At 40.9% G+C, this 144,179-nt stretch overlaps 1 protein-coding gene across 4 annotated transcripts; it reads left to right on the top strand.

Moving 5' to 3' along the window:
• The first annotated feature begins 58,913 nt into the window (after positions 1-58,913).
• IKZF2 (IKAROS family zinc finger 2) lies at positions 58,914-131,239 on the top strand. 4 transcript variants are annotated; one of them, XM_075180325.1, is made up of 8 exons: positions 58,914-59,390; positions 64,252-64,300; positions 71,627-71,731; positions 105,519-105,785; positions 112,713-112,880; positions 118,544-118,681; positions 119,820-119,963; positions 122,655-131,239. In XM_075180325.1, exons 2-8 carry the CDS (start codon positions 64,267-64,269, stop codon positions 123,377-123,379), a joined length of 1,581 nt encoding a protein of 526 aa, XP_075036426.1. In that variant the 5' UTR covers positions 58,914-59,390; positions 64,252-64,266; the 3' UTR covers positions 123,380-131,239. The 4 variants fall into 4 exon arrangements, with proteins under 4 accessions (XP_075036426.1, XP_075036424.1, XP_075036423.1 ...); XM_075180323.1 differs by lacking the exon at positions 58,914-59,390 and adding an exon at positions 63,974-64,169 and having other exon boundaries at positions 105,519-105,707; XM_075180322.1 differs by lacking the exon at positions 58,914-59,390 and adding an exon at positions 63,974-64,169.
• Positions 131,240-144,179: the final 12,940 nt, after the last annotated feature.

The following is a 144,179-nucleotide window of genomic DNA, read 5'->3' as shown; positions in this document are numbered from 1 at the left end:
CTGACCTCCAGTGGTGGTGTGCACAGTCTCCTCCACATCAGACACACCTACACTTATGGTCTGACAAAAGTGACTTTTTATGCCGAGTATATTAACAAGGTCCCCTGCATTGACTAGCATTGGTATTTTTTGCGGGGACCTCAATTTTTGTCCCCACTACGACCAAGGCCTCCACAATGTTGGTGTGTAAACAGGTCATTGTCCCCACAAGTACAGGAATGCTGGTACACACAGATGCTGCAGTAGACACCGTCCGGTCACATAACCCGCGCATGTCATTCTACAGATCAGCAGAGTTCCAAACACACAGGTGACTTTACAAAGATTGACTTTCCCTCACATCACACGTCCTCTCACCTTCCCCTTCTCCAGTAATTCACCTAATTCGTGTCCTGCAGGAAAAACTTGGGTCACAGTTGCTTCCTGGTTCCTTTAAACCATATTTGTGAGAAGAGGGTCGGGTTGGATGAGCATTGGATTGACTTCCAATGATTGGTTATCTCGGTGCAATATCAATTCAGGAGAAGGGGGTATCCGTTCCACTCATACATTTAAAAAAAATAGAAGAAATATTGCTAACAGTATACAATATATTTGTTTTTTTTTAAGATTACAGTTTTTTATTTTGAGTCATTATATTTCTTGAGTAAAAAATAGATATTAGTAATTTCCATAACATTGTCACCACCTTTGTATTTTTAGCTATTCTTTTATGAATAAGATTTCAAGCATGTATGTTATTTCCTAGAACAGTTATGCCTTGTATAGTGTTAATTTAATGCGGTCATTTAATGCGCCTGACTAGCATTTTTAACACTAGTACAATGTATGTAATCAGATCTGAAAATAGAAGCAATTGTTTCTAATGTCGCCATATCCACTCATGCTGTCATGTAGGGAGATCAGAGGGGCAAGTGCAGAGGTCTGAGGGGCATGTGAGAAGAGAGAATAGAATAATTAATGTAGCTGAGTGAGGAAACTGTGTGTGGTTAATGTAAGGCAGAAGCATTATCAGGCACCAATGTTAAATCAGCCATTGGCAGGATGTTACCTGTGGTGTAGTAAGGTTGGAACAAGGAGAGAAAGTGTAAGGTGGTAACATAAAAGATGAACCAGTCACTGCAGAACTGTCAATCAGGTGCTGCAACCATGACACTTCTTCACCTATTTATATAGCACCACTAATTCTGCAGCGTTGAACTCACTCACATCAGTCTCTGCCCCATTGGAGCTTACAGTCTAAATTCACTAACATACACAGAGAAAGAGAGAGAGAGAGAGAGAGAGAGAGAGAGAGAGAAAGAGACTAAGGTCAATTTAATAGAAGCCAATTAACCTAGCAGTATGTTTTTGGAGTGTGGGAGGAAACCGGAGCACCTGAAGGAAACCCACGCAAACACGGGGAGAACATAAAAACTCCACCCAGATAAGGTCATGGTCAGGAATTGAACATATGCCCTCAATGCTGTGAGGGAGAAGTGCTAACCACTAAGCCACCATACTGCCCACCATTTATCTTAAGTGAACTTCCTTCCTTTTCTGAATATGGAGAAGGCTTTTGTCCTGTGCTGAATGGGCACTCCTGTAGTCTTGTATTTTAGCCTTGTATTTTTATTTGACATCATGGTTACTGTTGGACACACAGTTAGGCTACTTGCTCTCCATGTTATGTGAAGTTGTGGTGGCAGCTGCTCTCACCAAGGAGGTCATATAGATTAAAAGATAATAAAAAAAACATTAGTAAATAATTCTAGAAATCTATTGGGCCAAATCGGATAGTTTATCTATACCCCCTGCCATCTTCTTAAAAACCATCATAAATAATCAACCTATTAAAGCTGTGTTACTAACTAAACAAACCTTTTCAGTTCACCACTTTAAAATGGTTGGGGGTGTGTCAGCGGGATGACCAATCATCTACATGAGAGCAGCTTCTGATTGGTCCAACTGTTCACCCTCTGCAGCGGTTCTCAGCCAGGTCTAAACTACCACAGAACTCTGGAAAAATGACTGCACAGAGTCTTGGGGCTTCAGTAAATGGTGCCCTGGTAAACATTTTGCAGATGTCATAATGTTAAAAATAGAATTAAAAACAAATACATGTCCTGCATCTTAAACATAAGCAGAAACATACATTTCTAATTTGTTATGTATTTATCTGAGCCAGGTGTGGATGAAATGATTTTGAATTAATAAGATTCTCAGTCATACATGTGAGCTAGGTGTGCCATCTATAGAGTTATGGAAGAAGTACACACAATGATTAATAGTAGTGAGCAGTGCCATCCAAGAATAATATAGAATAATTCCATATATGCTGCATAGGAGTACTGTGCTAGCCAAAATGTATTCTTTTATCTGTTCCAATGCCAAGAAATCTCTCTGGTGGTGGTAAAGCACAAAAGATGGTTCTGCAGGGGCAAATGCTGGAATTCGAGACATAGCAAAAATAAAATTTGCAGTAACTTATTTTGAATTAAAAATAATATATATATATATATATATATATATATCACAGATTTGATACAGAAGCCGCTAAGATACTAACACCAGTATGTGAATATTATAGTCCAGAATCTTGTAATTGTTCCTTCTTATGTAACACTTCCCCCGTGCGGGCGGCTGCCAATCCTCCGTAGCAAGCGGTGTAGCAGGAAAAAATCTAAAAGTAAATGAGAGGAGGCGCACAATAGTGTAGTATGGCAAGTCAATGGAGCCAGGTGAACCAAACCAGAAAAAAGAACTAAACCACCAGAAATGAGTGAGAGCTTCCCACCAAGTTGGTATCACCAATATCTAAGATGGATAAATAAAACTCATAGACTAGGGAGTCACACACGGCCAAATGGCATTCAGAAGGTAGAAAAACAGGTCACACCAATATAGATGTACTCGTACCAGAAGCCAATAGTTTAATGGCTTATCTGCAGGATGTCACGTAGGCTGTGAGGATGTATTCAATCTTCAGCCACCCTTGGCTATCCCATAGGTTACCTATTTTTCTTCCCTCCTGGATGATCAGCATAGCAGTCAACAGTAGATGCAGGGGACTCACTATATATATATATATATCTATAATACAAAAGCCTAGCGGCATGTGTTAGTGTGTGCGTGTGTGTGGAAAAAACTATTTTCTCAGAAAGGGCTCATCCAATTGACCTGAAATTTGGTATACTGACATTATTTGACAAAAAAATTAGAATACTGAAGTCAGTTAACTTCCATCATCCCCCCTTCCCCCCGTGGGAGGGGTTGTAAAGGCTAAATTTACGAGTTGAGGGGTCAAACTCATTTTCGTGAGGTAATTTTACCTCATGAACACACATTAAAAAGGGCGCTTGCGTCGGGAAGTAACGCCCTTCCCCTGAGGAGGCCTGGGCTAGGCCCAAATGCATGACAAGAACCTTTTTAAGACCTTAAGTAGCTTGATTTGACTAGAATGCATGAGTATCATGCACGGGTTAACTTGTGTGTGTATATATATATATATATATATATATATATATATATATATATATATACTTGTTTACAAACCAGTTTACATTATGGTGCTCAACATAGTCACACAAACACACGCTAACCTCAAGGCTGTTTGCTAAACTTGTTCCAGCGTAAGCAGATCCAATTTCTGCTTGAATGAAGTAGCCAACCAACAAGATACTTCTACTGGTGTAGTTATAGTTTATATTATTCACAGTATTTCCCAGGCAATTTATCTGTTTGGTGAAAAAAGTCTGATTCTGTATCTCATTGCTGGACTGATTTTACCCCATGCTCTCTCTACAAATCTCCATCTGCCTGATATTTTCCTAGATTACTACTACTACTACTACTACTACCACTAGCACTACTACTACTATTACTACCACTACTACTACTACTGCTACTAATACTACTACTACTACTACTTTTATTATTACTACTACTACTACTTCCAGTACTACTACTACTACTACAACTACTACTACTACTTCCTACATTTATTAAACGATAATTGGGCCATGCAGGCGTGCTCTGAAGGAGAGCCTTTTATACAATGAATTGTATTATTTTTCATGTAAAACCAAGTCAAAATACACACTACTACTAATACTACCACTACTACTACTACTACTACTACTACTACCACTACTACTACTACCACTACTACTACTACTACTACTACCACCACCACTACTACTACTACCACTACTGCTACTACTACTACTGCCGCTACCACTACTACTGCTACCAATACTAGTACTACTACTACTACTACCACCACCACTACTACTACCACCACTACTACTGCTACCACCACTACTACTACTACCACTATTGCTACTACTTCCACTACTACTACCACTACTACTTCTACCGCTACTACTACTGCTACCACTACTACTACTTCTACTACCACTACTACAACTGCTACTACTAGTGCTACCACTACTACTGCTACCACTACTATTGCTACCACTACTACTGCTACTTTGACTACTACTACTACCACTACTTCGACTACTACTGCTACTATTACTACCACTACTACTAGCACTACCACTACTACTACTACAACTACTACTACTACCACTACTACTAATACTACTACCACTACTGCTACTTCTACAACTACCAGTACTACTGCTACCACTACTACTTCCACTACTATCACTACTACTACTACTAATGCTACTGCTAGGTTTTCTGCTATAGGCAGATAACCTACTCAGGGGAACTTCCTACATTTATTAAACGATAATTGGGCCTTGCAGACGTGCTCTGAAGGAGAGCCTTTTATACAAGAACAAATTGTATTATTTTTCATGTAAAACCAAGTCAAAAAAATATCACCAGGAACTCTGCATTTAAGGAACTTACTCACCCCATCTACAGTCCTGGCACCTTCAATTAGCAGTGTCTCTACAATCAGTGCAAGCCATTCTCATTTTCTAAAATTCCCAAAGCAAAGCTGCCTGGAGAATATAGATTAACTGGGGTGGTTAACTGCATAACTTTAAAGGTGAGTATATTTAAAGTTACCCCAGAGTTTTACTGGTTTGGGGGAGGGAAGGAATGGAAAGCTGGGCATGTGCAGAAGCTCGTTTCGTCCATTCTAGTCTATACATCAGACGCTGTTAGGATGTAGACAGACGCTTCTCCAATGTTGTGATCATACTATTGCAGCAGTACTGTCTCATAAATTGCTGAAACCAATCACGCAGATTTGGAAGGGGGGTTTCCGGAGTAATGGAACCCCCCCTCCCGCGCGTATGTGCGCCTGTCCTGTTGCTTCTCTGAACAGAAGAAAAGTGTCACACCTCTTCTACTTTTGTTGCTGTACAAGCAGGGGGGGGGGGGGTGATTTGCTATTGCTTAAGTTGGGCAGCTGTATATTATGCAGCTGCTATTTCTGCTGTCATGGCCTTGGAACTAAGCACACAAATACTGCATCAGTCTTCCAGCTTTTTTTTTCTTTAACCAAGTTTGGTAGACACACAACACACTATCAGATCATTTAGAATCCAAATAAAAATTAAGTTTTAGTAATAATAATAATAGCAATGTTTGTAAGCTATTTTAGATCCCCCTTATTATTACTTGATTTGTCATTGACAATAAGCTAGATGTGTTATATTCGTTGAAGAGAAAAGAAAACAACATAGCAGTATATAGGGAAATATGGGGTTGATGAATCAGTTAACCAAAGACTCTTGTTTCCTATAGAACAATAACATTACTCGGCACTTAGAAATGCCCTCCACTGATTCTCTTGTTTAACTGTCTTGCTTTTTCAACTTTTTACAACAAGGTGTATTTTAGAAAAGAACTGAAAAGACTATGAAACTAAGTTTCGCCGGCGGATATGAGACATCAGCAACTAGGTCAAGAAAATAGAAAGATTATTAAGACATTATGCAAAAAATGATCTGTCACTAATAGATAGTTGGCAACAATGAACAATGTCTGTGGTTTTATAACTGCCCACTTATAACCCAAATCCTATGTGTAATGGTACAGTTTTCAGTCATCGTGTCTTATGCTTCACGCTCTAAAGAACTTAAATTGACTACAATCTTCCCTGCTAGAGATGAGCAAACTTGTGACAACATTCGGAATTCCATTATGCACTGTATTTGCAAATTCGTATTTTTCAGAACTTGTAGTCTATTAATAAAGCCAGGAAGATGGTCAATTCATTCTGCTGTGTGGTGAGGTTGTGTTGCGATAGCACTGGGTTCACATAAGGCCAAATACTGCCGGCTACATATGAAATTTCACAACCAAGATGAATATTTCACTGAAATACTGAGATGAATATTTCACTGAACAGTTTTATTCCCTATAAAATCCACTTGAGGTCATATATGAAGCACGAAATAGTGAAGACCTTATTTGGTGGCATCGCTTTGCTCAACTTACTCACGGGTGCCTAGATGTCCACCTAAATACCTGCAGTTACGGAGCAAAGTGGCAGTGTTTACCACCAGCTGGTAGGGGTAGTTAGACAAAGTTAAGGTATTCCTTGCTAGGTAGTGCACTTAGTTTTGTGAAGCAGTCCAAAAACAAACTTTAATTTTGCAGAGAACAAGATTATTTAAATGAGATAAAATGGTGGAGAGGGATGTTCTTTACTTTTCAGACCACTTTCACTATTCAAAAACAAGTGAATATTGCACCAGCTCTCAGCTGGCTGAGATTGTGTTTGGTCCTATACTTTTAATGAGACACATTAAAAGTATAGGACTTGTTACTGAAATAGACACAAAAAATACATTATGAATCATTCAAACAGGTATTACTTGTTTTTAATGCTGTAAATTTAACCTCAATCTGCACTACTCATTTGAACATCCTTTAATGAGCCAGACCCCAGACAGAGGTTTACAATTTGGTGGTATATTTACTAAACTGCGGGTTTGAAAAAGTGAAGGTGCTACCTATAGCAACCAATCAGATTCTAGTTATCATTTATTTAGTACATTCTACAAATTGACAGATAGAATCTGATTGGTTGCTATAGGCAACATCTCCACTTTTTCAAACCCGCAGTTTAGTAAATATGCCCCTTGGTCTCTTTTCTATACAGCATACTAGTTGTGATGTGACTTCCATCAGGAGCTACACATCTCCTGTGAGTGATCGCTGCTCACATCAGTGCAGGTTTCAGAGCTACTCTTCTGTAGCAAGAAAAATCTCTTTTTTTACCTGTCCTGTTTTTTTTTGCTTATCAATATGGGTCGGAGATTTGAAGACAACGGGTTTGAGTAATTAAGGGACGTATCTCTGTTTTTTGTGCGTATCATATGCAATCCGCAAATGACATTTACGATGGCCTACGATTTCGGAGAGTGACTAGACCAGGGAAAGGGCGTTTTCCCATACTCGATGCACAATGTGGGCGTGCCAAACTCAAGTGATTGCAGCCACGTCGGAATGAAGCTCTGCGTGTGTGAAAGTTTCTTGTTTTTCTGCCGTATCTCTGTAATGTACGTCTAGTTGTTTTCCAATGAAGATTGTCCGCTTCAAATTGTGTGGCTCCAAATCACAATGTGATTTAATAGCAAAAAGCAGCAGAGTAACAATTCAATAAAATAAGTACAGCTGATTACATACACAGGCATCCTGAATCCAGCAGACAGTCATTCAGTCCTGAAGTCTGTGGTTGAGAAGAGTATCTGCTGGCCCCAGAGCTCCTGCTTATATACAGTTGGTGATACAGTGAAAACAATACAGATGATTTGGCATGTCTCCATAGGTTCAGGCTTCAGGACGGTCCACTGTAATGCAGGTCATTGGCCAGTTCAAACGATGCCCTCAAAGGGTGGGGGTCAGCTCTCCAACAGATGCATACTAATCTTCCTGCCGAAAGCTGGTTCAAACTGGTCTATTTACATTACATACACAATACCATTCTGACCATTTATTCTGTATAATCCACATCTTGCAGACGCAAGGTGCGATCCTTTAGGCGATTGAACCGGACATCTGAATATAAATAGGAGATTAGAATGATACTAGACATGATATGTTTCCTGTATCCTAAACCTTTGATCTCACTAAAGTGTATATAACATTATAATATTTAACTATACACCCTGGTACATTTCATTATAAATAACTATGTGTTGCAACTATTTTAAATATGAATTAATTACAAGTGTATGTTTTCGTGTAAATGTGTGTATAAGCGTTCGCTAAGCTGTAGCGCTGCTAATAAATGCCAAATGTAATAATTAGCAAATAGGATTTGATAATCTTAGAGGAAATGGATAATACGGGGAGTGGATTGCTAACTACCTATGAATACCACCGAACTAGCTCTGGGTATATCGGGGTATAGTTTCAGCTGCCAGTTTAAGAGAAATCAGATGGACAGATAGCGAGGACGCCGACGCGCGTTTCGCTGTGGTCTGCTTTGTCAGCTTAATACCAGGAGAATGGTATTAAGGAGTGGCCATGAACAATAAGCATATCTGCTAAACTAATTGCCGTTATGCCACTACCATTTTGATCAGCATAAGTCCAAACATCAACAGAGAATATATAAACAGATAGCGAGTATTTTTATTCCTTTTAATATATATTTCGCTCCATTTTAACCAACACTAATAAAAGTTATATCTTATAATAAAATACGATCATTAGAAAGTATTAGTGCACCTACAATATAACTTTCTCTCTTTCCTTCTCTATAATGTTAACATTTAAAGTTTAGGTGGCATCCCCAGGTTGATATATAAAAATATAATAAAATGATAACATACTCATTGGGGTTATATTTCTAGATGACAAACTAGAGGATAGAACCTTTTTCTTTTTAATTCTATAACATGTGTCTGCAATCAGGAGCAACTGTAAAAATTTATTTTATGTACAGTAGACACTAAGGACATCTTAAAAAATGTTTTTCAACGGAATAAAATAAAAATAAAAATATAAAAAAAAGTATTTATTTTTATACAGTTTCCATTTCTAATCATAAATGACTATTACTGACAGGTAACATTAATTGTTTTTTTTTTTCCTGTGCGTTCTTTTTATAGATTTCATATTCCACATACGTATTGCACGCATCCTGCAGTGTCTGGTTTAGTAGAGCAGAGTGAACCTACACCCATAGTCAACACCACACGTATCTTGAGATCCGCTCCTTGCTGAGTCCGGGAGTATGCAGAGCCAATTTACGTACCGCTGAGAACAACTGCACGATACGCTCAGTATGCTGCCTAAATGACTAAGGCCCTTTAATAAAGTCATTCAAAGCAAATAAGTAATATATTATTTAATGGTGTGTAGGCATGAAAGTGAAGACAATTCCCTTATCTAATGTATTCTATTAAAACATTACACTATTACTGACATTGTATATCAATGAAATGCTACATGCCCCATATTTGTTCATATGTTATTGCTGGACTTCTCTTGATTTTGTAATATTTCTGTATTTTTATGTACTCGATGTTATTAATAAAAAAGTATTTTAAAAAAACAACATTATACACAGAGCTATGAGCTTGCTCCCTAGCTATCCATGTGTGTAATGTTTCATTTCTGATTGTCATGTGGACTCCACAGGTTTTGACCCCTATTTCTTCTGTATTTCGTTATTATCAAAAGATTGTAGAATGATTTGAAAATCTTGATTTACTCTGGAGTCATATTGTATCATCATATTTTTATTTACTCACTGATTGCCACTATCACGCTCTAGCTATGAGAATTAGTGCTTATATTAGTGATAACAATATAAGTATATTAACAACTTTTCTGGATTTTTTCACTCTTTTTTACAATATCTGGGCCTTACAAAAATTAAGTTGTACACAAACCTTAGCCCTATCTGTTAACAAATGTATGACAGTTTGTTTAATCTGGCGGTTAGTAACCGAAATTAAAGCTAAATCATTGACTAGTGAGCAAAGTTGAGCCAACATTGGGTGAATACAGTAAAAGCGTGTTTTCAAAAAGGGAGCTCATGCAGGCTTGGAGAAACATGCATATAGTCCTGTTAGGAGGCATATCTGTTGTACCTGCTACAGGACAAGTGCAAATACACATTGAGGATGATGAGTTGATGCAAACTAGGCCCATATGCTGCAGATGGGGAGGTGATGCATCTCAAGATGTATACACCTCTGCATATGGGTGGGAATGCACAATTTATCCATGCCTTTTTTAGAGTAACATACCGCTCATTTTGCCAACAACTCTGTATCAGCCCTATAGTGTATAACTTTAACGTATACCTCCCTTCCATTTAGTCCCAGTAGCTTCTGGTTCCCCACATACTGTGCTCAGCTCTACCTGCTCGATAATATCTTGCATCCATTCAGTCATTTGCTCTTTTGTAAAGTGTAGAGATGTGTCCCGCGGATCCTGATGCTGTGCCCATAAAAAAGGGCGAAGAATCATCCCGCTGCTGTGCCCATGAAGAGGGTGAAGAAAGAAAAGGAAATCCACTTACCGTTCCTGCAATCCAGCGCTGGTGAGTATTTGTTTTTCCGCAGGTCCTGTCGGCAGAGGGAAGATGAGCCAATCAGGGCTCACTTTCCCCTGCTGGCCAATCGGCGGCCGGATGAGTGAGCCAATCCTGGCTCACCTCCGGCCGTTTAAATTATTGGCGCCGTGGTAAGCCAATGAGTGCTCGTGGCGGCGCCCAGTGATGATGTTGCACCGGCGGTTATTTAAGCCGCCAGGTGGCGCCATTTTGCTAGAAGTCCGGCGGAGCAGAGAAGAGAGGATGTCGTGGAACGTCCAGATAGAACATCCAAGAAAACGCTGGCGGAGGTGGCAGGGTGCCCTTGTCAGGGCAAGGAGCTACCCTGCCACATGAAGAGACCAGCGGAGACGTCGGCGAGGAGCCCTTGTAAGGGCTAAGAGCGCCCCCGCATCGCCGGAGGCCCTGCGTCGAAGAGGAGAAGAGGCCCGTCGGCTGGAGGGTCTGGAAGACCTGGAAAAGAAGACTACAAGTCAAGCTGAGTTTCCTGCGCAGACAAGGTAAGTATAACCTCAGCTATTAGGTCGTGCACAATGCCCATGGGCACAGTCGGATCATAGGTCCGTGGCCATAGTTAGAGACACAAGGCCCAGGATAAATTTGGCACAAGGCCCCTATAGGAAGTCAGGGGGTGTAAACCCATTATAGCAAAAGGGCACAAGGCCCTAGTTAGTGGGCTAGTGCCCAAAGTCAGATAAGGTCACAAGGCCTGGTCAGGAGGCGTAAAGCCTAGAGGTAGAAGGGCACAAGGCCCTAGTTAGTGGGCTCAGAGCCCAAGGCAGAGAGGGGCAAAAGTCCCATAGTCAGGGCACAAGGCCCTGTAGCTAGCTGGGCTAAGAGGCCCATGATGTAGGGCATAAGGCCCTTGGTAAAGGGGGCACCAGGCACTGTAGGCAGCGCGCGTGAAAGCCCTGAGTAAAGAAGGGTGCAGTCCCAGTGTGTGGTGAGTACGCTAGGTGATAGTCCTAGGTAACAGTAGAGCAGAAGATTCCTGTTAGAGCTATACTAAACCGTCTGGTTAGATAGCAGGTGTGTGTATTACGTGTCAGCCTTCCATATACAGAAGCAGGGTCTTATTCCGCCTGTGTGGCGAATACTGTATTGTGCATTGTATTTTGGTTGTGCTGTGTGTGTTTCTTTACAGGTGCAAGACGTCAGGCCCCCATTAAAGGTAGGCTCTTGTTTTCTTACTGCTTTCCTGGTGTAATCTGTACTGTGGGGTCAAGGTGTAGTTAAGAGTATACACATAGCTAGGGTAGAACACACAGTAGTCTTCCCGTAGGTCCCTGGGGTTACGCTGGTTTCCAGAGGCAGTGATTGGGCACCTCACTGGCAGTGCAGCACAGACCATTTGCGTTCCAGGGGCGTCCTGTTGTTCTATTTGTGTGTTCCAGTCCTCAGTTCCGGCAGGTTTTTTGGTGGTTCCAAACTGGGACGGTGTTCTGCTTGAGTGAAGGCAGTCGTTTCGAATACCATTAGTGACGACTGGCGGTTCCGTGTGGCAGTTGACACTCTGGTGGTGCGCTGTTCCAGTGAGCCTCATTCATGCCACGTGCGACTGGTCCTTAGGATCTGTGAGTGACCCCATAGGAGAAGATTGTCTTCTCGGTATGACCTGGGTGAGGGTTTAGGATCAGCCATCCGGCGTAGAACATGAACACCGGCTGGTGTTCCCCGTAAAGTAGAGGGAAGAGGTTTAGGCAGTACACTACACCCAGTTTCTAGCCAAGTTGCTTTTCTGGCCATTAGTTACTTGTTAGGGTCGGGCCGCCTGTTGTGTGGGTTGTACATACTAGCCTCACTGGTAGAGTAGAGAGAGGCTGTGTTGTGTTTTTCGTCCACAGGTGACGGAGAGGAGCCGGAGAGCAGGGACCGGAAGTTGGAGTGCCCGGTGAGTATAACTAATATATAATACACTTGTAGTCCTGTGCCCTTGGCAAGAGTAAAACGAGGTGGCGGAAAGCGAGATTGACTTGAGTGTCTCTGCTCATTGCTGTGGTTTCGGACTGCTACGGCCTTAATTTCTGTTTCTTCCGTAGAGGGAAGTGGAGTGAGGTTACAGAGGTTCGGTTGCTGGTCTGCTGGGATAGTAGAGTGGCTGGGGTGTCTCGGAAGCAGACAGGAGGTGACCATCGTTTGTAAGGTAAGTTATCTGTGTGCATCTGTCCTGTTCCCTGCAGTCATTACAAAAGCACACCCTCACTCTCCTACTCCATTCAAGTGTTTAGTGCCCTTCAGCATTCCTATGAAATTCCAGAGTCCACCTGAGACCATTGCTCAGTCCATCAGGCCTCAGTGTTATGTTGATTTTGATTTCCTAATGGAAGGCAGTTATTATAGAATGCCAGAGTCCAGCGGGGAAATTAGCCGGGCGCGTGCGCACTTGGGGGAAATTTATTATCAGCCTCCTGTGGCTAATTAGCTTAGCCTGTCCATTCCTAGCTGTGATTGGTTGCTCTGGGTATTTAAGGCAGAGAGCACTGAGCCTCCCTGACAGTTATAGCATTCACAGTCTGTGCTGTGTCTAAGCTGCTGTTTGTCTCCTGTTATTGCCTGACCTACTGCTGTGACTCTTGCCTGTACCTTGGACCTTGCCTGTTTGCCTGTTGCCCTGACCTTTTGCATAAATACTGGACTCCGCTGTTTCGCTTGTGTCCCTGACCTCTGCTTAGATACCGATTTGTCTATTTGCTACGGACCCCTGACCTCGGTCTGCCTCTGACCACCCACTCCGGCCTGGGCTAATGCCTACGGTTCCATCTGCGCTACGGTCATCATAGATGAGCTTTTACTACACTGAGCTTAAGACCTGGGGGCATCATAAAGCTCTACGAGAAAGGCGGCTGCTAAAGGTGAAGACCTCAACACTATCGTTCTAAAAGCTCATCTTCGTTGCCGTGAGCCATCCATAAATGTAACACAAAGAGATATTCAATTTGCTCACTTCCAGCATTTATAGTTGATAATGATACCTTAACTTTCATGCACATATACTGGTGATCTATTACAACCCAAGTATTGACATAAATTCCAATTCTAAGAACATTTATTGAATTACTATGAAACGATCTTCTGCATAACAGTAATATTTGAAAGCTCACTCTGACCAGATTTCTTTTCTGCATTTACTATTAACTGGAGACCTGCACTCAGATCTTTTAATGCAGCATTCTAGGTCTTCAGTACTATATGCATGTTTAATGAATGTGAACTACATCCTGAAAGCAAACTTTATAGCAATGTCAAATTTGGTCAGTTATAAAATTTTAGAGTACAGAACAACCACCTGCAAAAGAGATATCACTTGCTGATGTTCTATATTTGCTTTCAAATGAAGATGCTGCGATACAAACGTTGCAAAATTCAACTACTTTTTGCTGTTAGTGTTAGTGTTTATGTGTCTAATCCATGCAGAAAGCATCCTGCTGTGACAGTTCTGCTTTTACAGTGTCCAGATGTCAGTTCAGCTCTTTTCCTAGAGTGTCCGGTAACCTGCTCACTTCAGCTATCAGATTGTCCAATTGCCAGCTCATTTCCCAAAGTGTTTGGTTACCTGCTTACTTCTAATTACCAGCTCGGATCACATCTTGGAGTGTCCCGTTTGCTGCTCAATTTAACAACCAGAGTTTCCAGTTGCCAGGTCAGCTCACAGATCGGCTGTTTTGTTGCCAGCTCAGATCTCACAATATCCAGTTGTCTGCTCAGTAAAAGATTCTCCACACTGGTACCTGTCCAGTGGTCTCAAATATGCCCATGCTACAATGCTTCACTCCCAATACCCAGCTACTGATTCTTCGATTCCTAAATGACCAGCCAGTGATGTGCTCCACACCCAGACTGCCCAGCAAGTGGAGCTCTGTCCAGTTCTGTTCTCACACTGCTCTGCACCACTGTCTAATCAGCGAAGAACTAATCCCAGCCTGCACAGATAGCGTTGTTTCAACCCAATACTGCTTGGTCAGCAATGCTACACTCCCAGACTGCTCAACACGTTAAGGTCTGATATTTGAGGTGTCTACCAAGCAGCTCCTGAAGGACCTGCTCATCAATGCTGCTCAGCCATTGAAAGATTCACTAGTTGATTTGTCCTGGATCTACATGTTGCCCTAAACTCTGGATGTCAGGGCAATTCTCATGTGCCTCCGGGCATGAGAATAATGCTGTGTTCACTTTCTGGCCTTCTAGTATAATATTGCCCTGGAACAAATGGTGAAGAGTCCTCTTGCTTGTGAAAATTGTTACTTTTTCCACTGAAAGGACCTCTTTTGACTCCCCCCAGTGGATTAATGGGGGTAAATATAGTTGCCACTTGCTAGTGATGGTCTTTCCCATGTTTTTCCATGGAGGAGTCTATTTACAAAAAAAAAATCTTATATGTACTTCCTCCTCTGTTGTCTTCTTCAGAATGCTGATAAGCAAATAGCAAAACTGGCCTCTCATATGCTCGCTGCTGTCAGTATTATAAGGAGGTTAAATTTCACCAAGTCTGGGCACACTGGCTATACCTGTAATCCTAGTCCGACTCTCCTCCCCATCAGCATTACATTTCCCTGTTACCCTCTGAGTAAGCCATTAATACCCCTATCCAATGAGTTGAACCTCTCACTGGTACTTTGCCTTTCATACAGAGCCGGATTAAGGGAATGGAGGCCCCTGGGCTAAGGGGGCCTCCATTCCCCCGTGAGGCCCCCAATGTGAGCCGTCCACCACCCCCCGTCCCCCGTGAGGCCCCCCAAGCGCTTACCTATCAATGCAGTCCTCCTTCCGCGGCACGCTGTAAGCTCCTTACTGAGGAGATCTCGCGAGATCTCCTCTTAAACAGATTACTGAGCGCAGGGGACGGAGGACTGCAGTGAAAGTCCTCAGCAGCATTGATCGGGCTGGGGGCACCCCCGCCCCCGAACCGATCAATAATGCTGCTGAGGACTTTGAAGGGCCCTCTGGATGCTCGAGGCCCCTGGGCTATAGCCCAGTTAGACCTCGGGTTAATCCGGCCCTGCTTTCATACATATACCCAGTACTGCGGTACTATCTTTCACACGTCACGATCAGTCCCCCTCTATCCATCCCACTGCTTTCCCACACCCCCCCCCCACTTCCATTTGAAAAACAAAAAATGTTTGCAATAACATAACAATAAAATTCAAGGCGTACAACTCTTTACAATCTTCTTGTTCTATTGTATTTTGTATTGTTCCCTTGCTGCAATTGGTTTTTGGGGGTTTTTGTGTGTCTTGTTTTTTGTTCACGATTTTATTTGAAATCTGTAAATTAAAAAATGTAAGAAAAAAAGCTTCTTATATATATTGTATGTATATATTGTATGTATGAAAATTTAAATTAATGTTAAATGGTAGCGAAAAGCAATTTTTTTTGTGATTTAGTCTTATTGCTGTAATAAGACTTTCAAAGATGATATACTCTTTCATATCCTATAAAAATTGCTATAATTATTGGTTAAAGTAATGCAATAAGAATGCACATGCACAATGTTGCTCTTTGTTGAAATGCACGTGCATGTGTTAAAAATAAAAATGGATATCTATACTACACCAAACTGGCATCTCTGGCATCTCAGTACTACTTTTTAATGAAGTGTACTTAAAAACATTGCTTTTCTCACATAGAGCAGTTACACTAGCTTTTCCTGAACTTTCTTGTACATTCCTGCAGGATTATTGAATGAATGATCATGTTCTCTGCAGATTACTCACTCAAGCATTCTCACAAGTTCCATTCTTCCTGCAGCCACACGTGAGTATCGGTGTTCCAACTCATTCCTGTGAGCACTCTCATTTCACAAGCATCGAAGCAGAGGGCACACCTGTGAGCACACAGCTTATGCATCAGAGTGTAACAAAGGAAAGCTGTGAAAAATATGTACATGTGCTCAATAACTGGTATTTGTGCCTTAGTAAAGTCACAGGTCCTCATTTACAAATTGCAAAATAAAGAGGCGCAGTGTCAAAAAGTGATATGGAGGAGCTGTACTTTTCGCCAGCCAATGGGAAGAGTTGGGCAGAGTGTTGGCCTTTCTTGCAAAATATGGAGTAGGCGCACTGGTGCATCCAGTTTTATGGAGCAAGATGATTGAAATAACAAAATATGGGTGGGAAGGGTAGATTTTTAGATCCTTGTTGTGCGGACGAGCTCACAGCCATTTACTCTCTCCGTGAAAAAGCTTCAAACACACAAAATAGGTGTCAAACAGGTGCTTCACTCTCATGATTCAATTAAGCCATAAATAATTCTAAATTCATCTAGAAAAATGTAAACCTTTTGTTTAGTAAAAGGGATGGTTCTAAAATGGTAGGAGGCTGTACTTTTGCACAGTGCACTTCCTCAGATTTGACATCTTTCCATATACCTAGGTGTACTTCTAGTTTGCAGAGTTGTCTCCTGAGATGGAGATTGGGCGAGCAGTGTGATCAGTGGACCATCAAGTGTTTTGATGAAAGACTAAAACACTTATAGGTGCACATCCATGGGCCGGATTTATAGGGTGTATGAGCCTTTGACGCAAGTAGGAAAAGATGCACATAAAAAAAAGCATATTTGCATCCGTATGTAGAGTCAGATGAATTTTGCAATGCGAACAACTCACAGAGTGTTACTTATTCCAGAGGTATCAGTCTGTGTATTTAGGCCTCACAGAAGTGTAGGATATGCAAACATTAGGTATATATGTTAGTTCTCAATATAAGTGGTATTACCCTATTTGTACACAACCTAATAACATAATAAAAAACATGTTAGAGTTTATTATGTTAAGTACAAATAGGGTAATGCAGTCAGCTACACGAGAGAGAATAATAATTTATTACTAAAAGCAATAGTTGCATTTACCATATTATAAATAAAAAATATAACTCCGTATTTAGCCCTTTAATAATTGGTATGTAAATGACAATTAAGTAATGCGAATAAACGTTCACTAATTAATGTACTTATTTAATCTAATATAGCCGCAATGCTATTGAATGATGTAGAAGGTCAATTTGCAATCAACCTATCAGAATTGGCTAGATAGTGCTGCTGCTAGTCATCATCATCTGTGCGTATATTTGCACCAGCCCGCAGCACCCCTGAAAGAATTATGTTACACATATTTGCAAATGCATGATAGAGATATATATATATATATATATATATATATATATATATATATATATATATATATATATACAGTGGTGGGATTCAAATAAATTAACAACCGGTTTTCTGCCCTAATGACCATTTAAAGTATGCAAAAATATGTACCGAAAGGTATTCTAATATTTCATGCACTTAATACTCAAATAAGAACAGTAAAAGAGATACACAAAACTAGATTGTTATAAGAAAATTTTAAAATGTTAAAGAAAAAATATTAAAGAATACCTTACCTGACAAAAATCTGTTATTTAATTTTATATTAATATATGGCACAGTAATGCCCCCAGTTCATATTATGCCTCAAAACACTCTGCCATGCTGCCTTCCTTTGCTGACCATTGCTCCGTTCCTTCACTTAACTTTTCTATCGGCTTATTTCTTCTCTTTTCATCCCTTCTTGTCCTGTCTGCGCCGCTCCTCACTGATGTCACGCCTGACATTCAGTGCGGGCACCGGGCGGAGCAGGTGCCGACGCCGCAGAGAGGTGATTGTTTGTTTTTTTTCTTTCAAGGAGCCTTGAAGGAACCAATGGAACCTATTACTTTCGCAGTGCGTTCCACTGTGTCACGGATCAATGTAGAAATACAGCTAAGGAGGCATAGATAAGGTGAAAAAACAAACAATGTTTATTGCTGGAGAGTATGAACAGGTGATGAAATCATAAGCTTGCAGAAATACCAGATAAATACAAAAGTGGAAGCTGCTCAAATCAAATTATAGGCCATAACAGGTGCTTGAAAGGGTGGGGTTATCCTGCAAGGAACATACACACAACATTTTTTCCCCCAGCACACTGCTATAGCCAGCAACAGATCTGCCATTTCTACTGTAGATAAAAATGCAAAAGTCTTTGTTGCACACATTTGCAAATGTATGTTTAAGCCATCCTGCCACGCCAAGGCGCTTTTGCTAATAGGATGGTCCTACTCTAAACAATGAGAGTCCCATATATTTGGGCCATACATATGTGTTTTTTTAAATTGAGAGCCAACTTACCAAAGAGGTACCCCAGAAGCCTCCAAACAGCAATTCAGTGCCAGTACCCCCTCTCAGCTACTGACACCAACATGCCTCTCAGACAAATACAAAAGTGGAAGCTGCTCAAATCAAATTATAGGCCATAACAGGTGCTTGAAAGGGTGGGGTTATCCTGCAAGGAACATACACACAACATTTTTTCCCCCAGCACACTGCTATAGCCAGCAACAGATCTGCCATTTCTACTGTAGATAAAAATGCAAAAGTCTTTGTTGCACACATTTGCAAATGTATGTTTAAGCCATCCTGCCACGCCAAGGCGCTTTTGCTAATAGGATGGTCCTACTCTAAACAATGAGAGTCCCATATATTTGGGCCATACATATGTGTTTTTAAATTGAGAGCCAACTTACCAAAGAGGTACCCCAGAAGCCTCCAAACAGCAATTCAGTGCCAGTACCCCCTCTCAGCTACTGACACCAACATGCCTCTCAGACAAATACAAAAGTGGAAGCTGCTCAAATCAAATTATAGGCCATAACAGGTGCTTGAAAGGGTGGGGTTATCCTGCAAGGAACATACACACAACATTTTTTCCCCCAGCACACTGCTATAGCCAGCAACAGATCTGCCATTTCTACTGTAGATAAAAATGCAAAAGTCTTTGTTGCACACATTTGCAAATGTATGTTTAAGCCATCCTGCCACGCCAAGGCGCTTTTGCTAATAGGATGGTCCTACTCTAAACAATGAGAGTCCCATATATTTGGGCCATACATATGTGTTTTTAAATTGAGAGCCAACTTACCAAAGAGGTACCCCAGAAGCCTCCAAACAGCAATTCAGTGCCAGTACCCCCTCTCAGCTACTGACACCAACATGCCTCTCAGACAAATACAAAAGTGGAAGCTGCTCAAATCAAATTATAGGCCATAACAGGTGCTTGAAAGGGTGGGGTTATCCTGCAAGGAACATACACACAACATTTTTTCCCCCAGCACACTGCTATAGCCAGCAACAGATCTGCCATTTCTACTGTAGATAAAAATGCAAAAGTCTTTGTTGCACACATTTGCAAATGTATGTTTAAGCCATCCTGCCACGCCAAGGCGCTTTTGCTAATAGGATGGTCCTACTCTAAACAATGAGAGTCCCATATATTTGGGCCATACATATGTGTTTTTAAATTAAGAGCCAACTTACCAAAGAGGTACCCCAGAAGCCTCCAAACAGCAATTCAGTGCCAGTACCCCCTCTCAGCTACTGACACCAACATGCCTCTCAGACAAATACAAAAGTGGAAGCTGCTCAAATCAAATTATAGGCCATAACAGGTGCTTGAAAGGGTGGGGTTATCCTGCAAGGAACATACACACAACATTTTTTCCCCCAGCACACTGCTATAGCCAGCAACAGATCTGCCATTTCTACTGTAGATAAAAATGCAAAAGTCTTTGTTGCACACATTTGCAAATGTATGTTTAAGCCATCCTGCCACGCCAAGGCGCTTTTGCTAATAGGATGGTCCTACTCTAAACAATGAGAGTCCCATATATTTGGGCCATACATATGTGTTTTTAAATTGAGAGCCAACTTACCAAAGAGGTACCCCAGAAGCCTCCAAACAGCAATTCAGTGCCAGTACCCCCTCTCAGCTACTGACACCAACATGCCTCTCAGACAAATACAAAAGTGGAAGCTGCTCAAATCAAATTATAGGCCATAACAGGTGCTTGAAAGGGTGGGGTTATCCTGCAAGGAACATACACACAACATTTTTTCCCCCAGCACACTGCTATAGCCAGCAACAGATCTGCCATTTCTACTGTAGATAAAAATGCAAAAGTCTTTGTTGCACACATTTGCAAATGTATGTTTAAGCCATCCTGCCACGCCAAGGCGCTTTTACTAATAGGATGGTCCTACTCTAAACAATGAGAGTCCCATATATTTGGGCCATACATATGTGTTTTTAAATTGAGAGCCAACTTACCAAAGAGGTACCCCAGAAGCCTCCAAACAGCAATTCAGTGCCAGTACCCCCTCTCAGCTACTGACACCAACATGCCTCTCAGACAAATACAAAAGTGGAAGCTGCTCAAATCAAATTATAGGCCATAACAGGTGCTTGAAAGGGTGGGGTTATCCTGCAAGGAACATACACACAACATTTTTTCCCCCAGCACACTGCTATAGCCAGCAACAGATCTGCCATTTCTACTGTAGATAAAAATGCAAAAGTCTTTGTTGCACACCAGATATTCAGCAGTTGCAGGTAAATGGGAGGTGAGGAAAGATTCCAGGCAGCATATACAGGGAAATGCACAGGTAAGTCCCAGGTTCACATATGAAACAGGTCAGCAGAATGTATCTTGAAATAGATCTCACCCAGCATAGATCCAGGAGCACCACAGGAGGAAGTGACCTCAGAGTATAACATCAGGATGACAACAATAACCAGCAATGTGTGCTGAGAGTGACAGGTATATATAAGGGAAATGAGAACACACTCAGATGCATGAGATAATTGGAGAACGGGTTAACCCCTAATGCAACCATGAAAGGCACGATAGCAGCACCTCTGGTGATTAGAGGTATATACACACTAATAAAGTCAAATAGTGCAGGAGGCAGGAGCTGCCAAGCAAAGCAGTATGCACTGCAGGGGGCTTTCAGGCAGATCCTGACAGTACCCCCCCCCCCCTTAGGACGCCCGATTACCAAAAATGTCTAAATTCGTCGGAATCATAGTCCACAATAGGGGGCCCAGCAGAAAAGTCCTCGTCCATGGGCGGAAAGGCAAAGGAGACCATGCCAGATGGAAGCTGAAGCACTGCAGAACTTCCTTTCTTTTTACGTCCTCCCCTTTTACGGGACTTCCTCGGGATTGGGGCCTGAGCCAACTGGGAGGAGCACAATGGTATCTCTTGGCCAGGAGAGATAGGTGTTATTGACAATGCAGAGGCCCCACAAGATGGCATAGTGGGAGGAGTTACAAACTTGCTGATTACTGCCTCAGAAAAGGATTGTAAGTCCGATAAGATGGGATGATCCGTCTCAATTAATGGGTTTGCCCATTCCAAAGCCTCTCCCCTAAAATGGGATATTAGGAATAGTACCTGTCTCTTAGGGCTACTAACAAGACTTGGTACGGAGGGGATCTGTGAAGCAAAAAATCTCAGAAGGGCATTAAATTGGGAAGGATGCCCCTCAAAGAAAGGTGATGGTTCAGACTTGGCACCCTCGGTAACAGATGGTTCGGACTTGGCAGGAGGCCCGGACTGGGCGGCAGGCTTGGCAGCAGGCCCGGACTGGGCAGCAGGCTTGGCAGCAGACCCGGACTGGGCGGCAGGCTTGGCAGCAGACCCGGACTGGGCGGCAGGCTTGGCAGCAGGCCCGGACTGGGCAGCAGGTGTGGCAGCAGGCCCGGACTGGGCGGCAGGCTTGGCAGCAGGCCCGGACTGGGCAGCAGACCCGGACTGGGCGGCAGGCTTGGCAGCAGACCCGGACTGGGCGGCAGGCTTGGCAGCAGGCCCGGACTGGGCAGCAGGCGTGGCAGCAGGCCCGGACTGGGCGGCAGACTTGGCAGGGACAGCACTGAGAGAAGCCTCGGGGCAGACAGCACTGTGAGAAGCCTCGGGGCAGACAGCACTGTGAGAAGCCTCGGGGCAGACAGCACTGTGAGAAGCCTCGGGGCAGACAGCACTGTGAGGAGCCTTGGGGCAGACAGCACTGTGAGAAGCCCCGGGGCAGACAGCACTGTGAGAAGCCTCGGGGCAGACAGCACCAAGTGGTAACTCGGGCTGAACCGCATAGAGTGGCAACTCGGGCTGAACTGCAAAGAGTGGCAACTTGGGCTGAACCGCATGGACAGGCAACTCGGGCTGAACCGCATGGACAGGCAACTCGGGCTGAACCGCATGGACAGGCAACTCTTCTGGAGCAGAGGCTTTAAGGGCAGCGCCCCCTCTGGAGCAGGCTTTAAGGGCAGCGCCCCCTCTGGAGCAGGCTGTAGCTCAGGAAGAGAGACAGCGGCTGAAGACTCGGAACTGGAGACAGCGGCTGAAGACTCGTAACTGGAGACAGCGGCTGAAGACTCGTAACTGGGGACAGCGGCTCAAGACTCGGAACTGGAGATAGCGGCTGAAGACTCGGAACTGGAGACAGCGGCTGAAGACTCGGAACTGGAGACAGCGGCTGAAGACTCGGAACTGGACACCGTGGCAGCAGAATTTGGAGAACGGGTTAACCCCTAATGCAACCATAGAAGGCACGATAGCAGCACCTCTGGTGATCAGAGATACTGCTGCAAATACACACTAATAAGTCAAATAGTCCAGGAGGCAGGAACTGCCAAGCAAAGCAGTATGCACTGCAAGGGGCTTGCAGGCAGATCCTGACACACTGCGAAAGTAAAAGGCTTTAGATACAGAGCCAGGTAGCGGGTGGCTGCTGCGCCCCCTTGGGCTTGCGCCCTGGGCACCGCCCACACCTGCCTAGTTACGGCTGCATTCTAATTAAGATTGGTTGAGCTGACAAAATGGCAGCTCCTGTAGGATTAATTTACAAAGTTTACTGGAAAACACCTTGAATTTGCGCTGGTGCACCTTCGATTGTCATGGTAGTGCATTTTGTGGAGCTTTCTTTCCCTCTGCTCCCAAGTGCTGCTATTGCAAACTGAAAATGTGCCTCTCTGTGGAGAGAAGTGGAAAAATCTTTAGAAGCGCCCTATGTAGAAACCACCTGCCCTTTATGTACCAACCCTTTTAATCAAATACACTATTAACTTTTAGGGGGGAATTCAATTGGCAGCGTTACAAGTAAAAGTAACGCAGCCTGCTCATTATTACCATTATTATGGTAGTTTCAACGCCTTTTACTCCCTGAGTTGCGAGCAGAAAGCCGGGTTAAAACTATCGTAATAACGGTAATAGTTTTAACGCCAAATTCAGGGGGAATTGAATTCCCCCTTAATGTTTTATCCTAAAATAAGGATCAGTTTAGTCTCGTATATATGGCCTGTATTATTCATCGGATTGTAAGGAAATGGGAACTATCAATATTACAGGTGGCAATTTATTTGTGCATTAAGTTTTATTACATTACTCAAAGTGTGGCTGGAATTGTGTTTCTCTATAGAAGCGCAATGTGCAGGCACAAAAAGTGTCCCATTAAAAATTGTAAAGCGCTATGGAATTTGCTGGCGCTATATAAATAAATGATGATGATGATGAAGTACAGGATGTGACCTGATCTCCACCAGCTCAGAGCTGGTGTAAAAGTTAAGTTTTTTTGAAAAGTGGAAATGGTTGTGTGCACCTCTGCATGTAAAGGTGTGCCCTCTCATCTTATTTTAAAACTCTCGCTCTGTAAACTGAAATTTTGTTTCTCCCTCACTCCACAAAACAAGGTGCACCAGTGCACTTACTCTGTACTTCACTATAAAAACACAACTCATCCCCTCTGCCTGAGCAAACTCAGCTCCTCTACAAATCCATCTTGCTCCACCAACCTATGCACCATTTGTAGAAATATAGACACGCTTGCCCAAATCAAGGAGCTAAGTGGGCCCAGAAGTGCTTTCTGCTGCAGAGGAGCAGTTTTGCTCTTTTTAACTCCATTGTGTATAGGCAATGGGTAAACTTTAGGGACCAATAACTATTTATAATATGCACAAATGAATTGCAGATTTTTGACATTATATTTCTATTTGTTGTGCGGATGAGTGCAAACTATGTTATTGGTAGCTTCATTTTATAAGCCAACTTGTACGTTTAGCGGCTCTTTAAATGTGATTGTTACAATGTCAGGAGAGATCACAATATGCTGAATGTGCTCTGGAGTTGTTAAGCAGTTATTCATACATAAAACCATGAAGGTCATTTCCTCAAAGCAAAAGATAACAGATCACTATCTACATTAAAAATTAATGTTCTGCACAAATAATGAAAAGTACCTTTTATTATTTCTCTATTTGTTATCATCCTCAGCATATGCATTAGTAGCAACTGTTGGGTTTAGTTAAACTTGTAGTAAATGGGAGTGAAGGTGTCAAATCTCACCAAAGATGAATATGGTCACTGAGTCGCTCCCATGGTGGCAAAGAAAGGAGGGTGGACAAGTGAGCCCATCCTCCCCTTCACACCTTAGCAGTATAGGGGGCCACTGGCAGCAGAGTGGGCAGGGCGAGAGGTGGGACAGGAAGACCAGATTTAAAAGACAATGGGGCAGAGAGAAAGACGGCATTTCTAATAGGAAATCCCACCCAATTGGAACAGTATTTCTTCGTATGTTTAAAAAAATATATAAAAAGGAACAACAAATATATGCTTATACATATGAAAAAAAGAGAAGTCATGGTCGATTGCTTTGTTTTAACTGTGTATTTTCATATTATTGTGGGTTCTTCTCATGCAATTTTTCACTTGTTTTGAATTTAATTTCTGCTGTTGATTCTTTGCTGATTGTCACAGTTCTCAGGTAAAGGCAAAAAGTGTGCAAGGTACAACAATGGGGGGGGAGCCAGCAGCGAAGTACATAGTAGCTATGTGGAGAAGGCCACATGCCTGGTTCCAGCTTTCAACAGTTGAGATCTCACACCTAGTGTGCCAAGGTCGAATGTAAAGGTCGTGAGGTGTCAAGTGTTGTTCCAGGGGGCGTTGTTGTGGTACTTACATGGTAGACAGATAACCACCTGTTTACAGAATTGGGGCATTGTTACGTGGCGTACAAGGTAGGCAGATCACACCCTATTTACAGAGTTGGAGCATTGTTGTGGTGCTTACATGGTAGGCAGATTACTCCCTCTTTACAGAGTTGGAGAATTGTTGCAGTACTTACATGGTAGGCAGATAACCTCCTGTTTACAGAGTTGGAGCACTGTTTGGTGCTTACATGGTAGGCAGATCGCACCCTGTTTACAGAATTGGAGCACTGTTGTGGTGCTTACATGATAGGCAGATAACCTCCTGTTTACAGAGTTGGAGCACTGTTTGGTGCTTACATGGTAGGCAGATCGCACCCTGTTTACAGAGTTGGAGCACTGTTGTGGTGCTTACATGGTAGCAGAACATGGCTGGTTTCCAGATTTAGTAATATCATAGCCTTGTTGCATCACATTCCTGCAAATGTTAAGTGTGAATAAAACAGTGACCGATTTGCCCAATAAAATAATGCTTTATTTGGTCAGCTTAGCAAGTGACAGTGGGGGCTGGCTGATCGGCCTATGCTCCTCTATAGAAAATGTAAATTAAAGTGGCATTTACTGATCCACAAAAAGTATAACAGTCAATGTAGTCCGGTCAAGAGGGGTCATTTAAATATCACCACATAGCAATAAATTATTAAAACAACAACAATTTACATGCATATCTCTGAACAGTTCCAATTAATATGACTTTCCGCATTTGGTTGTAAAATGATGATTAATGGGAACGTAACCGTGGCTCATCTGGGTGTTAGGGTTCCCAGTATGAATACCACAGAGAGTGGTTGTTTTATACAGGTATAAACTAGATGCAGTCAATGGTAAAGCACAAGTCCATAGGAACAGCCGGAATTGGATACCAGGATTACCAAGTTTAACTGAGGAAGCAGAAGACACCGGATACCATGCACAATTGGAGAACTGCAAGTAAAGGATACTAGGATTACCAGGTTTAGCTGAAAAGCGGGAGTTACTGGAAAGCAGGCACAATAGGATAGCTGCAGGTACAGGACACAGAATCTTCAGGTTTAGCTGAGAATCTCAAGTTGCTGGAGAGGATGCACAATAGGATAGTTGCAGGTACAGGACACTGGGATCTCCAGGTTTAGCTGAGAAACCGAAGTGAATGAAGAGGAGGCAGAATAGGATAGCTGGAGGTACATGATACTAGAATAACTAGGTTTAGCTGTGGTAGCAGGAGACACTAGATGATCCAAGGAAGAATCAGACTGGATGAAGGTCAGAAGTTCAGAAGTTGGGAAATACACAACAATACCAGGGGATAAACATGATCAAAGTCAAACTAAGTCAAAGTCGGGATCACTGGGAAAGGTGCAATACGATGAGAAAACAGCAGTCAGATACCAGGAGACAGATCAGGACCAGATCACAGGAGTTACTCAGAGAGACCAGCAGCAGAGACAATTGAACTGGCACAAGTCTGTTGGAAAAGGCAGTCTTTAAAAAGCCAGACACAGGTGATTAGGATCCATCATCATCAGCAGCAGCAGCTATTTATATAGCGCCACTAATTCCGCAGCACTGTACAGAGAACACACTTAGTCCTTGCCCCATTGGAGCTTACAGTCTAAATTTCCTAACATACACACACACACATAGACAGAGAAAGACTAGAGTCAATTTTTGATAGCAGCCGATTACCCTTTTAGTATGTTTTTGGAGTGTGGGAGGAAACTGGAGCACCCAGAGGAAACACACGCAAACAAAGAGAGAACATACAAACTCCACACAGATAAGGCCATAGTCGGGAATTGAAGTCAAGACCTCAGTGCTATGAGGCAAAAGTGCTAATCACTAAGCCACCGGGCTGCCCAGATCAAATGATGAGTTATTAACCCCTTGCAGGCAGGATCTGAAACAGTCAATGCAGTTGTAAGGATATCGGGTTTATCTGGCCAAATTCTACCCACTTTACGCTGGCTGGCCACCCAGGGGTGCCTAACTATGCCAGGGAAGCCTAGACAGTATCTTCTAGGGGGTCTCATAGTCACTCAGGCAAATGCAGTTAGAAAAGTACAAAAATACATTTCATGTAATAAAAACAATCACTAGAATATTATATACAAACAGTATATACATACCAGGCAGGTATACCACATTATTTGTTCCTTACCCCACTAACTTATAGCGTTAAAGTCACCTAACTATCCTGAATTGCACAATCGAAAACCCATGGATCTCTCTCAGCTGCATATGTAGTCCGATCGTAGAGAATGGCAACTCAACACCAACCACCTTGCACCTTCCAGGAATGACTCCTCAGAATGAATATACCACAGAACTTCCCCCCTGGAGTGGCTCCTTATATGGTCAAATTTCCATAGTGTTTTCCCCTCCCTGGGCGAACCCCAGGCTCTCTTCTGATCCTTTAATAAACATTGGAAGATATCCCTGTGCATGCAGTACAGGTATGGTACACCCCGGATCTGGCATTCCACTATCAACTCCTCCATACTCATTGTCTCTAGTGGATCTGTAGAATCTGCTATTGGGACAGATTTTATTAGTATATTTGCAGGGGATTCTTCAGGCATGTCCCTGTGCTGTAGCAGTCCATTTTTGTCTATGCTTTCCTCTATCTTGGTTGTTAGTAACATTTCATACGAGTACTGCTGATATTGTTGTAACCAGATTTTCCATTGGCCAGATTTTGCATAGTACAAATAACTTCATTTATAAAATCATCCCATTCTGGTTTATCCTGAAAATTCCAGGCACTTGTTTCTTCTTTCAACATTAGGAACACATCCAACAGGTTCTCCAATTTCTCCTGTAGACTGGCTCCTTTCCACATAATAATCTTTGTGTACTCATTCCAACAATCCAAAATGTGTTGCATTGTGGTGAGGTTGTGCAACACATCCATATCCTCATACTGCAGACACTGCCACAGTCCTTCATCCCAGGAATCCCTTTCCCTAGGTGCACTGAACTGTTTCATCCCTTCCTTTTGGACCTTTTTCAACACTAGGCTCTGATCTCCTTTCTTTGTCCCAGAGCTCACATCCATTTTACATCCAGGCCATAACAATGGGTACTTTCTACCATTTTTTTTTATTTTGAAATGTATATGGTACATGCTGGTATAAAGGTAGGAGCATATTTGAATATTTTTGGACCTCCCCTCTGGAAGATCCTGAAGGGGATGTACAAGAGGCAATTGCAGAGGGTGTGATGGCGTGGTTTATGTCTTCCCTTACTTGAATTGCGTCATTGCGTGGCAGGGGGCAGAGTCATGATGACATAATTTGCATAATCAGGCCCACCCACTGCAGCAAGAGGAAGCGATTAGCGTGATGATGCATTAAGTTGCGAAGTCAAGGCCTGACAACTAAAATCATGTCATAAAGACCCCCCCCCATTTCACAAGAAAGAGAAGCGGGATCAGGCTCCGCTGACCGTTGCACAATGACATGAATCACATCCTCACACTGTGGAGGCAGGAGCTCATGACACGAATGACATCATCAAGGGTCCCTCCCACATTTCACAAGAAAGAGAAATGATATAAGAGAGGGTGGCCTACTCTCTTGAGAGTCCTCATGGACATTCCGAAAGAGTATGGGTGGGAGCTTACCATGGGTAGAAGGATAATTTAGAATGAAAGGGAAGCAGGGGTATTTAAATCCATAAGAAGGACTGTTCCTCTCAAACAAGAACAGTTGGGGAGCTATGTATTCCCCTCAGTCTTTTCTATCATGAAGCTATGACTGGTTGACATCTGTTTTTTTAATGTGTATCAATGTCAGAAAGTTACGGCATCTCAGTTGGGCTGTGATAACTAAAATGGAAAGAAGGAGAGGAATAGAAAGCCAGGTGATTAAAGCAAGGCATATTGTGGCAGCATGTACAAAGATCAAAGCTAAAATATATGAGTGACAGCCTTGTCAATTAAGACAGCATATATGCATTAAAAAGTAGGACTTCCATTTACCTTTCACAGAGTGTTCTTATCCACTAAAATCTACATCTGCTGATCAGCAAAAATTTGAAAACACTAATATGTTGTGTGGGTGACCTATTTTCCAAGTGTCACAATGCAAGTCTAGCAGAAGAGCAACCACAGAGAATATGACACCTAGTTAAATGCCACAAGCAGCCAAAATATATTATGTTTTTAAATGAGAACTCCAAGAAAATAGTTTATTTGTCCTTTTGTATCTACCCGAGGTTCATCGATAACATGTATCAATTTACCTTATTGATAAAATCAAGTTCATTGAGACCCCACATGAGACCTGGATGCAAATAATTAATCAAAGCAGGTTTCTCATATATGCACAACAAGGTATTACATATTTTAATTACGTCCATCCCTAAAGGAGTCCCATTGCTGTCTAAGATATCACTGGCCTGCCTCCTACATCAGCAGTCCTCTGATTACTAGCCTTCGTAATTAGAAAGAACAATTTAACAATTAACAGAACCTAGCTGGGCTTCGCCTCAGGGTAGAGATGACATAACACCTCTGTCAGGTGTTACCACTAACCTCTAGTACGACACAATCACTCTACAAGCAACCACTGTAAGAACCTGTTCTGTGCACTCCTCAGTATCTGCCTGAGTATCAATTGTGCCCAACATCGATACTCCTACTGCAGTGCTATATTAGAAAGTATAGCGGCTATTAGTGTTTCTTCAACTCCTGTGTTCAGTCTCCCCAACAGCAATACAACTATATCAGCATTTCCATCTGCTGTGCTCTCGGCAGAGACCTCATACCAGCTACGTACTCTGCTGCAGTCATGGAGGAAACTAACTACACTGGGCCAGACCTGGGTCCTTACTGAGTGAAGTCAATATCCTCTTGCGAGGATCCCTGGTGAAGTCTGGTGGGGATCTTTGACTCAGTGAAGTGTATTTGGTTGTGCCAATCCCGCTTACTAGTTATTGTCATCTGTATGTACTCCACTACACTTGCTGTCTATCTCTGTTCTATAGGGTCACTGCAATATACTACGTTTACTTCCTTAAAAATACCAACACGTCCAGATACCTTATTGCACGCTACGTGCTGTTCAACACGTACCAACACATCCATGTACCTTACTGCACGCTATGCACTGTTTAACTAGTGACAAACACATTTGTGTACCTCATTACATAATACATGCTGTTCAACTAGTGCCAACATATCCATGTTGATTATTACACACTACGTGCTGTTCAACAAGTGCCAACACATCCATGTACCTTACTGCATGCTATGCACTCTTCAACTAGTGCCAACATATCCATATACCTCATTACACATTATGTGCTGTTCAAACAGTGCCAACACATCCATATACCTCATTACATGTTATGTGCTGTGAAACAAGTGCCAACACATCCGTGTACCTCATTACACATTATGTACAGTTCAAACAGTGCCAACACATCCATATACCTCATTACATGTTATGTGCTGTGAAACAAGTGCCAACACATCCGTGTACCTCATTACACATTATGTACAGTTCAAACAGTGCCAACACATCCATATACCTCATTACACATTATAACCTCTGTGTACTTTAGGACACACTACATGCTGAGCAGCCAGTGCATACAAACTCTGTGTACTCCGTTGCACATCACCAAACCCCCACACTTCTAGTACTCAGCTGTACCCTGAGAATCTACAGATACCAGATACCTTGGTTTATTCCCATGGGACAACTATGTGTGTTCCTTTGTAGATACAAAATCCCAAGTTCTCACAACTGTATTTCAGCACTACATACATCAAGCTACTGTCCCATACTTAGCAATTATCTATTAAACTAAGTTTACGAGAACACAACATGAGAATGGTCCTTTACCCCAATGACAGCTCTATAATTATACAAAATCTAACTAGAAGCTCTTTCAATGTGCATTAAAGAAAATGCATAAAAACTGTATTATACATGATGTTTAATCTCTTCCAGGATCAATTAGTTTTTCTCAAATCTGTGTTTTAATCATTGTTTGAAGATAGTGTGAGTTACCCATATCTAGTGGAATTGCTCTAACCTGACCCTATTCTCAGCAGAGGTTAGGAGTCACGTAAAAGCCATCACAGTTGTTACTGTTCCTTATTGTCCTGTATATTTTTCACTGCCTCTCCCTGTTACAGGAGTTTCCAAACATATCAATATATGATTTAGACCTATATTTTAATGCAGGAAACTGTCAAATTTGATTTAATGAAAAGAGTCTAACCCCCCTTTACCCCATGGTTACCTCGGTCATTAACTGTACATGATTTACATACAGCATGGAATTAATTACACATTTACTAGTAGAGCATATATCCAGGGCACTTCCCTCCTTAAATCTTTGTTTTGTGATCACTTTCTGGGTCCAACCCCACCTCCCTGATTCCTTCTGGAAACCCCATAATCCCCACCCTTAGTATTATTTTTATGAGCTTTATGACATACATTGTTTAATGTAGGTGATCAGTAACATGTGCTTTTGAAAGCGACCTGTGTTCTATACTGGCATAATGTATTTCTGCTTAATAAATAAATTTATAAAAAAATGGACAGAGGTGGGGGAAGGTTGGACCCGTTCTTGCTCAACTCTAGGTCACATTATAAAATATAAAGCTGACTAATAGTTGTCTGTTGCATCTAAAAACTGGCCATATTTTCCCTGCATGAAAAAAAATGCTTTTTCACCCCTTGATGAATATTTGGGGGTAAATGTATGATCCTCCGATTTCTGCAAGTTAATGGAAATCGGCGACTTTGCAGTAAAAATTTAAAGCGGTGGTGGCTTGTAAAGGCAAACTTGCAAAGTCGACGATTTCCGGCGACTTGCAGACATCGGAAGATCATACATTTACCCCTTGGACTCTTTAGCTGGATTTGCTCCAATCTCTAAATGAGGTCCTATATATTTCTGTTCATGCCCTGGAAAGTCCATGTGTCCTAATTACAGAAAGTGGTCATCTGACTAGAGGGCCTATTTATCAAACATGAATCCTCAGTCAAATTCCCGAAAACTGATGTTGTTATTTATGATCATTGCTCTTTGTTCGGAGTGCGCAGTAACGCTATTTAAAATAATATAATATACCGGTAATATAATAATAAAAATAATTTGCTGAAGCTGGCGTACATTAATATAATTTAAAACTTTCACAGTGCATGTGTGGAGGGATCATGTGATCTCTCCCTGTTACATGAGTCACGGCCCCACTACAATGTCTACCAGTGCGCATGCCCGATACTTTTGGTTGGCGCATGCGCACCAGGATTTTAATGAAGGTTCCTTGAAGACCCTTCTCTTCGCACTGAAGAGGCTGTGAAAAGGTAAGTGAAAGACTTCACTGGGACAGCAGTTTAACGTGACTGCTGTCCCTGCTGAAGTTTATTGATAAATATTATAGTTCAATTCTTATCAATGCAAAGAGGATTGAAAACTATCTTTCATATTTAGCAGTGCTTCTTACATATGCCCCTATGTGATTAATGACTTGTAAATTGTGGGTATTGCAGTACTACTGCAACAGAGACTGACCCTGAGGAAGATTATAGGCACTGATGGGTGAAGCGATCATGTGGTAAACACATTGGGAGCATGGAGACAACATGATTGTCCATGTTAAGTTCAAAAGTCACACAGATAATTTCTTATACAATATTTGTTGTACCTGTGGATGCTAGCAATACTTTTTTTTTTTTTTACAATGTACATTTTTTATTGTATGTTTATAATACTCTGGACACTAAAGGTCAGGGCCTGATCAACCAATAGGCTGTTTAGGCTGCAGGCTGGGGGATGAGTCCCAGGAGGGGGCAGCACCGGCGGCACCGGCTGGCATCATTGGGGCCACCCCTGGTCTAAAGAGAGAGACCCGACAATTAATATAGCAGATAGTCAAATCCACTTGCTGTTAGTTACCTATGAGTGCGGCTGCGGTTCTTAGTCTGATCTCGTAAGATTGCAACAATTCACGAGACTGGATTAAGTACTGTCTACACCTGCACTGACAGGCAGCTGGCAGGAAGCGGAATTGCTGCCAGGGTGCCTGCCATGTATAAGAAGACTGAGGTGAGTCTGGGGGGAGAAATGATGGCTTAAGGGAGAGGTAATGAAAATGGCTACATGAGGGGGGTGGGGCTAATAAATATGGCTACAGGGGGTGGGGTGTAATGAAAATTGCTGAAGGGGAGTAATGAAAATGGCTGAAGGGGAATAATGAAAATGACAGCAGGGGGTGGGTAATGAAAGTGGATACAGGGGGTGGGTAATAAAAGGGGATACAGGGGACATAATCAAAATGGCTGAAGGGGAGGTAATGAAAATAATTGAGATGGGGTAATAATGTTCATATATTTTATTGCCTATATATTTCTCTGCTATGGGATAGCTTTGTCTGGCCATAATAGAGTGTTGTCTTTGAACTAAAGAGCCTAATAATTCAGGATTTGTTAAAATTGTGCATTGTAATACAAATTTTGCATATATTAAACTCAAATCAGGACTCAAACTGTCCAGAAGCCAGCTAGAACACAACGAAACTGCAAGAACAAACAAGAAAGAATAGAAAGATCAGGTAAGAGGAACGGCACAATCAATCTAAATTTGAAAGCTGGAGAATAGTTAATCAGGCCCTGCTGTTGGTCATAATGTACTAAGCACAGCAAAGTATATGTTTGGCACTGTATATAACATGTTGGACACCCCTGTGTTGGTTACTTCTCAGTGTAACATGCTGTCCTAAGACTCCCGACATAGACAAATTGGACCATGTCATAATGCTTTAGGACCATCCCTTTCATTAAATGTTCCTGTCTTTCATCTAAAATACTATTTGGTTTAGCTTCATATACGTCTTAATCATTAGATCGGGATTATCCTCATAAAATGAGTCACATTGGTTTAACTGGCGCTAGAAATGCACTTTCCCACAAGGAAGTCAGACTGGAAGGTGTGAAGTGTGTTCCGTTATGAGTTTACCAAGGAGACTTGGGACCTGCTTCATTAAGGCCTACAAAATGAACATAATGTCTATCTTTTTAAGAACACACGTAGTTTGGGCATACACATATCCGTATTCAACTACAAGCAGGTCTGAAAAAAAGTATTTTGAGTACGGTTGTAGGTACGCACTGCTTATACAGCACTTGCCGTATTGAGACAGACACAAAACACTGCAAGATACTAACAATACATATGTGCAATAAAGTCCCAGCAGATCGCACAGATAACTTTTTTTCTATGATATACATTTATCAGAATGGTACTAACGCTTACTGTACATAAAATGCATTTTTACAGTTGCTCCTGATTGCAAACACAAAGCACTTGTACCTGCTCTGTAGCTGGAACAAGTGATGCAACTGACAAACATGTACCTTAGGGATGCCCAAAGCTTGAATGGGACACTGCTGCGTGCGCTCGACCCTGGCACGCCCTTACCGGACATTGACTACAAACATATGCTACTCCCCTCCCTTCAAAATGTAGTTAGTCTGATGTGTCATTCACATGCCAACATGCATTGCGGTCCTTGGCGTATCTTTTGGTTTCACGCATGTGCAGAGTGAAAAACGCCAACTGCGCAATGTAAATGGACTTGCGTTGCTTAATGAATCAGACACCTGATCTCTAGGACCTCAGAAGTGGAGGTTCAACCCACAAACAGGCTGAACCTCCACTGCATCCAGGCGACAGGTGAACTTGTACTGGCATAACCCATAGCACCCAACAAGTTACAGCGGTTTGCCTATGTGCAGAACAAAGCTTTCTTTGCTATAAAACGTGCCTGGAAACATCCAACAAATGCATCAGCAAAAAAACGTCTTTTTTCCTTTCCATTTTTGAAAATGCCCTAGTTTTATTCTTTGTCTGACTCCTGAGCAGGCTGCTCACATAGCCCCCAACAGCCCTCTCATCAGGAAGTGGTTACCTTCAAAATGTCACAAGAATAGTAAAATGATCAACTTATCGCCTGTCGTTATGCCTGTTACTTATACTTATCTTTTCAGGCCTACGATTTAAATGTTTGAACTACTGTCTTGTGTTTGTAACATTGTTTAAAAATAGCATAGTGCTAATGAACAGAAAATCAGTCTAAAACATAGTATTACCTAGCCAAATTCCTTTTTTAAAAAACAAAAAAGTGCTACTAATCATTATCATATCTTCTAACATTTTAGAAGTTGATGTTAATGACTTTGAGTCATTAAGGCAAAAAAGGATTAAATGTTCTCTGGGACAAACCATGTTACAATGAAAGGGGTGCAAATTAGTTTATTATTTTGCACATAAGTTAAATACTGGCTGTTTTTTCATCTAGCACACAAATACTTGATAGCTTTATTATTACACTGAAATTTAAAGTTGATCTAGGACATGCCTTGCCCCAACTATAAATCTGTCCCCACATTTTAAATTTATCTCCCCCTCCAATGCAAGATGGTTTTGCCTAGGTGCAAATGTTACTCCTTTTTTATGCTTTGCTCTCCTTAATGACTCAGGCCCTTTATGTCAATGACTTTGTTTACTACAATTTCTGAAGCTACCAAAAGGATCTAAGGGCCCTATTTATTAATTTATAGGGTTTTGCCCCGTTAATAATCATCTGTCATCGCAACGATTTGACATTGTGTTTAGAAGTATGGAGGCGGATGCACCAAACGTGTTTTTGGTTTGGGAGCAGCAGAAGTGTCGTGCTGGAGTTGGAAATGGCTCTGTGTACATGACAGCAGAGAGCTCTGCAATGAACCATATTCTCTGATTGCTGATGCCAGGATCTAATGCCCAGAATGCTATGTGTGGGCACCGCATTCTGGAGTACCAAATTACTGCAATTGGAACTGATTACAGCTCAGGCAGTGGCACGGAAGCACTCTGCAGGCAACTGCAGAAGAGCAGTGTGGCAGACTGAAAGAGTGATGGGGTGGATGGGTGATATTATCAGAAAGAGGAGGTTAATGGTAATTGGTGATGATGGAAGAGCATTGATTGAAGATGACTGTCCCTGCAATTGCCTTTGCCAGTTCCTGTATGAGATTATAATTTCTGGCGATTCTCTGAGGCTCATTCTTTTATCATGATTAATGTGCTTGCACGCATTGCCCCAGTGTGAGGTGGGTGGAAGTACTATACAGTAAAGTAAATTAAAAATGTAGAGTGGAGCTGCACACTCACTCACACAGCGTGTCACGTCTTCTGCCTGCTGCCTGTATCTTTTGCCTGCTCCCTGCTCTTTACCTGCTTGAGTAGATCAAGCAATGAGGCATTAGGGCAGAGAGTAACACTGAGAAACCCTCGCTGGCTGCTGCTGGAGCCTTGGAAGGCACAAATGGATGGCACGGTATTTAAAGTGCTATCGTAAGGCCCTGAATAAATAACTGGGGAATTCCAGTCACAGAAGGTTAATTTATTGTCAGTCTCAGATGGGACCATTCCTTAGGTGCACATCATAATGAATTCTTCTCTGAACACTTTTGGGTCTGAGTCTTTAGGCCTTCCTCCTTCCTCAAAAGATTAAGAGCCCCTTTATCCTCAACCTCCCCTGGGCCATGACTATCTGAATTCAAGGCCCTTCAGTCCATTTACCCTGAGATCCACCAAAATATCATGAAGGGGCTAAATCGCCAGCTCCCTCTGAAAGTGGACCCTCAGCAGGGTCAGGTAAGTAGGAGTCATGAGGCCACACTCCCATACAACCTAAATCACAGGAAAAGGCCCATGAGAGGGTCACTCAAGCCACTTGAATCCAAATGTGAAAAAATCAGGTTCACAAAAGGGGAAAAGTGAACACAAAAAAGTTCCAACCTTCGTAAATTGTCCTGACCAGTCAGAAGGCGAGAGTAAAGGATAACAAATGCAACTGGTAAACAAAATTGCAATGTGAAGTGTCTTATTATGCATGTGGGTTTACAACTGGTGTGGTTTGGGTACAGCCAGGTCACCACTACAGGGGCACATAGCTCCTAGGGGTTTCAAGCGGTCTGCCTTCAGGTCAGAGGACAAAGGTAGACTATCTATGGTTAGAGGGGTCTCCGATCCCTCCTATCTAAACATCACTTTTGCGAAATGGCCAAAAAGCACAGACACACGACCACCATGACCAATTCAGTTAGAAGTTATGTAACCAGTATAATCAGTATGAGTACTGAGTGTTAAGGATGACAGCAAATGTCATAAACTCGTAGAACAGGCAGAAGAGGTCTTCACCTATAGCAGCCGCCTTTCCCGTAGAGCTGTACACGCTCACATGTACTCAGATGCCCCCAGATCTTTAACTCAGAGTAGTACAAGTTTATAATATTACTGTAGCGCAGGCGAGGGCCTGATGGTAGAAAGTAGCAAAGTCCAAAAATGGGCCGAGGTCAGAGGGGCAACAGCAGGCAGCAAGTATTCAAGTGAAACTGATACTAGCAGGTGAATGAGCAGCAAATAAAATGTTACTCATTATTTGTGCTATTGTGATTTATTTATATGGATTTCTTAAGTTATAAATGTGTCTTCTTAACCATTAAATATGTTTCATTTGTAGTGAACCATTTGCCTGTGGATCACATAAACCTGTGTATCATAAAAAGATTGGCCTCCTTGCTATGTATGGTGGTCCCCTATAATCTTCATCCACACCAATTAATATAGAGATTATTTATTATATTTTAATATTATTTTGCACAGTATTTATTTATTTAAATCATGTATTTTATCATTATAAACAGTGGTTGATTTATAAGATCTCAATTCAATTTGCCTATTATTTTGTTTGTATTCTTGTTTTGTTTTTTTGTATCAATACTAGAGATGGGCGGGCTCGGTTCCCCGAGATCCGAATCCATCCAAATTTCGCCTATCCGAGTACCGACCTGAGCAGGCTCGGTACTCTCCCGCCCATTCGGAATCGAAATCGAGGCAAAACATCATTGTGACGTATTCGTATTTCTGAGCTCGGTTCTCGCGAGATTTGAAAAGCATAAATACCTCCACAGCAATCCATCGCCATTTGACAGAGGGAGAGAGCAGGGTTAGGTCACAGGCAGGGCCGTACTGGCACTAAAAATCAGCCCTGGCAATTAAAGCACACAGGCCCACTTGTTGTGGGCTCCATGCACTATATTGTTGCACACTGATGCTGGCGCAGCATGATGTAGTATGAGTGTGTGTGTGTGTGTGTGTGTGTGTGTGTGGAGGGTATTTATTTCTCCTAATGACCCTGAACATTACATTGTTAGCACCCCAATTACATCAATAAATACCATGACAATACATTATTAGTACCCAAATTACAGCAATAAATAACCCCCCCACACACACTCATACTACATCAATCACCCCACATTACAGCAACCAGCATCACCCCCACATTACAGCAACCAGCATCACCCCCACATTACAGCAACCGGCATCACCCCCCACATTACAGCGTCCAGCATCACCCCCCACATTACAGCAACCAGCATCACCCCCCACATTACAGCAACCAGCATCACCCCCCACATTACAGCAACCGGCATCACCCCCACATTACAGCAACCGGCATCACCCCCACATTACAGCATCCAGCATGACCCCCCACATTACAGCGTCCAGCATGACCCCCCACATTACAGCAACCGGCATCACCCCCACATAACAGCATCCGGCATCACCTCCCACATTATAGCAACCAGCATCACCCCCACATTATAGCAATACCCTCTCCTACTTATTAGCAATACTAAGCCCTAAACACACTACAACACTGCCACCAGCACGCCACCCCATACTACAGCAATACCACCAATTATACAGGCGCCATTGTAGGAAACCAATGTTTTGCTTTTTTCAAATCTCCCACAAAATAGCAACAACGAACAGAATACTTAAACACATATAGGTAACAGGTACCCTTTTCCCTCAATTAAATAGTAATGGCAGAATTTTCATCAATCATTCCACATGAAATAAAACTCTAACATATATCTAAAAAAAACATAACTATTGAATGATCATTTGAACCCACATGGCCGCATTAAAAGTATTTCTATCTACAGCAAAATGTCAGAGAAAAATATTTTTTTTACTACAGTAACTGGATATGCGTCTTTTCTATTAATTTTAAATAACACAGTATATAAATTAAGGGTGATAGAGGAGGTGGGCGAGAGATAATTGGATGTGATCCATCAGTTTGATTAGATAGGAAACATTTAGATTATTTACCTGGAGACGTCTAACCCCTTGACTCACAGGCAGGGCTGACAAGAGGAATTTTGGGCCCCGATACAGCAACTTCTTTGGGCTCCCATCATATTCAACAATGAAAGACTTGTGTTTGGCAGAAGTTAATATGATGCCACACCGTAGTGTGCCCAGTTCATATTATGCCACATTGTAGTGCCCCATGGTCATATTATGCCACATAGTATTACCCTCAATTCATATTTGGTAATGCAGAAGTGCCCCCAAATCATATTATGGCATAGTAGTGCCCCAAATCATATTATGTCACAACAGTGCCTCCAAATCATATTATACCACAATAGTGCCCCCAAATAACATTATGCCATAGCAGTGCCCCCAAATCATTAGTAGTGCCCAGACAAAAACTCATTCAAAAATTGGTACAGCATATCAGATACTGAGTGAGTCCCAAGACCAGCTTAATGTATCATTTACAATGCAAACAAATATAGATATATTGACACAATCACAGATAAAATTTATGAAAAGCAATGTTTTTTCCTCTTAATTAAAAATCTCTGTACAGATAAATATGCAACAAACATTACAGCGCAATAATGAGCAATACATAGTGTTAAACATTATTGGATACGCTGTAGTGTCCCCAGTTCAAGAAAGGATGGTTAAAAACACATTGCACACGAGAAAATATATGAACTTACCTGATTATGGCATCCTGTTTTCTGTTCTCCTACTGGGCGCTGGGCAAGGAGGGATCAGCAGCTGTCAGCTCACACAGGAAGTTGGGAGCAGGAACAGAGGGCAGTGGTCGAAGCAGAAATTTAGAAGTGAGGGTATAGAAAATATAAGTGAATGGAGTATGAAGGCTTGATTTTTTATTTTTTTTTAAAACTTGTCCCCTCTGTGCATTTCCATTCTTCATTACTACTTGTATTTTTATGATGGCTGCATCCCTGACATTCCCATTCTTAAGATGTCTCTCCCTTTAGACTTTCTTTTACCTATGTCCCTGCACCATCTTCTCCTTTATCCCTCTCACTTAACCCTCTGCACCACCTACTCCCCTGGTGCTCTCACACGTCTTCCTGCACCGTCTACCCCCCTGGCACTCACACGTCTTCCTGCACCCTCTACCCCCTGGCTCTCTCACCTCTCTTCCTGCACCCTCTATCCCCCAGGCTCTCTCACCCCCTCTCCCAGCAAACCCTTCCCCTTTGGCTCTCTCACCCCCTCTCCCAGAACTCCCTTCCCCTTTGGCTCTCTCACCTACTCTCCCAGCACCCCCTTCCCCTTTGGCTCTCTCACCCCCTCTCCCAGCACCCCCTTCCCCTTTGGTTCTCTCACCCCCTCTCCCAGCACCCCCTTCCTCTTTGGCTCTCTCACCTCCTCTCCCAGCACCCCCTTCCCCTTTGGCTCTCTTACCCCCTCTCCCAGAACCCCCTCCCCTTTGGCTCTCTCACCCCCTCTCCCAGCACTCCCTACCCCTTGGCTCTCTTACCCCCTCTCCCAGCACCCCCTTCCCCTTTGGCTCTCTCACCCCCTTTCCCAGCACTCCCTACCCATTGGCTCTCTCACACTCTTGCCCCCCCCCCCCCCCCCGCGAGAATGAAGGCACCCCCGCGACCCCCTCCCCCAAAGAAAATCGCGGCACCCCCGCGCCGCCCCTCCCCCGAAAATCGCGGCACCCCTGTGACCCCCCCGAAAATCGCAGCACCCCCGCAACCCCCCCCCCCCTGTTTCCTGGGGGTTTTTTTCAATAAAAAAGAAAACAGGAAACTCACAGCATACAGCATAGCACAGCTTAACGATGGAGGGAGCTTAGGAACGCGCAACAGAACCAGCCACCACGAAGACAGGAGGAGTCGGGCCGGCCCATCCAGCCATCGGCCCTTCTGGCATTTGCCAGAAGAGCCAGATGGCCAGTCCGGCCCTGGTCACAAGCTATATCAGCACAGGGACAGAGCAGTAATTGGACACATTATTGTTTCTATTCTATACTATATACTGGCTGATTTCCTCCACTTCAAGTTTATCCTCTCCTCCTACAGCTCTGCCCTCTCGCTCGCTAAGCAATCCTTCTTTAAATCCCTCATCTCCTCCCAGTCCTTCAACCCCCGCCGCCTCTTCGCCACCTTTAACACTCTCCTGTCTCCCCCCCCTCCCCTCTCCCTTCCTCCCTCTCTGCCACTGACTTCGCCTCCTTTTTCTCCTCTAAAATTGCGGCCATCAGACTTGAAATCTCTTCCTCCACCAACCCTTCCGCCTCCCCCCCTCTCGCCCATCCTCCCCCCTCCACTTTCCCCCCCTTTCCCCCTAACCACCAACTCCTTCTCTCCTTCCGCCCTACCTCGGGAGAGGAAGTCCACTCTCTCATTTCTTCTTCCCCCCCTTCTGCCTGCCCCCAGGACCCCATCCCTTCTCACCTTCTTCGCTCCCTCTCCGCCGGCACCTGCTCCCACCTCGCTCACCTCTTTAACCTGTCCCTCTCCACCGGCATCTTGCCCTCCACCTTTAAACATGCTCTCGTCTCACCCATTCTCAAGAAACCCAACCTTGACCCCACCTCACTCTCTAATTACCGCCCCATTTGCCTTCTCCCCTTTGCCTCCAAAATACTCGAGAGACTTGTCTGCAACCGCCTCTCCACCTACCTCTCTGAACACTCCCTCCTTGACCCTCTCCAATCAGGCTTCCGCCCCCTCCATTCCACTGAAACTGCCCTGGCTCAAGTTATGAATGATCTCCTCTCGGCTAAAGCCATGGGCCACTACTCCCTCCTGATTCTCCTCGACCTCTCAGCGGCCTTTGACACCGTTGACCACCCCCTCCTGCTTCACACCCTCCAGTCCATTGGCCTCTCCGGTACCTTCCTCTCCTGGTTCAACTCTTACCTTGCTGACCGTTCCTTCTCTGTTTCCACCTCTGAGTCTCTCTCCCCCTCTTCCTCCCTTCCAGTCGGGGTCCCTCAGGGCTCTGTCCTTGGACCCTTACTATTCTCACTATACACCTCTTCTCTGGGTGCACTCATCAGCTCCTTCGGCCTCAAGTACCACCTTTATGCTGATGACACCCAACTCTACCATTCTTCTCCTGATCTCTCTCCCTCCCTTCTCTCTAGGGTATCCGCATGACTCTCTGCCATCTCCTCCTGGATGTCCTCCAGATTTCTTAAACTCAATCTTGCTAAAACTGAACTCATTGTCTTTCCTCCCTCTCGTACCTCCTTCCCCTCTGACCTCTCTATCACTGTTGACAACTCCTCTATCTCCCCTGTTCCCCAACTCCGCTGCCTAGGTGTCATCCTCAACTCCTCTCTCTCCTTTGCCCCTCACATTCACTCTCTCGCCAAATCCTGCCGTTTCCAGCTTCGCAACATTGCCCGCATTCAGCCCTTCCTCTCCCAGGATGCCACCAAATCTCTCGTCCACTCTCTGATTATCTCCCGCTTGGACTACTGCAACCTTCTCCTTATCGGCCTCTCCCTCTCTCATCTCGCTCCTCTTAGATCTGTACTTAACGCCGCTGCTAGGCTTATTTTCCTCTCTCGTCGTTCCACCTCTGTCTCCCCACTCTACCAAGCCCTTCACTGGCTCCCCTTCCCCTACAGAATCCCTTTCAAGCTCCTCACTCTCACTTACAAGGCCCTCGCCAACTCCACTGCTCCCTACATCTCTAACCTTATCTCTATTCACACTCCCTCCCGCCCTCTGCGATCGTCCAACGATCGTCGCCTCTCTTCCCCCCTGATTACCTCCTCTCACGCACGCATTCAAGACTTCTCCCGCGCCGCTCCCCTCCATTGGAACAAGCTCCCCCGCTCCATCAGAACTTCCCCTAATCTGTCCTCTTTCAAACGAACATTAAAAACGCACCTTTTCCTAAAAGCCTTCCACTCTCATGCCTGAACTCCCACTGGTCGGCTTCCTCTCTTTCTCATCCCTTCTTCCCTTCTCCCCCTTCCTTGACTCCGTCTTCGTCTCTCCCGTCTCATCCATGTGCCTGTCTGTCTTCCCCTCCCTTTATATTGTACGCTCCTTTGAGCAGGGCTCTCCTACCTTCTGTTTCCATCACTTTTAACTGCGCTCTCCAGCTACTCAGTTCACCTCCTCTCTTACCCTCTGCCCTCTGTCTCCTCTCACTTCTCTCCGCTCCCCTCAGTGACTCTTTACCTGTCATCCGTGCCCACCCTCTTGGGCCATAGTTACCTGCCTGTACTCACTTTTCCCCTCCCTCTCTTTCTTGCTGTGACTGAGCCCCCAGAGTTACAGTGCTTACTGTTACTTGTACTGTGCTGTTTCACCTTGTACTGTGCCATTGTTTGTCCTTGTACGGCGCTAAGGATACTTTGTAGCGCCCTATAAATAAAAATTAATAATAATAATAATAATATACAATTCTAATATTAATACCAATTGTTACAGCAGTAAGAGGAGGATTGAGGAGGGTTTTTTTTTTTCAATTTCTGGCACTCCAAGGTCTTTTGGGGTGTCCCTTATTCCCCAGTGTTTTACAGTAATTTTTCTGGCTGTCAAAAGTCATATTTGTCAGCAGTATCTAAAACAATATTTTGCACTCCAAGTGCTTTTGGGGTGTCCCATATTTCCCAGTGTTTTACAATCATTTTTCTGGCTGTTAAAAGTTGTATTTGTCAGCAGTATCTAAAACAATATTTAGAACTAAAAGTGCATTTGGGGTCTCCCATATTCCCCAGTGTGAAACACTAATTTTTCTGGCTGTCAAAAGTCATATTTGTCAGCAGTATCTAAAACAATATTTTGCACTCCAAGTGCTTTTGGGGTGTCCCATATTTCCCAGTGTTTTACAATCATTTTTCTGGCTGTTAAAAGTTGTATTTGTCAGCAGTATCTAAAACAATATTTAGAACTAAAAGTGCATTTGGGGTCTCCCATATTCCCCAGTGTGAAACACTAATTTTTCTGGCTGTCAAAAGTCATATTTGTCAGCAGTATCTAAAACAATATTTTGCACTCCAAGTGCTTTTGGGGTGTCCCATATTTCCCAGTGTTTTACAATCATTTTTCTGGCTGTTAAAAGTTGTATTTGTCAGCAGTATCTAAAACAATATTTAGAACTAAAAGTGCATTTGGGGTCTCCCATATTCCCCAGTGTGAAACACTAATTTTTCTGGCTGTCAAAAGTCATATTTGTCAGCAGTATCTATCTAATACAATATTGGTACTACAAGTGCTTTGGCCTCATTAAAATGGATTCAAAGCAGTCCACATATGAGCAGAATCAGCAACCCGGTTCTGTCACCAGTCCTGATGGTAGTGTTCCCAGTACGTCATCTGGGAAAGGCGATGTCAAAGTACATAGTCTTTTTAAATCAGGAAAAAAACCACACACCAAAAAAAAAATTACTGTGTTGAAGCGAAAAAGAAGTGTAACTGAGGAAAAGTTAAGTGCCGATAAAAATAAAATTGTCAACATGCCATTCTACACACGCAGTGGCAAAGAAAGAATGAGGCCTTCGCCTTCCTCTATTAGTGGCAGATCAAAAAATGTTACCAAGCCTTCTTCTTGTACGGTCACTCGTGACCAAGCAAGACCAAGTAATTTGGAGTCTAAAAGTGGTGCACAACTACTGTTACGCGTCAAAGCCGAGCTGCAAGAAAACAGTAAGTCATTAGAAGATAATGTATGCTCTGAATCAGAAATGACACCAATCCCGTGGAGAGTTCATCCACCAGTGGTATGTCTATTCGTGAGCATACTGTTAGTGACAGTGTACCCATAAAGAAGGGTCCTTTCAGCAGTTCTTCTGATGTGTGCCTCAACAGCCCGAGTATAGCCGGTGATACACCAATTGAGGATGCCACTTTGAAATCAGAAGAGAATGACGGGGAGATTTGTGTAGGCAACGAGGACACTAATGATGATGTTGATGATTATGATACAGACAGATACCAAATTGCCTTTCTCAATTTCTATTTATATTCTAGACTCTAAAAAGGCTGAATAGTTTTCTATTTTTCTCCTAGTGGAGAGAGGGTCTGATGCAAACAGATACCAAACTGCCTTTGTCCATTTCTGTTTATATTCTAATTCTACAGTCTATGCAGGCTGCTTTTTTGTATTCAACTACAAGTGGAGGGCGGGGGGGGGGGGTTATAGACAGCCACCAAACTACATTGGTCCATTTCTTTTTATGCTCTAATTTTACAGTCTATGCAGGCTGCTTTTTTTCTATTCAACTACAAGTGGAGGGCGGGGAGGGGGGGGGGTCACAGACAGCCACCAAACTACCTTGGTCCATTTATTTTTTATATTGTTCAGTCTATGCAGGCTGCTTTTTTTCTATTTTACTACAAATGGAGGGGGGGGGGGGGCTATAGAGACTGAAACCATACTGCCTTTGTCCATTTCAATTCATATTGTACAGTCTATAACGGCTGAATTTTTGAGTATTTTCTACAAGTGGAGGGGGCCTAGAGAGACAGAAACCAAACTACCTTTGTCCATTTCTTTAGATACTTAACTTAAAGTGTAGGGTGTAATATACACCTAAAGACGATGGCTGCATTGCCAATATGCATAGATGGAGAGGAAGACAAACAGGTTTGTGTGCAGAATTAAGGACGGCCTACCATGGATTAAACTGTTTTCTTCCTAATTTATTAACTTTAGAATTACCTTACTTATCCAAGAAACAGGTGGAACACTAAATTTGGTTATTTTATGCCCAAAAACATTGATTTTTAAACAAAATTGCAAAACAAAACCAAACAAAACCAAAACCAAAACCAAAACACGCAAGGGCGGTTTGGCAAAACCAAAAACAAAACCAAAACATGATGGTAATCCAGATCCAAAACCAAAACCAAAACATGGGGGTCAGTGAGCATCTCTAGTCAATACCATACTTGCCAACTCTCCCGAAATTTCTGGGAGACTCCCGAAATTTGGGTTGGTCTCCCTGACACCAGGGAGAGCAGGCACGTCTCCCACATCCCGCAATTCCCTGGCCAAAATAATGCGATTCACTGTGAATGGCGTCATTTTGGCACCGCCCCACAACTCAGGAGGCAGGGCCAAAATGGTGCAACTGACCGCTCCCCGCCCCTCCCGCCCTCTGGTCACGCCCCTCTCCCGGACTGCACTGCCTGAAAGTAGGCAAGTATGGTCAATACTAGTGTTTATATCAAATGCAAAGTGTTTGATATGCTCAATAATACATATGTGTTTTTCTAGTGGACAGACTGTCCTTGGGTCAAGTTGTTGATTCTCCTTAGGAAAAAGTACCATGGTAAATTACCAATTACCACGATATGTCATGGTAATTTGGTTGTTTACGATGGTAATCCTTTTGTCTAATCTTTTGTTTCCATAGATCATTAGCCCTCGGGTCAGTATTCAGTTGTTTGCATTATGACACATTTCCTGCTACCTTATATTTGTCCATGGTTTGATCAACACTAGTGTTCCTTGTAGTCTGCATTACGCCACTCTAGCTCTGGGACTTTGTTATACCCAATTTTTAATAACATACTAATAAAGAAGATTGGGGGCTAGATTTACTAAGCTGCAGGTTTGAAAAAGTGGGGATGTTGCCTTCCTTCCGTGAAAAAAGAACAAAAAACACAATATAAAATTTAGTAGCACGAACTATGTCAAGAATCAGTTATTCCTGTTATTACTAATGCAGTTTATTTCTGTGAAGTTTGACAGTCTCTAGGATTTTATTTACCCTTTAGTTATTGATTCTTCCCCAGTTTTCTAGACCATCTCAGTCAGAACTGGCAAACCTGTGTCTCTACAAGTCCTAGCACACCTTGCCAGATATTGGCTGGCTATCTGCTTGCAAAGCATGCTGGGTCTTGTAGTTTCACAACATCTGGAGAGACACAGGTTGGACAGGTCTGATCTAGGCGATTTTCCTATTTGTAATAGTATCAGCTTGTACCTGTGCAGGTTTGTCACAGTGTCATTACGTTTCAATAAGCCTTCTTCCACATTCACTTTTCTTTCAGCCAACGGGGTAAACTTAGTTCTTAGTGTTATGGTTAGCGGCTACTTGCATAAGCTTCCAGAACAGGTGACAGAGGAATTTGACTATAGCAACCGCCTTTCCAGTAGAGCTTGTTGCGCTCACAGGTACATGGATGCCCCCAGGTTTTAACTCTTAGCGTTGTTAAGTTAAGCTTATATATATATGCAATAGCTCAGCAAGCAGATAGGAGGCGGATAACCAAGATAGGAGCGAATGGTTGAAGCAGGCCGGGATAATGGGTCCGTAGCAGGCAGAAAAGGCTAAATGATCAGAGCTGGCAGCGAGCAAGGATATCCAAACAACAAAGCCAAAGGTCAGGGCAATCAGAGTGCAAGCAGAATCCCAAAACAATCCAGGGGTCTCAACAGGAGTCAGTAAGAAATTCAGCAGGGTATGCAAAGAAGGACAGAGCAGGTCAGCAAATGCACAGAACCAACGCTATACCGGAAGGGAGGCGAAGCCCTCCATGCCTTAAATGGACAAGGTAACCAATCAGGTAATAGGAGGAACCACCGTCATAATAAGCCCCAGGAGTTGCATAATACACTACTAATGTGCACGTGCGTCAGTTGCCGGGATGCGGCGCTGGTTAAGAAATCGTCCCAACCGTTGCCATGGTGATGGCGAGGACGGAGCAGGAGGAAGTGACGTCCCTGCTGTTGCCATGACACAGTTAGAGGAAACGAGGCGTGGACCTTCGCGGCTCATAACTTAGTGACTTTATAGATGTTTCTGTCCTCTGTACAAAGTTGCTGATATTGTGGATTGTTCTGACCTATGTCAGTATTCACAGAAAACACTGGAAAGCTATTGAAAAGAACAAACATTACCATTTAAACTGTTGTAAACAAAAGCACACTGGTTAGCATTGCTGCCTTTTTGAGCTGGGCCATGGGTTTGATTACAATCAGAGTCCTATCTGTGTGGAATTTATATGTTCTCCTATGTTTGTGTGTATTGTCTTCTGGTTTATTCCCATAATCCAAAAACATACTAAAGGTACCGGGAGTTTGATAGCTTCTAAAAAAATGGACCCTAGCAAGAGTGTGTGTTAAGTAATTTAGACTGTAAGCTCCAATGAGGGAGGGACTGATGTGACTGATTCAATATTGTCTGGAAAGTGCTGTGTAATATGGTGATGTTATACATATAGATATAATCAATAATAATTAGAGATGGGCGAGCTCGGTTCCCCGAGAATTTTGCCTATCCGAGTACCGAGCCGAGCACGCTTGGTACTCTCCTGCCCATCCGGAATCAAATCATAACGTCATCGTGACGTATTCGTATTTCTGAGCTCGGTTCTCGCAAGATTTGAAAAGCATAAATACCCGCCTCCACAGCAATCCATCGCCATTTGACAGAGGGAGAGAGCAGGGTTAGGTCAAAGGCTATATCAGCGCAGGGACAGAGCAGTAATTGGACACATTATTTTTTCTATTCTATACAATTCTAATCTTAATACCAATTGTTACAGCAGTAAGAGGAGGATAGAGGAGGGTTTTTTTTTTCAATTTCTGGCACTCCAAGTGCTTTTGGGGTGTCCCTTATTCCCCAGTGTTTTACTGTAATTTTTCTGGCTGTCAAAAGTCATATTTGTCAGCAGTATAAAAAACATATTTTAAAACTACAAGTGCTTTTGGGGTGTCCCATATTCCCCAGTGTTTTACTGTCATTTTTCTGGCTGTCAAAAGTCATATTTGTCAGCAGTATAAAAAACAATTTTTAGCACTACAAGTGCTTTTGGGGTGTCCCATATTCCCCAGTGTTTTACTGTAATTTTTCTGGCTGTCAAAAGTAAGATTTGTCAGCAGTATAAAAAACAATTTTTAGCACTACAAGTGCTTTTGGGGTGTCCCATATTCCCCAGTGTTTTACTGTCATTTTTCTGGCTGTCAAACGTCATATTTGTCAGCAGTATAAAAAACTATTTTTAGCACTACAAGTGCTTTTGGGGTGTCTCATATTCCCCAGTGTTTTACTGTCATTTTTCTGGCTGTCAAAAGTCATATTTGTCAGCAGTATAAAAAACAATTTTTAGCACTATAAGTGCTTTTGGGGTGTCCCATATTCCCCAGTGTTTTACTGTAATTTTTCTGGCTGTCAAAAGTCATATTTGTCAGCAGTATATAAAAAAAACAATTTTTAGCACTACAAGTGCTTTTGGGGTGTCCCATATTCCCCAGTGTTTTACTGTAATTTTTCTGGCTGTCAAAAGTAAGATTTGTCAGCAGTATAAAAAACAATTTTTAGCACTACAAGTGCTTTTGGGGTGTCCCATATTCCCCAGTGTTTTACTGTAATTTTTCTGGCTGTCAAAAGTCATATTTGTCAGCAGTATAAAAAACAATTTTTAGCACTATAAGTGCTTTTGGGGTGTCCCATATTCCCCAGTGTTTTACTGTAATTTTTCTGGCTGTCAAAAGTCATATTTGTCAGCAGTATAAAAAAATTTTTTTAGCACTACAAATGCTTTTGGGGTGTCACATATTCCCCAGTGTTTTACTGTAATTTTTCTGGCTGTCAAAAGTCATATTTGTCAGCAGTATCTAAAACAATATTTAGCACTACAAGTGCTTTGGCCTCATTAAAATGGATTCAAAGCAGTTCACATATGAGCAGAATCAGCAACCAGGTTCTGTCACCAGTCCTGATGGTAGTGTTCCCAGTACGTCATCTGGGAAAGGGTAACTACTGGGTAACTACTGTTACGCGTCAAAGCCGAGCTGCAAGAAAACAGTAAGGCATTAGAGAATAATGTATGCTCTGAATCAGAAATGACACTAATCCCTGTGGAGAGTCCATCCACCAGTGGTATGTCTAATCGTGAGCATTCTGTTAGCGCCAGTGTACCTATAAAGAAGGGTCCTTTCAGCATTTCTACTGATGCGTGCCTCAACAGCCCGAGTGTAGCTAGAGATACACCAATTGAGGATGCCACTTTGGAATTACAAGAGGGTGAGGTGGAGATTTGTGTAGGCGATGAGGGCACTAATGATGATGTTGATGATTATGATGCAGACAGATACCAAATTGCCTTTCTCAATTTCAATTTATATTCTAGACTCTATAACGGCTGAATAGTTTTCTATTTTACTCCTAGTGGAAAGGGGGTCTGATGTAGACAGATACCAAACTGCCGTTCTCAATTTTTATTTATATTCTAGACACTATAACGGCTGAATAGTTTTCTATTTTACTCCTAGTGGAGAGGGGGTCTGATGCAGACAGATACCAAGCTGCCTTTGTCCATTTCTTTTTATATTCTAATTCTACAGTCTATGCAGGCTGCTTTTTTCCTATTCAACTACAAGTGGAGAGTGGACGGGGGTCATAGACAGCCACCAACTACCTTGGTCCATTTATTTTTATATTCTAATTTTACAGTCTATGCAGGCTGCTTTTTTTCTATTCAACTACAAGCGGAGGGCGGGGGGGAGGGGTCATAGACAGCCACCAAACTACCTTGGTCCATTTTTTTTTATATTCCAATTCTACAGTCTATGCTGGCTGCTTTTTTTTCTATTCAACTACAAGTGGAGGGCGGGGGGGGGGGGTGGTCATAGACAGCCACCAAACTACCTTGGTCCATTTATTTTTTATATGGTTCAATCTATGCGGGCTGCTTTTTTTCTATTCAACTACAAGTGGAGGGCGGGGGGGGGGGGTCATAGACAGCCACCAAACTACCTTGGTCCATTTATTTTTTATATGGTTCAGTCTATGCAGGCTACTTTTTTTCTATTCAACTACAACTGGAGGGGGGGGGGTCATAGACAGCCACCAAACTACCTTGGTCCATTTCTTTTTATATTCTAATTCTACAGTCTATGCAGGCTGCTTTTTTTTCTATTCAACTACAACTGGAGGGGGGGCGGGGGGGGGTCATAGACAGCCACCAAACTACCTTGGTCCATTTATTTTTTAAATTGTTCAGTCTATGCAAATTGCTTTTTTTCTATTTAACTACAAGTGAAACCAAACTGCCTTTGTCCATTTCAATTTATATTGTACAGTCTATAACGGCTGAATTTTCTAGTATTTTCTACAAGTGGAGGGGGCCTAGAGAGACAGAAACCAAACTGCCTTTGTCCATTTCTTTAGATATTTAACTATAAGTGTAGGGTGTAATATACACCCAAAGACGATGGCTGCATTGCCATTAGGCTAAGATGAAGAGGAAGACAATCAGGTTTGTGTGCAGAATTAAGGATGGCCTACCAGGAATTAAACTGTTTTCTTCCTAATTTATTAGCTTTAGAATTACCTTACTTATCCAAGAAACAGGTGGAGCACTAAATTTAGTTATTTTATGCCCAAAAACATTGATTTTTAAACAAAATTGCAAAACAAAACCAAAACCAAAACACGCAAGGGCTGTTTGGCAAAACCAAAACACGACGGTAATCCAGATCCAAAACCAAAACCAAAACCAAAACACGGGGGTCAGTGAGCATCTCTAAATAATAATAAACAAATAGAAGCCCCTTAAGCTTTGTACACACTACAGAATATTCCACCAACTTTTTATGCCGATCGATTTTACATCCGATCGATGGTCCGATCGCTCGGTCCATGGACTGCATACACACTAGCCTTGTTTTAGACGATAAAAGGAAGAACGGCCGTCCCAGTAACGACTTTTTACAGCCATGTTGTCGTGAGCAATGACTTTAATTTTGTGCACACTGAAGCAACATTTGCGGGGCATGTAACGATATACCAAAGACATTAGCATAAATGAGCAGAGCTTTCATTATATTTAACACCCAAAACCACATAAAAAGAGAAGATCACACTGTCTCTTCATTAATTCCTATAAAATAGAAGTTTATTACCATACATAAAATTTAGAAAAAAACATTTAACTTGTAAAGTGCAAAGCAATAATTATTCCCTAATATTAAAATTCCTTTGTATGTAATGGTCCTGTACGGGTTAAAGTAATAGCACAAAATCTCCATACACGAGGTTATTATACACAAATAGGCATCGCCCACAATGCTCCATTCTCTGCGGGCATCATCGCTGATTGGTCCACAGCAGAAACAAACGCCCATGTCTGAGTGTATAAAATCACAGAGGAGCCTGTCTGGCTCCGAGGAACGTGAGAGGATGGTGACATGGAGTAGGTGTCAGTGGGGGTTGCAGCTATGGAGATGGAGACAGAGTCAGAGATGGTGCTGGAAGGGCCAAAAAATGTTGAAAAAGTTAAGGCAAGGGATGGAGATGCTCAAGAGGAGCAAAGAGCAAAGCCAATGAGCCCAAGAGAGGTGGAGATCATCATCATCATCATCAACATTTATTTATATTGCGCCAGCAAATTCCGTAGCGCTTTACAATTGGGAACAAACATTAATAAGACAATACTGGGTAATACATACAGACAGAGAGGTAAGAGAACCCTGCTCGCAAGCTTATAATCTGTAGATATCCCCAAATAGATGTTATATAATATATGTATTATTTGTGTACTGCATAATTAAACAATTGTTATCTTGCCACCGCTACTTTGTCTGCTTTCCCTAAAACATGTAACCAATTCACCATTGTCTGAAATGCCACAGACATACAATGCATGCACTTCTACTATGTTTCATTATTTTGGACTTAACTGGTGTAACAAGCAGTGCAACCTTTTATGACGTGGGCTTTATCTGTAATTTGTAATTGTCACTTATGTGGTATGATCATACCAGTGTGCAGTGAATTACCAAAACACTAGTATTTGGGATGTTAAATAAAAAGTGTGAAAAGGGGTGGTGCACAACTTCTACTTCAACTGGTCAGATTAAACCCCCTTCCAAAGAAAACTCGAAATGTAATTATTTACACCCTTTTTAAAATCCCAGTGTCACAAGCAAAGTAATCGGAAGGCCTTACCTGCCGGTATTTGCGCTGCTACGCAAGGAAGCGCAGAGTCTAACCACACCCCAGGTCTTCACCAGGGAACCCCGCAAGGAGTTTTGGACTTAGCCTGATGGTAAAAGTACTGGACCAGTATGACTACGACATTAAAAAAAGTGAGTAGCACGTGTAGTGTACCTGTTTGAAGGACTTTATTTCATTTATTTCATTCTAGGTTCACACGAAGCAATGCAAACGCCTGATTTTTAACATAGATTTTTTTTTGTCAGAACCCAGAATTAACGGTGAGAAGGCCTGTTTAGATACCACTAATGTAACACCTGTTATCAAACAAGAAAAAATTGATGTTGAATACCAAGATATGAAAGGCATTTCATGTATAGACAACTAAATGCTTTGGGAACATGCCTATACCGTTATAATAACCAAAATGGCGCCTGTTTTCCAGAATATATGAAGGTTAAGCCCGCTATTATTGCGATTGTGCCAGAGGGACCACAACATAAACTGATCTCAAGCAGTGTGCAAGGTGAGCAAATGAGATTATTTGTGGTGTTGGATATAGATTACCGATATAGAAGTTTAATGGTAAACATTTTTATTTCCTTCTTTCGTAGGTAAAGAAATCAAATGGAATATAAACCAAAGCGACATCAAGAAAAAAATTAAAAACCTTGAGAAAAATTTTGTTGAAATGTGTATGCTGTTTGGAACTGTTCTGCCACAAACCAGTAGCACCTTTAAAGTGTAATGTTATTTTTTTCACATGTCATATTCTGCAATAAAAAATGTACTTTTTCCTGCAATAAAACTGTTGCATGAACACTGTGTGGTTTATTCTGGTATTTTACAAATATTAGCTAATAAAGGTTAATATGACTTTATAAGTTTAATAGTTTATAAAGGGTAAATATGAATAAGTTCCCAATATAGATGCAAAGGGTGATAACACACGTGCTTTACACAAGTGTAATGGTCTGCAGCCAGACATGTGCAATACACATGTATACAAAACACAAGTCAGTGATGTGCGGATACCGCACCACGTGGGACTGTTACAGGCATCACTAATTTACATACACACGCCCCCCAGATCGAGGAAGTATCGGAGGATTGTCCTGGATCGGTAGGAAAATTTATACACACCACACTACGGAAAGGAGATTGGAACGAAAATATTGAACGGTACGACCAACCAAATGAGACGACAATCGTCCATTTGGCCAGACTTTCGACCACCGTGTCACTGCACACACTGACCCGACTTTAGAACGAGTGGTCGTATGTTGGCTGGTTGAGCCGATTATTGGACAAAAACCCTGTAGTGTGTACCTAGCTTTAGCTACAGTGTTTTCAGTCTGAGGATAAACGTTTACTTGCTTTTATTACCCGTTTACATGCCATATGGTGTTTTTCTTCAAACTAAAATTGAACTCATAACACACCAACAAATATAAAACATCTTTAAAATTTGAGTGGTTGGTTTACAATTGTTTCAATCGTAATGTTTGATCATCTTTATTTCATCTCAGCCTGTTGCATATGCTCTCAATGCAGCTCAATGGGGCAACTGAAGAAGACTGGAACGGACCTACAACAGGCGTGACATTTTTGAGTTTGTGATGTTCATGATGCTCCCTCCTTCGTAAGTGTGTGATCATTGTCCTTTTTAAATTTTCGTGTATGTGGAAGAGTTCTTGAAAGCAAGTCAATTTTCCTTTTGCTGAAAAGCTTGTACCTAAGGAGCGTGTATGTTTCCTGTCATTAAAGATTGGATATTAACTCATTTTCATGCCATTCTGGCATGTTCCACTCTGCTCCATATTTCACTGCAATGCAAGCCCCCCAAATCTATTTTGACTTTAGAATGTAGGCCCCAAAATCTCTGGCAGTGTTACAGTGTAGACCCTGAAAATTCCTGGTCGCTTTTTATGTAGACCCCAGATCAATGGTGGCTTTACTATATACACACCAGACCTATGTGGCTTTACAATATAGACCCTACATCTCTTGTGGCTTTACTATGTAGACGCCATATCTATGGTAGCTTTACTATACAGACCAGTACTGTTGACAGATTTCAGACCATACATAGTTGGTGGCAACACAAATGAATTATATACCACTCTTGCAGTCTTAAGCTGCCTCTCAGCACTCTGGAGAAGAAGTTTGGCTGTACAAGAATACTGTCATACCCAGTAGACAACTCACAGTGCTCTGATTAGTATTTGGTTCCAGCCATTCATCAATGACAAGTACCATCCACCAATCAGCACTTTAAGTGCTGTCTACATCAGGACAACACTGGTCACCATCATCAACATGCCTGATAAGGATCCCATCAATTTCACTAGGGTGATAATCAGACCTGCTGCATGCAGTATCGGGCAAAGTGCCTTATATCACATGCAATATACATAGATGTGTGACCAGTATCAGGTAAGAAGAAGGATTATTGTGGGGCACACTGGTGAAAAGTGGGGCATGTGGAAAATAGCTCATGTGAAAGGAGGCATTTGAGCAGCACAGCTGCTCAAGACTGGAAATCTGACTTTTGATAGAATAGGTGGTATCAATGTGACTGTCGATGGGCTGGTCTTAGTTCCCAAACTTGAAAATTGCTGCTGATCCTCAGTTAGTTTCCTAGACCTGTTTTCTAAGAAATAGCACAAGTTGAAGCCACTCTACAGTCTGAACTTGGCCCCTACTCATATAATTGGTATTTAGTGGCAACAACTGAAGTCTTTTGTGACATTTTTAGGCTGAGCAAAACTTTTTTGAGTGGGTACATAGAAAACTGTGGCTGGTATGCATTATGTGTCAGGGCTGCTTTTTAGGCTTGGTTGGTCCTGAAACTTACACTAAAGTCTCACACAATCTGTACACTGTGCTTATACTTCTGCAACAGTGCCACCCCAGACAGATTTGACAAAAAACTGGCTAAAGTTAGTATTTTTTATTTTTTTACTTTAATTATATATTTGGGGAGTGCAGACTATCCCTGTTTTTTGTCTATACAATGTGGGCAAACCACCTTCTGCACCCCAGTCTGTACATCGTAAGTGCAGAGGACTATGTACATCTATGTCATTTTTGTTTTTATATATATATATATATACCGTATATATATATATATATATATATATATATATATATATATATATATATACAAATACATACATGTATATATATGTATATACATCAGCACCACCAACATTTATTTATATAGCGCTGTACAGAGAACTTACATCAGTCCCGGCCCCATTGGAGCTTACAGTCTAAATGTCCTAACACACACACACAGACATAGAGAGAGAGAGACTACAGTCAACTTGATAGCAGCCAATTAACCTACTAGTATGTTTTTGGAGTGTGGGAGGAAACCGGAGCACCCGGAGGAAACCCACGCAAACATGGGGCGAACATACAAACTCCACACAGATAAGGCCATGGTTGGGAATTGAACTCATGACCCCAGTGCTGTGAGGCAAAAGTGTCAACCACTGAGCCACCGTGCTGTTATGGAATTTGCTGGCTCTATATAAATGATGATGATGGTGAAATATAAAAACTATATTACATCAAAAAGGTGCAAAGCATTAGTATACCCAATATATCCAAGGTCTGTTTCTGTGTTCCTATGGCACCTTTGTCAAGGGTTGCCACGAACAGACAAACAATTTACTCTGTTTAAATATACTAATTGTCACCAAAAATCCAGAGTAGCAATACCATGACCATGCTCCCGTTGCCTAACAACCTACAATGCTAAAATTTGCGATAAAGGCTTGTAATAGTACATTAATTGAGCAACAGCGGACATGTAACTGGACTCATCTAAGTTACTGCTCGAACATATAAATATATTGTCCAATGGCCGCAAATAGAGCCACAACAATGGTCACATGACTGGTGTCGCTAGGCAACTGTCGAAGCTCTCAAACAGAGCACTTTCCGAATGCGCATAAATGAATGAACACATAACCTGTTTTAAAGAATGGGTGTTTACTAGCTTAGAAAGGTAAACAAAGTGCTAAGCTATACATATCAGCCATCAAATAGATAAACCAAGAGCACCATGAATTACTCAATGTAAGTAAAATATAAAATTTAAACAAAGGAACATGAAAAGGTGCTCATATATAATAACAAAGACAAAAATGGGAGTAAATTAATCTTGGCAACAAAATGGGAGTAAATTACCCTTATAAAATGGTGCAAGTCAGCATAGGAGCATATGCGTGCGCTTACTTTCTGGGCATACATAGAGCAATCTCATGTAAGATATGATGCGCTAACTGGCGTACGTCCCACTGTGCATCAGTTCCATAATGCGTAATATTGGACTAAACTTAAATTATAGTTTAAACACCCTGCTAAGCCTATAAACTCATGATCAAAAGTACATTTAGTTAGACCAGCCAGATGACAGTGTCCAAACAATGGATCCTTCTTAGGGGGAGAATCAATTACCAGCGATGTGGCGCACGGACCACGCCCTGCGCTCATTACCGGCAATTATTGTAGAAATCTCAGTTTATATTCCCTCGCATCTATATGGGGGAGTGAGTTAAAATGAGCATTGATTTCTGTCAAATCTCCGCAGCGAGGTGTCTCATGGACGTTCCGAAGACACCTTGCATCTAATTGAACCCATCCTATGGGGAGAGCATTGCTGGAGAGGGATCTTCGGAGCTCTCTCCTGTGTTTATTAAATGAACTGTCCCCTGTGCATGCATGACTCTAGGTCACGCATGTGCAGTAAAGATTCTGGGTCAGAACCTGGAGCTAAAATTAGTACGGAATTCAGGCCGGAAAAGCCTCATATTGGATGTGCTGTGCAAACATGACTTTAATGGTAAATTGTTAGATTAAAACATCTATTATCTCTCTGCGATGACAGATGCTACCTAATGGGGCAAAATGTGAACAATGTGAAATAGGCCCCTTTGGGGCATATTCAATTGTCCGGGTTACTCTCTAAAGTAACGAGGCATTGAAAGTATTACCGTTGTTACGGTAATTCTAACCCGGATTTCAGCTCGCAGCTCCGAGCTGAAAGCCGGCGTTAAAGGTACCGTAATAACGGTAATTACGCACACTATTACCGTAATAACGGTAATAGTGCGCAAGCCGCGTTACTTTTGCGAGTAATTGAATATGCCCCTTAATCTTAGTAATAAGCTACATTTAATCAAAGAAAGAGACATATGTAATAACATATCATCAAAACATTTACAACAAGCGTTACAAGGTAGAACAAACAAATCTGACAATAAAGCAGCTGTAGTAGGCTGCTGGTTAAGTCACGCAGGGCCGCCTGTTGCACATCACTGATCTACTGAATACCGTCTTTATCATCGGTGTAAACTGCCCTGTCACCCCGCACAACCTGCTCTACAGTGAATCCAACCCTGCCGCCCCTAGAACACTGTCATTAAGCATGTTCGCCTATTTATGCAGATACAATGATGTTCACAGGTGTCTTTTCAGTAGGAGAAGACAGTCTGCAAATTCTTTACCAGACAACTTTATCTTCATGTAAACTAACGGAAGGCGAGCATGACAGGGGCACAGCAAGGAGGACAGAGTACAGCACCGAGCGGAGTGTCAGTGACAGGCGGTGTGCGCACATGATGCTGCTGTGAGTGGGAGCAGGGCTGCAGATCCTGGGGATACTGTGTCCTGGATCCACCCCTGGCTGCTGAGATCACTGGAGACATTCAAAGCAGCGGATCAAGTGCATTGTCCTGTAATCGATTGCCGAGCGCCTGGAGCTGCGAGCCTTTATTTATTGGCCGTGTGTCTGGGGAAGGCTGGCTGGCTGGCTGGCTGCTTGATCCGTTTCTCTGGGTTTGACCAGCTGTCCCGGGCTAACCCCTGCTTGGCTCTGCTGAAGATGGAGGAAGTAAAAGCTGGATTACCCTTAGCTACAGCACAACTGCCTTAGTTTCCACCAGCAGCTGCAGTGCACAAGGCAGCCAGAGGCAGGGGACAGCCACATAGAGGGATGGAAGTGTGGCCCCGCATGCCCTGCTAAGGTAACGGCAGCCCGGGCAGCTGGGTGCAGGTGATCGGGGAGGAGGGGGGCACAAACTTGTTATTGTGGATGATGGTGTCAGTGCGCTGCCGGGGACTTGTTGCTATCAGGATGCGAAGAGACGAGGGAGGGCTGTCACCCGGCATGTCACCCTGGCTGTCATGTCTGCTGCCTGGTGTGCTGGGACATGTGGAAGGTGGTGAGCCGGACACCTTCAATAGTGTAATAATATCGTGACACCGGTAACTGTGACAAATAGAATATCGCTTCAGTGGTGACACAGCGACACCTGCATTACATGATAACACCGTGACACGGGTTACAGTATCGGGTGCAATAGTTATACTGTGACAATTAGCAATGTCGTGACAGGGGTTCAACAGGATAGAATTTAATCTAGTTATTGCGTGGTGGAAATATTGCGACAGGGGCCACAGACTGTCAGTATAACATACAGTAGTGATGTGACATGGAGTCTCGTCATGCAGGTTACAGTCATACTCGTTTTGGTCATATAAATACCATGACGCTGGTGACACCTGCGATATAGAAGTTTTGTCGTGGAATATTGTGACACGAGATGACAGGGATATTTTAAAAAGTGTGAGAAAAGACAAAACTGGTGCAGTTATACATATGTCATTTTAGTTACTGTGGCTCAGTACACAATACAATACAGCAACATTATTAATGTCGTAGCACTAACAAAACAATTTATACGGATCTGGGTGATAAACGGGGAAATGACAAGAACTGTGATAACCAGATATGAGTGTGAGAACAGGAGATGTAATATTTATGATGGCACAGAATCGGGAATAACACCGGAAATAAATTACCACGGGGGTGAATGGTATTCACACCATAATGTCATGACAGTGTGGTATTGGGATTGGTGTGACACTGGTGACAATGTAGTACCGGTAATGGCATGACACTTGTAACAGTGTAATACTGACAATTGTGTGGAACTGGTGACTGTGATATTGTGATTGGGAATGGTGTTATAGTGTGATATTGAGTATAATGTCATACTGGTGGCAGGGTTATATTGGAAACATTTGTGATACTGCTGGGAAATATGTAACAAACATGGTGTGACACTGGAAACAATGGGACATCAGGAATGGTGTTACACTGGTAATAGTGTGATATTAGGAATGGTGTGACACTGGTGATAATGTGATAATTGGAGGGGTGTTATATTGTTGATACTTTAACAAAGTGCACATGTTTGACAACTGAAGTAGCCTGATTATTGTGAGTTGTGACAGCACTAATAGACATCTGGAACAGGTTCAGAACTGATTGCTGCTGTATGAGTATGCCATATAATTACTGAGGCTGTAAAATGTAAATGACCATGCTACTGAACTGTGATGGCTTGGACAGAGTATGGGGGTCATCCCCCTTCTCTAGCAATATAATGATTAATGTGCCATCTACGGTGCATGCCAGCTGGCATTACTTAGCAATCCATAGGCCTGCTAGGTGTTTTTTATCCATCTGTGTTTTTTAGTCATACTTTGATGGTCTTGCCCTCAGTTTGGAGCTATTCTTTTCCTGTTTCCCTCCCTGTTTTCTTCTCACCCCTACGTCCTCCCCTTTCCTCCCCTTTTCTTCTCCTGATTTTTCTCAGCTGCTTTAGAAATAACCGGTGGATCCAGTTTTGTTTCTTGTTAATCTCATTGCTGGAGCGATGACCTCCCTCTCCCTCTTGCTTTCCTGAAAGTACGTGACATTCCTAACTTTCTTCACTAGTCTACCCAGACAGCTCTACCCTGTACTACACTCATCTTCACTGCTCCTGTACCTATCTCTTACCCACCCCTGGACTACTCTGATCATCTACATTCTAATCATCCCAGGACTGTCCTTCTCATCACTACTCCACTCATCCACGACTGCCCTGTTCCTCTTCATCTTCACCTGATAACAGAAATCAATGGGACAGCCCCACACATGAGGTAGTTACATCAGCAGTCTGTATTCTTACCCCACACACCTACTCTTGTCGCACATATGCACACATATGTATTATCAGACATTTATACACACTTTAAATTGGGCTCTGGTATGCACGTTGTGTTATTTCAAACGTTATTTTGTATATACCTGTATGGCATGCTCTTTGTGTTATAAAATATGACACTGAGAGAAAATATGTTATAGGATTTTAAGAATGAGTGTTGTTTAAGACAGCAAAATGTGTAGCAAATCTAGCCAGAGTTTTTTTTTGCCCCTAATGACTCCACATTTGACATCACCAACTGGTCAGTTGTATCTGCATTGTCTTGGAAACATATTATCTTTTATCTCATATTGTTCCTAGGGGACAGTCAAACCTGCTTGTTGATTGTACCATGTCTTCTCCTTATCTCAGTTACCCCATTTTATCTAACCAAGCTTCCTGATTTTTATCTGCCTGTTTCTAGGCGTCTAAGTGACAGGTCATGAGTAACTGAATTTAAACCCCCCCCCCCCAAAAAAAAAAACTGTTGTAATTCATATATTCAGAAGTTTTCCAGACTTTTTGTTCACGGTTGGTCTGTAGCTTGTTGAAACAAACGTGTTATCTGTTGCTTGTGAAAGCAATTTGATCTGTCTGACAAGGAAAAAGGAGAGACGGCAGGGAAAAAAAATGCTTATTTAATCTATGCAGCAGTTAGAATTATATACCTTTTTTTTTTAATACTTTTTTGGGAAGTGATTTGGAGACAAGACTTGAAGCAGCCTACTTTCCAGTAAGTAATGTAGAAATTCCAGGAGCAGTAGCTAAATATACTTGGTGGATCAATACAGAAATGGCTGGTTGTGAATAATTTAACTGTCAGAGCTGGAACAGTTTGGAAGCTAAAAGCAAAAAGGGAAGAGGTGATAAGAAAATTCCTCTTCATACCCCATAATGTACATTCTAGCTCCTGATTCGTTTTGTTTTTAATAATATTTATACTTCACTACTTACAGAAGGAGTATGATGACATTGTTTCCACAGGTTCATTTGACAATTACAGTATAAGTTCTATGCTTTACTGCATACCCATGTAGTTGGGTAGAGATAGCATGTCGGTACAAAATGCACGCAACTGATTAATCCTTATGGCATTACAGTCCTCACCTTAGTGTACATCTTTGATATACATTCAGCATTCAAATTGATAACTTTTAATTCTGTAGTAAGATAAGTGATCTTTAAACAACTTAAAAACTTATAAAATCACCTTACATGTATGTTCTCCCTGGAAGAAAGGTAGACCGTGCATGACAACCTTTTTTTAAAAAAGATTATTATAAAGTTTGGGATGCCAAATTGTATGAGCTTGATGCAAATGATCCTGACTCTAAAATTTGCTTGCAAAGAGTTAAGATAGTCGATACTGCCCTATAACTGTTATGTTTAATGTAATGTCCAAGAGATCAGAATCAGTCCAGGAAGTAATCACAGGCTGACCACATAGTAATTTTGTTCTATAGACTGTGCCCAGTAGGTTTCTGCTCTACCCTGTTACCCATATATTATTTAATCTCACATACCATTTCCATGTCCATCAAAATAGTATATTCAGTATGGTAGAAGTGGAGGAAACTGGGTTACATACTCTGTATATTGTGCAAAAAAGCTTGAGACAGAACATAGTACATCTTTTTGTGTAAACAATATCTGGTAAGACACTCAGTTCTCCTTTTCCTAAATATTGATATTCATGCAGAAAAGAACTAAAAGATGCCACACTTTTAACACTGTGGCAATTGAAATAACCCCTAGGTAGTAAAACTGGATGATGCCACATCTAAAAGAAGATGGTACTTTTATATGAAAACAATTGTAACATGTATTGCTTTATATATTGAAGACTAATGTCTTATTATGAATTTGGAGCCCATTCTGAAGAATTACTGACAGCATTTTCAGTAAACTGATAAGAACTCTGCAAGAAATACACATTGAAATGAATCGTGTATTTTTTTAAAAAAAAAGAACATTGCAGACCTTGTTTTTTTTTTTCCTGAAGTGAATGGTTATGTAATTGGTAAACAGGAGGTTAAGTATGTGATGTAGCAGTTCTTTGATAATATAGTAACCTATGGCGCATTGTGCAGAGTTGCAGCTTTTTTCTGGTGACAAAGGGGTTAAGTCACATAACACAGGAAGACTCTAGCTTGTCACTGCACTCGCCTGACAGTGGGACATAGGTACATTTATGCTGTGCTCTTGTAGGGAGTCCGTTTGCTCATCACATTTTTTATTGTTTTTTGTTTTTTTTATTGTTTTTTTTTTATAATGATTATTTTTTTTGTGCGTTTCCTAGTCCTTTTTTTTTTTGACTTGTCTAAACTAATTTAGCTTTCATATGCCAGTGGACATCTGACTTTAAGCACCTGCCATATCAATCTTCTCATGGTTTCTGAGAGGCCTGAGTCCTTGTAGAGAAATAGTGTTTATTTTATCCTGCTTTAGTTTGTTTTTTTGTTTTTTTTTTTAAAGTACATTTGTTTTTTTTTAAAGTCAATACAATAACCACATTAATCTCCTAAATTGGATGTGCTATTTTATTTACAAAACTTATTTAATTTCAGTATCTACTTAATTAGAAAAAAAAACCATGCTATGCAATTCATGGAGACGAACAACAGCAAAGCTTATGAGAGAGAGTATCAGTTTTCAAAAAGCTTAAAACAGACAGACTCCTCTAGAGTTCTACATCATAAAAAACGAAAGGGATGGATCACTGCAGGCGGCCCAGATATATATTCATTACAGCAGAGGCAACAAAAAAATGTAAATACTTTGCAACAAATTACACATCTATTGACTGGAGAGTATCCAGATTTTTTGAAGATGTCCTATTTTTATATTTCAGCTCTGCTCTTTGACTATGGAAACAGAGAAACACGATGGATATGTAACTAGTAAGTGTCAATTTTATTCAAAAGTTTTGTACTTCTGCTGCCTCACTTGTGTCAATGCTTCTTATGCCAGTGCTTTTATACATTAAATATATGTGGACATAATTTATACGTAGAAAGTACAGCTGATCTCCAAAACAGCATGGTAGCTGCTCGGCTAGGTACATCGTTACCAATTATTAAATAGGATTTGTCGGGTATGCTGACATTTCTGCAGTCACAAAGTCCTCTGAAGTCCTCATCTTTCAACGCTGTATGTTCTGGAAGTGGGCGAGTTAAAAGTTGACTTTCTTTTAGAACTCCACATTGCTGTCTTCTTCATTCCATATCACCATGCAGGAGGTAGTTTGTTTTATGCATACACCTGTCATAAAGCCTTACATTTGAAGACCATAAAGTTTTGAGGGGTCATGATTGGATGATTACTTATACTCTTGACCAGGGTTGGTCTTGCTAGAGCGCCTGGCACTTAACTGTTGAGGTTAATGTTTATAGATTGCAATGGTGGGCACATCTTTCTTGGCTTCTTAATGTCTAGATCAGTGGTTCCCAAACTGTGTTCCTAGGCTCCCTGGGGTGCCTCGCAATCTCACAGGGGTGCCTCGGCCAGGGCCAGTGGTAAGCAAATCAGGGGACTACTTGGTAATTATTTTGGCTTAGGGGTGTCTTTAAAAAACATATGTAAACCCTAAGGGTGCCTTGAACTGAAAAAGTTTGGAATCCACTGGTCTAGATGACTCCTGGATTCAAGCAACTGGTTTCATAATTCTATATTACATTGCCTAGACTTGATCTCAAACTCTTTTGGCAAGACACGGACTACACATTATTTGTTTATACAACCTGCTGTTGTAATCACTACACCAAGGTAAACTGATGGAACTGCAGGCTGTAAAAAATTAAATAAAAAAAAAATACAATACTGGAATACAACTTTGTTACTCTTGAAGCCAAAATAAAACCATCATGTTTACAAATAAATCTTCTATTAGGAAATGCTGTAACCTGGGGCAGATAATTAATTTTAATAATGCCTTTCTCAACATCTTAAGGGCAGTGGTCAGTGTTGAACTTAACCTTTTTTAAAACCATTCTTCTCTTGTACCATCATGTATGTGGAGTACTCCAAGGGGTATATTTAATAAACTACGGGTTTGATAAAGTGGAGATGCAACCAAGCAGATTCTAGCTTTCATTTATTTATTTATAACATTCTACAAAATGACAGCTAGAATCTGATGAGTTGCTATAGGCAACATCTCCACTTTTTCAAACCCGCAGTTTAGTAAATATACCCCGAAGTTGTAATATTACTTTAAACAAAACGTAATACCTGTGTATTTTGCACTACAGCACGTGTCATCTTTAATCTACATCTTTTTAAGTTGATGATTCACAATTTTTATGCATTATTTTAGTAGATTTGACTTTGATGAGCATCTGAGAGTTTGTCAAGTTTTGGTTTGCCAGTATAAGTGTTCAATCAAGTTTTGGTACTGTCAGTTTTCATAGCCAGTTTTTAGATACTGTGTCGATTGTCTAGTTTGTGTCATTCTCTCTGCTCTCTGTTGTCTTAAGGCTCATGTCTTTTCTGTGTTATAAACTTCTTTACATAAAACCTTTTGTTGTGCAGTAACGGAGTGTTACATTTATGCCAAAAGTTGCTATTGCCTTATACTCATTTTGAGTGGTTTATATTAATGAATTATGCAAAGTATTACCATTCTTTCAAAAAAATATTGCTAGCCGCTAGCACTGGAAAGGTGGAATTGTGTGTCCTTTTTATATCACTGACGGTCAAGCGTTGTTTTCTAATATGATATGGAACCAGGTGTCTGTACACATAATTATCTCATTTCATTTGACTTAATGGTTTTTTGGACATTTCGTAAACTGGTTCCTAGGTTGTCAGCCCTCCTTGGCTTCCCTGGATAATCATCCTTGCTGAACGTATTTGGTGTGTGTATATAATAACTCTGTTACAGAGGTTATCAAGCATGACAGCACGAAAGCATAACAACTTGTCCTAAAACTCCCCAAGATGATTCTAATATCCATACTTCTAAACACTTTCATAGGCAGAAATAAACACTATAATAGACACAGGCACAGTCACAGATAATATACCCTCTGGTAGCATTTATTGAGATATTAGAGTCGCCAGTTAGATATGTTATCATATAAAGGAGGACCCTATCCTTCTTATTCTGTGGCCATTAGCCACTTACCTGTTCTTTAATGAAAGAGGGCATTTGTCTTTTCCATCCGTGCTCGATCGTCTGTTTTTTAGGGCATACACTAATAATATGTAGAAGTTGAGCTACAAGTACTAAAGAAGTGTACTGGTTTTATCTAATTGAGACTAATAACACACCAAACTGCATTAGTCTAAATTACCAGTAACATCATTAAAAATACAAATTTAGCTTAGAATGAAAGCAAGAAATGTCTAAAGAGGAATATAAACAAATATACATGGGAACTCCATTGTGACTTCTAACGTCATTATAATCTTATAATTTCTTATATTACACAAGTGTCGCTGACCAATGCTGAGGCGATAACACACACAGTGTATACGTATAATATTTTACAGGAGTTGTTATTTATAAAACCAAATATTTATAGTCCAGGTGCAGATGATTAAAACGTTTACTTATTACACTGAGTTAAATGCCATCCAATTGAATCATCCCTGAAAACTGTATGTTCCAACTATTCAGTTAGCTAAACATTTCTCTGACACACGGCTGTTTTCTATCAATCCTCAAGTACTTCTTTGGCTGTATTTAATGTTCTTTAAATCAAACATACCCGGGTCCCACTATGTTTTTATTTGCAAATATCAGTGTAGTTTTTTTTTTTTTTTATTAAACGTTAACTAGAGAGTTTAGTAGGATTAATTAAAATGATTATTGGTGAGTCACACAAAGACTTAGTGCACGATAGTTGTTTGTTTCTACTTTTTTTTAAGTTGGTTGCTTTAAAAGTTTTTGCTGATAATAATTCTTAACTGTGAGAAGTCATAAAAATCCCTAAGCAATGGAATGCCCTTCTAGCTGGGAATTGCATCCACAGGAAAGAACATGTTAAGACTCTGGAAGAAAACATTCTGTGAAGAGAAGAGGGATCTTGTTGCAGATATGATATTCCTCAGGAGTTTGCTTAGGAAGGCAGGATGGACATTAGTGTCTGTGCTGAGTCTGCTGTTCTTGAGGTTCTCTTCTTGTAGTTTTTTTCCCTTCATTTGCAGAATATTGTATCATGAATCATAGTGTTAAAATGACCAGATAGCCCCTACTAGTAGTAGTAATGTTATAGACAATAAGATGTTCTACAAATAGTTTTCTTTGTAAGAGTCAATGTTACAATAATCATTACTGACATTAAGGGGTCTATTTACCAAGCATTTTTCCTGTGGTAAACCCCCCAAAACAACAGTTTTCGGGGGTTTACCGTGAAATCACTATGTACTATTGAAGCATCGCAGCAGATATCTCAGATATCTGCTGCTTTGCATTTCCTATCGTTTTTCTGAGCACTCCCCATAACAGTGTATGGGAAGTCCTCAGAACCGCTATGTATTAAAGGCTAACTTTAGATTGTCCGCTCTTTTGAGCAGGGCTCTCCTACCTCCTGTTTCCATCACTTTTAACTGCGCTCTCCAGCTACTCAGCTCACCTCCTCTCAGTCCCTCTGCCCTCTGTCTCCTCTCGCTTCTCTCCGCTCCCCTCAGTGACTCTCAACCTGTCATCCGTGCCCACCCTCTTGGGCCATAGTTACCTGCCTGTACTCACTTTTCCCCTCCCTCCCTCTCTTTCATGCTGTGCCTGAGCCCCCAGAGTTATAGTGCTTACTGTTACTTGTACTGTGCTGTTTCACCTTGTACTGTGCCATTGTTTGTCCTTGTACGGCGCTACGGATACTTTGTGGCGCCCTATAAATAAAAATTTATAATAATAATAACTAGAGAAAATTTTCTCTTTTTTTACATGTTAATGTACGCCATCTGAAGCTGGCGCCATCTGAAGCTGGCGTACATTAACATATCTGAAAACTTTTGCGCTGTCCAGCTCTGCTCTGAAGAGCAGAGCTGGACAGCGCATGTGTGGAGGGATCATGTGATCCCTTCCTGTCAATCATCCTGCAGTTTGCCAGCAAGGATGTTACTGCGCATGCACCAACTATTCAGTCGGTACATGCGCACTAACAAAAAAAGAAAGAAAAAAAAAAAGAGAAGATCATCGCAGCCTTGAAAAATGAGAAAAGACTGCGATGATCAGGTGAGTCACTTCTCAGGGACAGCAGGTTATCGGCACTGCTGTCCCTGAGAAGTTTTTTAATACATAGCCATTACTTTTCAATCCTTATCAAGGAGATAAGGATTGAAAAGTATCAAGTCAAAAAAACAAAGGGTCATAAATAGACCCCTTAGGGAGAAAGGGGAAAAAGTACCTATTAAATTATAAGTTAACCAATATGTATAGTTTTAACCAGGCTTAGGCAAGTTATTATTATTATTATTATTATTATTAATATTATTATTGTAGATTTTTAAGGTACCACAGTGCTCTGCAGCGCCATACAGTAGGAAAAACAGTACATACATAAAAGAGTGAGATACAAGATGGACAAAATAAACACAGACTTGAAAACAAAGGATATGAAGGATCCTGCTCATTAGAGCTTACATTCTAAGTGGAAGAGGACACAGCTGAAACAAGAAGAGCAAATGTGGCTCAGAGTGGAGATTGGGACAGTTGTGAGGGTGCATTAGTGTGAATAGTGTTATTGGCGATAAGGTCACCTCTAAATAAAGATGGGTTTTCAAGGAGCGTCTAAAAATTTGAAGGCTGTTGGAAACTAGTAGCTAGTAAAAAGAGTAACTGATGACTGTTGAACTACAGCGCTCAGCAATTTCTGCCAATCACGTGGATGTCGTTCTGCACAGGTTACAATTCACCATGCCTGCAAAACACAAGTGTGGACTGTTTCTGAAATAATTATTGGATTTCCAGTAGATCTGGGATTATAACAATCAGTTGCATCAGTGCTCTGTGTCAGCAACATATGAGATTTCAGACTCTGCTCACACATTAAATATTATTTATTTTTATTACAAATCACAAGTGTGAAGTATGTAAATAGTTCATTCCAAAAATGTACACAAGTTATCCTTTCAGCAGCATATAAAATGGCCACTTCTTTAGTGTAGTCACAACTACTAACTATTGAGTGTAAAATGAAGCTCACAATTTATGCACCTAATTCTGGCCACTGGTGGAATGGATCTGGTGCTTGACAGAAGCGCTATTATACGTTTCCAATTTGGTTCTCACAATTGGACAGATAGGGGCTTTTGCCACTCAACCGGCCTTTTGTTTTTGATTGGATCATTCTTCGGCAGGCCAATCATTTTAGTGTCCCACACACATACTGACATCAAACGTGTATCTGTGCCAATGTCAGTGTGTGTGTGTATGGCTAGCTTTAAAGTAATCAAAATCTAGTCCTATTATTTGAAGGATGCAGCAATCTCTTTTTATTGCAGAACTCTGTTAAACTTGCCGGTAATGTATATATAAAAGAGATTATCCATATCAACTAGTGTAACTTGAATTTGCCTTCCTGAATTTGTTATAACCACACTGGATATAATTAAATAATCTAGGGGAGCTTTAATTTGTGCCATAGGAACAATACACACTACAGATGATAAACTACCAATCAGGAGAAGTGACTTCTGGGTAATCTACATTATATAGATTTATTGCATAAATACATTGCACCTGCTATAAAGTCAACTGGCCCAAAATGTCACCATAAAAGTGGTTTAAAAATGTACACGTTTGTTTGCATCTATCAACAGATTCACACAGCTTGGCAGAGCTTCAGACATAAATGACCGTAAAGATCGCTTATTTTGTACTGCTGCAATCATAGCAAAGCACTAAATATTACATAAATTCACAAAGTGGATGCTGATAATGAATTTAAGCGCCAAATACACACTGTGGATACCAACTAAGAATTTATTCATGTGATATCCAAAAAAGGGATAATAAGGGAGGAAAGGGGGGCAAAGGAATTTGGAGCACTTTGAGGTCGTGGTTGGGAAACACTTATGGTGTTTTTTTAAAAAGAGAAAAAAAAACATAGCCTAAGGGCTTTCTTTGACATACGCAGTATTTAAGAGTTTTAGGAAGACTTAAGCACATTACATTCTGTAGAGATTGTAGAAGAATATAAAACTCTATTGATTTGTAACAGGCAAGTGATCAATGTTCCCAATGCCTAAACATTTGCTTTGTTCAGACATAACTTATTAAAAGCACGAGCAGACCAAAATGCTAGAAAGTCAGATATGAGATTAGGTATCAGGATCAATAATACTCTGCAAAACCTGCCACGTATAAGTGCAAACAAAATGCAGAAATACTGCTTGGCTGAATGAGCCCTTAGGATAGGGGCAAAGGGAATTAGGATAAGGTAATTCTTACTCGTGAACTATTTCTGGCATATCTGAACAATGAAGAACTACTCACATCTCGATATGGACTATTTCTCACAAATTAACAATGATCCCAGCATCTACTAGTACTTGGAGTTAGCCATAGATGGCTAACTGCATTTGAGAGCAATGTACTTGTTGTAAAAATACATCTAAATCCTGTGCAAAAAAAGATTAATTGGGTTCTTAGTAAAAAATATTGTTTATCCTTCTCAAACTAATTTATCCACAAAAAATGTAGTCATTATTTATATTTACCTAGCCCATGACCGAATACCTATTGAGTGCCCATCTCACTACCAGTCTGCATGGTTATATGACTAGTCTACTGGATGGCACTTTCATGCAGCTCTCTTTTTGTCTAATACAATGTAATGTGCTATGTGTGTTAAACACATGCAGCAAATCACATTGTGTCAGGGATATTTCAGTGCCGCATGATAATGCGGGTCCACTGACCCGTCAAATTATCATATACTCTAGGAGCAGAGAGATGAGCACGCCATCGGCAACGGGCAAACAACGATTTACTATTATCACAGGTGGGTAGGGGGGTGAGCAACTAGTACTTTGTTAGATTTTAAAAATTATCATAAAAAAGCAATACAATCAGAATGACATAATACACTTCAAATTTATGTAGAACAGAAAAATAATAATTTGTATAAAACATTTTATTCAAGAATATAGTCCTGTGTTTACTTTAAAAAAGCTCTATGAGGCACAACAGTGGCCTTTTGATTTTACACTCCTGACGTTGGTTGAGCTCTCGCCCCACAAGCAGGAGAACTCTAACAGGCCTGTTCTTTTTTTACCAGGTGATAATGAGCTTGTGCCCGAGAGGGACCACTCAAACATGGCCATAGACCTGACCTCCTGCACACCCAATGGACAGCATTCCTCTCCGAACCACATGGCAAGCAGTAAGTCAACTGTCACCATTCAGAATATATCATGTACACAAACAGAACCATGTGTAGTAGTAGTATTGTTATTATTATTATTATTATTATTATTATTATTATTATTATTATTATTATTATCTTTAACTTAACTAATAATGTGTATGAATGTTCAAAACAATACTCCTTGTTAAAATTGCAAATTTCCACTAGTTACATGTTGGATGAATGTCTCAGAAAGCTCAATATCTGAACAGATACTGTAAATTATTTTTATTTACATAAGAGCCCTTTAATAGTTATAAAGCAGCTTTCTAATTCATGCACAAAGTTCCGTGTCCTGACCATATAATTATTATTCCATCCAGTATATAGCAATACATGAATTACAATCTTTCTTTAATCTCAGGCAAAGCAATTGTCTGATTTTTATTACAGTTCTTTATTTTTGGCTTGTCTCTGTGCTTCTCAGCAATGTATTTATGTAATTAGGAATAATTTCCCATTACCTTTGGATGCGACACTTGCTATGCTCTCTGCATCGGATACAATTATATCCAAAGAACAACTTTGTGTTATAGTCCAAGACAAGGAAAAAAATCTGAAATTTTTTGATATATCCACTGGTATTATACTACAAGTGTTTTAAACTTAGCTTTATTATTATTATTTTTCTTACAACATTCTTTCAAGTGATTTGAGCATACGTCCTACCATTACATTAAATAATCATGAATTCCGATTTAGTGTTAAATATAATTTAAATATTCATTGCTCTATTAGGTTTTGGTCAAATCATTATTTCCATGTGTCTTAAATACTTAAATTAAAAGTGTGCTAGATAATTATTTTCACTGCGACAAAATCATTCTATTGATGGCTCCACTTTGCTGGAAGCATTAAGTTTTACAGTTTTACAATGTTTCAATTTCTGAAATTCTAATGAGGCCTCCTGAGCTTCTACAGTAAGACAAATGTTCCAGGGCTGTCCGATAAAACGTTCCACAATCTTGAGTAACGGTCTAGCTGTGGTCAGCACCACTATGATCTCATTTACATAGTTGTACAAGATGGAAAGTCTGCAATAATGTGCTATGGCTAAGCTAATTCTTCTACCTACATGTCAGTATGTCAAGGCTTTTGTATGCTGTAAAAAGGTTATGCCACAGAACTATCATTGGAATACAGCTGATGGTACCTCTGCCTAAACAAACATGGTCTATTATATGCCTGTCTCTAGAGAACCGAACACCTCATGTCCTGAAACAGCGGTGTTAGTTTCTCCTGGGATCCAAGCATTAGATAACAGAACCAGGTGATTCCAACACAGAGGCTGCTGTACGTTGCTGGCATGCTGGTAGCTTTATAGGTTAGTCATATTAAAGACTTATCCTTCAAATGACTGTTTTATTGAGGAATTTGTAATTTACAAGCTGTAAACTTTTGCTAGTTAGAAAGGAATGTACGTCACTCAGTTTTCATGGGGATCACTATAAAGTGATGGAAGTTTATTAAATGACTGTAAGGGATATTTAAAAGGGTTGTTTAAATCACAGTATTTATTTTGATTGCCTGGGAGTATCGATAGCTGAAGGTCTTATATGGCCAAAGTAGGTATTATAGGATTGGATGTGAGCTGATCATGTGACCCTAACATCCAGACTTGGGACACCTCTTGTACAAATTGCAAATTGCTCTAAATGTTGCCATCCAGCCAAAAGCAGAAGTCATCTTTATTCTATTAATATTCCTAGTAACTAAATGTCCTATAAATTATGCTGTTCATATTTTTTTTTCTTTTTTTCTTTTCTAAAGCACCTGTATTTGAATTAAACACTGGGCTTTTTTTTATATAGCTTATATAGTTAATCTGCAAAATTTAATTTGTGACGGATTCTATTCAAGAAAACGTATTGTTCAGCTAAGGCTTTTTAAAACAGAGGATACAATTTATATGTACCTGCTATAAAATAGCTTGTCTCACAAACTCAGATTTTATGGATTTATACTTAATTTAAGGAAATGTTTTGGAGACAGGCAAATTGCTTGTTATCTGTTGCATATGTTGTTTTAGGCCATCTATGCATCCAGAAACACTTAAATAAAACAAATCATCTAAACATGGTATTTAATGCTAAAGTAAACTGTCTAATCCTTTGCATGAAATACCTGACACAATATTATAGGCCAAACTCAGTTTATTACTATATTTGACCACTTTCACCCTTGATGTAATGCAGTTTAGATAGTTTTGCTATAGTGAAGAGCTTTTAGATGTCACCTGAGTCACTAATTCATAAAACATTTCGGTCAGAGGTGACCTTGAACGTTACACTATAGGAGACTCCTGTTTAGAACTCTGACGGTTATAGTGGAGGAAGTCAGTCTTTCTTCTTCTCAGCCCAGCTCTGTGTGTTTGTGGTATCCAGGTCCTCTTCTCTTTCCTGTAGGCTTCATTCTAACAAATCCATACACAATAGCCGAGTAGACGGGACACAGCTTATGCTTTAGAAACGACCCTACCTAGCCGCATTTTCTGAATGTCAGCTCATGACAAAGGGAAGTTGAAAAACGAGTTGTTTAATGGGACAACAGCAATGATGTTGTAGCCCTGCATATTTTATATACATAAGACAAAGGCAAACACTGCGTAAAAGGACTTAGTCCAAACATAAACTAAGGCAAAGGTTCCCACTATACATTAGAATATTGCAGGACATTTCAGGAGGCTGACAGTATTAGTGTGACTGTCTGGTTTTCAGTTGTGTATTTTCCTGCCTGTTTCTCAATGGTTCTTTTTATTTAGGGCGTTATTAAGGGTTGAGCTACATATTTATTAACACATGGTATACCACAATAAAGGAGGACTTGACATACCAACTTAAATTGACAATTTGGTGAAGAGAACATGCATCATCATCACCATTTATTTATATAGCGCCACTGATTCCGCAGCGCTGTACAGAGAACTCATTCACATCAGGCCCTGCCCCATTGGAGCTTACAGTCTATATTCCCTAATATACACACACACACACAGACAGAGATAGAGACAGAGACTAGGGTCAATTTTTGATAGCAGCCAATTAACCTACCAGTATGTTTTTGGAGTGTGGGAGGAAACCAGAGCACCCAGAGGAAACCCACTCAAACACAGGGAGAACATACAAACTCCACACAGATAAGGCCATAGTCGGGAATTGAACTCATGACCCCAGCGCTGTGAGGCAGAAGTTCTAACCACTACGCCACCATGCAGTGAAGATCTTCTACTTACTGTTACAGATTTTACAAATAGATAGTGCTTAAATAAATTTTTATTCTATCACAAACTGCAAATTATCTAAGCTTTTTATGTTTAAATGAAACACCACTACATGGTGCCAAGCGGTTCAAAACTGGTGAATACATGATGGAATTTGTATTTAATGTGGCTAAATTGACATAGAAACAAAAGAATATTGGGTGCTACAACTAAATACACTCGCTCACCTAGAACCTTACTGCAGCTAGATATGGGGAAGTGATACCCCACATAAAAAACAAAAACCAGAGAACTCCAGTGCAAAACAGGTATCAAGGTAGAGGAAGAAAGATGGTGGTAGATGGGCAATAATCGGATTGGTTCCCTCCGATTATTGTAGTGGCGCTATATAAATAACTGATGATGATGATCTACCACCATCTTTTCCACCTCCACCTTGATACCTGTTTTGCGCTGGAGTTCTCTGGTTGTTTTTTTTAAGGAATTGACATGTTGAGTTTTCACCATAGCGCACAAAGTGGCTCCAAAACACTCCCGTCATGTGCTGTACACACAGACAAAGATGCACATACATCACTTCAACTAGTAGATTCTGCTTTATTATTATTAGATCTCCTACACTGGTTATGAGTTGGCTGGAAATAGTTGAATATCTTTCTGATTACTGCACAGCATACTGAATTATTATATTTAGTCAGAGCTGAAACATTTGTGAATCTCTAACTGGTATTTAATGAACAGGACTTTTTAATACATGTACAGTTGTGTAGGCCAGAGGCACGAAGCTCTTGCACTTGCTGTAACAAACCATGTACAGGGCCTTGGTAGCCTTTCAGCCTGCACCCATGTACCCCTATGTCTGCATCGCTGTGTTACTATTTATAATAATCAAAACAATTGAACCAAACACTCTTTGATAAACATAAGACAGTGCCCCTTGTGAGGTGGTCAGCACCTGTCATGTTTAGCAATTATAGCACCTATAGTAGCCGTGCAATGTTTGAGCAACTGTATGAGTTAGACAAAGACCAGGTAAACTACATTCATCATCATTTATTTATATAGCGCCACTAATTCCGCAGCGCTGTACAGAGAACTCACTCACATCAGTCCCTGCCCCATTGGGGCTTACAGTCTAAATTCCCTTACACACACACACACACACACACAAACACAGACACAGACTAGGGTCAATTTGTTAGCAGCCAATTAACCTGTCAGTATGTTTTTTTTTGGAGTGTGGGAGGAAACCGGAGCACCCGGAGGAAACCCACACAAACACGGGGAGAACATACAAACTCCTCACAGATAAGGCCATGGTTGGGAATTGAACTCACCGTGCTGAAATGTAGCCGGAATATGTTCAATTATCACTTATGTGACAGTGGTTTAGTAAAATAAACCAGGACAAACCAGTTATATTCAATGGCAAATACAATTTTATTGCTGTTTTTACATTGTTTTATTACATTTCCCTCCATATATTATAGTGGATGTCCAGAAAACTTGTGTGAAGCTTAGGCTTTAGTGCCTTTTTTCTCTTAATAACCTGATCATTTCTCTTTTTGGTTAATTAGATAATCCATAGCAAAATAGTATCAGTATTATGAGATTGTATTTGTTTCCACAAGTACAGCATGGTGCCTATAACACTGATAATGATCATCAGCCTTTAACTTTTATTTCTTTATACTGCCCCCACCCATATCTACACAGGCTGAGATGACAAGACTGATGTAAATCATAGTTGTTAACATTTTAGCATCATTTCCTTTGACACATTGGGTATGAGCCGATCATCTAAGCACATCATTCATGATCAGTGGCATAAGCATCAAAGGGAGCAGTGGTGGCAAATAGAGTGGCTACTCAAATGGGGGGGTCACACTCCAATCCAAATTTGTGGCACTGGTTCAGGCTCACAGCTTTTTGGCTCTTTCTCTTTCCAAGAATAGAAACTCCAGCATTCCCTGTTCAGCATCTATTGGAGGCTTTCTAAACGTAAACCTCTGATTGCTGATAGTACCGTCGTGACAATTTAGAGCTTGAAGGTCTCTCATTTCTACTAAACAAGCTGCCTTAGTATTCTGTATGTCCCAGCTCATCATTTTAATTTGGGTCTTTAGCCACTCCACTCTGCGCGCTACTGTCTAGGCAACCTGATACATTTCATGGGTGACATGGGCAGCCCTCTAACCTTCAAAGGGTTGTACATTTCAGTACATTTAATCAATGAAAAAGATACCTATCTGTATAAACAAATCAGCAGACATTTTGAACAAGTCTTACAATCTATAACAAATAAATTGACAAGGAAGCAAGAAGGAACTGGGGCCGCAGATGAAGGCTCAGATCCCACATCGTTGCCTGTGACTTGTCTAGGTGGACCCTGGTGGTAAAACTCCTGTCTGATGTGTTAACTGAACATGAGTATAATTCTTTATAAATATTAACTTATAAAGCAGATAGATTAAGCATAGAATAATGAGACGTATACCTCATATACAGAATAAAACAGCAGTCAGTCATTATTGAAAAATATAGACCTATTCAGGGGCAAAAAATGTCCAGGGACATCCCTGGAAGTCCTGGACAAGTGGGTACTGCCAGTACTGCAAACTTGTATTGGATAGGGGCAGGGCCAGCATTGGAATCTCCTGCGCCACCCTGGCGAAATTTGCACACGTGCAGTAAAGTCTTTTTGGCACCCTGAATAGGAGAACAAAATAAAAAAAATGCATGCCATCCACTCTCCATCTGCCCCATTGACTTGGTATTAAAATTATGGCTTTCCGTGCTGCGGACGGAAAATTTGTGAAACTCTAACTGGCTTTTAATGAACAGGACTTTTTATACATGTACAGATGTGTAGACTAGAGGCACTATGCTCTTGCACTTGCTGTAACAAACCATGTACAGGGCAAGACACAAATGACATACAGGAACATTAATATAAAAATATTTGATTAGTTCCAAAATTATATATAGATTGAGAGATATTCACTGTGTTTTTTTCTCATCTAAACATCTGGCCACTGTCAGTTCATCTTGCACATGGGAAAGATACACCTTTGTACTTCAGCCTTTAAATATATTTAACCTGTTTTGATTTGTAAAAGTTTAGATCACTTTATGATGCATTTGCCATGCAGGTTTGAAAAATCAAAGATCAATAGTAAAGCCTGGTTAAAGAGTAATTGCATAGATACCCCTTTTCTGTCTTGTTTTTCTGCTATTTTACCTTGGGTAACATCCATATTTGTTTGGTGTTGGCTGTCCTGTGGACAGTCTGATCTCATGTGATCATTCCGAGGCAATTGTGGCTGATGTCGTAAACTAGCAGTTTATGCTCTAACTTTCTACAGTTTAATGTCACAAAAAACTTCTCAGATCCTGCTAGTACATGGAATGTTGACACTCTTATTAATGCTTCTTTATATATGATGAGATATAATATAAGGGCTCCTATCATTAAAGTGTATCAGAAATATAAAGAGGGGAATATAGAAAAAAAAGCAATAAACCGTAAATGTAACATCTGTTTGCTTATTATACTTGCTCAGATAACATACTTCAGGTTCACACACTGTATGTCTACACACAGCAGGCAGCTCCTGACACATGAGTGTGGATTAAGCCGGATACATAGTACAGAAAATGTCATTCCTGATGCGATATCTTTAATGATTTTACCAACGACTGAAAGTCCCGATCAGCCTGACGATTCCTGTGTACAGTTACACGTTTTACACGGCTTACTTTCATATCTGTGCTCCTCATCTGTCATAACCATCGGCTGAAAAGATCATGACTCTGTAAACTCTATGGGGATCTGCCTACACTGCTGATCATACACACTGCAGAATTTGCCCGACATCGTTCCATCGTTTAAAGTGATATTTATTCTGATTATAAAATCAAATTAAAGGATACAATGTTCTTTGGTGTGATAAAACATGATCATGGGAGCGTACACACTAATTCAATATTGGATCTATTGTGTGATTGGCACAATAGTCGGGTGAAAAGCCTGTATTCTGCAGCTAGCGTAAGCCATCTTTTAAGTAACACTTAAGTGAACAGCAAACCAATCTCACTAAACAGATCATCACTGGCTTTATTATACAGGAAATGGTGTTGAATCGTTCTTCATTTCTGTTTAATAATTGTGCTATAGTTAGAAGAACTAACTTTCTAGTAGTATGTTTCTTTTTTGTTGTTTTTGTTTGTGTGATTAGACTTTTTGTAGATGTGGGAAGCAGTCAGATAAACTGGCATTTTCTTCTGGCTCTTATTTGCATTGTTTTGTCAAAGATCTTTGAGATTCTCAGTTGCATAATATGTATTATTTTGAAAACAGACAGGACAATTGTAAGAATAGAGAATGGTCATAATGCAATAGTGACTATTGTCAAACAGAATATTTGAATAATATTATTGTGTCTTACTGTGTATAGATAAAAGACTTGAGGTGTACTTGTTGTCTATTTGAATGATCCAGTCCTCACCCTATTGAATGTCATCTAGTAACATTATTGTGTGTTGTGTGTTTCACTACACACAACACACAGACCTGTGCCCAGGCACTTACTACCCAACCCTATTGGTGCCCCTGAATGCACAATTCTAGTATGTTTGACACATGGAAATGGCTATTTGCTCTTTCATACAACAAGGAACACCCCTAAAAATGCTCCCTTTTCACTCTTTTATCTAATTTCAGTAATCTTGCTGTGCAAAATTATTTGTTGTTTTTACATTACTTTTCAAAGCTAAGTGCACCTACTCTGTACGTAGCAGGGAATGCCCTTGCTCTGGCCAAATCCCATCAGCCATTGCAAAACATCTGTTCCTCTGCAAACACCGCCATCTTACTCACTATACCTATATGCTTTGGCGAAAATGTGCGCACTTGTGCATATCGAACAGCACAGTACTGCCAAAGAGAATTTTGTTAATTAATCATTCCACTGTGCTTACATCTTTCCTAATTATTTTGTTTTGCGCTATCGCCTCCAGTCACTTATGTACTCACTCATGACCGTTGAAAAGGCATCAAATGTTAAACATTGCAAAATGAAAAAAAAGCATGAACTATTAATAATACACTATATGGGCAAAAGTATTTGGCCACACCTGTTAATTATTGAATTGAGGTGTTTCAATCAGACCTATTTCCAGAGGTGTATAAAATCAAGCACCTAGCCATGCAGTCTCCATTTGCGATACAAAATAGGTCATTCTGAAGAGCTCAGTGACTTCAAGCGTGGTACTGTGATAGGATGCCTCCATTGCAATAAGGCGGTTGTGCAATTTATTTTCTGCTGATACCATAGCTGAAGAGTTCCAAACTTCCACTGACATTAATGTAAGTACAAATACTGTACAGCAGGATCTTAATTTAATGGGTTTCCAAGGCCGAGCAGCTGCATGTAAGCCTTACATCACCAAGACCAATGCCCAGCATCAGACGGAGTGGTGTAAAGCACATCTACACTGGACTTTGGAGCAGTGGAAACGTGTTTTATGGAGTGACAAATCATCACCATCATCATCAGTTATTTATATAGCGCCACTGATTCCGCAGCTCTGTACAGAGAACTCGGTCACGTCAGTCCCTGCCCCATTGGAGCTTACAGTCTAAATTCCCTAACATACATACACACACACACACACACACACACACACACACATACACACACACATAGAAAGGCAGACAGAGACTAGGGTCAATTTTGATAGCAGCCAATTAACCTACTAGTATGTTTTTGGAGTGTGGGAGGAAAGCGGAGCACCCGGAGGAAACCTTCTCTGTTTGCCAGTAAGATGGGCGAGTCTGGGTTTGGCGGATGCTGGGAGAACGTTACCTGTTAGACTGCATTATGCCAGCCGTGAAGTTTGATGGAGGAGGGATAATGGTAGGAGGCTGTCTTTCAGGGTTTGGGCTAGGCCCCTTATCTCCAGTGAAGGGCAATCTTAATGCGTCAGCATACCAAGTCATTTTGGACAATGCTGTGCTTCTAATTTTGTAGCACCAGTTTGGGGAAGGCCCTTTTCTATTCCATCATGGCTGTGCCCCAGTGCACAAAGCAAGGGCTACAAAGACATGGTTTGATGAGTTCGGTGTGGAATATCTTGACTGGCCCACACAGACCCCTAACTTCAACCCCATTGAACACCTTAGAGATGAACTGGAACAGAGATTACGAGCCCGGACTTCTCATCCAACATCAGTGCCTGACCTCATAAATGCCCTATAGCATGAATGGGCACAATTTCCCACAGAAACACTCCAACATCTTGTAGAAAGCCTTTCAAGAAGACTAAAAAGCTGTTATCACCGCAAAAGGGGGCCCAACTCCATATTAAAGTATATGTATTTGAATACAATGTCATTACAGTCCCTGTTGGTGTAATGGTCAAGCGTCCGAGTACTTTTGTCCATATAGTGTATGTTTGCTATTGCACAGTTAATGCAGGTGTGGTGTAATAACTAATTTGATATACTTTTTTGGGTGAGTGGCTGTGGTGTGGAACAGTTTATTGTGATGGTGATTGGTTACAATTAGGTACAGAAACTGCTAAGTAAAGGTTTAGTACAGTAGCTGTGACCTAACCTGCTTCTGATAAGATATTTTTGTTGTATATAGATGTCTTAGAGCAGTCTGTGAGTTGGGATGTTGGGACCCCCTTGTCAGGTCCTGTGGGGTCTGTTGATTGTCCGATATGCAGTAAATTACATTGGGAACCTCTTTTTTTGGCATCCTAGAACAATGGTGCACTGTCACTTGGGTCTCTTAAAAATGACACACTGACATTTGGGGGGTATTCAGTTGACCGTGTTACTGTAAAAAGCAACCTGCGCACTACCGTTATTACGTTAATATTGCACTTAAATACCGTTATTATGGTAGTTTCAACGTCGGCTGCTTGCTCGCAGCTCCCTGAGCTGTGAGCAGAAAGTCGGATTAAATTTACCGTAATAACGATAATAGAGTTATCACAGTGCTAGTTCGGGGGGAATTGAATTCCCCCCTTGGGATCCTAGCTAAAAAAGGTTGTACCACTGTCCAGTGATGGGCTGCTTGTGGCCTCTGAGCCTTCACCTACAGCCTCCAGCTCCTTCCTGCTTTATTGTCAGTTTTGCTTATTATAGCTTGTTATACTTGCTTAAAATGCCTGCTGATGTGTTATTACAGATAGGGATCTGTTCCTTTGATTAAATGTATTGTTTAAGGTAGTAGTGTGATTAACCTTCAAAGGGCAGTACATTACCCTTAGGGGTACCCACAGAATGTATCAGGTTGCCCATTGCTGCCCTAGACAGGATGAACATATGTTGGGTGACCATTAGTTCTGTTATGCAAGTGCAGACTCTTGAATGTATTAAGGTTACCTTTCTGGATGACTTCTCTCCTTTTTTTGTCATGTATTTATATCATCAGACAACACTGTCCTGCAATAGAACACAACCCTGTCCAGCGTTTTACATTGGATATGATTGCATTCAGAGAAGAACTTTGTATTACCCCAGAGAAAGACAACTACTTCCGCTGTGTTCATATAAATACAGAAAAGCACATGAGCACACTAGAAAGACAAAGCAAAATAGTTAAAGTTGCAGGATTGCATGTACAAGCCAATAAGTTATCTATAGGTGAAAAAACATTTAAGGTATATTTTGATAAGTGAAAAAACACAATATTGCCTATTATTCCTGGTTTCCATTCACCATCTTGTTTGTAAGTATTAGATGTCAAATGTCCACATTACTGCACAGACCTACCGGTACTTTCATTTTTCTGTTTGCAGGATGCGTTTTACGCTATTTTTTTTTCTTTCCTAGTTGGAGGATGTAGTGTATATATGTTTTTTCTGTACATTTTATGTAATATGTTTAGATGCCTTTGTTTACTCTAGACAGTATTGTGTTCATATTCTGTACCTTTGTTCATACATTTGTACTTTGTCTCACGAGCAGGAGGTATTCTTCATTACAGTTTACTGTGCAATATGTTGATTCATTTTAAATAGACAGTTTACAAATATTTTTCAACATACTGCAGATAAAAGGTCATTAAGCATACATTTTGCTAATATTGTATTAATAAATCAGTAGTCTAGTGCAAATATGCTGATTATATCATAGTGTTTTGGTAAGTCTACAGCCTTTTCTTGCCATACAGTGAAAGTAGTACTTAAGTTGGCTAGTATATATCTATAGCTGGCCACATAAGTAACTCTTTGTTAGGGAAAAGATCTGGGTTTCAGTTGGAGGGAAGGGTAGCAAGTAGATCCAGTTCTGATTTATCGTCTAAACAACACTTGTCAAATTCCACTCTCTTAGAGGTATTTTCCTCCAAAACCCTCCAGCAATGCAGTCATTATGGGTGAAGTTCGTAGTTCTATTTTGCGATTATAATTATTCCTTGCAAACCATCTATCTGTCTAGCCATGTACATCTGTCTTTCGATATAATTGCCTGCAGAAGAACTACTCAGAATCTTTGCTGTTGATTGTCATACTCCAAATTATGATTATAAACATAGAATAATTTGGACCAATCTGACATGGGAGTTAATTACTACTTTATTAAGTGTTAATGCTGCTGACATAGAAGTGTACTATATATCTCTCCTTGTCTTGTTTACCACATCACTTAAATCCGTTCAGTTGGTTTGCTTGAGATAATCTGTAAATTAGAAAGTCAAGGTTTTACGTTTTTGCTCCGTTTTAGGTATTTAATAATTTCGGTGTGATCAAGAAACTTTTTCTTTCAGTGTACACATTCCTTTTCTGTTATCTATGAAAGGGTTAATTAGGCCAGGTAAGTGAAATGTGAACCTTATCAGATGTCTGACTTTTACTCTTCTTGACCCTAATGGTGGCTTGCCCATTCACTAAGTGACATTGGGTGTGGCAGAAGAGGGAGGAAATCTTGGGGTGGCCAAAGGGAGAAACTGATCCTCTCAGGAGAAGAAAGCTGACACGCTCGCCGGGAGTCTGGGAAACATAATTTCTCCCACTCCCTTAGAACATTTATTTGCATTGATGGACAGCTCAGGTGAGATCTGCTCAAGATAAAGACTCATCTTAGAAACTAAGGTGCAGCCACACACTGGAATTCTGGAGGTCACTCAGTTATAATTTCTCCTGAAGTAAAAAAATAAATAAATATCTAGTCCGTATAAAGGAAAAGTGAATTGTGTTAAAGACAGTCAGTCGTTTGAGCTGTTACTGTGTACATTTGCAGGCACTTTTTGTATAATATTGTAGCATGGACTGTCCATGTCCAGTTATGGCCCACAGACTTCTTCTAAGGCTCATCTCCTCTATTGCTTAGACTCACTGTGTTAGTTGGATCTGGCTACCTACCCCCTGAAAGTGTCGGACAGCATTGTTTTCAAAGAACAATGGTCCCTCATTTTCAGTTGATGCTCACAAATGTAGAAGCAGCTTGATATGTAATGAATGCCTAACTAATTGTTCTAGAGCACGGAGTAGTTCAGGTGCTGCTGCCAAAACTTCATTTTCCTTAATAAATCTGTTAGACTGCCAAAATATAGTGATGGTCAAGTTATGCATGGGCTGTATATATGTGATAAATACTTATTTGTAGTCCAAATACTTGTAATTTCTTATAAATCATCTGTTCTTAATTCCAAAATGTGTGAATCAAGAAACTTATAAGCTGTATTTGGAGAGTACCTTGGGGGACATCTGCCAGTTCCCTATATATCCACAAATGTGACACTTTGGTTTTGAACTCTAGTAATTCCTGGTTGCTTAAATACTATCAATGTTTCATTATAGCCTATGCTAAATTTTTTGTTTTCACACATGCTATTATTTTTATGGCAATCGTTATTCTTATTAAAAGTTCATATAATGTATTATTTGCATTATAGTTAATGGGTTTGCAAGCATTCTGAACAAAGCATTGTCTAGGAACGAAAAGAGGATCATAATATGCAAACACTTCATGGCCAGAATATGTTAGTAAATGCCGATACTGTCACTAATGTTATTGGTGCTTTGTTTCTCATTGTACATCATTATGGTCTATAGAAGGTTTAGAAAGCTGTACATTGTGGCAGCTTTCTAAATCTAATTGAAACTAATCCTCTCAGCCAGGTAGAGATATTATCTGTATATATCTTGGTGCAAGGCTGCACAGCTGACAATCCACCACTTTGGTAGAGCCCTACCTTTAGCGTATTCATTGCTGTCGTTGCATTTGAAATCCTATGAAAGCATATTGTTTCTGAGTTCTCTTTAAAAGGCATCTGGCTAAGACCCTGATGAAGTAGATGAAAGGTACCTGTTTCTTGCTAGATGTTGTGAGACTGCAAGTCAAGTCCGAACTGGCAATTTGGCAAATCTGACATTTATTAGATGGTGCATCTAGGTTCTGAAGCGCTAGTTAAGATATTTGTTCTCATCATAGTCCCGCTTTTAATAAAATACTGTAGTCTTGAGTTGCGGTTACGGCACAGTCTCCATTACTATCCTTACTTAGCCCTGGTTGCAATAGTAATAGGGCAAATGTGAGCTGGCATGGCAGCAGTGCTTTTTTCTCCCACCAGCCTTGCTGCAAGTCCCTGCATACCCTAACAGTCAGAGTCTGGGATTTGTGGTCACACAACAGCTGGGAAGCTTATTTATGTATTTATGAATATACAGATGGCCAAAAGTATGTGAACACCTGAACATCACATCCATATGTGTTTCTTGAACATCTCATTCCAAAACCATGGGCATTAATGTGCATTTGGTTCCCTATTGGCTGCTCTAACAGCCTCCACTCTTCTGGGAAGGATTTCCACTAGATTTTGGAATATGGGTGCAGGTATTCACATACATTCAGTCACATAAGTATTCATCCGGATGGGGTTGCGGTCAGGGCTCCATGCAGGGCAGTCAAGTTCCTCCACACCAAACTTGGGATACCTTTTTTTTTTTTTGTTTTAAATCTCTATATGAATTTTGAAGTTTAACAGCAAACAAACAGGCATGGCATTATAAATATCACATGGTCATGGTGCATAGGACGTGTGTATCATAGACCAACTCAGCTTAACAGATATACAGCAAAAGGTGGAGCACCAGGTTAGACCAATGGTCTCATAAAGGCGGGAGCCGGGGTGAGCCGTATGCCCTGCGCCTACCTAATGCGCCTCTGCCATGGGGCAAGGGTTAGGGGGTACCAGGGTGTGGGGTGCCAGGATGGGGGTAAAAGATGGATAGGTGGCTGGGAAAAAAAGTGGAGGCAGTTCAGTGGGCCAGGCAGTGTAGTTGTGTGGTGCGAGTACCATTCACACTAGACTTTATGAAAGAAAGCCACTTTGTTGTTCTGAAGACTGGTGATGTATTGCATCCAGGACACAAACCAGGTATCATTAATCCTCCTACACCAAACTTTAGATTTGGCAGTGCTCTCCTGGAATCCCTAAACCCAGATTCATCTGTCAGACTGCCAGATGGTGAAGCATGATTTATTGCTTCAGAGAAGACATTACTACTGCTCCAGAGTCCTTTGGCAGTGTGCTTTACACCACTCCAGTCAACATTTGACATTGTGCATAGTGATCTGAGGCATGTGTGCGTCTATGAAAACCCAATCCATAAACCTCCCAACTAGCAGTTCTTGTGCTGAAGTTGCTTCCAGAGGCAGTTTGGAAACTCTGTAGTGAATGTTGTGACTGAGGAAAGACTTTTTTACGTGCTACAGCGGTCCTGTTCTGTGAGCTGTGCAGCCTAACACTTTGTGGATGAGCTGTTTTTGCTCCTAGATATTACTCCTTTACAATAATACCACTTTCAGTTGACCAGGCAGCTGTAGCAGGGTAGAAATTTGATGAATGGACTTGTTGGAAAGTTGGCATCCAATGACAGTGCCACCTTAAAAGTCACTGAGCGCTTCATTACAACTCATTCTACTGCTAATGTTTGACTATGGAGATTGCTTGATGTTATGTTGTAACTCTTGTATATATAAGCTCCAGGCCCAAAACAACATTAGTATAATCCGCCACTGTCCAATCTATCCATTATATATCTTGGTGCAAGGCTGCACAGCTGACAACCCACCACTTTGGTACAGCCCTACCTTTAGTGGATAATTATAGTAAATCTGCATCACGTTAGAAGAGGTCAGAAAAAGCTCACTCTGTTTTATTGTGATCATTATTGTCCGTTTCATAATGCAGCGTAATACTGTGAGTACAGTGCGGGAATGTCCAGCAGCAAAGGGGTTATCTTATTTGCTGTAAGAAAGGGCTGCTATGCTGCATTTGGTGTTTTGAACGGAAAGAAAGGGTTAATCAAACTCTTTTGTTTGTGTTACAGTTGAAATCGCACAACCCATCCCATACACCCCATTCCTTAACAAATTTTTCACCAGTCTTCTCCGCACCATCCCTGATACTCCAGGTTATTCTGGCTGCTGGCCAAAAGCTGTCAAATAAAAGAGGTTTTTTTATTTATTTTTTGCAAAAAATTCCCTCCCACCTGTCTTTTCTTCCAACAGAACAGGTTTCTGGTCTTTCCACATTTTCTCTCAAACAATTCCAAGGTCATATCCGGGTGGATTTCATAGTGTTTGACGTTTTACTTTAAACACACCACGCATTTTTATCACTGGCAGTCCAGTTAATATAAATAGGGGCTACTTGTAACATTTATTCTAAGGTCACATTATGACCTGATGCTGAATTCTCTGTTCTTGTTCAATACCTTTGTTACTCAATTCACATTTGCCATCCTTTCACTACTTTTCTGTACAGCCCACTTCATAATTAAAATGAATCATACAAGCGAGTGGGGATGGGATATGGTAGCATGCACTGAGCAACTTCTTAATACTGTAAACAGGGCTATTCTATCAGCCAGGGAAATGTAAGACAATATAGTTTTCAGTGAATCATCATGCTTTATAATACAATGTGTAATATGTGCTCTTTAAGCAATTGTGGAACTAATAGTCCCAGAATGTTGTAATTTAAAAATGTCAAAACCGCTTCAGAGCCACAAGTTGCCCGCCTCTATCTAAAATATTAAACAGCAAAAATGCTTTCAGCAAACTGAGCATATTCTTTTGCTCTTTCATACTTCTCCTTGTTGATTACTCTTTCTCAATAAATACTTATTTATGCTTAATTCTTTTTTTTATAAATATAACATAAGGTTGTGTGAGCCACTCAGTAAGCCTGCCGGGGTTTCCTGGTGTTTTTAAAGGTCACACACCACTCTGCTTTGTATTCTAATTACTTGCTTGTTTCCGACAGGCCAAGCGGGCGTTGATGGTCCTCCATAGTGTGATTTCTATTTGCATGAATAGTTTCATTGGGCCTGGAGAGCAGTTCGAGTAACAATCAGACCAGTATGGGCGATATATTTTTATTTTTGGATAGAGTTTTTCTTTAATGTTGGCTCATACCTAATATCACTCTAAAAAAGTAATTAACAAATCGGATGTAAAACTGTGATCGTAATATGCTATTATTGAGTGACAGGCATCGCATATTTAGACATTTAAAATGTCACAGTGTTTGGACAGAGGAAGTTCTATATTTGGTGCCCTGTTGCAGATGAGAGTTAGGATGGAATAGAAACGAAGACGGTCCACACCTGACACACTGTTTGTTGTCTGTAGAAGTGGTCTGTTCCATGCTTCCATCACCACAAAGATTTTGTCCCTAATATTGATTTTGACATGTCCACCCTTAGAAGCAATGTTAGGATGTCTACACTTGCAGGTGATTCTCCCTCCCTCCCTGTTTCCTTTTACTTTTAAATCTTCCTTGGACTTTCATATCTCCCAATGGTGATGGTTCCCAGGAGACAAGAGCAGGAGGGTGACATGTGTGCAATTGTTTACTGATCTGCAGCTGAGCATTATCCCTTACACTCCAAAACCAACTATTAACCTTTACAACTACATTAAAGTGTATGTAATATTTCCATACAATCTATTATGAATTTTCATGGCTCTTAATATATATAAGTATAGATGTTATAAGTTTGATTTTACTACAGAATCATTCTAACTTGTGAGCCAATTTGTGTTGTGCTGCTTATTCCAGTGCTAGAAAAACTTCTACCTGCAATTTATAAAAAAAACAAACAAATATCACCGGAGCAGCTGAGTCTTCCCAGAGTCTCTGGCCAGAAGCGGTAAAAGGAGTCTTACCACTCGCCATGCCAGTCAGGTGTCAGTCTGCGCATGCATAACCCGCTTGTCTAAATTCCCTAGCATAAGTTCCAATGTACCAGGGACTGATGTGAAGGATTACATTTTCCCTGGAAATATGACCATGCAATATAAATAAACGATGATGATGATGATGGTAATAATAACATAGTTGCCTACTCTTATGGAATGTCCGGGAGACTCCCGGGAGAACAAGGCAACCTCCCACAGCTTGACCTCTGTGTTGGTGAAGTGGGTGGTCTTATTGCGGCATTCTGGCCACACCCCCTGCTGTGATAGGCTGAAATTGGCAAGGATTGTCAGGGGCACTGCCTAACTACGCAAATCGAGTTGGCCAGGGCCCCATGATGTAGCCCCCTCCCGAATAGCTTTGTTCCAAAGTTGGCAAGTATGAATAATAACTACAACAATAGACCATTCCCTTCAATCTGGCTTATACTGGTTGTCCTCCATACACGAAGAGCGGGTAATACAGAATGTGTAGACAGCAATCAGGTTACTAGCTATTTTGAGAATATTACATATTGTTCTGTGCATCTAAAATAAGCTTGGCCTAACCAAGAAATAAAAAGTTGGATATCAATGTTTTGACTCAGGACCAGTACATGTGTAATGTCCCATCTGGTTAAAGACGAAATTACATGAAGATAAGCCTCCTTTAGGTAGACCTATACCACTGTTGTGCCTTGTTTCTGGGTCAGTACTACATTATATCCTGTAATGTCCATATACAAGCGTACTGCAGTATGTGACGTAGATACAAGAGTTTGATGTGCTACTTGTCATGTCTAGTACAGGTATGATATGGAATATCCACAATGCTTAGGATTTGAGATTTTCCAGGTAAGGTTTATTTCCATAATTTGGAGCATCATGCCTAAAATATACTCGTATAACCTGGAATTCCTAGGGCATACTAATCATTAACTACTTAATGACCAATGGTACCCAGCCCCTTCCTCTCCCATTCAGGACCAAGCAGATTTTTCCGCTTCGGATATGTCTTTTTCTCTGTCTGTAATCACTTTTTTTTTGTTAGTTATAAATGAGAATTTTATATTGGAATAATCTCTTTTTTTAATTTATGTCTATTTTATAGAGGGACAAATAGGCAAAATTAGTTTTAAAATATGCCTTTTCAAAATTCTGTTTTTGTATCTATTACACTCTTAATAAAGACCCATTAGATTACCATTCATTTACCAAAAGATGTAATCAGCTAGCTCTCCCCATGATAGCGATATGTAGTATCATGTAGTTTATTTTAAATTTGAATGAGTGATGGCACTATAAGCATGTATTTTTATTCTAAACGTGTTTTACTTTTTTCAATTTGTATTCATTCTTCTTTGCAACTTGGAGGAAGGTGGGGGGATTGAGGGCGTTGTTACAGTCACTCCTTGTAGGATTCACTGAAAACGAAGTCTAGTAGAGTTGCTTCCATTAGATTCAGTTTACATGGATTTAATAGAGCTGGAGACAGGAGAGACCTAACACAGTGCTCAGGAAGAGAACCCCTATGTCATTTCACCCGGTCCGAGGTGGCAGATTTCAGTGCTCTGACATCAATTTCAAAGTGTTAGCAAATAATCTCTGACATACATTAAATAGCCAAAATGTGGACAGCTATGATTGATGTGGTCAGCCTGGAATGATAAACGAACCCTATAATCTGAGTCCGGGAGGTACAAGGGTAAGACTCCAGAGGGTTAGACAGACAACAGGGGAGTATATAACCTGGACACCCCTAGCACTACTAGAAAAGCAATACTAAAGAAGAACAGTTCTATGATGCAGAAGACTGCTGTATTGCGCAAGGCTCGGCTGGGTCAGCCAGGGGGTGAATTCATTAATTCCAGCTACTTTCTAAGGAAGTTAACATGGAACCGGTTTCATGGCTGTAAGCTAGTCTTGGTGCTGCAAAATAGGGTGTGTCTGTTGGGGGATCCCGTATCTGTTGTCCCACAGTCATGTTCATATAATTATTTCCTAGAAGGGCACAGTACATCATTATTTTAAATTACTCATGTATCAGGGTGTTGATATGCCATACTTTGTATGATATATATGTTCCTTGCTGTGTATTCTACAGGCGTCCTACATAACACATATACTAGAAAAGATAAATAATTGTCCTTTCAGATATCCTCTGATTCACGGAAGGCTTTCTGTTATGCTGCCATTTCAGAACTATGTTGTAGTAATTTGTTCGATACAATCTTGGCAAGCAACACACCAGCTGAATGCTGTAATGTATGTGGAAAAGCATACCCATACATAAATTTTGTATTATAAGACTCCGCAGTGCTGGTAAAGAGATTAAATATTACTGGAAGAGTTAATTAATTGGTGCAGGAAAGGCACTAAACAAAACAACACCAAATAACTTTACACAAGAGGCATCTAGTTATGTATACTGACTTCAGCATTACTACTTAAATACCTATGGATTAGACCCTCCTACAAATATTGGATCGCCTCTGCTCCGTACCATACATGGTATTGGCTACTCAGAACAAACATCTAATCTGGCATAAAAGGGAAGGATAGGTAACACCGTTCACCTTTTTATTACAAAAAAATATAACAAAGTCAAAGAAAAAATGTTTATTCTGGAGTGAGTATTGGGATGAACTTGAAATTGCCTCCAGAAAAGATAGGAGAGACTCATTTGTCCATGCCTGTCATTGATAGATTCTGGCTAATCATGAGCTTCAAAAGAATAGAATTTGTAGGCAGCTTTATCTCAGTTGAACTGATACATCCACTGCAGAAGGTCGTGGATAGTGTCCCAGTATTTCTCCGCAAGCATTTTCATTGAATTTCAGTTGGTAAATTCTCGCTGCATGTGCCCATTAGTTATGAGTTTTTATATTGTCATACTAGTTGGAGAAGGACCTGTTTTCTTCTTGCTTCCCCATGGATTAAATATTCAGGAGGTGGGAACTTGAAGGGTTACACCACCTCCCTTCCAGATGGAATTTTGGAAGCATTTCCAAATACTAGATTAGTACTAAGGGAAGATAAAAAGACACACAAAAAGTACAAATGACCTAAAGTAAATTCACTACATAATATTATTAAAGTGCTTATAGAGCACACTCTTTCAACAGAATTATCCCCCACTCCTTCAAAACATCCTAAATAGCCAAAAAGTAATGTGTTCATTGTGTTCTCAGTGTCCGTTGCTATGTACAATCTATGCACATGTGTATTATGAACCTCCCATCTCTCACCATAGCTGAGGGTGCAGAGAATCTCAGGTTTGTGGCTTGAGCTCTTGTCAGCTATGGTGTCAGTTCTCACAATGCTAGTACAACACCTTACTATAATTGTTATTAACCAGAATACAAAAAAACGAGCGCTAGTTTGGGCCTGCTCAGGCCGCAATGATGTCAGATAGTTGTTTTCTCTCTCCAATAGTCAAAGCATTGACTTACCAGGCAGCTATGTAAATTACATTTCCAAAAGGCAAAGCTCTTGCATTGATGTTGTGCATTTGTTTTTGTTTTCATATCAGAAACCAAACATAAATGTATAGATCACTGTTTTATGGAAAGCATGCAACGTATTGATTTTTCAAAATCAACCAATATTTCTACAGTACATGATTTTAGCTTTATATCTGGATATGAATTATTGCATTTTTTGCGCTAGGAAACCTTAATGCATTTGCTAGCATATACAGAACAAACACATGCATGTAGCCCGTAGAATAATGTTCTAGCACAGTAATGGGCAGTCTGATACACTTCAGGACCTGCAAGGGTCGGCCCTCTAACACTCAAAAGGGCCGCACATTACCCTTAACATCATAAGTAAATTAAAGCAATACATTTAATCAAAGAAAGACACATGTATATATAACAACTTATCAGCATGCACTTTAAATAAGTGTTACAAGCAATAGCAAACACATCTGACAATAAAGCAAAAAGGAGCTTGGGGCCGCAGGTGAAGGCTCGGAGGGCCGCCTGTTACCCATCACTGCTCTAACATGTGTTTTGTGTTCCATATCCTGTGCACAGGACATGCTCTGACAGATAAGCTTGGCTATGTCCTATAGTCAGGATAAGTGGCATAACTTTGGAGATTGTGTTGTATTTGTTATTGCTCATTTCAGTGCCACTCATTTATCTGCATCTTGTTTTGCAAGCAATATTTAAACCAGGACATCCAAATTAGCTTTTTCATACATATATATAGGTCTTAATATTGTGGGTTTTATGTAAACTAGTGCAGATAAAATTTCTGGAGGATCGTATCACCTGCTTCCTAATCTAATCAAAACAAGGGTCTAGCTAAAACCTACACCCCAACTCCGTTTAACTAATTCCCAAAGATCTGACAGTATTACCCACATAGTAATGGAGCATATGACAAACCTATCTATAGGCACCCACTACACCAGGTTATGCCTTGGCATAGGTATCCAGTTCTGCTCAGGTTTGCCAAAGTAAATTTTACTAAAGAGTCATTAAAAAAAAAAATTCTAGTAAAAGACAGTAAAAAGAATTTACACTGGTATGTAAGGACAGAGTAGTATTCAGTTAAAATCAGTTCCTCTACATTCACTACAATGATACACACTGAAATGCAGCAAGAATGATTTTGAGGTTGTGTTCCGTTGTAAACCCTTTATTTAAAATTCCTGAACCCCATTTGTGTTGTATATACTCTGGACATGTTCTGGACAAGTACATTTTCTATGTCAGTAAAAATACAAGCAGTCAGTCAATGCTTCTGCTTATGGGACTGAAGTAAAAAAAAAAAAAAAAAGACCTAGATTCATGTGGCCTTTCAGTATCCGTAATAACCAGTGTTTATGGTACAGAAAAACCCATGTTAAATTTCACCAGCACAAATGAAGAGAAAAATGACTTTTTGACGTTTTTTTTCTCTTTTATTTTCAAAGATGTTTTCTTTTGATAAGTTAAGATAATCCACTACATGATGTAACTTTTAAAATGTCATGTGAATGCAGGAAGAGGCAGTTACTGAGAATGTTGCTAAAACAGCACAAGGAAGATAGATAGTAGAGGCTTTCATAATGATGAGATGGTTGTCACATTCCCTTATCAAAGGCTGAGAACAAGAGGTTATGAAACTAAAAATTACATTGACTTTCAGCTGTCTGAATGTTATCTAACTAAGGGACGATGAGCATTGCAGTGTTCCAGTACTTAACAGTTAGCTGTGCAACACATGAATATGTCTTGCTGACGTCTGTATATACAATATACTAGTAGGAAGCACTTATTAAATCAGTGTTTCTCAACCTCTTAACTCTCAATGTAAACTCAGAAAACAATGTTAGCCTTCAGGAACACTGAGTGTAAAATTGACAACATTATAGGGTGCCAGTGGCTAGTATACAGCAACAAGGGGTACAGGTTAGAAAAATATAATGTACAAATGTGCTACTGTAGGGATATGTTGGAATGAGAAAGTAATTTGCACACTGGCATTAAAAAACAAAGACTAGGCTAATACTTGTACAGAGCATTCAGTATTTTCTCAAAGCTTCCCTGTAGCACGGCATACTATGTACTGACCGTCAAAGCTTGTGAACGCTGCATACAACGTTGAAATTGATACAAAGCAAACGCTGGTCAGAAAGTGTTTAAGAAACTGCATGGAATGCCTAATAGTGATGTTTGTGTGTACAAGGCCTTAGGCTGTTCAAAAATGCAGAGGCTTCAGAAACATGGCATCTGAGTGTTTTTGTTTTACACAGTTCTATGCCTGGCAACAACAGAGTCTGTGTCACGGGCACTAGGAGTCTTTACCCAGGGATCACCAGGTGATAGGCTTACCAGAGCAGTATAGGTGGTAATATGGTACTCTGGTAGCAGGGTGATCACGGAACAGGAAATAGCAGATGATGAGATGCTCAGGAAAGTCTATGACTAGCAGCACTGGCAATATGGAGGTAGTAATACACGAGGAACTGTATGGACAAAGGACACGTGAAGGTAGTCAGTGGTCTGCGGTAGCAAGTTGTACCACTGCTATAGTGAGGAGGAATGTCCAACAGAAACGAGGAGGTGATGAGAGTCAGCGGTCTGCGGATAGCAAGTTGTACCGCTGTCTGAGTGAAGGAGTGGAATCCAAGTGGAGGTATCCGGGTAGTCAGTGGTCTGCGATAGCAAGTTGTACCACTGCTATGTGAGAGGATACTGGAACAGGTGATACAGGAAACAGGGATCAGTGGTCTGCCTTCAGCAAGTTGTACCACTGAATATATATGTGAGGAGGTGCACGGGGAGAGACTGCAACACAAGATATACACGGGCACCTTGACTTTGAACCACAGTGATATGCACAATATAAATGTATAGATGACTGAACAATACTGCCAATATAGAAAGTCTCTTGAAGTAGTCCAGCATAAGATAACACAGTCAATGATGGCAATAGACTCAGCGGATAGCACACTCCAGAGGAGAACCAACACAGTCCAGCAAGGTATGCAATACACAGCATAGTCAATGAGAAGTATGCATACCGTGGTTCAGGAGGCAGTCAGACAGGAGTGCAGAGATACCTGAACGGCAGGAGGCCGGCAGGATGCGAAGTCCCTGGATGGGTGAAGCGGTGGTCTAGTAGGTGCAGCGCACGGGTAGGTAGACCAGCAGGGAACACAGGAAAGCGTGGAGAGCGGATCAGCAGTAGATGGATGAGTAGTGCTGAGGAGTAGCAGCAGCGGGTCTCTGCGGGAACACGGAGGTAGCCAATAGCAACCAGCAGGTGCAGTAACGATGGGACACGGGAGAGCAGAGTTGAACAGGCACTGTTGATCACGGAGAATAGCGGGTAGCAATAGTGGAGGCAGACTCAAGGAAACACGGGAGCGTTGACAAGGACTGAAGACTGAAGCGCACAGAGGCAGCGGATAGGAATCAGCCAAACAGTCACGATGAAACACAGACGGGTGCAGGTTGAAGACTGTAGTGCACGGAGGCAGCGGATAGGAATCAGCTAGCAGTCACGATGATGAAACACAGACGAGTTGCAGGTTGAAGACTGTAGTGCACGGAGGCAGCGGATAGGAATCAGCTAAACAGTCACGATGAAACACAGACGGGTTGCAGGTTGAAGACTGTAGTGCACGGAGGCAGCGGATAGGAATCAGCTGGCAGTCACAATCATGAACAGGTGAGTGGATGTGGTTGAAGCCTGTAGTGCACGGAGGCAGCGGATAGGCATCAGCTAACAGTCCCAATGATACATGGTAGAGTTGAAGTGATTAGAAGACTGTAGTGCACGGAGGCAGCGGATAGGAATCAGCTCACAGTCACAATGATACAGTAGATGGTAGAAGTGGTATGGGAACCACAGTAGCAGAAGTGGTTTGGAAACCACAGAGGTAGAAGTGGTTTGGAAACCACAGGAATCAGCAGGGCTGAATAAACAAGGAAACACAGGAACACCTTCAGAGACTCATGGGGAATGAGACTCCAAGATCAGGCAACGTGGTGTTGACCACAGGTGCTTAATATAGGGAGGTTGCCTGATCTGCCAATTAAGTTAAAGGAACATACACTGAAGGTTTGGAAAGGGCTGCGCATGCGCAGTCCCTCAGGATAGAGGACGTCCACGGTTCCTAATAGTCCGGGAAGAAGCACTCACAGTCCGGTGAGTGACAGTACCCCCCCTTTTAAAGGTGGGCACAGAACGCCTGGAACCGGGCTTGTCCGGATTTTTGGAATAAAACTTCTTCAGAAGGGCAGGAGCATTAAGATCTTCAGCTTTGATCCATGAACGCTCTTCAGGACCAAAGCCCTTCCAATGAACGAGGAAACGGAGGACTCCTCGCGAAATTTTTGCATCCAATACCTCAGTAATCTCGAAATCCTCCTCCTGATGAACTTGAACTGGCTGCGGTGCTGAGGGAGGAGTCGAGAAACGATTGATAATAAGAGGTTTGAGTAAGGACACATGGAAGGCATTGGAAATCCGAAGATTCTTAGGAAGAAGAAGTTTAACACATACTGGATTGATAACTTGAATGATCCTATATGGACCAATAAAACGAGGGGCGAATTTCATAGATGGAACCTTCAAACGAATATTTTTGGTAGATAACCAAACCCGATCTCCAATTTTTAGTGGTGGAATAGCCCGCCTCTTCTTATCTGCGAAAGACTTATATTTGTTAGATGTCTTCTTTAAACAGGTTTTGACCTGAGACCAGATATTTTTGAAGGTCTGACAAGCAGTCTCCACAGCAGGAACTTGGGTGGGTGGGAGGGCAGGAAATTCCGGAAAAGACGGATGGTGACCGTAAACCACAAAGAATGGAGTTTTGGATGATGACTCATGGTACATGTTGTTATGGGCGAATTCAGCCCAAGGGAGCAATTCTACCCAGTTGTCTTGGTTGGCTGAAGAGAACATCCTAATAAAAGTCTCAAGATCTTGATTGACTCGTTCCGTTTGTCCGTTAGATTGCGGATGGTAAGACGATGAGAGTGCTAATCGTATGCCCAAGGTTTTACAAAGGGCCCGCCAGAATCTGGAAACGAATTGTACTCCTCTATCTGACACAATCTCAGACGGACATCCATGGATGCGGAAGATTTCTTTAATGAAATGTTCAGCCAGAGTAGACGAGGAAGGTAAACCGGACAGAGGGACGAAATGAGCCATCTTCGAAAATCTGTCTACCACTACCCAAATAGTATTGTGATTCTTACTTGGTGGCAAATCAGTAACGAAATCCATACTAATATGGGTCCAAGGCTTGGACGGAATGGGTAGTGGTCGCAGCAACCCTGCTGGAGTTCTGCGGGAGGATTTGAACTGAGAACATAAATCACAGGAAGCAATAAACTCTTTGACGTCTCTCCTCATTGAAGGCCACCAGTAACTACGAGAGAGAATCTCAAAGGTCTTATGTTCACCGGCGTGTCCAGAAAAACGAGAGGCATGGAACCACGAAAGGATTTTCCTCCTCAGAGTAGGAGGCACGAGGGTCTTCCCCAATGGTAGCATTTTGGTGGATGAAGCAGCCAGAGAAATACATTTGGGGTCTAGAATAGCATGGTTGGGAACCTCTTCTACATCAGAGGACGTCACAAAAAGCTCGAGATAGAGCGTCAGCTTTCTTGTTCTTAGCAGCTGGTTTGAAGGTTATAATTAATTCAAAACGGGAAAAGAAAAGAGACCATCTTGCTTGACGAGGGTTCAAGCATTGAGCAGATTGCAAATATGACAAGTTCTTATGATCCGTGAAGATCGTCACCGGATGGCGAGCTCCTTCCAACAAGTATCTCCATTCCTCTAATGCAGCTTTGATGGCCAGCAACTCCTTGTCCCCGATAGTATAGTTTTTCTCTGCGGGCAGAAGACCCCGAGAGTAGAAGGCACAAGGATGTAATTTTTGTTGCTCCGAGCGTTGGGAGAGAATAGCTCCTAAGCCCACATTAGAGGCATCTACTTCTAGGAAGAAGGGGAGTGTCACATCAGGTTGTCGCAGAATGGGAGCAGACGAGAAGGACTCTTTGAGGATTTGAAAGGCTTGGAGAGCCTCAGATGACCATTGCTTAGTATTAGCCCCTTTCCGAGTTAAGGCCACAATGGGAGATGCAATGGATGAGAAGTCTTGAATGAAGCGTCTATAGTAATTGGCAAAACCTAAAAAACGCTGGATGGCACGAAGAGTAGTTGGCTGAGGCCAATGTAGTACAGCATTTACTTTGTCTGGATCCATCTTCAGGCCAACTCCGGAAACTATATACCCCAAGAATGGAATCTGGGGTAACTCGAATGAACATTTTTCCAATTTACAGAACAATGAGTTTTTCCGTAGTCTGGAGAGGACCTCTGCCACATGTTGGTGATGAGAAGGCAGGTCCTGTGAGAAGATCAATATGTCGTCCAGGTAGACAACGACACATACATATAATAAGTCCCGAAAGATCTCATTGATGAAACCCTGGAAAACCGCGGGGGCATTACACAGCCCGAAGGGCATTACTAAATATTCGTAATGCCCATCTCTGGTGTTAAACGCGGTCTTCCATTCGTCACCGGAACGGATTCTAATTAAATTGTAGGCACCACGAAGATCCAACTTAGTAAATATCCGAGCTCCCTTGATGCGATCAAATAGCTCAGTGATCAGCGGAATGGGATACCGATTCTTGATAGTAATGGCGTTGAGTCCACGAAAATCTATACAAGGGCGTAATGATCCATCCTTCTTTTTGACGAAGAAGAACCCAGCTCCAGCGGGAGAGGTGGAAGGTCGAATGAACCCACGCTGGAGATTCTCCCGTATGTACTCAGATGTGGCTTGAGTTTCAGGTAACGAGAGAGGATAGACCCGACCCCTGGGAGGAGTCTTGCCAGGTAGAAGGTCGATCGGACAATCCCAAGAACGATGAGGAGGAAGACGTTCAGACTGAGCTTTATCAAACACATCGGCAAATGAAGCATACTGAGGAGGGAGTCCCGGGGAGGAAGATGAGATGGAAGATTGCTGTACTTTAAGAGGAATAACTTGAGAGAGACAACGATGGTGACATTCAGGCCCCCAAGACGTAACTTGAGGGGTGCGCCAGTCAATCTGGGGAGAGTGACATTGAAGCCATGGAAGGCCTAAGACAATCGGACTTGTCGTAACAGGAAGAATTAAAAACGAAATTTCTTCATGGTGTAGTACACCAATCTGAAGGGTTACTGGAGACGTACTCTGGGTGATGAGACCATTGATGAGACGTGATCCATCTATAGCCGTCACAGTAATGGGTGTTTTTAAAGTGATCACTGGTAGGGACCATTGATTCACTAGTGATTTAGAAATGAAATTTCCTGCTGCTCCGGAATCAATCAATGCCTGTGACTCAAAGGATTTAGTAGCAAAGGAAATCGTAACATCGAAAGCGCAGACTTTAGATTTCATAGACAATGGAGAGGACTCCAGGGACCCTAACTTCACCTCTCCAGAACTAGTTAGGGCCTGGCATTTCCCGATCTCTTAGGGCAAGAACTGAGCATATGTGTGGAATCAGCACAATAGATACAGAGTCTATTCTTTACTCTTCGTTTCCTCTCTTCTAAAGATAATTTGGAACGTCCTATCTCCATGGGAATCACAGAAGGTGAAACTGGACGAAATTGAGGGTTTAAACGAAGAGGTGCTTTAGCAGAAGTTGTTTTCTCAGATTCTCTTTCACGAAATCTCATGTCTACACGATGGCAAAGAGAGATCAAATCTTCTAGTGACGAAGGAAGCTCTTGGGTAGTCAGTGCATCTTTAATTTTATCGGAGAGCCCCTGCCAGAAGGCGGCAACTAATGCTTCAGTGTTCCACTGAAGTTCAGAGGCTAAGATCCTAAATTGAATGACATACTGTCCTACTGTATGGGAGCCTTGTCGCAAACGAAGAATGCTGGAAGCAGCGGAGGTCACACGACCTGGTTCATCGAACACACTTCGGAACGTGGAAATGAATTTGGCACTATCTTGTAGAATTGGATCGTTTCTTTCCCACAGAGGGGAGGCCCAAGCCAGGGCTTGTCCAGAAAACAATGAGATAAGATAGGCCACTCTGGAACGATGGGTAGAAAAATTTTGAGGTTGGAGTTCAAAATGGACTGAACATTGGTTAAGGAAACCTCTACAAGTTTTGGGGTCCCCGTCATATTTTGACGGAGTAGGCAGGTGAAGCGTAGGAGCTGTAGACACCTGGGATGGCACTGGGGAAACGGAGGAAAGCACAGGAGCTTCAATACTAGCTGTAACAGTCTGTCCAGATGTTCCTTGGGAGGTTAACGATTGGTAACATTGAAGTAACAGCTGTTGGCGAGCATCCTGTTGCTCCACACGACTGACCAGATGCTGCAGCATCTCTTTAGCAGTAGGTTCCGTATCTGGGTCTGTCATGGCCTGATCTTACTGTCACGGGCACTAGGAGTCTTTACCCAGGGATCACCAGGTGATAGGCTTACCAGAGCAGTATAGGTGGTAATATGGTACTCTGGTAGCAGGGTGATCACGGAACAGGAAATAGCAGATGATGAGATGCTCAGGAAAGTCTATGACTAGCAGCACTGGCAATATGGAGGTAGTAATACACGAGGAACTGTATGGACAAAGGACACGTGAAGGTAGTCAGTGGTCTGCGGTAGCAAGTTGTACCACTGCTATAGTGAGGAGGAATGTCCAACAGAAACGAGGAGGTGATGAGAGTCAGCGGTCTGCGGATAGCAAGTTGTACCGCTGTCTGAGTGAAGGAGTGGAATCCAAGTGGAGGTATCCGGGTAGTCAGTGGTCTGCGATAGCAAGTTGTACCACTGCTATGTGAGAGGATACTGGAACAGGTGATACAGGAAACAGGGATCAGTGGTCTGCCTTCAGCAAGTTGTACCACTGAATATATATGTGAGGAGGTGCACGGGGAGAGACTGCAACACAAGATATACACGGGCACCTTGACTTTGAACCACAGTGATATGCACAATATAAATGTATAGATGACTGAACAATACTGCCAATATAGAAAGTCTCTTGAAGTAGTCCAGCATAAGATAACACAGTCAATGATGGCAATAGACTCAGCGGATAGCACACTCCAGAGGAGAACCAACACAGTCCAGCAAGGTATGCAATACACAGCATAGTCAATGAGAAGTATGCATACCGTGGTTCAGGAGGCAGTCAGACAGGAGTGCAGAGATACCTGAACGGCAGGAGGCCGGCAGGATGCGAAGTCCCTGGATGGGTGAAGCGGTGGTCTAGTAGGTGCAGCGCACGGGTAGGTAGACCAGCAGGGAACACAGGAAAGCGTGGAGAGCGGATCAGCAGTAGATGGATGAGTAGTGCTGAGGAGTAGCAGCAGCGGGTCTCTGCGGGAACACGGAGGTAGCCAATAGCAACCAGCAGGTGCAGTAACGATGGGACACGGGAGAGCAGAGTTGAACAGGCACTGTTGATCACGGAGAATAGCGGGTAGCAATAGTGGAGGCAGACTCAAGGAAACACGGGAGCGTTGACAAGGACTGAAGACTGAAGCGCACAGAGGCAGCGGATAGGAATCAGCCAAACAGTCACGATGAAACACAGACGGGTGCAGGTTGAAGACTGTAGTGCACGGAGGCAGCGGATAGGAATCAGCTAGCAGTCACGATGATGAAACACAGACGAGTTGCAGGTTGAAGACTGTAGTGCACGGAGGCAGCGGATAGGAATCAGCTAAACAGTCACGATGAAACACAGACGGGTTGCAGGTTGAAGACTGTAGTGCACGGAGGCAGCGGATAGGAATCAGCTGGCAGTCACAATCATGAACAGGTGAGTGGATGTGGTTGAAGCCTGTAGTGCACGGAGGCAGCGGATAGGCATCAGCTAACAGTCCCAATGATACATGGTAGAGTTGAAGTGATTAGAAGACTGTAGTGCACGGAGGCAGCGGATAGGAATCAGCTCACAGTCACAATGATACAGTAGATGGTAGAAGTGGTATGGGAACCACAGTAGCAGAAGTGGTTTGGAAACCACAGAGGTAGAAGTGGTTTGGAAACCACAGGAATCAGCAGGGCTGAATAAACAAGGAAACACAGGAACACCTTCAGAGACTCATGGGGAATGAGACTCCAAGATCAGGCAACGTGGTGTTGACCACAGGTGCTTAATATAGGGAGGTTGCCTGATCTGCCAATTAAGTTAAAGGAACATACACTGAAGGTTTGGAAAGGGCTGCGCATGCGCAGTCCCTCAGGATAGAGGACGTCCACGGTTCCTAATAGTCCGGGAAGAAGCACTCACAGTCCGGTGAGTGACAGTCTGTAAGTAATGGACTAGTGCTTTCAACACTATTCAGTCCTAGGACAAACTTTCAAAGCACCCTAAGTTTTGCTGGGCAAGATTGAGTCCCAATACTCCAGTAAAGAAACGGTTTATTAAATCCTAGTAGTACATACAGTAATGAGCATTTCCTGTGCTTGGTAGGATATATCACATTAATCTCACATCGATCAACACTGAGGCGTAGTATTCATATATGACATCCGACATGAAACCTTTCACACATTCCTCTAAGTGACATTTATCACCACTGTCTGAGATCTGAATTGGATATTTATGCTATCCACTGTCCCTAGATGTGGGAAGTGCACCATGTGGCACTTCGGTTGCTTTTAAACCTGAACTCCCAGCATCCTTTGCCAGTCAGCAGTAGACAACGTATGTCAAGGACATGGGTAAGCAAAGTTTTTGTTTGAGCTTCATAGTCTGCTAGCATACAGACAATAATAGGTCAACACAGGTTGCCTGTCCCTGGCTAGAATATATAGATTGGCTAACACAATATTCCTAACAACAGGGAAGGTGCAATATATTGTGTTATCAGGCACTGATGCTTTTCCACAAGGCACAGATTTTAGCACTTCAACATTCTGTGATAGGATATCTGATCTTTTAAAGTAAATTCCAGATTATTATTACAGGTTATTATGATTTATTTTGCTATACCACCAAAGCACTTTGTCTAAAGGTGCTCTGATTATTACATTCACAACAACAGTATGGTGTGACAGAATTATTATTATACATGTAGGTTCTGTATAGCGGTGAGGAGATCCCTCTTGCAGCATTTATCCTCTATGGAGACCTGCTGTTCGCTGTTCCATCCCTGTGGGAGAGGATACAGGCACACAACAAGTACTGACGGCAGGATCTTTAAGTGGAAGGATGGAGATGTGTTGAACAAGAGATTAGGGCTGCGTGAGGTCAGGCTCCTCACCCTCCTGTGCTGACAGGGATTCTGCAGCCTTATTTGTGGGCTTATACAGAGAGACCACAAGGAGAGGGGTAAACAGCTTGTAGCAAACACCTGACAGCTGTTTGGTCCTACTGAAAAAGAGCCAAGAAGCAGCAAGATGAAACCTTATGGTGAGAAGTTTGGAGATAGAAAACTGTCAGCTGTGCCTGCCAGAACAATCTTGCTCTTTCATTGATCTTTTCTTTTCTTTTTTTTGTACTTGACTGTGTAGTGCTTCTCGGTGGCATTCTATTTAACCTGTTTACTGCTACATTTGTAACCTGTAGTATCAATGTATTTTCTATAGATAAGTCTTTTCTCCTAATGTTATAACAAACTTGTTTTGTTTTCACCTTGACGTAGCTGTAACATATCTTTCTCCCCTGTTTCCCAACTACATGTTAATACACTAGACAGAAGGTTAGAGTCAAAGCCCTATTTAAAAACTATGTGGCCACTGATCTTAACTTGGAAGATCCTGTTATTTGTGTTAGCATGTGTGTCTGTGGTAATGCTCTACCATCCAGAATAAAGATTGTTTTCTAAATGCACATTTTTACATTAAATATTACTTTATGGTTGGTAAAGCATCTTGGTAGCTTTAAATTTGTATTCATGACTTTCTAAATAGAGCAGACTGCTGAATACCATAGTCCAATTCATGGATAGGTATGAAATAACAGGGTTAGTAAAGTTGTAGAGCGTACCGAAAAGAAGCAAAATTCCAAAACGTGATCCAACCAATATAAACCAGATTGCTCCAAACTTCTGATTTGTTCATTTCTCTAACACAATCCTTTTGACAATGTTACAGCAACTCTGAGTAGCCATTAAGAGAGATGTGCTTACTGAGAGGCTGGCAGGGATTCCCAGACTAATTGTTACTTCTTGTCATATCAACATGTGTTCTCCAGCCAAAGTATATAAATCACACTTGAACTATTGCTCTTTTTCTACTTTTTCTCTTTTTCATCTGAAGTTTCATAAAGTTGTGCAATTCAAAAGGTTTTTTTTGTTATTCTAATTTATTTTCCTATAATGATCAGAAAACTGACTTTGTCTGTCTGGGTTTTACACACTGCATCTGTAGTGAGGCATTCATGTACAAAAAACTTATAATAAGTGTACAGTATGTTCATTTTTTTTTTTTTATTATTATTATTTTTTTAGATTTTTCCAATTTACCTGTATAAACAACATTCATTTACACAACGATTCGTTTGGTGTATCCTAGTTTAGTCTTCCAAATCACACGTCAATCTGAGGTTTGTAGGGAACATAAAGCATAAGACATGTCATTTAGGATCGTGCAGTAGTGTACTTGTTCTTAATGAGGGCCATAGTAAATGGTTCTTACTGTACATGTTGTGCATTGAAAGTTTATTATACATGTTTGCCGCAGTTAAAGGGAGTACATACCCTATTTTTAAGTGTTACTACAGTATACAGCAGTATGTAATGTGTATGAAAATTATCTATTCCCAATTGCCATGAACTGAAAAGTTACATGTACAAATGATCTTCTAATGTAGAGAAGTTGAAGATGTGCATTCTTGTTTTTTAGCAAACTCCGTGAAGCTGGAGAGGCACAGTGATGAAGAAGGAGAAAGGAAGCCCCTTCGCCGAGACACGCCGCTCCAGTCCCAGGATGAGGAGAGTGGTCTAGAAGAACCATTAGCTGAAACCAACGGGATCTCTGACACTCGCATGAGTCAGGAGTTGTCTCTCGATGGCAGCATCCGGCTTCCGAATGGTAAACTGAAATGTGACGTCTGTGGCATGGTTTGCATTGGCCCCAATGTGCTAATGGTCCATAAGAGGAGTCATACGGGTAAGCAGCCAGAAGCCATATTGCCTGTAGCATCTGATGTTAATATTACCTGATACTATTGCCTGTCATTGCTTACTAAAACTTTAGAGGCAGGGTTGCACCCCTTGTGAGCCACAAACATGTTAACAAAATGCACCTAACTGGAAATGTTACCAGTACCTCAAGTTTTCTGCTTATTCAGAATAAATACAGTACTCCCCATTTGCTAACAGTAAAACTTGCTAATTTGACTCCTGTGACATGAGATGTTCACCTACTAAAATAATCCTATTCATTTACTTCTACAGTGCATTTAGTAACATTGTGCAGTTATATCTATCATGGATGTACACTGCCTTTAGATCTGAGTGCTGTGCACCACTGGAAGTGTGCATGATAGACAGTATAGAACTGCCAATAACAACTATATGTCCTTTTCATCACTGAAAATCACACTCAAGATCTTCTGCACCTACCACCACCTATGAAAAGCTCATTACATAGGTGCTGTGGGTTTCTCTTATTAAAAAGCGCCCTGTGTTATACTAATTGGTATGTTTAATAAGCTTCCAAGTATAAATGGTTACTTGATTTTGATGTGCATGCATAGTAGTATTAAGGACTTGGTAGATGGGAGCTGCATGCAGTGGTCTGGACATCATGGTGTACCTCCAGCCTACTTCAAATTGAAGCTATAATAAGCTAATGAGTAATAATGTGGGTTAATATTTGACAGAACACTTTTTATAGAACAGCAAAGGTCAGGGATTATAAAGCTGGTGTATTAGGAAAAAGGAGTTGTAACCCCTAGCAACCAAAATTAACTGAATCTAATTGGTTGCTATGAGTTATATCAGCTTTTTCTTGTGCACCAGCCTTGACAAACATTTATTATATATAATGGACATGATGGTTAATACCACAGCAGGTTTTGCCTGTATTAAGTTTATGGGAAAATCCTATGGGGTTAATGCATTTCTGGGTACAAACCATACAATTAACATCTAGAATAAAGTCATTGGGGACAATGGGGTAGTTCTTCTTAACCATTTTGATTTGGTTACATTTAGTGTTCCTGTCATCTGAACACTGTAAATAGCAGATTTCTGGGCTGAACCAGTCTTTAGACTATCAATTCACTAGAACCCAGGGCCATCACTGTGGCTGAACTGATTTTCTCTATTCTTATGAACACTGGCTCCGCCCACAAAATGGCTACCTCCACCGTACGTAGGCAGAAAGTGCACTTTAAAATAGGGAAATAGTGAGTGGGCGTTTTCTTATGTCATGCAGCTTCTCAAAAATCATTTAGCCCCCTATATTCACTTAATCTTCTACTTAAACACTTATGTAGTGTAATGTAATCAATCCATAAATTGCACTAAAAGCAACCCTTTGTCATGTAATGATTAAGATGCTCATTACACACATTTAAAATGGCTTTTGTAGAAAATGAACAACTCTTTTAAATTGAATGAGCTATGAACATGGGTGATAGATGCAGCCATAGACTATAGTATTGGTCAGCACGTCCTTTTCCATCCCCCGGACCCTCTGTTATAGACCGCTTTAGCAGAAAACATACACTATATTTCCAGAGCATGAAACCCTGTCTTTGAGGCAGCAGTGGTAGTTGTTTTGAAGAAGTCAGGCCATGAAAGCATAGTTACCTAATTCAGAATTTATGATATATAGCTTACTCAACATTCCACTCTGTTTGAAAAAGTTGGACTAAAAACTCATTACTAAAACTAATTCAATTCCGTGAGGAGTGATATATGACACATCCATAACGGCAGTTAAAGCTTCAGTTATTTATTATTTAATTACAATATTTGTCAGGTGTAAAGAATCTGTTTACACCGACGGAGCCCTGGAGAGATGTTCTTACAATTGAGAATTACATGCAGCGATATGACCCACTATTGGTATGGGCACAGCACTCTAGCTTTCACCTCTGGCTGAGCATCATGGGAGATGTAGTCCGGCAACAGATGGAGTGCCAGTTAGGATTTCTGCCTTCTATTGCTCATTAAGAAATTGTGAGTTCATTTTAATATTCATGTGTGTGCTTGCAATAGCTCAGGTAATATTACAATCTGATCCTTCAGGTATTCTTCAGTGGAGCAGCCAACCCAAAATCCATCCTCTTAAAACTTTTGAAAGTGACCTGCACCAGCTAAATAAAAACCTTTTATTACTTTACAGACAGTCTAATAGAAGCAATTTTATTTTGGGTGATATTACATCCTTTTATCAAGCGCAAACATGGTAACTTGATTTTTGCACTAAGATTGGAAAACGTGTTCACACTAGTCCACAATCAATAAAGATATGTTAATTGTGCCAACGCTCTATCCGTCAGATATCTATAAATAGCAACAATGGCACAATCAGGAAATTTTGGAAATAATAATGTCACATGTTTATTATATACAGTCATACTTGCCTACTTTTTTTTGTCCCACTGGGAGATCCCAGAAGGGCGGAGCGACTCCAGAGAGGGGCTGGACACCGCAAATCAAGTCATTTTGGCCCTGTCCTTCGGCACAATGATGCAGTCACATAATTTTGCTGCAGGGGTGGGGCCAACATGACCACTTCACTAGAGCAGAGTGGCCTGTTCACCCGGGAATCCGAGAGATCTGCCTGGAAAAGGGGCAAATCTTTATGCATCCCTATATATGTATAACTACAGGTGTGCACCTTTTGTCCTTTTACATGCATCAGTTCTACAGAGGTGGCACAGTGATAGATATATAGGGATTCATCCATTTGGATAATAGAGAGGCCACATCTGTAAGATATAGGTTTATAACATGAGTGGTTTGAATCCTTGTGTAACCAGCTGTGACAGATATCCTTGTCTTTCCCAGTAACTGATGGGGATAATAATACCTATCTCTGCTGTGGGCATGTTAGAACATTACCCATTCATGTCCAAGAGTGATAATATATTTCACTACTATGTTTGACAATAGTTACATCTCTCCTTCATTCTTGTTTTTCTCCTTTAAATGACATCACCTAGACATTACATTGATCATAAATACACACAGTATCAGCACTGCCCCAGCTCCTCCCACTGGCGGCATCCTGCCACAGGATTTAATTTCTTTGTCATAAAATTACTGCTCACGTATACAAGGAATAAATCACTAAAAAAAACAAGGGTAATAGAAGTGAGTCTAAGGGTTTGCGTACATGTGCTTTTATGTGGTTGTAGAAATCCTTGTATCTTGTGATATGCTTATATTTTGCCATAGGGGGTAAATTATCCCATATATATTTGATGAGCAGGGATGACACATGGGTCACATGACTTATTTTGACAGCTTCCCATAATGGAATGTATATCTGTCAGTGAAGGTAAAACACCTGGATATGAAGATCACATGATACTAGCAATTCGCTTTAATGAAACTATAATATGCATTTATTGTGTACTTACATGCATTTCCTGGAACAATTTACCCTCTACTCTAAAATGAAAAAGGACATTGCAAGTGGCCTTGTAACTTTGGAGGTGCTTTACCTGTGTGGAAGTGCTTAGCCATTTATATACACACACACACATATATATGTATATATAAATGTGTATGTGTATATATATTTAAATATATATATAGATAGGACACAATGTATGATGATATCTGTGTATTTTTTATTTTTATATACATACACACACAAAGTGTTTTTTTCACAGGTGAAGGATCTCCAAAGTCACTTCTATTATTTTTCTAATATTACTTACATGACACGTGTGGTGTTCCAGTCTGTCTCATGTGCTGTAACTGAGTGGTATGGTTGTATGCTACGTCTGGTAGTGCTTGTGTGCTGTCACTGTGGAGGTAACAGATGTATTTTAATCTGTGCTCAGCTGGCAGGCTCTATAATACACACATAAAAAGTTGATGTTTTGTGACATTTTCATGTAGCTTTTTCATGCAAAATTCAAAAGGGTACTACATTTTGTGCTTTTTATATTCTCATTATGCTGTTTGAAAAATGGTATTATATCTCACAAAATGTTGCACTTATTATATTGCTTGTAATGCTGGTCACTTTGAGTTTTTGTTTGAATCCACTCTTTGGCAAGAAAAAGCTAGACCATGGCACAGTATTTATCTTCTATATGACATTAGTGTTAGTAAAGTTGGTCGTTTTCATCCTAGGGGGTGTATTTATTAAAGTGCTAATCGCATGTGCATAACACTTCCTCCATTCACGGCAGCGCTAAATAGTAAAAAGAGTTTGTGCTGGAAGGGGTGATCGCCAGGGCTCCCAGAGCAGCCCGGCATGGTGAATTACAGCAGTGCTTGAATGATTGGCACCGCACTGTTTTAATAAATAGACCCCTAGGAGAGAAAATCAAAGATACCAGAAATAGAACTTGCGTCTGGTGTCTTCTCTTTACAGCCGAGTTTGTTGAGTTTCAGTGACAACATTGTACAGTTTTCTCTGTCCTCTTTCCACTGTGGTCTGAAAACAGAGAAATTAGTACTGTTGTATGTTACATTCCACTGAAATGACCTGTACATGTCTTTCCAAGCTCTAAAATGAGTTGCAGGTCTTTTAGGAAAGTGCAGAATGGCACAGTGCAATTTGTTTGGTGACATCAGGCGCCTATGTCTGCATGAACACACCTGGGGCTAGATTTACTAAGCTGCGGGTTTGAAAAAGTGGGGATGTTGCCTATAGCAACCAATCAGATACTAGCTTTCATTTATTTAGTACCTTCTACAAAATGATAGCTAGAATCTGATTGGTTGCTATAGGCAACATCCCCACTTTTGTAAACCTGCAGCTTAGTAAATCTAGCCCCTAATCTTACGCCACATTCCTGGGGTTTTCGCATCAAAATGATGATGTGGGGTGTAACATTTTGCATGTTCAGAGAAGCTGGGTGGATTTGTTTACTTTGCATCATTTTACATTCACAAAATTAGAAAATTAAATTTAGGGAGAATTTAAATGGTGATCTCCAGTTTGATGGATGCCACATTTTTATTAAAAATAATTTGTTTTCAATATGTCTTTGGAGGTGATGGATCTAGCTCTCTTTCAATGAGGGTCCTTTTGATCCTTCTAGATGTACTTTAGATGGAAAATCACATTTCTACTATTGTTATGGAAACATTCCAATTTACAATAGTGACACTTAATAAATCCAGGTGTCCCCACAGTCTCATAATTAATAAAACCTAAACGGGGATAAACAAAGAGGTATTTTGCGGAAAACCTGAAATGTTGCGATTAGTACTAATCTGGGCTCTTAGTTTTGTTTTTTTTTACTATTTCCATCATGCGCATTTCCAAACGGATCTGCAGTTCCAAAAAAGTATACAGACTGATTTTAGGGTGTGCTCCTTGTTCTGCAAAGCCAGTGAGTTGAGTCCGTTTGTGCAAATTGAAAAGCTCTGCACGTTCGCATATTTTTCAGTTTGCAAGTAACCTTTATTGGGTAAACTGAAGAACAAAAACAAAATCCACTTGGTGACCACACGTACTTCAGTTTGCACTAGTGCACCTTGATGTTGGACAGCATGGATTTGCAGAGCTTGCACTTTGACAGAGAAGCACATTTACAGGTGTACTTTGTCCAAGGGGAAAAAAAAGTTTCAAACCAGCAAAAGTGCCACTTGTAATAAAGACTGTCCTGATATCCCTCCCACTCATGATAACCCCTCCCTCTCATAATTCAATCCATCAATGAGTCTTAACATAGCAGAATTTTAGGAGAACGTCTGGAAAGTTTCATTTAATGCAAGGGTTGGTAACCAAGTGACATGAGGTTGGGCTTTGATATGCATTTTACAGTTTTACCCAGTGCACCTCGTAAGACTTTTCCGCCTTCCTACAAACCGTTCTGTAGAGGCATGCCCCGTTAGCAGAGAATAGATATGTGTCTTGTAGTGCATTGGGCAGACCTGCTAAGTGCACCAGCAAAAAACCCAAGCGATTTATTGTGTGCATCCAGTGTGCTTTAAAAATGAGTTCTGGGGTATATCTATTGTGCTTCAATTTCTGCAATTCGCTTATATTCTGCGAGTTTGACAGCTAAATTTAAAACGGTAATGTCTTTAAGGGCAATTGAGCTACTTCACTTTATACTAGAGTGGACGGCTTATACATTAGCTTTGTATTTGTTATACTGCACCTCGGTTGGACACAACATTTACAGCTGCATATTGATCATTCAGGTGGCTTCCACCACGTCTCATGATCAGTGTGAAAGAGATCACTGCTCTTAACCATACTCTCTGGTTTTGCGTTCTTCTTACTTTCATATTCTTGTTATCAGACCCAAGATCCAAACATGATGTGAATGTTTCTGAACTATGATTTTAAGGCAACATTTTCAAACATGGCGCAATCTGTAATCTATTCTGTTCTATGTAATCCTGTGTCAGAGATATTAAAGTTTTGGTATTTCAGTTGTTGTTGTTGGAGCCCACAAAAACTTGTCATTTACAGTCTAGATGCACATTTTATAGTCATCCTCCAGCTTTTCGTGATCACTTTTTACTGAAGGTATTTCTTGTTATGTCAGATCCCATAGCACAGCTCTACACTTAAACTGAAAAGTGAGTAGAATTATTTTTATTTTTAAAGGAAAGAAGATTATAGCTGTTGCTCTTTTATTTTCATAATCTAAATGTAAATGAGTGGAGGGGTTTTTCCACCTGATTTTCTCTTTTTGCTGCTAAGCCTACGGGACATTCAACACATTAGCATACAGTCTGTGGTGATTGATGCATATCTGATTTAATGCTGGTAAACTGGCCAATAGATTCTGTAAGTAACTTCAATAATGAGACTCACCTCTTGTACCAATCTGTGCTGATCCTATGTGGGACAATATAATGACAAGGGGCATATTTGTAACACTTGACGTATAGTTACCCATTGCTTTAATGAAATGGCCTTGGTTGTGTCTTTGTTTAGGGGAACGCCCTTTCCACTGCAACCAATGTGGAGCATCATTCACACAAAAGGGGAATCTCCTGCGCCACATAAAGCTTCACTCTGGGGAGAAGCCCTTTAAGTGTCCATTCTGTAGCTATGCCTGCCGGCGGAGAGATGCACTTACAGGGCACCTCAGGACACACTCAGGTGAGTTCTCCCTCTTCAGATGACTGTAATGTATTGGCTGGTACATTCAGGCAGAGTTGACTATAAGGGCTAGATTTACTTAGCTGCGGGTTTGAAAAAGTGGGGATGTTGCCTATAGCAACCAATCAGATTCTAGCTTTTATTTAGTACTTTCTACAAAATGACAGCTAGAATCTGATTGGTTGCTATAGGCAACATCCCCATTTTTTCAAACCCGCAGCTTAGTAAATATAGCCCTAAGTGTTCCCCTGCTGTACTCTCTGCGCTGGATACAGTGGTATCTAGAGAGGGCAGCTTTACATCCTATCCCACAGAACTAGCCATAAACAACGCTGTCATAAGATGTAAAGACATGACGAAAATCGCAGAAACATGTCACCCTATTAAACCAATATAAGGTTTTTACTGTGTTTGTAATTTCTACTGATTTGCATGTTCCTTACATTACAAAGCATATGGTGGAATGAGTGGCAGATATGACTAATTTCCTCAATGTAGCAATAATATATTAATAATAAAACACATTGTCTAACAGTAGTTCACAGTTTTCTTATGCTGCTGCAGGAATAGACTTGCTTTTTAGGAATAGAAAATATTGTATTAGAGGTCTCTACCAGGATGTGTTTCCCTTGTTTTTGGATTTTGAATTGTTTATTTTCCCTTTCTTTCTTGTTTTTTAATACTGTTAAAAAGATGGTTTGTAAAGTATGCATACGGTTTAAACAAATTATAGCTGTCCTTCACAGCCCTTTATATGGGTACTTGGTACACATGCTCTTTTACAGTTTTCTAAGCGGAACAATGATTGTAATCCAGTGTAGGTTAAATATATCATGTAATATATCCATTCTAAACTTGTTCCTGCATTTGGTGCTTACTGACATAGTGTTCAGCATTGTGAGTCACTGTTACTATTACCATGATCAGAGCCCAGTGACAACAGAAGTGGGATTTCCTATAGGAGAGAGACCATCTCTGGCTGTAGTAATAGTAATATAGTAATAGCCGTTCACAATGCTGACAGCTATGTCTTGAAGCACTAATTCCAGGAACCGAGTTTTATGGTTCCCTGGTTCCTGGCAGGTGCATTAGGGTTTGGAAGTATTCAGTGTGCAATAAAATACTTGTAGCTGCTTTCAAACTGTTAAATAGGTATATATAAATTGAACAGGGCATCACATCCACATTATCACAATACTATCCCCTACAAATGGTTTGACAAGTGATATGACAATGGATCCCTGTGCTTTATGTAAGGTTTGTCCGTGTCCCCTCCACCGTCACAGTTTATTTCCCTGTAGAGTAAACCTTTGCTAGGAGGTGTGGGTGTGGTGCTGACTGGAAGTGAGAAGTCATATTGACTGGATTTTCCAGTGCGGTGTGGCTGGCTGCTACTTCTCTTATTCATCAAGGAAGTTTAAGGAGCGAAATCCAAGTCGTCCCCAGGACGTGCCCTGTCAGGGCATTGTTGTGAAAGAAAGTGTCAGAGCACACATCCTGTAAGATTATCAGGGCCCCCTCAACGTTTTCATTTGGGTATTATTTCTAGGCTTGTATTTACATTTTTTGCCTATCATAGACCCCTTTCTTATGTCCCCTCTCCCCCATAATCTTAACGCCAGCTGCCTCTCATATGCATATAATAAATGGACGCATGGAAATAATTATACACAAATTGATGTATAATGTTTTAAAGGTTTATAATATGTGCATTATTGACTTTTAATATACAAGGTAAGTAAAACAAAAGTGATCATGTTCATGGCCGCCCCTGTACCTCTGCCTTCCTATGCGCAGACCTATGTGTTCTTGTCACAAATCCAGGCCTGATTATTTCCATAGCAAATAATTACATAATTATGATTATATGTCTAAATCCACAACCTAGTACTTACCACCCTCATCCCGAGTTCATCTGCCAGTCATATATGAATCATATATAACTATGTAGGCATGTATGAAAATGGAAACTTCAAACTGCAGGTGAAAGTAACATATCACTAACGTAATATTCCACACTGCGAAAAATATATGGTTTTATGTCATTAAACCCACAATTAATTAATTTCCTTGAGTGACTCCCACCCAAAAAAATTGTTTATTCAGTAACGGAAAATGGATTGCATTGTCACTCTGGGGGGGATTCTAGTACAGATCTAGTACAGCTCCATCACATCTCCAGTGCTCCTGTACTAGGCTGTGTTCCACTGCTCTATAATTCCCCATCATTTATATTAGTGTGGCATGGGTTTGCTCTTGTACATGCATATTGTGTGCTAAGGTGTATACAACCTATTTCACACACATTTGCAGCTACTATTACATTCTAATTGCATAGTGGGTAAAACAGATTCTGGTTTCTTGGAAAGCTTCCTGTGCCAGTTCTTTACACTTCCCAAGGCATAGGCAAATGTAAAAATCTAAGTTTGCCCATAGGCTGTACAGATGAATAGCTTAATACAATGTCTAGCATCTGTCTCTACCTGTACTTGGCACAATTTAGCAGAACTAAAGGTGCTCCATATCCGGGTCTTCCCATAGTTCTCAGGCAACCCTGCCAGCACCAGTTTTATTTAAGATTCATGGACTTACTTACACCCTTAAGACGTTTGAATGGACACTGCACTCAGTATATACATGTTGAGAAAACTGAATCCACCATATAAATGTGTCATTAATAAACTCAATTTATTGCATTTTGGCTATTACCCTCATCTGATGCAGACTTCTGAAACAGTGAACCCCACTCTTAATACAACCTACCCAGCTGCCCCCAGGAGCCAGTTTGCACAGTAGCCGCCTCATGTTCAGCATCAGCTCACGCCTTATATTACAATTCAGTGTTCTAAAATAGAAGCGTTAGGTCGGAAAACACCCTATTTGCAGCACATGGCAGGGCAGGTTATGTTTAACGGGTGGTCACTTTACTGAATGTGATGTGGTTATTTATACACAGCATTTAGATATTACAACTTTTTATGTTTGATACCTAGATAGTAAGTATCACTTTAGTGTCTGTTTACAGCTGCAACAATGAATAACCTTTAAAAACTCAAGGTAAAATGTAATAAAATGTGTGTATTTCATGTTTTTCAATTGTGTAACTGAGCAACTCTCTCAACCAGTCAAAAGGAGAAAAAAATATTTTCAGAAATATCCCTGAGGGATTATAACCCAACTGAGAGAAAAAAAATCCAGCCTGAGAGGGAGTGTTGGTCCAGCAGCATTCCTGGAGTGAGCTGGGGATTCCACACCCTGTAATCAGTCTGCTGATTACACTAGTGAGCTCCTGTAACCTGCCCTGAGATTGAGGCCTGTGGGAAAATTCTGGGGCCAGGTCCACCCCAAATACACCATACCGTGCAGGGGCAAACACAGGATTTCTACAGGGGGTTTCCAAAAGCTTGATTTCAGGACAAAGCAAAATTAAAACTTGCCTTCAACAGACTTTTTTTTTGTAGTCAAATATGTGAATACCAAGTACTTTTAACACAAGGTGTTGCTTATTCACTTATCTAATAAACTTATCTAATAATAAGATTGAGATTAAAAGAGAAAAAAGGGTTTTTACTTACAATACAACAGCATTTTGCCTGAGCTGAAGTTAGATGTGTAAAGAACCTAGGGATATATTTATCAATGGGTGAAACCAGTAATGAAAATGTGTGTTTTCACCAGCGATAGGGCTTTGGCACATAATCACCAGTGATAGCTTATCGAGGAGGTAACATTTGCAGGCTATTGCCAGCACTAGCTTCCCCATTTGTTTTTCTTTAAAAGATTTTAAAATATGTTTGTTTTATTATTCTTGATCTATTTTCAACTATTTATTTACTTATTTGTTTGTCCAATAAGTGGAACTGAAAGTGCAAGTCTGGGCTTTCAATTACGCTGCGCTAGCCAGTAATACTGCCAGGGTTGGGAAACAGTCACGCTGCCAGGCAGACAGGTCTGGGAGCCAGACACGCCGCCAGACAGACAGATCTGGGAGCCAGACACGCCGCCAGACAGACAGGTCTGGGAGCCAGACACGCCGCCAGACAGACAGGTCTGGGAGCCAGACACGCCGCCAGACAGACAGGTCTGGGAGCCAGACACGCCGCCAGACAGACAGGTCTGGGAGCCAGACACACCGCCAGACAGACAGGTCTGGGAGCCAGACACGCCGCCAGACAGACAGGTCTGGGAGCCAGACACGCCGCCAGACAGACAGGACTGGGAGCCAGACAGACAGGACTGGGAGCCAGACAGACAGGTCTGGGAGCCAGACACGCCGCCAGACAGACAGGTCTGGGAGCCAGACACGCCGCCAGACAGACAGGTCTGGGAGCCAGACACGCCGCCAGACAGACAGGTCTGGGAGCCAGACACGCCGCCAGACAGACAGGTCTGGGAGCCAGACACGCCGCCAGACAGACAGGTCTGGGAGCCAGACACGCCGCCAGACAGGATAGACATGAGTGGGAGCCAGACATGCTGCCAGACAGCCAGGACTGGGAGCCAGACAGACCGCCAGACAGACGAGACTGTGACACGGACTCGCTGCCAGGACTGGGACATAGACTGAGAAACAGGACTGGGACACTCTGACTGAACTGGGAGACAGGCTGACTGGAAGAAAAACGGACAGATACATCTGGGAGATACTGTGACTGATCAAATAGATTAGGAGACATAATGACACTACTCCGCCCCTTTCTACCTGCAGTTCAGACAGCTGCATATTCCCATCTACTCTGAGGTGGGTACAGGGTGCCTCTTGATGACACTGGAAAACACTGAGCAGATGAATGGTCTGTTCTGCTACTGCATGACCCTCCCACCCCTCTCCTTCTGCCCACAGTGCAGTGCATACAATTTACGTATAAGCTTTACATTCATTTTCAGGACCCAATAACTTTGCTAACTGTGCTTCTTGAAATACCCCTTACACAGTATTACAGAGTAATGACTGCACTGCATTGCCAGTCTACCTGTAACCTGTTTTAGGCACCATTGTTTGTCTTGTAAGGGCTGAATCAGAGCTAAGCACCCAGTGACTATCCAGCTATTTTAAAGTGCAACTCCCAATATGCCCGACAAGCTGGGAGTTTTATTTCAGCAATTAAGTCTAATAAAGTGGTTAGATGAGATTGTTGGTGTTTTTTAACATATACCATTGTAACAGACTATAAGAAAATGCTTTGTAATGACCATTTTTCCTTGGTTTGTTTCTTCGGACAGCTATTATTTATTTATAATTATGTAGTTTTTCCATAATGTGACAACTGTAGCATCCACAGTCACATGGCATATGATGAACGGCCCTCTGAGCTCTCTGCCCCCTCTGTCTTCACAGGACATGCTGAGAGCTGTGTATCTGTGTGTGTGTGACTGGCAGCCATACTGGTCTCCTATCCAGGCACATTTTGAAAAGGAAATAATGATTTGTCCTTGGACATGATGCTTAAGATGTCCTTAAATTGCGGTTTAAACAAACAAAAACTTCTATGTGTGATGGCTGATTTGATGAAAGCAATTTCAGGTTTTTGTTAGTTCAGGATAACCATAACGTGATAAATATCAACTACTATTACTTAATTTGCAAGAGATTTTAACAAAATGCTAAGATGTCTTCCCCTTAGGCTAAGAATTAATTAACCCGATCTCTTGTCACTCTGCAGTAGGCAAACCTCACAAGTGCAACTATTGTGGTCGTAGCTACAAGCAGCGCAGCTCCCTTGAAGAACATAAGGAGCGATGTCACAACTATCTGCAAAACGTGGGCATGGAAAGTGGCCAGGGTACAGAGCACCATGGTGGTGAGTACTGCTCACGCATATCCTATCATTCCTGACGAGTGTTTCACACACTAGCTAGTGCAGCTTCTACCGTCAATACCTTTAGCTTGCTGAAATGACATAGAGATTGCTTTTAATTGATGTCACAAAATAAAGACAAATCCCTTTTATATGTGCAACTTTCCCATTAATCTCTATAGCTTCATTGGAGTTACTGAGAGGACATATGTCCTCTCAGTTCTTTTGCTTATGATGACCATGTGACAATAGACAACCTATTGAAAGTTACTGACAAGAGTATATAACCTTCTCTAGAGGGCAGTAAGTTATACAACAAATGGCTTTGTAACCCAAACTTGTGACAATGTAAAAATTACTTTTGAAACAGCCAGGCATTCTACCCTCTCTCCAAAGAGAAATAGCCGTACACCTGTTAGTATTGCCTAGGTTACACAAAATAACTTGAATATGTGTTTTTGTGCAAAGCACTCTATGTCAGACAAATATATTGTTAGTTTAATCTTATTTATTAAATGGGCAACCAAGAATCCATTACTTTTCATAAAACCCAGAATGTTTTTTTTTTTCTTTATTTTAAATCTGGTCCCCAGCAATTTCCTGCAGGTGAGAAATGAGTCATTATAGGCCTTTAGCTTGTACCTGGATTCATATTGTATTGGACACAGACATATACTTTGATGTTTATTTTGAATGCGATTGATATTGTTCTTAACAAATGGACAAAAGAATGGACCCTAAATATATGTATTGTTAAATCTTACAGATTACCTGCAGCACAATATATTTTAGCAGGTAAACCACTAGAAAATAAACACATTATTTGAGCACTATTTCAGGAGGTATCAAATAGAGATATTAAACATGACAATGTTTGGAGCAAAAAAAAAGGGTTTCAGGATATTTTTCTTTGATTTAGAGGGGAAAAAAACATTTGCAGAACATTACCTACTCTGGTTTTAATGATCTCTAACATGGTCTTGGCCTTCAAACTCCATTAACGCCTGACTATATGCAGAGTTCTAGTAGCCATCTGGAGAATGGTCTTTTTCTAGGATAGCTTTACAGCACAATAATGGTGTCTTGCTTGGATGTGGCATGCCGGCTAGTGATTCTGATGTGACATTTTGGTTCTGTGTAGCATCTCCTATGGATGAGTGTAAGAATCCAGAGATCCTGATGGGGAGCAACATGTCTCTGATGCCCTTTGAGAGACCGGCTGTCATAGAGAGACTTGCCAGCAACATGGGGAAGCGTAAGAGCTCCACCCCACAGAAGTTTGTGGGTAAGCATTTGCTTTATTTTCCTTAGATTTCCTTCATGCATAAATTAAGTCTCTGTGCAGGAAAGTATAATCGTAACGTGAATAATTACCCCTTCCACTGATGATTTATTGGTAAATGTAGCTGAAGACTTCAGTTCTTGTCTCCTTTTACCTGTGAGAGTGCTGCCAGAAAGAGTGAGGGGTCATTGATGGTCGTCTGGTGAAGAGTGTGACACCACATTTTTATGGTCGTACATACTGTTATATATCACAGCAATGGAACACAGGAGACTTAAGCATTGGAAATTTGCAGATATGCAATGCAAAATAACAGAGCAACTTTAATAAAGTTAGTAGCCAATTTTTTTTTTTGTTTTCTTACATAAATACTTTTCATGAAAGGAACAGAAGAAAATCTAGTTCTATTAAGCTTTGCAAGATACATTCTAGTCTTATTCAACCAGACTTCCATAAACCTTTTATGTGCAATTAAGTGCATTCTACTTACAGATATTTAGTGGTAGTATTGTATTTCCCTTTAAGAATTATATAATAAGTATATTCTGTGTAAGAAAACCACTGTTTCCTATGAAAGGAAATGACATCCATTTACACACCTCCCAACCCGTAAAAAATAAACAGTTTTTCAGTGCTACAGGACGGGAAAGTCCCTGTGTGCAGAGTTAAGATGGTATATGTACTTACATATTTTTATACATATCTCTGTGGTAAATGTATATAGTAATTCTATAGTTTATGACATCTGCTGCAACGCTTCAAGTTAGCAAATGTCATTTATATACCTCTTGGATTTCAGCAAAAATGAGGTTACTCTTTCATAAAAGAGAAGTGAACATAGGAACCCATTGAAATGTTTTCAGTGTGGATAGTCAAACCCAGTTCATTTTTGGAGTTTTTAGGGCAAGCACATACAGGCGATTCACTGTAAGGTTCATTTATTTGGACTGATGCTTCTACATACAAGCACGGGTGCATATTGGGTTTATTTAAGAAGCAATACAATTATAATTGAACAGTATATATTAAATATGTCCTCCTTGGTGTTGCAGATCTCCAGTTGGAGAATTATTGCCCCTTTACTAGTAGCAATATGCAGGGACATTTTTTTACCCTGAAGCAGTAGTTCCAGTTAGTCATTCAGTTTCCTCTGACTTGCTCCATAATCTTAGCGTGGAGCCCTTAGACCTGCATGCTGATACGTTTATTCCAGGGGATCCTTTATTTCTACAGTATAGCATCCGTTTTTCACAAACAGTCTAAGGGACGTGGCCGCAGAGACCAATAAGCCATGAGTATGGAGCTTGTTGCTTTTTATTGATCCTCTCACTCACACCTAGCTCAGCAGCCTTTTTAAGGTGGTGAATGAGAAACTTGTCTTCATTGCTATACTATAGAAACGGAGGAGCCCCAGAAAAAACATGTGGTTCCAGGGGCTTACTAAGGGGCAGGAGCAAGTCAGTGAATATGTAACGAGCATGCTCAGAACTTGAACTGCCGCCATCCTTGTTAACTAGGCTTATCACTGGCAGTGACTCCTTGATGCATAGGGTGAAGCCCTGTTGCTGGAGAAAACGCCTATTTTCTCCATAGATGGGGCTTTCACCCTTTAACAAATAGTCCCCTCAGTGCTAGAAATTATTCAGTGCAGATATTTTGGCGCAGCTTAGGGACAGTGCTGTATTGATTTTTTACACCATATCCCACTGCATGACACCATGCACAAATAATAACAATTCTTTATATAGTAACAACTTGAGCTTAAGTGGACACAACTCAAAATTATTTGATTATAAATTATCAATAAGTTATTGCAGAGGTCCATAGTTGCACCTAACCATACCATTGAAAATTGATACAATTATGTATAGTGCCGCCATGGTACCGGTATAATAGAAATGTATATATATCTGTATAGACCATAGGTAGGAAAAGTTTTTAGCTGTTTAACTGCATCTCCTATGGAGCTCAGTCTGGCTGAATACCAAACGTCGCCCATTGTTATCATAGATCATAACCTGCAATTATTCAACATTTCTCCAGAAAGGCTGCTAGGACTCTGCAAGTTGGAGTTTTTAAATTGTGTTGTCACTTTGACAGACATTTTACTAAAAATACATTACTTGGCATGTGTCGGGTTACAATAATTTAGTCTACTGCACAGGTTATAGGGTAAAGTTATGGAGTTATTTGAAGCCAATGGGTAGGTCATATGGATCAATAAAAGGTGCTTTAAGGGGATGAATACTCATAGCTAAATCGTATTATTCATTGTTATCGGACGAGAAGCTCAGCAGCAGTAGGGTTCACCTAGCCGAAGATGTCATTATATGAGTGGAAGTGGGTGTCAGGTGATTGAATCAAATCCATTCATATAATGCCATCTTCAGCTAGGTACTCCCGGCTGCTGCTGTTTCTCATGGTTAATAGAAACAAGTAATGCGATTAAGCCAAGGTTATTCATACCCTTTAAACAGGACAATCTGGACAGGCATCATGAAACAGCATGTTTTTCAAGAGGTAATTTATAGAGAGAGGATGGGGGATCGGAGCTATATATTACAAGCAGCAACAACTGTACCTCAAACAATAGTCTATTGCTTTTCCAATATCCATTTACCATATATATCAGCCAACAAGCAGATCAGTCAGTATGTGTTCAATATGATTTTAAATGCAGTTTTTTGTCCACAGGTGAAAAGCTAATGAGGTTTGGTTATCCAGACTTGCACTTTGACATGAATATGGCCTATGAGAAGGAAGCAGAATTGATGCAGTCACAAATGATGGACCAGGCCATTAACAATGCCATCACTTATTTGGGAGCAGACGCACTGCGGCCCCTGATTCATCACTCCACTGGCAACATGTCTGAGGTCGCTCCTGTTATAAGTTCAGTTTACTCTCAGGTCTACCATCCAAGCAGGGTGGAGAGACCTATCAGCAGGGAAACCTCAGACAGCAATGACAATAACATGGACGGCCCAATCTCCCTTATCAGACCAAAGAGTCACCATCAAGAGAGAGAGGCATCCCCCAGCAACAGTTGCCTGGACACCACTGATTCTGAAAGCAGCCATGAGGATCGCCAGTCGTACCAAGGGAACCATGCCTTAAACCCCAAGAGGAAGCAGAGTCCTGTATATCCCAAGGAAGACGGCAAAGCTCTAAATGCCACAAAGGCCAGTTTGGGATCTTCCAAAGATGTCTATAGAGTCTTCAACAGTGAAGGGGAGCAGGTCAAAGCCTTCAAATGTGAGCACTGCCGTGTGCTTTTTCTAGATCATGTCATGTATACTATCCATATGGGCTGCCATGGTTATCGGGACCCACTAGAATGTAACATTTGTGGTCACAGGAGTCAGGACCGCTATGAATTCTCCTCACACATTGTCCGGGGGGAGCACCCTTTCCAGTAGCTCAGAAGTGGAGTGGTGCTTCTATGAAGTTGAACTGCACATGAAGAATACTGCACTTACTCACCCACTTTCCTTCAGACTTTAGGTAGCCTAAAACAATTTGTTAGATTCATTTTTAAAGTTTACCTAATATCCTTTCTCCAAGAAACGTTTCACTCCACTATTCTTGTAAGTCCATATACGGAGCACCTACACTGTTTTTGGTTTTACCCATGGAACTGTTGCATTGGTGGAGTTTGTTGTAAGTGGGCTCTGAAATAGATGTGCTATTGTATACACAAACTTGAGGTCAGACATCATAAAACATATCTATAGTTTTTATTTTGCTCAATTCATTTACAATGCTGGTTGGCGATACTACAGATGAAAGCTACCCTTCAGTCATGGCTACCCAAGTTAATACCTTAGTGGTCACCAGCAGGCAATATTTAGAAATGTCTCTAGGTCTACTCTAATTAAGCAGTTATGTTCTCGCTGAATTACAGTGTTTTACATTTTAACATCTGGGATTGAATTTGGGTGAGTGATAATGGCAGCTGAATAACCAACTGAACTGTTACAGCCTACATATATACTGTATGTAATCATTTGCAGCAGAGAAGAATCCACATACAAATTTAATGCTTTAAATAATTTATACACGTCCTCTTCCCTGCATTTTCTATATTTAATATTGTTAAGATATTTGGGGTTTGTTAACAATATTTGTGCTTTATGAAGGTTGTGGAATCCGCATACATGAGATGTTTTATAAGCAAGTTACCCTGTTGGTGAGAGCTGATTTGGGGTGTTCAAACGCTTGCCCTCCAGCTAGTTAAGCATCATAGATGTTTGATCATCAAAACCAGGGTGGTGAAGCCTGTCCACCCCCCACTTACAATCCATTCTAGGATTTACTGTGCTAGGGCTTTCTTATATATACTTTGATTCCTTAACTTTATATACCAGGAGAGTCCTCATGAGTGACATTTTGCCTTGTGAACACCTCTTGTCAGTCTCACATACTATTAGGTTGGAAAAAGTGCAGTATATCTGTGAGAAGCAGCATTCTGGGGGTCTATATATGAAATGCACCAATGGTTTTTTTTTTCTCTTCAACAGACAATTAAATACATTTTTTACAGTGTTTTAACTGAATTGTGGCACAGGTGTATGCTGCATGTCTTTACAATTATTTGGTGAAAACATGTTCCAGATTGTGAGCTAATTCTAGAAGACAATCAAACGATTTCACAGAGACAATTAGGAAAATACATAGAACTGTTATTGAATATGTCAGTGCTTTCTTAATAAATGAAATGAGCACCTAAGTGTTAAGTTGCCTTGCATGCATTTCTCATACTTGTCATGTTGGAATGCATCCCTATCATTTTTGCTTAAAGGAGAATGCTAGTCTCCTATAATATTCTACCTAAGTCACCTGTAAACCCCAACAAGTAGAACTGCAGGGTGCAGGATGTCAGGTTGCAGCTGATTGGGAAAACTGTGTCTAAAGCTGGCCATACCCTATTTTCAGTCATTGAGGTTGTTTTTAGGCCACAGACAGTGATATTGGGTCATTTTTAAATTTTGTGACCAGCATTACTGAAAAACAGGCTAGGTCCTAGGTCTTTGATAGGTTATTGATACCAGACTAGCAGTTGTATGTAGGTTGACTTTTGAAATGTACTGTAAATATGAAGCAGTCCCACATATTTTGCTGATTATACAACTACCATGTGTCAGTGTGTCACCTTTGCCTTGATTGTCAACAAAAATGTACATTGTTTGTGGATAGAAAAAAATAATGGTGTATTTGGTATAATATAACTCTTCAGTTGCTGAGCTTGGGGCAGTGTAAAATACAATGAGAGAAAATAGACAATTTTCTTCATGGCACAGCATCTTAAAGAGGTAATCCCTTGTAACATGCTTATTTCCTTTTTATGGTATATTACAGTTACTTACCATGGGTATTGCAGTCCTCAAATGTGCCCAAGGCAAATAGGACATGAACAAAACCCTTGAGTTTACCATATTTTCATATAAAAATTCTTTTTCTATAGTGATTCTGATGAAGAAAGTATAATTTCCTTAATGTGTGCTTGTTAATGCTTTGAGATGCTTTAACCAACTGCTAATAAAATTTCAGAGCAAATAATTTATTCCCAATTAGTCCGGATAACTTTAATTTGTAGTTTGTAAATGGGTTGAGCTGTTTTTGACATACTGTGTTGTCTTTCCCCTTGCTGGACCTTATTTTTCCGAGGCAGTACATTTGGTTGTCTTGTTGTGATATGGGTTTGGTACTGACTGTGATGTCTCTTAAAAAGTAAACAAGCATTGGGTTAGGGGTTTCCAAAATATTTCCTAAAATATCCATAAGTAAGAGATAATAGATTATAAACACTTTGTGATGATATATTGGTGCTTTTTAAGAAAGGAAAAATAAGCATTTTAGAGAGAAGATGTTGATATGCAGACAGGTTTTGCAGATGTTGTCACAAAGGTTTTCCCGGCATAAGGATCTTTATTGCCAGATGGGGGCTTCCTCCAGCATTAGTCTTTGTTACACTCTCCTTTTACCTATTTCATTTCATTATCTTTAAAGCCTGTTGTATATCATAGATACCTGTCACAGGTTACCATGTTAAATATTCATTTAAATTGTCCCTAATAGTGTGTGCAATGATCCAGTGATATTCCATTCCTTAGATTGGAACAAAGTACAGAGATTGTGTTGCAGCTACAACGTCTAGAGGAACAGGTCTCTAACATGGCTCCTGTTAACTATGATATTCAAGCTTGGAGACAATGTGCCTACAATGTAACTGCTACATATTCATAGGCATAATCTTGCCCTTTATGTCGAATTACTTAAATTTTGTTTTGAGCAAGAAGATGGCTGTGCTGCTGCAAATTTGGCTTTGTGGAACCCAGTGCATTGACTGTTTAAATACAGCTCATGTCCATATGTCAGCTGGTAGTTTGTGCAGAGTTGGCTAAGTTATGCTTGTATTGTCTTGCATCCATCGTTTATAAACCGTGGGGGCAGTTGTTGGTTCCTAATGAAATATTAGGTTACTCTCATGAATATTTGTTCAACCCACAATATGGTTTCTTCCACTGTGTGTAGGTGATGGTGGTATTTTAACTATTAAACCATTTAAAAGATTTGGACGATTGTAAGAATGAAGATTGTAACTAAAAGTCAAGATCCCTTTATTGCGGAATTACTAGTTCAATACCTGAACATTCAATACACCTATTGTAGTTATACGTTCACAAACGCTGATGGTTTTCTAGTGGTGTTTTCAGTAGAACTGTGATTCAGGTCGAACCCAACATAAAACAAGATTGTCTTCTCACCCGTCATCAAACCTTTTCCAGAGAGGCAGGCCCTCCAGAGAAAGGGGTTGAAGAACTGTTTGTTAGAGTAGATTGTTCAGAATGCAGCTGCTTATTTAGCCCATTTGTGTAAATGAAAAACTGTTTCTTACTAGTAACCACAGATTCTAGTTAGCACAATACAATATATTGTGTATCAAACCTCTGTATTGCAAAATGAGACCTTTCTGTTTTCCAAGTAGATAAAGCTCTTGGTATTCACCAATGAGAATGTTATCACTTCACTAACAGCCATTAGCGTAGACCTAGACCTAGAAATGTCCATGCAATTTTACTTTCTAAGATACCTGTCTTTGTGAATAATCATTAGAATTTCTGTAAAAGTGTAAAGCTGCTAGAGTACTCCGTGCATTTCTACTGCAGACACTGTAAGATGTTGTTATGAAACTGATATTCTTCTGTCTTGTTTTACAAATCACTCTCAGTGGTACTTTGTCATTTTATTTTCCCTCAATTGTTTACTGGAGCTTTTAGATTTTATGTAAGCTAGAATGGGAGAGTTAAGATGTATGTTACAGTGGTATTGGTGAACAGATGAAAAGGGTTGTTTGACATGTTACATATCTGATACTGTATGTTTCCTAATTGTTAAGGGTGTAAGTAAGCCCTTTCTCCCTTGTAAATCACCCACATTTCCCAATCCTTTGCATTACTTGAGCTGTGATAGCTTTGGGGACAAACCTTTTGGATTTTCATAATGCACTTCGCCTCAACGTGGGTCACTAATCCCCAAACTTACCTCAAGTGACACTCCAGAGTGTCTGAAGAGGATACTTCACTTTGTCCCTTTTGCTATGCACTTATATGATGTGTAACATCGCTGGCATCATTTTCTGCACAATGTAACAAAGCGTGGACTTTGTGTATCTTTTCTTATACTGTGATCAACAATATAACTCCAGGTCATCACTGCTGGGACTATGATAACATTGTTATAGCCACAATTTCACGAAGCAACATTTCCAAACCTGTGTATTATAAGGTGTGTACCGGAACTAAATTGTATTGTTATGGATACATTGTTAAACCATCACCACCAAAAGGCATTTATTTGTTTACTTTTACATGCCCTCTACAAATTTTACTGAATGCATTTCTTTGTTTCTAACTTCCTTCTTTGCTTTTCAGTCCTGCATTTATATTATCAGGGGAAAGTTGTTAATGGTTATTGGCACGTGGTGCAACACTGCTCTTCTCTAATCTCATGGTTCCACAAAGTCGTGTCATAGATGCCAGGAGCAACAGAAACATATTTGCCTACTTACCCAGAACGTCAGGGAGACTCCCAAATTTTGGGGAATTTACCCTCCTAGATCCCGCGTTTCCTCTTGTAGATAGAGCGTGACCTTGATGGCATGATTCAAGTCATTAGGCCTCGCTGGACAGGTCCAGATAATGTCATGATCGCCCCCCACCATCACCCCATTAATGTGATCATGTCATTGCACAACAGGAGACTGGGGCTTAATGATGCAAATCCACGCACTTCCCCTTTGGACCTCCCGTCCAGGATCTTTCATATGGGAGAACCAGAAAGTAGGCAAGTATGATAGAGATATGGATGAAGAATAGAGAGGGAAGCCAAAAAATCAAAACAACATACAGTACTTGGTAATAGTTGCAGAGTGGAAGGTAAAAATCAATAAATTAAAGTAATCTAATGGTGGAAAACCCCTGCAAGATTTCAATAATGTTTCAAGATGCTTTTATTCAGAGAAGCTGTGGCTTTCAATTTCTTGATAATATGTGTTTTATAATGATAATATTTATTATCATATGTAAAATGAAAATTTATGTGACCCTTCAAATTTCTTTCATTTCTAATTCGTAAATATGCCACAAATGGAGACACTTACAGATTATATGAAGGTATTCACCTGACATACAACCAAAATACAAGGATAATTTTCCAAATTGTAAAAGTCTAGTGCAGACGCTACTTTGTGGAGGCACATATGCATCTGTTTCTTTCTGGACAGCTCATGGCGGTATCTGTAGGAGCAGCAATTTGCATCTGATGGGAGGAGATGGGCAGACCGCGGACGTCCTAATATGGTGTGTAGGTTGACTAGGTAGTGAAGTTTCATTGTTTCTACCAGGCACTTTCGGAAAGGCACAGATTGATTTTCTGGGGCAATTCCAAAGGGTAGGAAATGGGTGTGCACCTTGAAATGTGCTGGCCAGATGCATTTGCGCCCAGCCATTGAGATATTTGTTTTCATTGGCTAATGTGCACTGGACAGATAAAAGCTAATTGTTAATCTGTTGCTATAGTTTCTTGCACAATTGCATCTAGTGTACATGCAATGATAGTAAATAACCCACCATGTTTTTATTTTTATTTATTTGTAATAAATTACAAAGCCCAATTATTTTGTTTCACACACTGTATCAAACTTGAAGTATGCTTAATAGTTCGCCTTTAAACAACATATCCCAGCATGCTCAGCAGTGGACAAGTTAGACTCCTGCACAGACACTGTAAATATCAGCATATACATTCCAGGAAGGAGAGTTTGCTTTCTCTGTATAGAAGATGAAATAATACAAGTTTTTGGTACATGTTACTAATAATACACTCTTAACTACACCTGTTGCCTGAAAACAGTGGATGGTGTCACTTTGACAGTGTAATCTGTTGATTAAATGGAATTGATGATGTTTTATATTCTTAATGAATTCAAATGAATATTGGCTATAATAGTGATGCCAAGGGGGGGGAAAGTAGATACAAAGTACCATATCCCGAGCCTGTCTGTAGGAGGAGCCACCAGCCTGGTGTGGTCAACCCCCTTTGGAGGCTATGGAAGGGGCCCCTAGATGTTGCTGTACTGGGGGCCTGATATTCTTCTTGACAGCCTTGGTGATGCCACAAAGTCAGTGGTTCTGAGTGATTTGATATGACTGCCTTTCCTGTGGGCATGCAACAGGTGCACTTTAAGCTTTGCATTGCCGGAAAAGTCTGCTTGTCACACAAATAAACAGGCCTTTTTGGTAATGTATGGCGTTGGGATATTCTTTGTAGATATTGCCTCCCCTTCACTGTCACAGGCTTCAATGGTGGCAAAGTGGCTGAAGGAGATCTTTTAACAGGTCACTTGTCTTTGAATGGTTTAACCGTTGTCATGATCTCTGAAAGCAACAGTGGTCTGCATATTATTCTTCTGTTTAAACACCTGTTTGGCCATTGCTTGTACAGTCTGTTTACATATTTTTGTAATGAAATGTAGTTTTGTATTTAAAGCTAAGAAAAGGACTGGAAAAAGGAACAAAATGTGTAGATGATCTGAGAAGTCCGAACTCTTATGGTACATAATCTTTGTAATGCATTAACTAGATAATCTGGTAACGATCTCATTGTATAACTGTATAATTGCCTTTTTGTTCTTCTTGGTTTTGAATTCTGGTTGTACATTTATTTTTTGTTCTAAAATGCATATCTTTGTATAAAAAAACCTGGAAGCTTTTCATTCATTTATTTAGGGTAAACAATTTAAAATTGTAAAGCTGTAAATGTTCTTATACAGTAACTTTTTTGTTTGTGGGAAGAAATATGCTTTAAATATAAATACATATATATATAAATTTATGGTCACATTCCAGCAGTTGATGAGGAATCACTCAAATTATGTTTTATGATAATATGTTTATTTTGTTTTCTGTACAAACTCAACAGTTACCTTTTATCTTGGGAACAAAAACTAAAATCACTTTAAAATTATTTTTCTGATTCAATTGTGACAATTGTATGGTCATTTTTTAATCTATACTTACAAACCCTTTAATATATTGATTATGTCTAATTTATAAAGACTCTGAATACTGTGCAAGAGTTTACATTTGATGATCCTTCTTCTTTAAGTAGATTTGTCCCCTATAAACATAATAGTTGTTCCCATCCTTCTCAGTGGTTAGCGAGGCATGCTGGGAGTTGTAGTTCAAGAACATCACAAAAAGCTACCTTTAATTTACAGCAATGTGTGGATTGCATTGTAGCCTGTTTGTGGAGGTCCCACAATCGTAACCCCTCTTGCTTGTAGGATATTAGCTACTTAATCTATATTTGACTTTGTCAAGCCATCCATGCTCAATAGATTGTACTTTTTGTTCCCAGGCTGAAAGCTAAATGTTGAAGTACACATGCCTGCTTGCCCTCACATCACGCACTTTTGGGGTATAGAACTGGAAGGCAGATAATGTGATTTTCTAGGTGCATGTCCTTAACCACTTCAGGAGGGGCTGGCGCCCAGCCTCGGGTGGAAGATATTCCTATTTTATAATGTACTTATCTGGAATTTTTGCTGCCCTTCTGAGTGAATGTGCTTAAGTATGCATGTGGGGAGGGGTGGTGGTTATGAGCCCTTTGTTTTAATATATGAAGCTGTGGGATCTTTTATCAAATTGAGAGTTGTAATAATTTGATTGCACAACTACTGGAATAAACTTTTCTAGGGAATCTCAGGAACAAATGTACCTCTGTTGTTGTCTCATTTATTTTTCTTTGGTTACATGCTGAGAAGTCTGCCTCTGCCACACATCAAACAAACCTACCACATTACAGTATGAGTACATACATGAACACACAAGCCTGTAGAGTTTACAGAAATAATGTCCTAGGCAATACTCAGTAAGTTGTCAATATCACATGTATGATCACTGCCATTGGAAGTGCACTATCAGCACTTCACAGCTATGGGGTAACTAGTTCCAGTTCAATAAAATACCTTCTAACAGTGGTGGGCATCCTGTAGATTTGGTGGCTGTCTCAGCCTTTTCCAAAGCACTGCACATTACTTCTTTATTTTATCTAAATTATAAATAAATAAAATAAAGCTTAATGACAAAGATACATCTTACATTTATAATGATTCACCTGCAGCTAACTGGGGAGTTAAACTGGGGTGCAATGGGACTCTTTACGATGAAGCACCAAGCACTGGGTGTATGTGAACTGCTAGACAGCATCAACAGTTTAGAGAAGGCCAGTAGTAGCATTGGGGGTCAGTAATATGTATTTATAATAGTAGTGTGCAATGCACAATCGTATGTCAATAATTTGTGTCATCAGTATTAGAAATGCCAACCGTACTAGTAATGCCCAGTTTTATACCAGCAGTTGCAGTAATGGCCAATAATGACAGCAGTAGTGGTAATGCCCAGTAACCATCCACCAGTATTTACCCTGCTATCTCCTTTTCTTCCTCATCCAGTTGCTTGTCCCACCAGTAGCAGAGCAGCCCCAGTGAATTAACTGCTCATTGTCATTGGGTGTGCTCTGAGGGATGTTGTGTCGGCTTTTAATTGGTCAGAGCCACCGGCCAATTAAAAGTAAACAGAACATACCCAACATCATGCAAAACAATGTAGTGCCGCCTGACAATGCTACTGCCAGTTCTCGCTTCTCCCTTTTACCCTTCACCTTCACCCATCATCATTCTTCAGATGGAGGGGAAGCAGCAGTAGAAGGTAAAAATCAAACTACAGCTTTGTTTAGGCCACTCTCATGCTGCAGTGGAAGTTTAGAAGGGCTGCATGTTTGGCCCCAGTATCCTAAAATCTCCTGTGCCTAAGCACTAGACAAGTAAGCAATATTGCATATATATTGCTATATATCCCTTTTTTAATGCAAAAAAAACAACCAAGAAATAAACATTTTACATGAGAATGTTTTAATATTGAAAGTTGTAATATGCCATAGTATTGCTACAATATTTTTCAAGAGTACAGCGCGTAGATCACACCAGTTCATCATCATCATTTATTTGTATGGCGTCACAGATTCTATAGCGCCTGACATAGAAATAGAAATATTAAATGCATGAAATTATAAACCTAATAATGTACATGGGCACAGGGCAGGATAATAAATGGATGGATGTAATTAACCGAACAAATTGCATAGTATACAGAAACAATTCAGCATAAGACATAGCAGTGACCAACAAGGAATGCAGACACTGGACATACATGAAACATAGAGAAAAGTGACAGCTTACATTTTAGATGGATGCCAATTGCATCTAGCAACGTTCCACTATCATTGCAGTGCCATGGGAGGTATTATTGAGACACGATCCATCATGCTTTGAGAATTCCAACTAGGTGTAACTTTCATAATTGTAGCAAATTTTTGCTATTTAATTTTCTGCTGCTCTGTTTTTGCTCAAATTTTCTGTACAGCCATTTTTATAAATGTCCTCGTGCTAGAGCTGAGACTAATGTAGAGACAAGCTAAGTCAAGTGCATCTGCTAAAGTGTATACTCTATACATGCATTTTACCTATATTATTTATATTTTAATTTCAATTCTTATGTCTAAAAGTTTATATTCAATATTATATAAGATTTAAAAGCTTGAATCCACCTGAGAGCAGATGCTCTCACCCAGTACAGATAATGGCACAAAAGAGTAGCAGGTTTTTTACAAAAGGTTGGCACAAGGTGAGCCAGGAGAATTTAGGTATTAATTATGGGAAACAAATCATGAGCTTCATGTAGTCATTTATTTTAAAACAGTTGATCTACTACATGTGTAATGCTATAAATGGAAGGCCATGAAAAGAAATGGGGACATTGCAGCCTGAGTGTGCACATAAGTTTTACTATTTCGTTAGACCGGTCTCCTTTTTATATGAACCTACCACTCTAGGACCGTCGGAACTTATATTGCACAGATAACAGAGATAACTTTAACACCGTAAACACAGTTACCCCATGTTTACTCACTCAATTGTGTGTGTACTCTTCTTTTTATTATTGAATAAATCACTTGTTCTGACCCACAGCACTCTTGCTTCTTCCTTTGTGTGTATGTGTGTTTTTCTGTCTAATAAAAAAGAGAAGGGTTCTAGAATCTATGTGAGGAAGAACTGAAATATACATTATTAGACTTACTTCTTAAAGAGACAGGCTCAAATAATGTAAGAGATGTAAAGCATTTTATTATAAATGGAATATTACCTATATTGGTGCTAAAAACCAAACACCACCTCTAGATTAAAAAGTATGGAATTGCAAACTCTACAAATATCAATAAAACTAAATTAAAATCTGGTTATAAATCAAGTCAACATCAGTCATTTGCTAGTCCATTCTCTTCCCTTTTGTCATTCCATTCTCTACTCCCTTAGGGCCTGATTCATTAAGGAAAGTAAGGCAAAAAATGGAGTAAATCTTCTCCTGGACAAACCAAACAAACAAGGAGGTGCAACTTAATTTATTATTTTGCACATAAGTTAAATACTGTCTGTGAGCAATATGATAAAGCAAATACTTTTGACAGCTTTATTTTTACATTGACATTTAAAGTTGATCTAGGACATTCCCTACCACAACTATAAATCTGCCATCCCATTTTAAATTTACTTCTCTCTCAATGCAACATGCTTTTGCCAATGTGCAATGTTACTCCTTTTGTTTGCTTAAATTTCCTTAATAAATCAGACCCTTAGGGCTAGATTTACTAAGCTGCGGGTTTGAAAAAGTGGGGATGTTGCCTATAGCAACCAATCAGATTCTAGCTTTCATTTATTTAGTACATTCTACAAAATGACAGCTAGAATCTGATTGGTTGCTATAGGCAACATCCCCACTTTTTCAAACCCGCAGCTTAGTCTTTCACCAAACCTCATTGCTCCCGTCCAAAACCCATCCTCTCCCCGTGCCCTCATCTCCATCCCAGATGCAGCCCACCCCATGCACCAGAAACCCTGCCAATCTCATCTATATATCCGCATGTCCCTTTCTCCATTTCTCCTGTGCTCTCTGGAATTCCAGATTCCTCTGCAACAAACTGCCCTCTATCCACAGCCGCTTCAATTCTACCTCTCTTAACCTTCTTGCCATCTCAAAACTTGACTCTCTTCTCTGGATACTGCTTCACCCATTGCTCTCTCCTATGGGGACCTCTCTTTCACCCATCAGTCCTGATAAGTGCCAGGCGGCAGGGTGGGCATCCTCCTATCCCCCAATTGTACCTTTTGTGTCATCTCCCATGAGCCTTCCCTTTATTCACCTGCGCTGAAGTCCACTCTGTTTCTTCTACCCTATCTTCCTCCGTGTCTCAGTCATCTACCGTCCCTAGGTACAACTTCCCAAATTCTTTGCAATTTTGCTGCCTGGCTTCCTCACTACATCTCCTCAGACCTCACCTTCATCATCCTAGGTGATTTTAACATCTCCATTGACAACCCCACTTGCCCAGTGGCCTTAAAACTTATTGTTCTTTCTTTATCCTTTGACCTCTCACAATCGACTTCTTCCCCCACCCACTGTCTCGTTCACTCCCTTAACCTTGTGTTCTCTCATTAGTGTGCTTTTTCTGACTTCTCCAACACACCCTTCCCACTCTCTGACCAACATCTTCTCTTCTTCACTCTTTCCACATCTCCTGCACCCCTCCCCATGCCCAAATCAACTCTTGCTAAATGCAGTCTTGATGCTCTTGATCCTGCTATTTTGCTTGAAACTCTCCTTTACTCTCTATCCACCGTGGCCTGTCCCAACCAGGTGGCCTCCTTCAACCACACCCTCACCATTGCTCTTGACTCTGCTGCTCCCATGTCTTCTTTTAACCTTCACCATTCTAAGCCCCAACCTTTGCACTCCAAATTTACCCGATCCCTTCAAAATGCATATGTACCATCGCAAGCCACTGGAGGAAATTGCGTTCCTTGGCAGACTTCCTTCATTTTAAGTTCATCCTCTTATCCTACAGTTCAGCAATCTCCCTTGCTAAACAATTTTTATTCAAGTCTCTCATCTCTTCAGTCCTCCAGTCCCTGCTGCCTTTTTTCTGCTTTCAAAACACTTCTTTGCCCCCCCTCTCATTCTCCCTTACTGCCTTTGACTGCCTCCTTTTTCACTTTTCCAAAATTTAGTCCATCAGACACGAAAACTCCTCCCATCACTCTTCTGCAAACCCTACCACTCCACCCTCCTCCCCCTCCAGCCACTACCTCTTGTGCTCCTTCCGTCTCACTTCGGGCGACAAAGTTCATTCTCTTATATTATCCTCTTCCCCCTTAACCTGCTGCTTGGATCCCATTCCCTTTCACCTCAATCGCTACCTTTCATTCACTGCCTGTTTCCAACTTGCTCATCTCTTCAATCTTTCCTTCTCCACTGGCATCTTCCCCTCATACTTTAAATATGTTCTTGTCTCACCATTCTTAAAAAACGCAATCTTGACCCCACCTCTCTAACTAACTACGATCCTATTTCACTTCTCCCCTTTGCCTCCAAAATTCTTGAGCAGCTTGTCTGCAACTCTCACCAGCTGACAATTCCCTCCTCGATCCTCTCCAATCTGGCTTTTGTCCACTCCACTCCACAGAACCTGCCTTGTCCAAATTCACCAATGATCTTCTGTCAGCCAAATCCAGGGATAATTTCTACCTCTATATCCTTCTGGTCCTCTTTAGTCTTTGACACTGTGGGTCACCCTTTTCTACTGCACACCCTTCATACCATTAGTCTTTCTGACATTGGCCTTTCGTGTTTCACCTACTACCTCGCCAACTGCTTCTCTGTTTCTATCTCTGGTTCCTCATTCCCCCATCTATCCTTCCCATAGCAGTCCCACAGGGTTCTGTCCTTGGCCCTCTGCTCTTTCCTCTGTACACCTCCTCCCTGGGTGAACTCATCAGATCCTTTTGGCCTATGGCCTCTATGCTGATTACACTCAAATTAACATCTCATCTCCTGATCTCTCCCCTTCCCCTTACTCTCGGCTGTCCAGCTACCTCTCTGCCATCTCCTTCTGGATGTCTTTAAGCTTTCTCAAACTTAATATGGCCGAAGCTGAACTCATTGACTTCCCTCCATCAAGAATATACTTCTCTCCTGACCTTTCTGTCACTGTTGACAACACCACTCTCTGTTCCACAACACTGCCTGGGTGTCATTCTTGACTCCTCCCTCTCTTTCGCCACTCGCATTCAATCTCTTGTCAAATCCTGTCACTTCCAGCTCTGTGACATCACTTGTAAAAGACCCTTCCTCTCCCAGGATGCCAGAATACTGCAACCATCTCCTTTCTGGCCTCTCGAGCTCCCATCTTGCTCCTCTTCAATTTATACTTAATGCCCAGGTAGACTTGTCTTCCTCTGTTCCTGCTCCACATCTGCCTCCCCTCTCTGCTAAGCCTTACACTGACTCCCCTTCCCCTACAGAATCATCTTCAAATGCCTCACCCTCATGTACAAGGCCCTCTTCAACTCTACTGCTTCCTAATCTCAACCTCATCAACAAACATTCTCTCCAACTTTCGCCGGTCGACCAATGACCGTCGCCTTTCCTCCTTTCTGATAACCACATCTCACTCCTGTATCCATGATTTCTCCCGTGATGCCCCTCACCCCTGGAACGATTTCCCTTTATCTATCAGGCTATCCCTTAGCCCATATAGCTTCAAATTGTCATTGAAAACCCACCTCTTCATAAAAGCCTACCAGTCCTCCACTTAACCATTTCACCATGTAATATACCTTACCCTCTTTCATCCTCCATCTCTCCAACTCCTGCTACTTGCCCTCAGATAGCTTTACATTGGCCCATCCCCATGTGTCAACCACTTGACTGCCTCCTTCCCTTTAAATTGTAAGCTCTAGTGAGCAGGGCCCTCTTCCCTCATGTTCTCTTTACCTATAACTTTTGCTCACCAGCTGCACAGCACACAATCTCCTTCGACTCTCTGCCCCTTGACGCCACTCTTACATTATCTTGACACCTCTTTCAGTGGCACTAAATTTGTTAATTGTGCCAACGCTAATGGACACAAGTTTCAGCTTGCGCATTACCCACCGAGGCTATCCGTGTTGAGAGTTGTAGTGTTATTTGTTTACTGTATTGTACTGTTATACCTTGCACCATCTTGTTGTTTGCCCTCTGCACAGCGTTGCGACCACATGTGGAACCCTATAAATAAAAGTTATTAATAATAATGATAATAATAATATACATAAAAATAAAACTACAAAAGAACAAACACTCACATGTGTGAAAAGTCCTTGGAGTCAGACCCCTGTATAGACACAAAGTATGGTATGTTTAGAGGCAGCAGTTTACAATAGTGTATTTTGTTTGAAGACTCCAGATTAGTACTACGGCGGGAAGCAAACATCTAGCAAGCTGGTGGTACTGAAAGACGATTTCTCTGCCCCCATTATAGGAAGTAAAAAGGCCACTTTGCTGAGGATGTATGATGTAAACCTGTTTATTTAGTATCAAAAGAAGATTAGACATGATCAAGACATATAGAGTTAGAACCAATAAGGTACAAATTTCACTCCATTGGCTTATATAAATAAAGTCAATATAGAGGGGTAGTATATGGGATGCATAATTAATGACCTAACACATCAAAATCATTCAAATACACACGTTATTCTTTTTATGTAGGGCTATCTTTGGTGAAATATAAGAAATATCCATGAATGGTATGGTAATTTCCCCCAAACTGGTAGTTTATGTTTTTATGTACATTATTATGCTATATATTTCAGAACTTGGCATCGCCGAGTCTCATAGTATGATTTAGGGGAAGGCTTGGCGACTGAGGTCCACCCCATTTGAAGGCTCCAGCTCTGTTCTTCAGCATGTGCTGGGGCTGGTACGTCCACAGCAAAGTCCTGTACTGCTGCATCAATATTCAAACTGATATGACATAATGCATCATAAACAGGTTTAGGACCAACCACAATCCAGGGACAAAATGACAGGGCCTTTCACAAACAGGTGTGATTTCCACTGACATGCTGTGACTTGTAGTTACCCAAAAGCTGGTGGTCAAAAAGTTGCATAATACTGTTCTGCTTTAGAAGAATTGAATCGGACCAGTATTATACAACCTGTTGCTGCCATGGTAGGAGGGGAGTTTTCTTTGGGAATATGAAAATCAACAAGGGTAAATCAGAGTGGTATAGTAGAAAGGACCGGTGGAGGGCCCCAAACAAGTATTTTGTCTAGGACCCCAACAACTGACAATGTCCACAAAGTGTTCTAGTTCTAAAGTATTAATTGATGTTCTATTCCCTCTCATCTTTTATATTTACTTTAGAGAACAATAACTAGGGAATTTCCAGCAGTATAACCACTCCCATGACTACAAGAAGCTGCAATGGCATACCGTGGAGCTGTACACTACAAAAAAAAAATGTGATAGGTAATGATTGCAGGTAATGGATACATTTGTGTGGATGTTTAGAAAGAAAAGATGGTGAAGCAAAATAATTATTATGGATTAATCTGTATATTTTTGAGAAAAGGAAAATGTATCTGTATTACACTGCGTTATAGCCCTGTATGTACCCTATAATGTCCAGAGCTGTCCTTTCTCATGGCATTCTGTCCAATCTGATTTGAAACAAAAAACGGAATTTCTCTTTGAGATAATTTATTTTCTAACTGCCTGTCTGCTTATCTGAGATATTACACTTCTCTTCCAGGGTTTACACACTTCTCATTTTCTGTTTGCACTGCGTAACTTCATGTGACATTTGTCAATCTAATAGTCTTTTGTGTCTTGACATCTTCATTACATGGCACTGGGGTCATGAGTTCAATTCCCGACCATGGCCTTATCTGTGAGGAGTTTGTATGTTCTCCCCGTGTTTGCGTCGGTTTCCTCCCGGTGCTCCGGTTTTCTCCCACACTCCAAAAAACATACTGGTAGGTTAATTGGCTGTTAACAAATTGACCCTAGTGTGTGTGTGTGTGTGTGTTAGGGAATTCAGACTGTAAGCCCCAATGGGGCAAGGACTGATGTGAGTGAGTTCTCTGTACAGCGCTGCGGAATTAGTGACGCTATATAAATAAATGGTAACGATGAAACCGTGATGATGGTGCCAAATGGTGTCACAAGTGTCTTAAAATAATATATATATATATATATATATATATATATATATATATATTGTCCAAACTTGGGGTAGATACCCTTGAAAGTTGCAAGTACTTTGCTTTAAGTTTTTTACTTTATCAGTGCCACATTTTATTGTTTGTACATAGGCTTCATATGTCTGTTCTCTGGGTGCCAACACCAATTTGCATATGTATAACAGCTGACTCCCAGTCTATTACCTGTACAAAGGGGCGGGTTAGGATCTTAAAGTGGCTCTGCATAAAAATCTGAAAGTGGCCTCGCATAGGTGGGACCAAATAAATTGTAGGCAGGGCCAATACAAAAGTAGGTGGTGTTAGCACACCGTTACCCTTCATCACATCAGTGTTAACTGAGGCTAATGCAGCACACAATGGTAGACGGACCAAACACACAAGTAGGCAAAGCATTGAACTGGCAGGTGCTGCAAACACAAGTAGGCAGAGTCAGTACACCAGTGGGTAATATTGGTTATTTGAGTGGTGCAGCTTAATACATCAGGTAGTTATAGTAATAGTAGTTGAGTATGGGAATATGTTGCTGTTGGATAAAGCCCAGTCACTGTAAAATAAATAATTCTAACTGGGGTCTTATCCATTGTCAATCTCCCACCGCTGCAAAACTCTCCCTATCAGTAGTTAAAGAAAAAAATCACATTGCCTCTACCTACCTGTACACAAAACTTTAGGCTCTCTCAACCATTATGGTGGGTATACCCTTACCCCCAAGAAAAGGTTCCACCCTCCCAATGCCCTCAGCACCTTTTTGGGGGTCAGGGAATGCTTTCAAAGATAAAAAGCACACAGTAACTGTGATTACTGGGGGGGAAAAAACACCTTGTGCCATTCAAAATGTATTGCAAGACAAAGCAGTACTATACCAGTATTAGTGATTGATTGTGCTTGCCATGCAATAAAGACAGCATCCTCGTGACTGCCATACAATGCGTACGGATCCTAGTAACTGATATACAAAACAGAGAACATCCTAATAACTGCCATAAAATACAGAGAACATCCTTATAACTGATATTCAATGCAAAGAGCATTCCAGGGACCAATATATTAGAGAGTATCCAAGTGACCTCCATCCATACAACACAGAGAGCAAACTAATAACCTCTATAGAATTCAAAAAACATCCTAGTTGACCACCATACAATACAGATAGAAAACTGGTGCCCGCCATACAATACAGAGAGCAAACTAGTAACCTCTATAGAATTCAGAAAACATCCTAGTTGACCACCATACAATACAGATTGGAAACTGGAAACTCCCATATAAAACAGAGAGCAAACTAGTGACTGCCATACAATACAGAGAGCATTGTAGTGACCACCATGTAATAGAAAAGGCATTTTTGTGACTGCCCCACAATATCATTCCCCTCATCATTAATTAACCCCTCCTCAAAATCATTAATTCCTTAAGTGTCATGATAACAACCCTATTCCACATCATTAATCCTTTTTCTAATCATGAACACCATTATAATCTTTTTAAAGCTTCCAGTCTGTAATAACAGACTGGAAACTTTAAAAAGAGGGTGGTGCTTGAAATCATTGTCCTTCCTCTGTTACCTATGGTTATCTGCAAGGTAACATGTGCAGTCATCATTGCTTTGCACAAAAAGGGCTTCACAGGCAAGGATATTGCTGCTAGCAAGATTGCACATAAATCAACTATTTATCGGATCATCAAGAACTTCAAGGAGAGAGGTTTGATAATTGTGAAGAAGGCTTTAGGGTCTTTTAACTCAATCAGCATGACAGAGTGATCTCCAGCCTTGTCCTCGTCAACACTCTCACCTGTGTTAACGAGAGAATCACTCTCCTGATGTCAGTGGGTCCTTTTGTGGCAGGGCTGAAATGCAGTGGAAATGTTGTTTTTGGGATAAAATTCCTTGTCATGGCAAAGAGGGACTTTGAAATTAATTGCAATTAATCTGATCACTCTTCATGACATTCTGGGGTATATGCAAATTGCCATCATAAAAACTAAGGCAGCAGAGTTTGTGAAAAATAATATTTGTGTCATTATCAAAACTTTTGGCCATGACTGTACTAACTTACTGGTTTAATTAAACATAATAATTATTATGGATAAAGCTGCAGGGCCATCACTGTGGCGGTGTGAGATTGTCGCAAAGATAAATGTGGTGCAAGAAATTAATATTTCAGTCTAATTTGGTTACAGTTGAGGGCTAGGGGGCGTCAGATTTCCTTCTTGCCTATGTGCTAAAATTGCTGTATATTTATCAGAAAGGGAAAAGCAATTTGTATTATACTTAGTTGTACTGATTAATGCTGTCAGTCCCCTGACAAAATATAGGAACGTAATAGTCCCAAAATGGCTATTTAAGTTCCTATATTTTGCCAAGGGACAGACTATAGTATAGATTTAACAGTGCTATATAATATTGTAGTAGTATATTCATTTTATGCTCATTTTATTTTATACATTTGGCTCATATTATTAGTCTTGGTGCCAGATATGTCTCAATTGTTTAAAATCACATAGGTTCCCTCTCTAATAAATGAATACATTTTTCATGCTGTACGTAGGAAGTATGACTGTATGAAACCACCTACTCTTCTGTTTAACCCACGCACACTCTTTGATAAAACTACGTTCCTTTTTGGTCTGGCACATTATGTGTGCCGCAGGGAATAAGTTCTGGTTTATAACTTTTTGAACTGTCTATCTTTGAACTAGTGAGCTATTTGCCCTATTTAGGCACCCTTATGTCCACATTAAATCCACAAGAATACTTTTTGGCTGGATTGTGGAACATAAAGCTTACATTATTGTGAGTTGGGGGAGCTTGGGTAATACCAACGCTCTTCTAGATCCCGACCTCACCCCTAATTCCAACACACTGCCACAACACCCTGGGGCTTTTAAATGGCAACAGTGGCAATAGTGGTGTGGGGACTCTGGGGGTAAGGGGATAACTGGGCAGTATTTCTGTCCACCCATGAACACTGCTGATTACCTGGCCAATAAGGAGGGGTGAGTATGGTATGTCATCTTCCAGCATGCAATCATCTCCCATTAGTTGTTTAATAGAGGGGATGAGCATGCTCAGTGCAACCATAAAGATTGCTCTAGACCCAAATAGCCCTCACTAGAACACTTGACAAAGATGACACAATAACGTTCTCAAATACATATTTAGGCTCAGAGACACCCCAGGCTTCTTGTCATTGATGGATTATGGCTATAATTTTCAGGACAATACCTTACTGTGATGTAGATTAGAGCTGCCAAGTATTTACATATACAGGGCTGCATTTGTGTTAAAAGTTGTTAGATTCTTACAGTTCAAATGATGCAAAATAAAATGATGTCATGCACTATGGAGTCCATGGAGGTTGTTAGGTAAAATGGTGCCACAGAGAAGACTCTGAGGGAAGCATCCAGAACCCAGACCTCTATCTGGACAGCCCTGAAGTATATAGGACAGTTACATACACCTTTATTTGTGTATTGGTATGTTATGGGCTGCCAGCTTATATTAGTTCACCTTATATATGTTCAGGGGTCTTCTACGGGGCACATACAGGGTTGCGGAGGAAGATGTCAAACTGGCCAGACACTGGCATAGCAAGCCTCATGCCTCAGTGATATCCCTAGTGAACTGATAGGCTGCATGTTCATGAATATTAATTCTGTCCACAATATGGCTGCCTCCACTGTGTGCAGACAAAGTTACTATAGGTACTTATATAGCTGCTATAAAATAATTCTGACATTTGACTTAATGACATTAATAACATTTGAGCAAAAAGCTGTTATATGCCTATTCCTGTATTAAATAGAAAGTAACTAAACGTCTCTTTTGTCTCAACAGACTTATGTGTCTCCATGATATCTCTGCAAGATGTGCCAGATATTGTCTCCTCCGAACTGAAAGATGTATGTTCCTGATAAGCTGGGAACCTCATACTCTTACATTTTTACAAAATCAGGTTTTGTATATGTAGGAGGATGTTGATATGTGAAGCGATTGGGACAGTAGCCTACGGGGTGACGAGGGCAAGAACTGATATGTAACCTCACTCAAAGATAACATCAGGAGTCTGTTCCTCTTTCAGTTGACTGATGGAACAGTTGTGTCTGTGGTTTCAGTTGTTTCTTTATTTGACATTTTAGGCAGAATTAGGGCAAGCACTTATCTAAGGAAAGACATTGCAGTTTCTTATCAGTAAGTTTGGAAGTATCAGCAAAGTGGCTAGAGATGCACTATCTATCACCATATTAACTATTTTACTTCCATCTGGTTCTGTAAAGCTCGTCCCAAATAGCATATGGATACCAACTGTGAAAAGAAATCATTCATGCCCTCATTTTAAACAGATGCATCCCCCTCCAGGTGGAGACCAAATTTGCAGATGTCATTTCATGTGGTGGAAAGTGGGTTATTGACATCAAAAGTAAGCTGCTCTCCTAGGAAAAACATTTAAAAAAATATTAAACCTACAAATGTTTATCATTTGTTATTATCTCTTGTTTTCCAAGTAAGCTTAAA

The sequence above is a fragment of the Mixophyes fleayi genome, chromosome 7 (genome assembly GCF_038048845.1).
Source record: "Mixophyes fleayi isolate aMixFle1 chromosome 7, aMixFle1.hap1, whole genome shotgun sequence".
NCBI lineage: Eukaryota > Metazoa > Chordata > Amphibia > Anura > Limnodynastidae > Mixophyes > Mixophyes fleayi.
Note: the sequence above shows the minus strand (reverse complement) of the source record. Positions and strands in the feature narration are given on the sequence as shown.

Bases quoted from the DNA above. Each gene is read 5' to 3' on its own strand.
- IKZF2 (XM_075180322.1), top strand. From the start codon at position 63,999: ATGCAATTCATGGAGACGAACAACAGCAAAGCTTATGAGAGAGAGTAT. The intron at 64,170-64,251 runs GTAAATACTTTG...TTTATATTTCAG, and splicing joins AGCAGAGGCAACAAAAAAAT to CTCTGCTCTTTGACTATGGA. The intron at 112,881-118,543 runs GTGAGTTCTCCC...GTCACTCTGCAG, and splicing joins GCACCTCAGGACACACTCAG to TAGGCAAACCTCACAAGTGC.